General features: G+C 45.0%; 2 protein-coding genes across 2 annotated transcripts; one reads left to right on the plus strand and one right to left on the minus strand.

Annotated features, from left to right (window-relative positions):
* Window positions 1-3,010: 3,010 nt before the first annotated feature.
* LOC140906735 (glioma pathogenesis-related protein 1-like) lies at window positions 3,011-67,118 on the minus strand. The gene is made up of 6 exons (XM_073331276.1): window positions 66,933-67,118; window positions 55,856-56,101; window positions 46,825-46,928; window positions 17,133-17,218; window positions 3,260-3,286; window positions 3,011-3,165 (listed from the first exon to the last, which is right to left on the minus strand). Exons 1-6 carry the CDS (start codon window positions 67,116-67,118, stop codon window positions 3,011-3,013), a joined length of 804 nt encoding a protein of 267 aa, XP_073187377.1.
* A 1,934-nt stretch (window positions 67,119-69,052) lies between these two features.
* On the plus strand, window positions 69,053-87,798 carry CCDC107 (coiled-coil domain containing 107). Its single transcript, XM_073327735.2, has 8 exons — window positions 69,053-69,306; window positions 75,414-75,619; window positions 75,709-75,760; window positions 78,113-78,276; window positions 80,258-80,324; window positions 84,640-84,730; window positions 86,206-86,315; window positions 87,192-87,798. The coding sequence occupies exons 1-8, from the start codon at window positions 69,144-69,146 to the stop codon at window positions 87,482-87,484; spliced, it is 1,146 nt and encodes a 381-aa protein (XP_073183836.2). The 5' UTR covers window positions 69,053-69,143; the 3' UTR covers window positions 87,485-87,798.
* The last annotated feature ends 16,850 nt before the right edge of the window (window positions 87,799-104,648 follow it).

Raw genomic sequence — 104,648 nt, forward strand, 5'->3', positions numbered from 1 at the left:
AGAAGGTGTGGAGGCCTTTTTAGGGTGAGTGTCTTTGGCCATCCATTTCAAATTTTTCATGCTCACAAAGGTGCAATGCCATCTGGAGTACACATTCCCATTCTGTATGAGATTTGAACTGAACATGGAATGATTGTCACAAAATGGTATGTCTCCCCTTCAGAAAAAGCTTAGTTAGCTGACAACCATGCATTGTGTAAAGCACATTAATCATATCCTAATCCCCATTTTGATAAACCTGTAGGCATCTTCCAGTCTCACTCTTTATCTTCACTAACAAAGAAACAGCTAAATTGAAAACAGCTAAAGAACAATTACATGCTAGGCTCAGCATCTGAGATGTGAAAAATAAGCTTCACGCATACAGAAAACTTTCCCACTGAAAAAGGAATTGATGGAAAAGTAATTGTCTCCTAATCAGGTAGGCACCACTATCTGCTAGTTAAGCAGTTGTATGACTCACATGTTTTCGTTTAGGACTTCGTAACTAGAGCTCTCCAAGAAATACAGAGCAATCCTCAAACCCACTTAAGCTGTGCCTTGAGTTTACGGTTTACAAGCCTCAAACCATGCTGGCAGAAGTCTGGCCAATATGTGCTGAGGGTGTTCACACAACTTAGAAGACAACAGATCTCCTCCCTCCCTCCTTTGCTCTCAAACTAGTTTCTTTTGTTTTCAGAGAGACATATGAGATAAGTGAATTCTCAAATTTTGTTACAAGGGGAGCTACTAAGTGATGATGGAGTTCCCCCTGGTGGTTTGAGTAGGTATAATTGTATTATCTTCCCTAATTATATTATCTTCCACAACTAAGTAATCCTACGTTGAGTAATGTTTGAATATTACTAGATTTTTGTTGTTGCTTGCAAGAAAGGTAGTGCCTTAAAGTTATGCAATAACATTAAACGGGAAGCTTAAAACTTTAAACCGCTTTATTACAAATATAAACCGTTTGTATGTTAGGGATTAAGGACTTTTTTTTTTCTTTCTCCAAAACCAGATGTCTACAATTAGGCTCTTTAAGCCATATTTAGGCACCTAAATAAGTAAACTCATTTTCAAAGGTGTGAGCATCTGAAACTCATTGAAGTTATTGGGAGCTACAGATGTTGAGCAACTTTGAATATTGGGCAACTTTTATTTAGGTCCCTAAGTATGGCTTTGCCTGCCCAACTTTAGGCACCCATTTGTGAAAAATTTTGCCCAAGTTAAAAAAATTAGCAACCCTCTTGGTAACTTTAGTTTTGAAACAGGTACGTTCTAAATGTTTAGAAATGTAAAAGCATTTATGTCCAATAACTGTTTTTTAAATAAGTTTTTATGAACAGAATCATTTTTATTCTGGGATACTTTATAAGATGAATCAATACAATTCTGAATATAGTATTATAGGACAAGTATAATGTTTTAGAACTACAATGGAATATATAAAGGTATTATGGGCCAACTGTTCCCTAAAATGAACATGTGTGAAGGTCCCATTAACTTCATCCTGAGCTCTGGGCATGAAAACATGGCAGAATTTGACCCTGTGCTTTAAAAAACAAACAAACACATAAACAAAAAACTATCAATTAAGCTTTTGAAATAATAAAGATTTCTGAGACAATACACATTTTGTAAAAAGTTACATATTTACCATGTAGACTAGAATTGCTTTAAGCAATCTCAGTGCTTGTCTACACAAACACTTTAGTTTGCAGTGAGCTGGGGTGTAAATCTATCCTGTGCTAACCTGCTGCACACTGTGTCTGTGTGGACTTTGCTGCTGTGCACTAAAAATTCTGTGGTGCACTTTAATCTACTCCCATTTCAAAGCAGAGAAGATTAAAGCACACTACAGAACTTCTAGTGTGTGGCAGCATGATCCTCATGGACATTTAGTGTGCAGCAGGCTACTGCTGGGTAGATTTACACCCCAGTTCGCTGCAAAGTAAGTGTTTTTGTGTAGACAAGCCCTCACTAAATATTAGACATATTGGACCAATCGTGGCTCTAGAATTTACTACATAGCAAAAGAAAAATACTTTAACATCCCTGAGTCAATACATATGCTCTTTTGCAGCAATTCAAGTTAACATACATCTAAATAGGATACCTTTAATGCCTTTAAAGTCTCTTGGATAAAATACAGGTACATATATATTTATCAGAGGGTTTGGAATGGTTCTCAGATAAAATTCTGTATTGTTTTACATTAAAAACAGATAAGGCATCCATATTTAAATAACAATGGTTGTGACAGCAAACCAGGAACTACAAGAAAAGTATAAACTGGAGCATTTTACTCACTTTTTCCTAAGTTCAAAATAAGTTAGGAACAAATTAATTGAAGGATAATTTTTAATAGTTGAAACCTTAATGAATAGCTGCCATTTACAAATGTATCTAAATTTTCTAGAGCTATACTAGTACTATTGAATATTTATAAAATGCTTTCTTTTTATAGAATTGATATCTGATTCTGTTCCCATTTTACTTGGAGTTTTGACTTGACTCCAGAAAAGTAGGATTAGGTCCATAACAGTATGATTCTGTAGACAGACATCTAAATTAAGCAGTCACCACTTCAAATATTTATATAGTGGAAACTACAAATACTATACAGTGGAAACATTGTTTTAATTTACTTACTGAATTCCAGATGCCAGGTGTTCCTCTTTATTTGTTAAAATGTCATCATGGAAAAAACATTTACTAGATATCCCTCTGATGACTCTTGCCAGACTGTCACCTTTAACTTAAAATTTTGCCTTTTTTATTATTTTCACATCTTTAATACAATATATTTATCTATATTTATAAATACCCTAAGTAAGGGCTTAGAGCAAAAATAATTTACTCTTTATAACCCATTAAACATCCATAACACTTTATGATCTGTTTTAAATTATCAAATTCACTGTAAAAATATCAATCAAGAGAATTCTCTTGATTAACAGGTGGGTGTGACCTATTAATCTTTTAAAGACTTGTCATAACTTTTCACGAAATATATATTTCAAATAGATTATTTAGATATACTCATATTTGAATAACGCTTCTGCATAAGAAAAACAATTAGAAAAGCCATTAACATCAGTGATGGTCTTAAAACCACAACAGCAATACAGGACTCATCACATACGATCCTATTCTCCCAGGGTGGATACCATCTTGTGTAACCTATAAACAAGCATACAAACACAAATTCTTATTGGGCACAACATGCTTATAAAGAACTAAACTTGAAGTAATAGTGTAGAATTGTAATACATACGTATAATTTTATCACGTTTTGGATTTCCTAGGAGGGAAAAAAGAAAGAAATAGTTTAATCAGCTAGGAACAAATAGTTACTCACCATACAGTCACTGTGATTCTTTGAGATGATTCATGTGGATCCCACTCTTACTGCACATGCTCTACATGCACAAGAGTTCAGAGTTAATTGACCAGCAGTGTCCACTGGGGTTGCCCTCTCCTTTGCGCTCCCCCACTCAAGGGCAGAAAGGGCATAGGGACACCAATTGCTATTTTGGTGTTTCACCACCCAGAATCCAAATGAAAGATTCCAAGCTACAGAGAAGGAGAACAGGTCGTGGGATCCACATGTCCAGAACATCTCAAAGAATCAGTTACTGTAAAGTAACAATTCTTTCTTCTTTGAGAGTCTGTATTTGCGTATCCCAATCCTGGTCATGAGCTAGTGGTTAAGTTCCTATCCCCTGCTTCCTAAAGGAGTTATCTAAGGGCTTGTCTACACTACCGCACGGGGTCGATCTAAGATACTCAACTTCAGCTACATGAATAGCGTAGCTGAAGCTGACGTACTTAGATCTACTTACCACGGTGTCTTCACTGTGGTAAGTTGACAGCTGACGCTCTCCTGTCAACTCTGCTTGCGCTCCTCGTTTTGGTGGAATACCGGAGTCAACAGGAGAGCGCTCAGTGGTCTATTTTATCGTGTCTTTACGAGACACGATAAATCAACCCCCGCTGGATCGATCGCTGCCTGCTGATCCGTTGTGTAGTGTAGACAAGCCCTAAATAATGATTGCAGTATAATCCAACCAAATTTGGCATCACATCTGACACCAGACATCAATGAATAGTGGCTCGTGAATATATGAACTTAGCTCCAAGTAGTTGCCCAACAGATAGCAGCTATGGGAGCACTACTAAGATAAGCTGCTGAGGTTGCCTGTGCTCTAGTAAAATGATATCTAACATGAGACAGAGAAGTCAACTTGCTAATGTTACAGGCTGTTCTAATAAAGTTTGATAACTATTTCAAAAATCTTTGAGATGAGAGATTTAGATTTGCTTCCATGTGCCACAAATAATCTTGCTGATTTGCAAAAGAGTTTTTTGTGTGTAGGTAATAGCTCCCTTTACATCTACGGTGTGTAATCTTGTCTCACCTGGAGATGAATGAGGTTTCAGAAAGAACCCTGGTAAACATATCTAACGGTTGGTCTGAAAGTCTGAGACTACTTTTGGAATAAATTTGGGTACTTGTTGTCATTACTGTAGATACTGATGTGAGAGATGGTATCATAATCATCCGTACTGACAGCTATTCAGAAGAGAATGGTTTTAGGACTGATGTTGAGGGTGGTACTGGCTTTGCTACAGAGTTATCTAGAATAACAACTCTAGATTCCTCTTGCCCAGTACCAGAGATGAGAAGCGATGCTCCTTTCTCCCACAGACAGCAGTGGTAACTGACTCCTCTGAGGTGTCTGAGCTCTGGTCTACACTACGAGTTTAGGCCGAATTTAGGAGCATTAGGTCGATTTAACCCTGCACCTGTCCACATGACCAAGCCTGTTTTCTTGACTTAAAGGGCTCTTAAAATCGATTTCTATACTCCTCCCCGGCGAGGGGTTTAGCATTAAAATTGACTTTGCTGGGTCGAATTTGGGGTAGCGTGGATGCAATTCGACGGTATTGACCTCCAGGAGCTATCCCAGAGTGCTCCATTGTGACTGCTCTGGACAGCACTCTCAGCTCAGATGCACTGGCCAGGTAGACAGGAAAAGCCCCAGGAACTTTTGAATTTCATTTCTTGTTTGGCCAGCATGGAGAGCTGATCAGCACAGGTGACCATGCAGAGCTTATCAGCACAGGTGACCATGGAGTCCCAGAATCGCAAAAGAGCTCCAGCATGGACTGAACAGGAGGTACTGGATCTTATCGCTGTATGGGGAGAGGAATCCGTGCAGGCAGAACTCTGTTCCAAAAGACGAAATGCCAATATATTTGCCAAAATCTCCAAGGGCATGATGGACAGAGGCTACAACAGGGACACACAGCTTCCTGGCACAGGGGAAAAGAGCATGCACCCATGTTTGTTGCTATAGAACATTGCTGTTATGTTGTCCATCAGGACTGATACACACTGTCTCGTTAAGTATGCCCGGAAGGTCTGGCATGCTAAGCACACCACTCTCACCTCTCTGATGTTGATGTGGAGACCAGACACCTTGAGTCCTGTGGTCTCCTCGATGTGCTCCCCCGCCAAGTCTGATGCGTCCGTCACTAGAGAAAGAGATGGTTGTGGACTGACTAAGGGGACCCCTGAGCATACCTCCTGAGGGTTGAGCTACCACAGGAGGGAGTCGAGGACCAGGCAAGGCAGGGTCACTATCCTGTCCATGCTGTCCCAGGCTGGGTGATACACTGACGCGAGCCACGACTGAAGAGGTCAAAGCCTGAGTCTGGCGTGCTGTACCACATAGGTACAGGCAGCCATGTGTCCCAGAAGCTTCAGGCAGTTTCTTGCTGTGGTGGTGAGAAACTGTCTGAGGCCTCAAATTATGTTGGCCAGGGCCTGAAACCAAGCTTCCGGCAGATATGCCCTGGCTTGGGTCGAGTCCTGTACTGCCCCTATAAACGCTATCCTCTGGACAGGGGTCAGAATCGATTTTGCTTCGTTTAGAAGGAGACCCAGGCTGTTGAAGGTGGCTCTGATGAATCTGACATGAGGTTCCACTTGGGTCCTGGAGCAGCCCTTGATCAGCCAATCATTGAGACACGGAAACGCCTGTAGCTGGTGCCTACGCAGGAATGTGGCGATGACCGTCATGCACTTGGTGAAGACTTGCGGTACTGCTGACAGGCCGAATGGAAGGACTGTGAATTGGTAGTGGGTATTGTTCACTACAAACCTGAGATACTTTCTGTGGGGCTGAGTGATTGCAATATGAAAATACGCGTCCTTCCAAGTCAAGGGCAGCATACCAGTCTGATGGATCCAATGAGGGGATGAAGGAGGCCAAAGAGACCTTGCCGGAACTTGAGTTTCTTCATGAACTTGTTGACTTATTGCAGATCCAAGATGGGCCTGAGGCCACCTTTGGCTTTCAGTATTAGGAAATACCAGGAATAGAAGCCCTTGCCCTTCTGCTCCTGAGGAACCTCTTCCACTGCCCCTAGCAATAGGAGTGAGTGCACCTCCTGTATAAGGAGTTGCTCATGAGAGGGGTCTCTGAAGAGGGACGGGGAAGGGGGCTGGAAGGGCAGGAGGGCACAGAATTGGATGGAGTATCCCCTCTCTACCATGTGGAGCACCCAGCGGTCTGAAATAATATGCGACTATGCTCGGTAGAAAGAGATAGTTGGGACGAAAAGGTAAGGCAGGGTGGATCCAGATCTTGCTCTGGTACGTTGTCCTTGACTGCACCATCAAAAGGCCAGTTTCCCCTGAACATTGCTTGGGTTGTGCCAAGCCCTGGCCAGAGGGTTAACATGACCTTCTCCTGCCACTCCGATTTCTCCTTCAGGAGCCATCTTGGTGGTTCTGATGATCGAACCACTGAGGAGGCTGTGGACAGAAGTGTCTCCTCTGCGTTGAAGGTGTATAGAGGCCCAGGAACCTGAGGGTGGCTCTGGAGTCTTTAAGGCTGTTTAGCCTTTTGTCAGTTTTCTCTGAGAAGAGAATCTCACACTCAAAAGGCAGATCCTGAATGGTTTGCTGTACCTTGGAGGGGAGGCCAGAATCCTGGAGCCACGAGCCCCTTCTCATAGACACTCCTGTGGCCATAACCCTTGTGACCACATCTGCCCTGTCAAGTGCCACCTGAAGGGATGCCCTTGAGATCAGTCTCCCTTCCTCAACCAACGCTGAAAACTCAGCACGGAAGTCTGAGGGGACCAACTCCGTGAATTAAGACTATCTGATGACTATGACCTGCTGGTTGGATATTCGGAGTTGTAATCCCCCAATGGAGTAAACCTTTCGTCCGAAGAGATCTAACTTTTTGCGTCCCTGTTCTTGGGGGAAGGGCCTTGGAAGCCTTGCCTCTCCCACTGATTAGCAGCATCCACCACCAGAAAGTCAGGCTGGGGGTGAGAAAAGAAATGTTTGTAGCCCTTGGAGGGTACAAAGTATCGGCGCTCATTACGCTTTGCAGTAGGTGGCAGCAAGGCCGGGGTCTGCCACAAGGTCTTATTCATATCCGTAATTGTTTTGATTAATGGCAAGGCGATATGGGAAGCGCCAGAGGGGGCCAGGATGTTGACCATAGGGTCTGCATCGTCTACAACTTCCTCCGCCTTAATGCCCAACCCCTGCAACCCGGCGCAGCAGCTGCTGCAACACCCTGAAGTCTTCCAGAGCTGGGGTTACTGAAGTGCCCACCAGGGCCCAATCAGGTGAGGAGGGGGAGGAGGCCAGCAGGGGAGGTGGTTGCTCCCTACCATCCCCACCTGAGTGATCTCATGAACCTGGGGGGGACTGCGATAGGCCTGCCTGGTCCCAGTGCCGCGAGAGGCGTGATGGTTGGTACCAGCATTGTGCCCCCACACCAGTGCTGGTGTTGTACCTGACCTCTCCGGTGCCGAAGGTGTGGTTGAGGTGGGCGCCATCGGTCGGTGTCAATGCTGAGGACGGCACCGCAGCTGTCGGTGTTGGTGCCGTTGCTGATTGTCGCAGAATGAATGTCGCGGACGCCACAGATGCTGTTCCCGAGCGGGACTCATGCCTCCGACCCTGGGCTTGATGAAAGGCCCACTGAGTCCAAAAGGGCCACTGAGACAGATTTTGCCAATAAGGGGGCCACTGCATTGGGCATCCTATGATGCCAAGAGGTGGATCTTCTTCTCCTACTATAGTTGGAGCAGTATGAGTCAGACTCCGACTCGGAATAGGAGGATCAGGGTGGCGCAGCTTCTCTCAACGTAGAGCGTCAAGAACCAGGGGACTGACCACTCTGCCTTGATGGAGGTGCTGGCATGGAGGGGTGCCGAGGTGATGGGGAACGACATGCCATCATCACCAGCTTTCCCTTAGACTGCCCAGGGTGCCAGGATGGAGCCTGCGGTACCAGCACGTCCTCCTGTCTTGGCGGCGAGAACAGTACCATGAGTCTGAGCAGGTCCTGCGCCACTACAAAAGCCTCTGGGGTGGATGGGAGTGGCAGGTGCTCCGATGGGTTCGGTGAGCAAGACAGGCCCGGACTCAACTGCCTCACCTGGGCAGGAGTCAATGTGGCTGGTCCTGGGTCTTGCTGAGGGGGATCTTCCTCTCTGATCTCTTTTTCTTCTGCGCTGGCGACTGGGACCGGTGCTGAAAGCTGGAGTGCCCCTGAGGGGCTCCATGACATTGCCGAGCTTCCTTGCCAGTGTCTTTCTTCAATGCTGGATCTTTCAAGGATGGCACCGGAGTGCTTCACGTCAAAGATGACACGCTGGGAGCGGGATCTCCAGGGCCTGTGTCCAACTGAGGTTGGTGAGATGCCTCCACGAGGAGAATTTTGAGACACTGCTCCATCTCTTTAAGGGTTCTCGGTCAGAATTCCCAACAAATCTTGCAGCGTTCTTTTTGGTGACCCTCACCCAGGCACCGTAAACAAGAGGTGTGGGGGTCATTTTTGGGCATGTGCTTCACGCAGAGCCGGCAAGTCTTAAAGCCCAAGGATTGCAGCATGCCCCGGTAACAAATGGGGGTGAAACAGGGGGAATCCCCCCCACCGCCGTAACTGAAATTTATAGAACTACTACTAGACTATACTAACTTACTAAACTGGAAACTTAACTATGTATAGCGTAAGTAAAGAACTGCTAAGCTGCTTGCCAAAGTAAGAGCAAGGGGAAGTACCAGCTACTGGCACTGGCGGTAAGAAGGAACTGAGGGGGTGGCGGATCGGCCGGGCTCTATATTGAGCGCCATGAAGTTGTGACTCCAGGGGGCACCTAGGCCGACCTACAGATGCTGCTAATGGAAAAATTATCCGGCTACTGTGCACGTGCGCGTACACACACCTGACTGGAATTGACACTCGAAGAAGAACTGTAGCTAATGTGTTTCAAGCTGGTCACTTAAAAATTCAGATTCAAAGGATTAGTGACTGATTCTGAAAATAAAGCTAATCTGATATCTTTCTGTCCCCTGAGCAAAGGAAGACAGAAGGCATAAGATTTTGGAAGTGAATCACTGCCTAAATAAGTGATGTAGCATGGAGGGCTTGGGTTTTATGGAGCACTAATCCATCTTCCAGGGGGAGAAGGGGTTATATAGGTTGGATGGCTTCTACCTCAGTAGAAAGAAGACCAATCTCCTTGTGGATAGGCTGACTAGAGTAGTTAGGAGGGGGTTAAATTAAGAGCAATAGGGGAGGGTAAAAAAAAAGAGGGAAGATATGAGAACTCAGCACAAAATTGAGATGTTGAGAACAAAATTAACCAAGGAACCAAAGGACATCAAGAAATTCTTTAACTGCCTATACATTAATGCTAGAAGCTTGGGTAACACACAAGAGGAATTGGAATTGCTAATTTATTATCATAAATTTAATCTAGTTGGTATTACTGAAACCTGGTAGAATGAGTCCACAATTGGAATGTTAAAAATCAATGGTTATAACCTATTTATGAAGAATCAAATGGCAAAAGGGGAAGGGGAGTGGCACTTTGTCAAAAATGGCATTACCTGTATAAGTCACTGATAGCTTGGAAGAAAATGTTTTTGAATCATGGATCAATGTCTTAACAGATAAAGCACAAGATGAGATACTAGTCAGTGTCTGCTACAGACCACAAATCACACTGGGGAACAAGATAACTGCCTCCTTACGCACCCTCTATAATGTGTAGGTGGGGGTGGGAGGCAAAAAACCAACATAATATTAGGTGATCATGGGGGAATTTCAACTTGAGTGACACACACTGGAGGTCTCATTCTGCCAGTACTAAAGCATCCTTAGAATTTCTAAACATTATAGATGACAATTTTCTAACTCAAAAAATGTTGCAACAAACACAAAGGAATTCTATATCAGATATTGTCCTAACAGATAAAGAGGAACTGATTACAAAACTAAAAGTTAGTGGCAGCTTAGATACAAGTGACAATCACTTGACCACATTTACAATGTGCATGCAAAATAAAGTCCAGACCAGTAATAATATATATATATATATATATACACACACACACACACGGTACTTTTAATAGATCTACTTTCACAAAGCTGAAAACAATTATGAGCCACTTCAACAGAGAAAGAATTTAATCAGAAATACGTGATATTTGGGAACCATTTAAGAACACCGTACTAGATACTCCAGTGCCACAACTGAGGAAGAAGACTGCTGGTTTTAAAAAAAACAATCCTGGTTTAGAGGGGACGTGAAGGCAGCTGTAAACAATAAATATATAACTAACAGAAGAATGGGGAAGTTAATAATAATTAATATAAATCAGAAGTTAGGAATTTTAGAAAGTTAAGGGAAGCCAAGGGATGTACAGAGAACTCTCTGGACACCACAGTTAAGGACAATAATATATGAGGAACAAAAAGAATCCTGACAATAGTACTGGTCAATTACTAGGCGGAAGTGGTAGAATTATCAATAATAATGAAGAAATAGCAGAAGTGTTCAATTAATATTTATTCTTTATTTGGGAAAAAAGATAGTATTATCACCATATGATGAGACTGTCTTTCCATTCCACTAGTGTCTTTGGGGGATGTTAAACAGAAGCTACTAAAGTCAGACATTTTTAAATCAGCAACTCCAGATGACTTGCATCCAAGAGTTTTAAAAGAGCTGATAAAGGAGTGTGCTGGACCATTCATGTTTATTTTCAATAAGTCTTGGAACACTGGGGAAGTTCCAGAAGACTAGAAGAAAGCTAATGTGCCAATTTTTAAAAAACAGTAAACTGGGTGACATGGGTAATTATAGGCCTGTGAGCCTGACACTGATCCTGACAAAATAAAGGAGCAGCTGATATGGTACTTGATTAATAAAGAACTCAAGGAGGGTAATGTAATTAATGCAAAACAACCTGGTTTATGGGAAATAGAGCCTGTTAAACTAACTTGATTTTTTTAATGAAATTACACAGTTGGTTGATAAAGATAACAATATACTTAATAATAATAGTTTGATGTAATATTCTTAGACTTAGACTTCTGTAAAGCATTTGACTTGGTACCACATGACATTTTGATTTAAAAATTTTATATAGTTCTAGGTTAACATGATGCACATTAAATGGATTAAAAACTGGCTAAGTGATAGGTCTCAAAATGTAATTGTAAATGGGGAATCAACATTGAGCAGGTGTGTTCCCAGCAGGGTCCTGCTGTTCTTCACCCTACCCTATTTAACATTGTGATGGGTGCCTACCCCACAACAGGCCTGAGTAGAGAGAAAGGGCCAATTAAGCCTGCAACAGGCTGCACCTGGGGGAGAGTCAGGGCTGATAAGCTTTTAATTGATGATGAAGTGCAGCTGGGCAATGGTCAGGCTGAGCTGCAATAAAACCAGGAAATGGAGTATAAGAAGGGGGCTGCAGCAGAAAAGATCTGCAGTCACTCTCTGGGCTTAAAGAGGTAAAGGAGGAAACCTGAGGGACAATAAAAGCTCTGGGACCCTGGCCCTGAGAGAAGGGTGGAGAAGGAACCTGATCAAGGCTAAGTAGGAAGCAGCCCAGGGAAACAGCAGTGATGTTTGGGACAGTGCAGCTTTTGGCTGTGGGTTGTAGTGTCCCTGGGCTGGAATCCAGAGTAATGGCTGGGCCCAGGTTTCCATAACAATCACTGGAGAAATGGCACTGACTGGGCAGTGGCATTTAAGACTGCCTGAGATGGTTTGTCTGGTAGGACTTTGATACCCCAGAAGGGGAGGATTATAGTGACCTAGCTATAGGGCCAAGCTCTGAAGAGAGAGCACCCTGAGCAAGGGAGAGGAAATAATCTGACTTCAGAAAGCGTGAGTGTGAGACCGTGGGGCAAGAAACTGAAGGTAGGGATGTCAGGCTAGTAGTGTGCTAATCCCAAGGCAGCGCCCCAGTGGTCAGTAGCAAACTCCAGGCCAAAGCCTTTATCAATGACCTGGCAGAAAACACACAATCATCGCTGAGGAAGTTTGCAGATGATGCAAGATTTGGGGGTGTGGTAAGCAATGAAGAGGACAGGTTACTGATTCAGAGCAATCTGGATCGCTTGATAAACTGGATACAAGCAAACAGTATGTATTTTAATATTGCTACATGTTAATGTACACATCTGAGAACACAGAATATAGCCATACTTACACAAAGGGGGACTCTATTCTGGGAAGTAGTGACTGACAAAGATTTGGGGGTCATGGTGGATAAACAGCTGAACATGAACTCCTAGTGTGATGCTGTGGCCAAAAGAGCTAGTACGATCCTAGGATGCATAAACAGGGAAATCTTGAATAGGAGTAGAGAGTTTATTGTATTTCTATGTTTGACACTGGTGCAACTGCTGCTGGAACACTGTGTCCAGTTCTGGTGACCACAATTCAAGAAGGATGTTGATAAAGTGGAGAGAGTTCTAATCCTTTCATCATTCTTGTGGCTTTTCTCTGAAAACATGCCTTATAACTCGAGTCTATCAATCTATTTAACATAACAAAGAGAAGGCTAGGGGGTGAATTGATTACAGTCTATAAGGATCTACATAGAAAACAAATATTTAATGATGTTCTCCTCTTGATTAAGGAGACAGGTATAACATGATCAAATGGCTGGAAGTTGAAGCTAAACAAATTCAGACTGGAAATAAGGTAAATTTTTAAACAGTGAGAATAATTAATCATTGGATGGATTCTCCCTCATTGACAATTTTCAAATCAAGAAGGGGGGCGTTTCCTAAAAGATATGCTCTAGAAATTATGTTGGGGAAGTTCTCTGGCCTGTGCTATTAGGAAGGTAATAGTAGATGATTACAATGGTTCTTTCTGGCCTTAGACTATGAATCTATATGTAACTTAATCAAGGCAATGAGCAATTGTCAAAGAGAACCCAGGCCTTTCCTAGTGCCCAGTCTTGATTTCAGTCTGTACCTCTCAATTGAAACAGAAAATAAATGTCCTAACTAGAGCTGGGTAAATAACTAGTTTGGCTCACTGGCAATTCTGAAAAATAAGATACAAAAGTATGTTTGGGTTGAATGGAACATTTTGGTTCAGGTATTTAAGAAAGGCAAAGGAAATGATTGGATAGATTCACAAAACATCCTTATAACCTTTAGCTCAGTGGTGAGGGTACTCTCATGGGAGGGGAAAAACTCGGGTTCAAATCCCCTGTTGGGAGTAAGAACTTAAACCCAGATGTGTCCCCCAACTTCCAGGTGAGCACCCTAATCACCAGGCTATAGGGTATTCTGGGTGGGTTGTTTTTTCAATCACTCCCGTTGAGGATGTTCCACTTTGTATAAATACTTAAATATTTAGTGGAGTGGGGACTAGAACAGGGGTCGGCAATCTTCGGCACACGGCCCATCAGGTTAATCCATTGGCAGGCCGCAAGACATTTTGTTTACGTTGACCATCTGCAGGCATGGCTGCCTGCAGCTCCCAGTGGCCGTGGTTTGCCGTTACTGGTCAATGGGAGCTGTAGGAAGCGGTGCGGGCTGCAGGGATGTGCTGGCTGCCACCGCTTCCTGGAGCTCCTATTGGCTGGAAGCAGTGAACTGCAGCCATTGGGAGCTGCGGGATTCCGTACCTGCGGATGGTCAACATAAACAAAATGTCTCGTGGTCTACCGGCGGATAACCCTGATGGGCTATGTGCTGAAGGTTGCTGACCCCTGGACCAGAACTTGGGTGGTGTTTGGAGCACTCACTGAAGTGGGGGGAGAAGAGACCTGGGTTCAAACCTAGGCTTCCCAAGAGGAGTGCCCTAACCACTGTGCTAAAGGTTACTCGGGAAGGGGTGGCGACAGGACTACATAGAGCTTTAGGGGACTGTAGGGGCCTGGGGAAAAATCTGAAAGTGAGGGCCGCCCCCTTCTAAGGGTGAAAAAACCCCTGAGGGGAGGCCTCAGGGTGGGGTGGAGGGTTGGAGAGTGAGTCTGCCCTGCATTCACCGTGCATCAATGGCTCCTGTCCCACAGGGACAAGACTGGCTCCCCACACTGGGCACTGAGGCCGGGCACACAGGGTCACAAGCACCCCTGAAGTTTAGCACTGACTGGCACTGCAACTCTGTGCACCAGATCGCAACACCACACACTCAAAGGGCTTGAGAACCTTCTGGAATAGAGAACTAGGACAAACTGCTCCTTCCCCCCCTGGACAGTTGGGGGGCACCACCCCCTCCACCAACTATTTTTGTACTTAAATTCCTTTGTGAGTCTAGCCCAGAAAATCAAAACAAGCTGTTTCATTCATGTCAAAATAGTTCATTTTAACAATATTCAAAATTTCTTTCTTTTGGTCAAAATAACTACTGAAATCAACACCAATTCACAAAATGCTTCAGTCAACCTGAATCTGCATTTTCTTGGTAGAAAAAGAAAATGTGGCCAAAAATTTTGCCAAGCTCAAGTCCTCACTTTATTTTGACATCTATGCAGCATCGGGAGACCTCTAGTTTGTGGCCTTTAGCATTGTCATTCTTTTGCATATCTGTAGGAGCCTTTTGAAATAAGATCTATTCTAACCTAATTGCCTTCTATGATGAGATAACTGGCTCTGTGGATGAGGGGAAAGCAGTGGATATGCTATTCCTTGACTTTAGCGAAAGCTTTTGGTACGGTCTCCCACAGTATTCTTGCCAGCGAGTTAAAGAAGTATGGGCTGGATGAATGGACTATAAGGTGGATAGAAAGCTGGCTAGATCATTGGGCTCAACAGGTAGTGATCAATGGCTCCATGTCTAGTGGGCAGCTGGTGTCCAGCGGAGTGCCCCAAAGGTTGGTCCTGGGGCCAGTTTTGTTCAGTATCTTCACTAATGATCTAGAGGATGGCATGGATTGTACCCTCAGCAAGTTTGCAGATGACACTAAACTGGGAGGAGTGGTAGATGCTCTGGAGGGTAGGGATAGGGTACAAAGGGACCTAGACAAATTAGAGGATTGGGCCAAAAGAAATCTGATGAGGTTCAACAAGGACAAGTGCAGAGTCCTGCACTTAGGAAGAAAGAATCCCATACACTGCTACAGGCTGGAAACCAACTGGCTAGACAGCAGTTCTTCAGAAAAGGACCTAGGGGTTACAGTGGACGAGAAGCTGGATTATGAGTCAGTGTGCCCTTGTTGCCAAGAAGGCTAACAGCATTTTGTGTTGTATAAGTAGGAGCATTGCCAGCAGATCGAGGGACATGATCGTTCCCCTCTATTTGGCATTGGTGAGGCCTCATTTGGAGTACTGTGTCCAGTTTTGGGCCCCACACTACAAGAAGGATGTGGGAAAATAAAAATGATTAGGGGGCTGGAGCATGTGATTTATGAGGAGAGACTGAGGGAACTGGGATTATTTAGTCTGCAGAAGAGAAGAATGAGGGGGGATTTGATAGCTGTTTTCAACGACCTGAACGGGGGTTCCAAAAAGGATGGATCTAGACTGTTCTCAGTGGTAGCAGATGACAGAACAAGGAGTAATGGTCTCAAGTTGCAGTGGGGGAGGTTTAGGTTGGATATTAAGAAAAACTTTTTCACCTGGAGGGTGGTGAATCACTGGAATGGGTTACCTAGGAAGGGGGTGGAATCTCCTTCCTTGGAGGTTTTTAAGGTCAGGCTTGACAAAGCCCTGGCTGGGATGATTTAGTTGGGATTGGTACTACTTTGAGCAGGGGGTTGGACTAGATGACCTCCTGAGGTCCCTTCCAACCCTGATATTCTCTATAGCTTTCTATACTGCACTCATCGCCATAGTATCTGAGTGCCTTAATAGATTGGATTCCAGGGTTCCTGCTTCTGATGTACTTAAACAAAAAATGTTGCTGTTAGTTTGTGGCTTTTGCAAGTAGCTCTTCAAATTTTTTGGCCTACCTAATTATACTTTACTTGCCAGAATTTATGCTCCTTTTTATCTTTCTCCGTAGGATTTGACTTCCAAGTTTAAAAATATATTTTGCCTTTAACCGCCTCTTTTACTTTGTTTAGTCGTGGTTGCATTTTTTTTTTTTTTGGCCCTCTTCCTGTAGTGTGGTTTTTTATTTATTTGGGTATACATTCAGTTTGAGCCTCTATTATGGTGGTTTTTAAAAGATTTCCATGCAGCTTGTGAGCATTTCACACTACTGACAGTTTCTTTTAATTTCTATTTAACTAGCCTTCTCATTTTTATACAGTTCCCCCTTTTGAAGTTAACTGCTACTCTGTTGGGTTTCTTTGGTATTTCCCTCCCTGCAAGGATGTTAAATTTATATGAAACAGCCCTGTGAAGAATGGCACACTCCTATAGATTAATTGTCTGCAGGCTGCACATCTGCAGGGATAAGTCACTCTTTTACATCCTGGCATGAATTAGTCACAACCGTTTCCCAAAAGTGACTGGATGCTAGTGAACAAATGTCAGATATACTGTAAGCTGCCCAAAGAGTGCTTAGCTGGAACTTTACTTTCTTGAATCAGTGATTTTTAAATTGGTTATTAGCCTTTAACAGAAAGTCAGTGATTGGTAGCATCTTGTCCCAATGACAGTAATAACTGGCTAAAACCAATCTGGTAGTTTGCAATCCTTATTGAGATACTAATTCAGTAAGACATGAAGTACTTAATTAGGTGCTTTACTGAATAGGAATGGACTTGAGTATACACTAAAGTGCTTTGTTGAATTGTGGCCTGAGAGAGTCCTGAGATGGTATAAAGAATATAAGGAACAGTTTATCAATAGGGTGATATTGTTTGCCTTTTCCTAGTCCCTAATAAATTCACTTTTACTTACTACATAGATTGTCCACACAGGTGTCCTCTTTTGAGCACTGACTACATGATGCTCCTGCTTTATAAGGTTTTCTTGGGTAATTGCCGCTACAAAGGCAGAAGAAAATTCTGTTAGATGAATTTCACTGTGTACAATTTTAATAAGATCCTACATTTAAGGTATTAAACACATTCAGGGCCGGCCTTAAGGAAAATGGCACCCTGGGCGAACTTGCATTTTGGTGCCCATGGGCATGGTGCTCCCCAACCCCTGCACTGTGCCACCTTCAACCCTAATCCCTGCTCTCCCCTCCCATGCCCCCTAAGCCCTGCACCCCTTCACTCCTATCCTGTGCCCCTAACCCCTGCACTATGCCTCCTTCGCTTCTCCCTTCTCCCTCCTGAGCCCCCTACCCTGCATCTCCCTCCTGCACCCACGTGGGGAAACTGACCCACCTGGATGTACAAAACAGTTGGCATTTCTGCTCACTCCTCCACTGGACTGCTGCTTCTCCGCCCCATGCACCCCCCCACCCCCGGGGCTGCCTACGGAGAGGGCAGGAGAGTAGCAGCTGCTGATGCCTCAGCACAGCCCAGGTGGGGAAGTGACCTGAATGCAGGGAGCCCTGGTGTTGTGTGTGTGCCTAAGTATATGAGTGTGCTGTCTCTTTAAAAAAGCATTCAAGGTCAAGATCCTGAAGGCTTGTGTTCAGATACAAGCAGCGGCCAGCAGCTCTAAACCCAGAGAGGCAGCAGCAGGGACACAGATTTCCCCCTGTCCTGTCACCCCAGCTCAGTGAAAATTGGGTGCACAGGTGTGTGTGTGTGGGAGGGGGAGGAGACACCCTGACATCAGCCCCCGCCACCCCACAGCAGACAGGCAGACACTCCCAGTCTCGAGTGGCCAGGGAGGCAGGGACAGCAGCAGCTTCGCAGGTGGAGGAGGGGAATCCCTGCTCCGGAGGAGTCATCTGGCTCAGAGGGCTGGTTGTCCAACTGCCCCCTGCAGCTCAGGTCTCCCTCCCCCACCCACACCAGCCCCCTCTCCAGCCACTTCTGTCAGCCCAGCTGGCTCTGGCAGGTCAGGTGGAAATCCAAACCCTGTGCACAGCGTCCTCTTCAGTGCTGGGTTTACAATAGCGCCAATGGTCACATGGAGCCGGGTCCATGCCCAAGCGGAGCAGGCCGGGGCCCCTTCTGACTGTGCCTTAAGACCCCGCCAGCTCACTGGCTCCCCCCTCTTGCTCCTCTCGGCCAGCTCAGCCGAGGGCTCCTCTCCGCTTCCTGGCCAGACCCCAGTGCACCTCCAGTTCCAGGCAGTCTCTGCTTCTCACCCACTGTGGGGCCCTGCCTGCCTCCCTGGAGCTGAGCTGCCTGGGTCTGGTGCAGAAGCCTGGCCAGTTGTGGGGCGACAGTGTCGGGGGCTTGGCTGGGTTCCTCCAGGCAAGTGGCTCCTGAGGGAGCCCAGATCGCGCTACTCCCAAGGGGCTGGAGCGATGACCACCCCTGGTTGTGCTGCCAGCTCAGCCTGGCAGACAGTTGCCTCCCAGCAGGGCGGGTGAGTGTGGCTGGGAGACAAGGCATGGGGGAGTGGGTCTCAGTAGGGCCTGGGGGCGTACTGGGCTGTGAGAGGGCAGGGAACATCTGTGTGTGTTTTGGGGCATTAGGGAGTGAGGGTTCTGTGTGGGGTGCTGGGCAGTTGTGGTGGGGCTGTGGGCAGAGAGATGCTGGCCTCTTTCTGCCCCATCCCACACCCTCTCCCGAGTGCCCCCCTGCCTTCACTCTGACTCTTCCTGCCCCTGTTCCTCCCCTGTCCACTCCCCCCAGTGCCTCCTGCCCACCGCTGATCAGTAGTGCACGGGAGGTGTTGTGGGCAAGGGGGAGGAGCTGATTGGCGGGGTTGCCGGTGGGTGCTCAGTACACACTATTTTTTTTCCTGTGGGTGTTCCAGCTCTTTATCCCCCATGGAGTTGGCACCTATGGGCTATTGGGGGGGGGGGGGGGACTGTGTGGCACGGCATGGGCCTGGCCCCAGCCTCGAGGGGAAGGGGCATGCTGGCAGCACAAGACCAGGCGGGGCACTGTGCGTCTGGATACTGCCAGTTTGTAAACAGTGCCCTCGCACTGGGCTGGGCAGAGCGGGGTCACCCCTGCTGTGCCACATGTCATTGCCCCTGGCTGGCCACTCGCTCTGGTGCAAGGACGTCAGTCCCCACACTCCATTGCCCCCATGGGGGCCCACAAATATGTTTGACGCTGGGCCCACAAAAGGTTAATCTGGCCCTGGCCCTCTTTGGTGGGCTGCCCTGGGCAGGGGTCTGGACAGCCAAAGGCCAGCTCTGAATACATTAATATAAACTTCTTAGCATATTTTAACAACTGGTAAAACCTCATGGGAAAACAAACATTCTTGAAACCATTCCTTGTGTTCACTGTTCTCCTTCCTCTATTAAAGACAACTGCATTAAAATTCTACCTTTTTCCAAAAAGAAAAAGCTAATGATTTATAAATCAAACCCTGCATAAGTGTACAAATTTCTTTAAAATGAATATCTAGCAGTAGAGTTTGGCTGCAACTAAGGTAAATATAATTGCGAGTTTTCTGTAGGCAGAAAACTCAATACACTCCCAAGATCTCTTTCAGCAAAGAGATTTGCATGCTTTTTACAACTGATTTAAATTCCTGAGATAAAGCTTTGATTCACAAAATATTTAAGAACTTGCTTAACTTGATGCATGCGAGTAATCCTACTGCAGTCAATGGGACTTAAAGTTAGAATATGCTTAACTGCCTTGCTTAATTGGGACCAAAGTGCTTAATAAAAGACCAGACCAACAGCTCCGACTTCTCTCATGTCAGTGCAGGCTGAGTTGAAAATTAGGATATCATCCTAACTCTTGATGAAAGATTTATACGAAGGCTGTTTAACTGAAGTATGCTGGATCTGATAAATTCATCTGCCTGTAAGATTAATGCCTGAATATCACTCTGGAAGGCAAAGTGGAAGTAATTTCATACAAAGCAGATACCCCTATAAGTCAAGTGGTGAAATGGAGAGGAAAACTCAGATGGTAAAAATCTAATGTATTAAGAAAGCTTGTCAAAAATAAAAAAAACCTCTGAAAGCAACATCCTTCTAGAATAAGGGTAAACTTAAACTCAAATTTGACTGCAAAATGATTTGTTGGGGGATACCAGTGAAATACATTCACACACCTTCCTATTAATTTCCTAGTCTTTTATTTTAAAGATCTAATGTGTAGAATCCCTATGTAAAACCCAGGTCCAACATGCCTTCAAATTCCTGATTTAGTAGGACCTTCTCTCCCCCTTCATATTCTTTGGCAGCCAGTAGGCCATTTCACAGTTATGCTTCTCAAGCTTTTTCAGTCTAGTGACATGTTGGCTAGATTATTTTCTGGTGAAAATAAAGCAGCAATGTCCTGAACTGTAATATTTGTGCCCCTTGCTGCTTGTAGATGTTCTTCCCCACTGCCTCCAGTGGTTGGAAACCTAGAGTCCCAGACACTTCCACACAACTGGAGATGAAATATTATCTTTGTTTTCCAGTTGTATACCTTTATATATTCTGGGACAAAACAAACAAACTGCATAAAAATGTCTTCCTTCCCAGATACTCTGTAAAGACAGGAACATTGGCTAAATGAAAGAATTTGCACTTTTAAAATTCACCAGAGATGTTTTTACATGTGGATAATTGCTGAGTCCTGAATTACAGCTGTTTGGTCAGAGACTGCGCTTAAGGTGTCCGTCCTTCTGTCTGCTAAAAATTAAAAATAAAACAAAACTGTGGCACCTCTGGGTGCAGATATGGAAACTATTAGGACGCAACTCCTAGCATTATGCTGTTGGGAAATCTTTTGGGGCCAGATACTTGCTTGTTTTCAGTTCAATGACCGTCATAACCCTTGCAATCTCTCAGGATCCAAGTGCCTCCCTTCTTGTCCTCTCCCCTTTTGCAGACACCTTTCCTTCTTAGCCCTGGTCTACACTAGGACTTTAGGTCGAATTTAGCAGCGTTAAATCGATGTAAACCCGCACCCGTCCACACAATGAAGCCCTTTATTTCGACTTAAAGGGCTCTTAAAATCGATTTCCTTACTCCACCCCTGACAAGTGGATTAGCACTTAAATGGACGTTGCCAGCTCGAATTTGGGGTACAGTGGACACAATTCGATGGTATTGGCCTCCGGGAGCTATCCCAGAGTGCTCCATTGTGACCGCTCTGGACAGCACTCTCAACTCAGATGCACTGGCCAGGTAGACAGGAAAAGAACCGCGAACTTTTAAATCTCATTTCCTGTTTGGCCAGCGTGGCAAGGTGCAGGTGACGATGATGGAGTCCCAGAATCGCAAAAGAGCTCCAGCATGGACCGAACGGGAGGTACGGGATCTGATCGCTGTTTGGGGAGAGGAATCCGTGCTATCAGAACTCCGTTCCAGTTTTCGAAATGCCAAAACCTTTGTCAAAATCTCCCAGGACATGAAGGACAGAGGCCATAACAGGGACCCGAAGCAGTGCCGCGTGAAACTGAAGGAGCTGAGGCAAGCCTACCAGAAAACCAGAGAGGCGAATGGCCGCTCCGGGTCATAGCCCCAAACATGCCGCTTCTATGATGAGCTGCATGCCATTTTAGGGGGTTCAGCCACCACTACCCCAGCTGTGTTGTTTGACTCCTTCAATGGAGATGGAGGCAATACGGAAGCAGGTTTTGGGGACGAAGAAGATAGCTCACAGCAAGCAAGCAGAGAAACCGGTTTTCCCAACAGCCAGGAACTGTTTCTCACCCTGGACCTGGAGCCAGTACCCCCCGAACCCACCCAAGGCTGCCTCCTGGACCCAGCAGGCAGAGAAGGGACCTCTGGTGAGTGTACCTTTTTAAAATACTATACATGGTTTAAAAGCAAGCATGTGAAAGGATTACTTTGCCCTGGCATTCACGGTTCTCCTAGATGTACTCCTAAAGCCTTTGCAAAAGGTTTCTGGGGAGGGCAGCCTTATTGTGTCCTTAATGGTAGGACACTTTACCACTCCAGGCTAGTAACACGTACTCGGGAATCACTGTAGAACAAAGCATTGCAGTGTATGTTTGCTGGCATTCAAACAACATCCGTTCTTTATCTCTCTGTGTTATCCTCAGGAGAGTGAGATATAATTCATGGTCACCTGGTTGAAATAGGGTGCTTTTCTTCAGGGGACAGTCAGAGGAGCCCATTCCTGCTGGGCTGTTTGCCTGTGGCTAAACAGAAATGTTCCCCACTGTTAGTCACAGGGAGGGGGGAGGGTTGAGGGGGTAGCCACGCGGTGGGGGGAGGCAAAATGCGACCTTGTAACGAAAGCACATGTGCTATGTATGTAATGTTAACAGCAAGGATTACCCTGAAAGAGTGTAGCCACTGTTTTATAAAATGTGTCTTTTTAAATACCGCTGTCCCTTTTTTTTTTTTCTCCACCAGCTGCATGTGTTTCAATGATCACAGGATCTTCTCCTTCCCAGGGGCTAGTGAAGCTTAGAAAGAAAGAAAAAAAACGCGCTCGCGATGAAATGTTCTCCGAGCTCATGCTGTCCTCCCACACTGACAGAGCACAGACGAATGCGTGGAGACAAATAATGTCAGAGTGCAGGAAAGCACAAAATGACCGGGAGGAGAGGTGGCGGGCTGAAGAGAGGGCTGAAGCTCAAATGTGGAGGCAGCGTGATGAGAGGAGGCAGGATTCAATGCTGAGGCTGCTGGAGGATCAAACCAGTATGCTCCAGTGTATGGTTGAGCTGCAGCAAACGCAGCTGGAGCACAGACTGCCACTGCAGCCCCTGAGTAACCAACCGCCCTCCTCCCCAAGTTCCATAGCCTCCACACCCAGACGCCCAAGAACGTGGTGGGGGGGGCCTCCAGCCAACCAGCCACCCCACCACGGAGGATTGCCCAAAAAACAGAAGGCTGGCATTCAATAAATTTTAAAGTTGTAAACTTTTAAAGTGCTGTGCTTAAAGTGCTGTGTGGCATTTTCCTTCCCTCCTCCACCACCCCTCCTGGGCTACCTTGGTAGTCATCCCCCTATTTGTGTGATGAATGAATAAAGAATGCATGAATGTGAAGCAACAATGTGAAGCAACAGTTCCTGGCTGCCGGGAAAACTGGTTTCTCCGCTTGCTTGCTGTGAGCTATCTACAACCTCATCATCATCATCAGCATCTTCTTCGTCCCCAAAACCTGCTTCCGTATTGCCTCCATCTCCATTGAAGGAGTCAAACAACACAGCTGGGGTAGTGGTGGCTGAACCCCCTAAAATGCCAATGCTTCACATTGTTTGCCCACTCCAAATTGATTCCCAACTGACCGGTAGCTGTCTGGCCTTGCAAGCTTCCACAGGGCTATCGCCACTCACTTCTCATCTGTGAGGGCTGCTCTCATCTTGGTATTCATGTGCTTCAGGGCAGGGGAAAGCAAGTCACAAAGTTCCATGAAAGTGCCCTTACGCATGCAAAAGTTTCGCAGGCACTGGGAATCGTCCCAGACCCGCAACACTATGCGGTCCCACCAGTCTGTGCTTGTTTCCCGAGCCCAGAATCGGCGTTCCACAGCATGAACCTGCCCCATTAGCACCAAGATGCATGCATTGGCAGGGCCCATGCTTTCAGAGAAATCTGTGTCCATGTCCTGATCACTCACGTGACCACGCTGACGTCGCCTCCTCGTCCGGTATCGTTTTGCCAGGCTCCGGTACTGCATATACTGCTGGATAATGCGTGTGGTGTTTAATGTGCTCCTAATTGCCAAAGTGAGCTAAGCGGCCTCCATGCTCGCCTTGGTATGGCGTCCGCACAGAAAAAAGGCGCGGAACGATTGTCTGCTGTTGCTCTGACGGAGGGAGGGGCGACTGATGACACGGCTTACAGGGTTGGCTTCAGGGAGCTAAAATCAACAAAGGGGGTGGCTTTACATCAAGGAGTATTTCAGGCAGGACTTCACGGAGGGTTCCAATAAGAAATGGTGCACCTAAGTTATTGTTCTTATTGGAACAAGGAGGTTAGCCTGGCCTCTGATTGATACATGGCTAGATTTACCTCGCTGCACCTTCTCTGTGAGTGACTGCAGTGTGACCTAGAGGAATGAGTCCCCTAGACAGGGGAGGGGGGGAAGCAAATGAGTACAAAACAAATCTGGTCTATTTCTTGTTTTGATCCACTCCATCTATCTTTTACATCTTTGGCTGGCAGCAGACGGTGCAGAAGGACTGCATGCCATCCACATCTCTTGCCTGCCTGGCAGAAGATGGTACAGTACGACTGCTAGCAATCCGTATCGCCTGCCTGCTTACCATAAGACGGTTCAATAGGACTGACTGCAGGACTAAAGAGAATGACCTGGTCAAGTCACTCCAAATTTAGTCCCTGCGCCCATGTCTGCCCAGGCGCTCTCAGCCGACGTGGCCAGGAGCACCTCGGACATGACGAGGACGACTACCAGCCATACTGCACCGTCTGCTGCCAGAAGGCAATGGGTTGCTGCTACTGTGTAGCAAAGCCGTACCGCGTCTGCCAGCACCCAGGAGACATAGGGTGACGGTTACCTGAGCAGGCTCCATGCTTGCCGTGGTATGGCGTCTGCACAGGTAACTCAGGAAAAAAGGCACGAAACGATTGTCTGCCCTTCCTTTCACGGAGGGAGGGAGGGAACGGGGGCCTGACGATATGTACCCAGAACCGCCCACGACAATGTTTTAGCCCATCAGGCATTGGGATCTCAACCCAGAATTCCAATGGGCAGCGGAGACTGTGGGAACTGTGGGATAGCTACCCACAATGCAACACTCCGGAAGTCGACTCTAGCCTCGGTACTGTGGAAGCGCTCCGCCGAGTTAATGCACTTAATGCACTTAGAGCATTTTCTGTGAGGACACACACACTCGAATATATAAAACCGATTTCTAAAAAAAGACTTCTATAAATTCGACCTTATTCCATAGTGTAGACATACCCATAGAGTTCTATAGCTAGGCCCAGGAGTTCAATAGCTTCACATTCTTTAATGAAAATGTTTCCCTTGGTTAGATTACTTCTGGTCACAGAAAATGGGGAAACTACCCAGCAATTTTTCTAAATGATCCAATTTTACCCTAGTGTAACTTATGTGACAGGGCAGGCCAGATGGCTATAGGAGAGTAATTTTTTTTTTTTTGAAGCAAAAAAGGTTTTTTTTATTTGCATAACACACTTACAAAACAACAGCATATGCAATGTGTAACACAGCAACCAATCACAATTGTTTTCTCATTAGCTTCAGGGCAGGGAAGTGTTCAAGCTTGCCTGGGCCCAGAGCGGGGGGCTTCCTGAACTCTCGTGGTCTTCCACCCTTCCAAGTTACCTGGTGGTCCAGAGCGAGGGGCCTTCATCGACTCTCAAGGTCTGCCACCCCCCTGAGTTACCTGGTGCCACGCCCAAGTGTGACCAACAATTCCCTCCTCTGAAAGCACCCAACAAAAGGGGCAGCCTGTGGGGTGGACAACTCGCCGGGGGGCACGTACACCCACATGTGAAAGGACCCCTCTAAGGTGGTGGTGTCCACAGCAGCAATGGCTGGGGCTGGGGTCCCTTACTCTCTCCCACAATCAAAGGGTCAAAACAAAGGGAGCCAGACGGGGACATGGAGCAGAGAGCCTCAGACGGTGCCCACCGCTCCTCAAAAGCATCAAGGGAGTCAGTGGACGCCGCCCAGAGGAACTCCGCCCAGATACATGAACGGAGCAAGGATCGGAAAACGGCCCCACAGTCACAGGAAACTCCATCGGCCAACCTCCTCTCTCTGATTTTATAGATGGCCGTTTTAGCCAGGGCCAGGAGGAGGTTAACTAGGAGATCCAGCGACTTTGTGAGGCCACAGATGGGAAGTGCATAAATAAAAAGGTGAGGGAAAAATGCAACCAAAAACATAATAAAAGATTTGTGAGGAGCCGGAACAGGGGCTGCAGCCTGGCGCACTCCAAATATATGTGCGCCAGGGTTTCCCTCACACCACAAAAGGGACAAGTATCTGGGATGGGGTTAAACCGCGCCAAGTACGTGCCCGTGCTCACAGCTCCGTGAAGGAGCCGCCAACTGATGTCCCCAGCAGGCCTCGGAACCAAGGTGGAATATAAGTTGGCCTTCTGCGGCTGCTCAATCTTCAAAGGTGGTAGAAGGTCTCGCCACTTTGTGTCGGGGCGGGACACGGGTGAGGGCGTGAAGGGGGTGGAGCACGAGCGTGTACAGATGTTTCCTTGGCGCGGTTTGGAAGCATGCTGGCTGCAGTTCATGCAGCCGGCTCGCCGTAAAGGAGTGAGGGGGTCAATTGGGTCTACGGGGCAGGGGACCAATGAAAAGGTCCGGCGGGCCTGGGGTAGAGGGTGGGCGGGGCGTGCCCTCGAGCAGGACCCGATCGAGGTAAGCTCTAGTAGCGGGCAGCAAAGCGGCCTTCACCTCCTGAAGTACACGGCGGGGGGTAAGAAGACTGGAGAGCCCCATGAGCCGAGTGAGCGTCAGGGGATCCAGCCAGTCTCCCCGGTCGTAGTCCAGGAGGTCTCCGACTCTCGTGACTTCTGCCAGGATCAAGCTCTGGCGCACCGAGTGGGACTCCACCACCTGCACACAGAGCTGGGGGTTGTGTAGCAGGGGCTCCTCGAGGAGATCTGTTCCCTCGGTGGCTACCACGGACCTGGTCATTAAAAACCATTTCCAAGTCCAGAGGAGGTCCTGGAAGAAGACTGACAGCCCGGAGAGGTCTCGCGGAAGACCTCCCAGACAGAGATAAAAGAGCTGCTGATCATATCAGAGCCCTCGGATGCAGCGCAGGATGGTGGGCGCCAGTATGCTCCATGCCGAACTGCCTGCACTATAAAGGAGCCTCTGTAGGGCCTGGAGGCAGAAGATGCAGACCTGAGTGTGCAGACACTTCATCTACCCCTGAAGGAAGGAGAACAGGGCCTGAAGAACCTCTACAGGGGCCCAGTGCATTCCTGACCAAAAGAACCCCAGAATCGATGTCCGGAGGTTGGTCAGGAAACCCAGGGCCGGGACCAGGGTGTTGAGCCAGTACCAGAGCTTGGACAGGACTAGCTGATTAAGCACCAGCGCTCTCCCACAAAGGGAGAGACATCAGAGTAGCCCCGTCCATTTCTGGAGCCGCTCTATCATCCTGCCCTCTAAATTTTCCCAGTTCTCCGGCGGAGAGGGATGCGTGGCAGAAAGGTAAATGCTGAGGAAGAACAGCGGACCCACGCTCCACCGGATAGTCTGAAGCGCGGGTGGGAGGGAGCTCGCCTGCCGCCAGTCTCCTACCGCCAAGCCAGAGCTCTTGACCCAGTTGACCCGGGCAAAGGAGGCTGCCGAATAGATGGCCTGGCAAGCTTCCACCCGCACCAAGTCGCCCGAGTCCTGGACCACGAGGAGCACGTCATCAGCGTACACCGACAGGACCAGCCGCAGCTCCTGCTCCCGCAGCACCAACCCTGTCAACCTCCTGTGGAGGAGGCAGAGGAAGGGCTCGATCGCCAGAGCATACAGCTGGCCCAAGAGGGGGCACCCCTGCCGTACTCCTCACCCGAAGTTGACCAGTTCAGTTAGGGTCCAGTTGAGCTTAACCCAGACACTCTGAGGAGGCGTACAGCACCCGGAGAAAACCACAAACTGGGGTCCGAAGCCAAATGCTCGCAGAGTGTTCAGGAGGTACCCGTGGTCCACCCTATCGAACGCCTTCTCCTGATCAAGAGACAGGAGGGCGAACGATAGACCATCTCTCCGCCCGAGTTCCAAAAGGTCTCGGACTAGAAATAGGTTGTCAAAAATGCTGCGACCCGGGTCTGGTCTGGGTAGATCACGTCCGCCATCACGGACCCTAGCCGCAGCGAGATTGCTTTCGCTACGATTTTGTAATCCGTGCTAAGGAGTGAGACGGGACGCCAGTTTTGTAAATCGCGGAGGTCCCCCTTCTTCAGCAACAAGGCGAGCACCGCTCGCCTGCACGAAAGAGGGAGGACACTGCTCTGCAGAGACTCGGCCCAGACAGTGACTAAGTCTGGGCCGAGGACGTCCCAAAACTTGCGGTAGAACTCCATGGTCAGCCCGTCCATGCCTGGAGACTTATTGGTGGGCATACGACGGAGGGCTTCCGAGAACTCGGCCAGAGTGAGAGGCAACTCTAGCCGGTCTCGGTCGCTCGTGCTGACCGTAGGGAGCTCCTCCCAGAGCACTCTGCAAGTGCCACGGTCAGTCGGATCCGGAGAGAAAAAGACTTGCATAGAAGGCTCGGGCCTCCCGCATGTCTCCACCGGTTCCGTGAGGGGGGTGCCGTCTTCTGCCAGGAGGCAGGTGACGTGTTTCTTGGCCCCCCTCATTTTCTCCAGGGCATAGAAGAAGTGAGAGCCGCGATCCATCTCCCAAAGGAGGCGGATGTGGATCGAACAAAGGCACCCCGGCCCCAATGGTCCTCGAGGGCCCGGAGCTCCTCCCGCTTCTCCCGGCACGCTCTGCAGAGGAGCGGGTCCTCGGGGCTGGCGGCCAGATGCCTCTCCAGCTCTAAGACCTCCCGTTCCAACTGCTCTATTGCCACATTTCTCCATTGGCTGGTGCCCTGGGTGTAGTCGCAGCAGAAAAGCCTGGCGCGCACTTTCCCCAGGTCCCACCATTGCCGCGCCAAGGGAAAGGCACACAGCTGCCCTCGCCAGGCCAGCCAGAATTCCCGGAAGGACATCACGAAGCCCTCATCCTCCAACAAGCTGTTGTTAAAATGCCAGTAGGCTGGCCCCGGCCTCTCCGCACAGTGGCTAGATGATGGTCAGAAAATGGGGCCAGCCGAATGCTGGAGGAGTGGGCTCATAAGAGATGGAAGCGTGATAAATAAATGCGGTCCAACCGGGAGTGGCTTGACCAATGGACTTCTACCCGGACAAAGGTGAACGTGGAAGTGTCATCCGGGTGGTGGTCATGCCAGATGTCCACTAGGGAGTGATATTCGACTATCTCCCAGAGGATGTCCGCGGCAGCCGGGCTCTGCTCGGTCCCCGAGTGGTCCTGTTCCTCGAGGGTGGTATTGAAGTCCCCTCCCAAGACCAGGCACTCGTGAGAATCTAAAGCGCCGAGGAAGGCGGATGCCCGCTGGTAGAATTGCAGCTGCTCCAGGCCCGATGTCGGGGGATAGACATTAACGAGGTTAACCACGAGCCCCTCCATACGGACCCGAGATGCAGCAGGCGATCCGGCACGGCCTTGGCGACCCCTAGCACCTCGGGCCATAGGTCAGGGGAGAACAGGGTCGCCACTCCAGCCTGTCGAACTGTGGCATGGCTAAAGTTGACCCTGTCCCCCCCACTCCAGCTGTCAACTGTCTTCGTCGGTCGGGTCCGTATGGGTCTCCTGCAGGAAAACCACAGAGTACCCTCCCTCCCGAAGGAAGGAGAGCACCTGGGACCTGCGGAGAGCCATCCTACAACCCCGGGTGTTCAACATTGTGATGGTGAGAGGTGTCATGGGGAGGGTCGGGGGGGTTCTCACTGGCAGGGATGCTCGCATTTCCCAGTGGGCCACCCAGCAGTCCGTGACCCATCCCGTAGGTGAGTAATTGTTCACGGAAGACATGGACCCGCCAGTAGGCCGTGGCATCCTGCTTCCCCGTCCCTTTACCTTCCCCCATGAGAGCCCTTGTGGCCCGGAGGATTTGAGAAAAGTTCCCCCATCGCTGGAGAGCAAGTTGTACCTTGTTGCAGGAGCCACAGACATCCTCTAAAAACTTCCGCAGCTCTCCTCGCAGCTCATGGGGGGGGTGGGGTTACGGTTTCCCGGTTGTTCCCCGGCGGGGTCCTTGGTGCAGCCCTGTGGTCCACTAAAACGGACAAGCAGGGTGTGGACCCCCAACGGGGTGCCTGATGGGCTGGAGCTTCTAGGCCTGCCTCAAGCTCTGGGGCGATAGGGGACGGTGGAGGGAAAATAGCAGCTCCTAATGGGTTGCGGCAGGAGAACACAAACGCCGCTCCCTGGGGGTCATCAGTTGGGAAAGGGAAGGAGACAGCCCTGGGGGCGGCAATGACATTGCAGGAGGTAAATTGGGTAGGGGCAGGGGCGAGGTTCTGGGTTTTGGGAGGCAAGCAGCTGGATGATGGCGCCTCCCGATCAGGCTCAAGGGTTAAGGGGGTGGGGAGGGAGCTCTCAGTGACACTGGGCGCGTACTCTGTGGTGGATTTAGCGGCCACAGCATCAGGATGTGGATTATCTTCTGTAGGGCCCCCACCCGGGAAGGAAGTCAATTTCTCCGCACCAACGGGGGGTGCCCCTGGCGACTCGTGCCCCGGCCGCGTGGTGCTGGCTGTCACCTGAGCAGGCTCGGTGGTCATCAGTGGGGTGCCATCAGTGGCCGGGTGGGTGGAGAAGTCCAGGGACTCCTCGAGGTGGGCGCGGAAGCAGCAGTCAAGGGGATGGAGCATGGGGAAAAGAGGGGTGGAATGAGGTCGCCCAGATCGACATTTGCTGGCAAAAAGTTTTGCTGGCAAAAAGCCCTCCCCCTGGGCGACCGGGGTCAGATCTAAGGCCTCGATCTCCTCGAACATGGAGGAGAGGACACCTTCCACCGCCCCGAGGTTCTTCCCGCCGGCACCTGCCACGACGGTTGCCTTGGGGTTCACGGGGACTTCGGGTGGCGTCAGGACAGAAGGGACTTCCTCGAGGGTCTCGGAGGGGAGGGTCTCCCGTGGAGGGGAGAGACTACCCTCCGGTGCTGCCACGTCTTTCTTGGCTGACATCGGTGGATGGGACGCACTCGTGGGCAAGGCGGAAGGTTCGGCATCGGTGCCCCCCTTCCTGGTCTTCCAGGGGGCCTCCGCCTCGGGTAGATGAGGCAGAGCTCGAGCCTTCCGCTTGCCTCGCTTCCCCTGGACTAGGGCCCAGCCCTCCATGGCATCAGCTGGGGGCTGGTTAGCAGGGGTCATGTCAGGGGGTAAAGGCGATGGCTCAGGGACTTGGGGTGGGGACGGTGGGCAGCATAAGGGAGGGAGGATTCTCCCTGGGGCAGGCTCTCTCCTGTGCCTGGTGGTATCGCTGCCACACCCTCCTCTGTAGGCCCCGCTAGATTGTCAGCAGCGAGGGCAGGGCTCTCCCACTCATCTGGGCATTGTAGGGGAGGTGCCCCTTGGGCCTGAGCGGGAGTCGTGGTGGTCCGAAGAGGAGGGGGGGCGGATTCGGGTTCTGGGCAGCCAGGGGCATCGGCCATGACGGGGCCGATGTCCTGTCGGGTCTTGGGGATCCCAGGTGCCCCTCCTTCCCGGGCTAAGGGGCAGTCCTTCCGGACATGCCCCGACGCCCGGCAGAGGTAGCACAGGCTTCCCCTGTGGAAAAGTACACCCGGTAACGGGTCCCCTGGTGGGGGACTAGGAAGGACCCTTCGAGCACCACTCCGTCATGCGCCGCTGACAGCAGTAAAAGTCGCACTTGCCAGCGGAAGGAAAAAATGTGATGGAGGGTGGGGTCCTTGCAGCCGAACAGGAGAGGGCTAATAACAGAAACAGGTTTCCCCAGGGTGGAAAGGGCGGGTAGCAGGGCAGCACTGGGGAGAAAAGGAGGGACAGAGGTCAGGACCAGGCGGACACCCAGGTCCTCTAGCGGCTCTAGGGGGACAAGCACCCCCTCCCCTCCCACCGCCAGGCCCCTCTCCACTGCTTCCTGGGCGGCAGCCTCCAATGTTAAGAAGAAAACTACCTTCCTGTACATTTTGGAGGCCGCCACAATGGCCGAGGGCCCCACCACCCTCGCTAACGCCTGCAGGTAGGTCTCCACGTGGGGCAAGGCGGGCACCAAGAGGCGTCGGACACCGTGCTTTCTTGTCATGGTGGGAAAGGGGCCCCAGCCGCTATTGATGGTGGCGCAGGCGGTGGGCGGGAGAGATGACGAGGCGGCAGGCAGGAAGGGGCTGCCATCACCCGGGCATACGTCCTGGGGGCTGAGGGAGGGACTCCGCAGAGCTGGTGGAGGGAGCAGCGGGGGAGGATGCCATGGTCGGTGGCAGGGCTGCAGCAGCGGGGGTGGTCCCTGTCATGGAGGGCCTGGTGGTTTTAGCGGGGTCCTTCCCCTTCTTCTTGCCTTGGCCTTTCCCGCCGGCTGGGGGGAGCTTCCCTAGAGTCTGGGGGAGGCGACGGGCCTGGCAGCGGCGGAGGTCACCCCGGTGCCCTCCATTGCCGATGCCCCAGCGGGGGCGGTGGCAGGTGATTAATAGGAGTTGGGGTCAGGTAGAAAGGGACAAGCTGTGGGGTGGACAATTTGGGGGGGAGGCACATGAACCACCGTACGCTTGTCCAGAGAGTTCTGTTTGGGTGGCTGGTGCTTCTGGCCCATGCGGTGGAATCAGGACAAGCAGCTTAGTCCAGAGGCAGATGTTGGACAGCCAGCAAAGATGGTGTGGGGGGAGGGTGAAGATCGTAGTGTGGGGGTTGGGAGGACACGGATGGATCGGAGGGGCAGCTCTGTGCCACACCCCCTGTGTCCCTACAAACACAGTTAAGACACAGTCAAGGCCTCCCCCCACACAAGAGCACAGTTCGAAAGTTACTCAGTCTTAGGCCCCCTCCACGGCGATTTATAGATTCCCCGGGCGGCGTTCCTCCGGTGGACGGCTTTTTCTCTGTCTGTTCCGGGCTTTCTTTTTTGCATTCCAGAAATGCCGGAGCAAGTGATAAAAGTCCTCTCGACCGGAGACGGGTCTGCAGACAAACAGCAAGCAGCTGGGTCTGGAGGCTGGGTCCTTCCACTCTCCCCCTCTGGGGAAGCAGGTCGGCAGGCCCCCCCCTCTCGCGGGGGGGTTCAGCAGGAGCGCAGCAGTGTCCGAGGGCGGGCGGGAGGGGCTAACAGCCGGCCAGCACTCTAGCAACAGCAGAGAAAGGAAAAAAAAAAAAACAACGAAAAGAAAAGGGGGAAAGCCGAAAGCAGGGGCAGAAAGCAAGGAAAGCCAGGCCAGAGGGCAGCAGCAGGAAAGCAGGCTAAGTAGGTCCCTTTTCCCTGCGTAAGGTAACAGGGAAGGTTGCAGAACAATCAGGAACCTTCTGGAGACAATTAAGACAGGCTGATTAGAACACCTACAGCCAATCAAGAAGCTGCTAGAATCAATGAAGGCAGGCCATCAGGGCACCTGGGTTTTAAAAAGGAGCTTACTTCAGTTTGTGGTGTGCGTGTGAGGAGCTGGGAGCAAGCGGCACTGGGAGCTGAGAGTGAGAATGCAGACTGTTGTGTACAAGCATTATCAGACCCCAGGAGGAAGGTCCTATGGTGAGGATAAAGAAGGTGTTGGGAGGAGGCCATGGGGAAGTAGCCCAGGGAGTTGTAGCTGTCGCACAGCTGTTCCAGGAGGCACTCTAGACAGCTGCATTCCACAGGGCCCTGGGCTGGAATCCGGAGTAGAGGGCGGGCCCGGGTTCCCCTCAAATCCTCCCAACTCCTGGTCAGACACAGGAGGAGTCGACCTGGACTGCGGGTTAAGAAAAATGGCCAAGCTGAGGGCTGCTGTGAAGCTCCAAGGCGAGCAAATCCGCCAATAAGCGCAAGACCCACCAAGGAAGAACAGGAACTTTGTCATACTTAATAGAGCAGTATTTTAATAAGCCATATAGGATGTGGGGTATTCTCATAGTGAAGTATGTTTTAACAGTCCCTCCCATCCCCCACAGAGACTTTCATTATGCATGTTCTTATAGATATTGCCTTTTCTCAGGTTTGACAGAGTTAAGGGACCCACACAACCTTAACTCTGCCATATAGTGATACCATGGGAGGGGAGGAGGGTGGATAGAAAAAGAAATCATGAAATTTAATCTAGGACTACAAACACTAAAGATGCATTAATCTTAACTGTATGGTTATTGCATGGTGTTCCTACAGGACAGAGTTAAGGCTATTTGGGTGCCTTAACTGTGCATTTCTGTGACACAAGATGTTTGCATTTATTTTAAGATTAACCTTAACTTTGAATTTCCTGGTTTTAAAATGCTTATTTTGGGGTAATCGCAATTCCCCATTACTCTAAATGGTTGATATCTATATTCTCAGTCTGAATTCTTTTCATGTAGTTTGTATCCAGGAATATAAGTAAAATTCTAATTTCAAATACAGTACAGAGGGTATGTTATCTTGCATTTTGTACATGAAGTCAGTTAAATCCTTCAAATACAAATAGGTAGTATACAGACACAGGAGTTAGGAACCAAAGGTCCTACTAACTTAAAACCATGCATTTCAAATTTATACAGTGGCCCGCATCCCTCCATGTGGCTTGAATCCTTCAGAGGTATGAGATGAAAATTTGAATTAAGTGTGGATATTTACAATTTTTAGAACTACAAACCATCCTCAGACAAAGCATAAGAAATATGGATGAACATTTCTTCCTCCACCACTAGATGACACCTTGTTACAAAATTCACAGTCACACAACAGATCCTGTCTACAATTTTTCCAAACTCTTATGTTCCCCTACATATGTTGCATTGTCTTATTATTTTTACATGATCCTTCTATATTTGTTACATTGAACAAAATAAAGACTATGGCCAAAAAGTCCCTGTAATTTGGGAGCCTACTTTGGATAGTATTCTGTGGCAATAAAGACCCAGGATATCAGAAAGAACCCTAATAGTAGGTCAAAGAATGCAGAAACTAGAAGCAATTAAATCAGACATTAGAAATGGAGAATTACGATGCAGGTGTTCTCCTGGTCAATGCTGGAGAGTTCAGTACAGTTTGTAGTATTTTGTCTTGTTCACTTTAAAGTGTCCCAAGTTGTCTTTGAACATCTTAATAGATCTTATTATCAGGGAAGGTTTTGCCTGATATTCACCTTAAGTTTTTCCTTTTTTCCCCTGCATAGTTATAGCCCCTCGCACCTCCCTAAATAATTCCTCTGCCTTGCTTTAATGTCTGAACACTTCAAGCATTTGTAGACTGTTTTGATGTCCACATCCGTTAGTAGTTTTAAGCTATATAATTTGTCAATCTAGTCTCCTCATAACTGTTGTTGCTCTCCCTGTTTGTCAACCATCTCGCTGGTAATGTGATGCTAAGAAATGAATGGAATATTCTGATGCTCTTGCACCAGTACCATATTAAATGGTCTATTATCTCTACTACTTAACCTCTATGTATGCAGCCAAATATTGCATTGACCTTATGGAGTTTTTTGCTACATTATCACATTGCAAACTCAGGTCTAATTTGTTGTCCACTATTGCCACTCCCACAGCTTTACTTATTTGCAGGATTCTCTCTTCCATTGCATATCTATGGGTTTTAGATTACTTTCAAAAACACAAGCATCCTCTGCAAATTCCATTTATGTGCAGGCAGCCTTTTTTACCAGTAATGAAGATACTAAATAAGATGACCTACACTGATCCCTACTGTCCCCCACTCTACACCTTCCCAACTTCATACCTTTTTTTACTTACAATCCTTCAGCCAGTTTCCAATCTGCAACAGGAGAATGGAAGGATATTAAGGACAAAAGTGAAAGAAGCATGAGTGGGGGGGAATACTTGCAGAAATGAGAGCAGAGGGGGAAAATGGGGATGAGTACTTGAAGAAGGAAAAAGTAATCCAGTAAGAGGAAAAGAAGAAAACACTAGAAAGGAGAAGTAAAACAAAGTAAATAGTTTGGAAATGAGGAAGCAGTTGAGAGGGAGGGAAGGAGAATTAAACAAAGAAGAGCAAAACAAGTTTAAATTTAGTAAGCTAGATTTAGACATTTGTTTTATTCTAAAGGTCATCCAAGGCTGAGGAAAAAAGAGGAAAAGAGAGGTTGCTCACCTTGTGCAGTAACTGAAGTTCTCAGAGATGTGTATGGGTACTCCACTTCAGGTACACTTGCACCCTGTGCCTTTTGACTGGATCTCTTTGGTAGCGGTGACCGTTCAGCCCATACATGTGCCCTATGCATCTTCATGCCCCCTACTGAGGCTATACAGGGCTGTGTGAGTGAACCGCCCACCGTTTCTTCTCAACTGCCTTCGGCCAGAGATGTAGTTTAGTGTGTGCCTGTTTTCTCTTTAGAGTTAGAATATAGCATATAGTGTTAGTTCTTTAGTTAGTTTATAGTATTAGTATTTTTATAATTGTTGGAATTGTTCCTGTTTTTCTTAGGAAAAAAAATTGCTTTACCCCTTATTGAAGGATCAATTTTTTTCTTATATGTGATGCTGGCCTCCCCAAGTCTGCAGTAGAGAAGGAACAGAAAAAGTCCCACAGAGAGAACAGCGAAGCAAAGCGGAAGGTGGAAAATTGAGCAGGATGGGATCTTTGTGCTGATTGAGACCTGCTGAATTTCCTTTTCTTTCCAGGTGTGTATATCCCCGGGGATCTAAGTGTAGCTGTAGAGTACTTTAGGGCATGAAGTGAGTTGTCTGAGTCCACAAAGAGCTGGTGGCCATTAAATGATGAATGCTTAATAGTCAACTGTACCTCCCGGGTTAAAAAGACAACTGAAGCAACAAAGCTCAGGACAGGCCCAACAAAGAAACAGAACACCATTAGGCCTCACCTACAGCCCCCAATTAAAACCTCTCCAGCGCATCATCAAGGTTCTACAACCTATCTTGAAGGACAATCCCTCACTCTCACAGACCTTGGGAGAAAGGCCAGTCCTTGCTTACAGACAGCCCCCCAACCTGAAGCAAATACTCACCAGCAACTACACACCACACAACAAAAACACTAACCCAGGAATCAATCCCTGCAACAAATCCTGTTGCCAACTTTGTCCGCATATCTGTTCAAGGGACACCATTATAAGACCTAACCATCAGGGGCTCATTCACCTGCACATCTACCATTGTGATATGCCATCATGTGCCAGCAATGCCCCTCTGCCATGTACATTGGCCAAACCGGACAGTCTCTACGCAAAAGAATAAATGGACACAAATCTGACATCAAGAATTGTAACATTCAAAAACCAGTAGGAGAGCACTTCAATCTCCCTGGACACTCAATAACATACTTAAGTGGCAATTCTTCAACAAAAAAACGTCAAAAACAGACTTCAACAAGAAACTGCAGAATTGGAATTAATTTGCAAACTGGACACCATCAAATTAGGCCTGAATAAAGACTGGGAGTGGATGGGTCATTACAAAATAATTTTCCCTCTGCTGATACTCGCACCTTCTTGTCAACTGTTGGAAATGGGTGATGTCCACCTTGATTGCATTGGCCTCGTTAGCACTGACCCCCCACTAGGTAAAGCAACTCCCATCTTTTCATGTGCGCTGTGTGTGTATATATACACACACACACACACAAACACTCACACTGCTTACTGTATTTTTCACTCCATGCATCTGATGAAGTGGGTTTTAGCCCACAAAAGCTTATTCCCAAATAAATTTGTTAGTCTCTAAGGTGCCACAAGGACTCCTCATTATTTTTGCTGATATAGACTAACACGGCTACCACTCTGAAAGCTCATCTCATCACTATCGTGGTTGAAATAGACCTGGCTGCACTGCCGCTGCATCAAGCGTGTAGGGATTCCCTCAAAGACCTCTTTCTACTCAGCTTCCCAAGAACTCAGTTTGACTCTAGACTTCATCAGTTATGTATCTTTATTTAGCATACAGCAATGCTACACTGAGCTGATCAGCCTCAAATGAGTCATTGGGCAGGGTCGATGCAGGTTATAATTTCAAAGTTACACAGACATACTCTCCCTTTATATACATTGCATCACACATTGGCTTGGTTACTTTGCAGGACCAAGTCCTTGTGCAGCATGCTCTGTCTATGCATTGTTAGTCTTCTATATACTTTTCACCCTTTCGCTAAATTGGACAGAATAAATTAGTATTGTTCTTAGTAAATGGTTCGCTGAGTGTTCCTTCTTATCTTAGCTAACTCAGACAGTGTTTTCTAGCTTACTGACCCATTTACTTATTAGCACAAACATTCCATTTTCAGCCTACTGACCTAGTCACCTCTCTAATCCTGTCTTCCAAGAAATGAGGCCTTCCCCATGTTTAGTCATGTCAAGTCACGCCTACAAAGTGAAGCCTGCAAAGATGTCTTGGCCACGAGCTGACCCTCCTTTATTTCGGCACTAAAACGGATCTCCATGTTCCTGTTTGCCAGATGGTCTTGGCTGGCTCCAGGAGAGCTTCATTAACTGGTAGTTTCTATCCCTGCTGAAGTGGAAGCATGCAATATGTCCAGGAGCTTATGATGGGAACTTGTCCCAGGAGAATCTGAAGTGTGTCCTCAACCCATTTCTTCGGGTCCTGGAACTGTCAAAAGTCATCAGCTAATGATGGTGGTAGTGGCGGCAGCAGCATTACTGTCTCATCAGGCGATGAAGACATTTGTAAAGGGGTGGGGGTGACTTCCTGGTCGGCCCTCGCCTCTTGCTCCTCAAAATGTCTCATCTATTGATTCAGAGTGGGGAGGAGGGATGGAAAGTATCAGAGAACTAGTTTTTCTATGTTCTTGTGAGAATAGTGGGGCCTGGTGAAACTGCTGGAGGTACACTGCCCATGGGTTCTAATAAGGCCAATGAGAAGGACCATAATGCAAAGGGGAGGTAGCCATCATTCATTGACCCAAGTATTGATAGGCACAGGTCTTGTATCTGCAGAGAAGAACAACATCTCTTCGAATAAGCTTGAGTGCTTTGAATAGAAAGCTCTGAGTCAGAATGCCCTCCCACATATTGTAAAGAAGGCGACAATACCTCTTCTTGAACGGTAGATGTTGAGAAGTAGTGAGCTCAATTGTACATGTGCAGTTGGTGACCAACCAGATATCAGTATCGAGAGGTGTCTGGAAGTTGCAACGAGGGGAGACTCAGGCTCATTAGGTACCAAGAGGTCCATGGGTGAAGCTTCCCCTTGAGGAAGCTAGCCCCATGCCCCACTACTTACAGCAGAGGCTATGCCCCTCTTGCTGTTCTCAGCCCCTCCCCCTTCATGGCTGGCCCCAGCGGGGGGGCAGGGGGCTCAGAGCTTGACCCCTCCCCCCCATGGCCCCAGGCGAGGGGGTAGAGTTAGTTGATCCTGTCTGAGGTGCTGCTTATGGTACCACAGATTCTAATGAGGCTACTCTATTTACCATCATGGGCACTGATGGTAGCCATAATAGTAGTCTTCAGTATCATGCTCTTTACTGCCAAGGTATGGGACTTAGATGAAGTCTTATAGTGCATCATGTTAGCCAAAGGACTCAGAGCCTCATAGCACTCCTCTCTGGGCCTGAGGTCTCCAGTGACCAAGCTTTCTTTGAGGAGGAACTCTGTTCTGTTCTTCTTATCCCCCTCCTTAATGGCAAACCATCAGTAACAAATTCAGTAGGTCTCAGTCAGTACTTAAAGCATGCTGGAGCCCAGGGTTTTGATGCTGCCTTCACCTTGGAAGCTCTCAGCGACTTATCTCGATGTAGACTGGCACTAACAGAACTACAGGCTCCTGGAGATTCTCTGTACCTGCTCTGAAGCTGGACTTAAGGCTTGCTCCACCATTAGTCATCTATACTTCGTTTTCCTGTTTTTATGGAACCTTCCCTTAAAAAGTGTAAATCTTGCACTTTCTGGGGATATGAGTCTCTCAAGCAATCCTGGGCACCCCATCATCTCAGGCATTGGCACCCTGACAGCAGGGTTGTCTGGCTATGTAGACTCCCTCCTCAGGCCCTACGCTACCAGCACTCCCAGCTACCTTTGAGACACCACTGACTTCCTGAGGAAACTTCAATCCATCGGTGATCTTCCTGATAACACCATCCTGGCCACTATGGATGTAGAAGCCCTCTACACCAACATTCCACACAAAGATGGACTACAAGCCGTCAAGAACACTATCCCCGATAATGTCACGGCTAACCTGGTGGCTGAACTTTGTGACTTTGTCCTTACCCATAACTATATTTTACATTTGGGGACAATGTATACCTTCAGATCAGCGGCACTGCTATGGGTATCCGCATGGCCCCACAGTATGCCAACATTTTTATGGCTGATTTAGAACAACGCTTCCTCAGCTCTCGTCCCCTAAAGCCCCTACTCTACTTGCGCTATATTGATGACATCTTCATCAGCTGGACCCATGGAAAAGAAGCCCTTGAGGAATTCCACCATGATTTCAACAATTTCCATCCCACCATCAACCTCAGCCTGGTCCAGTCCACACGAGATCCACTTCCTGGACACTACAGTGCTAATAAACAATGGTCACATAAATACCACCCTATACCGGAAACCTACTGACCGCTATTCCTACCTACATGCCTCCAGCTTTCACCCTGACCATACCACACGATCCATCGTCTACAGCCAAGCTCTGCGATACAACCGCATTTGCTCCAACCCCTCAGACAGAGACAAACACCTACAAGATCTCTGACAAGCTTTCTTACAACTACAATACCCACCTGCGGAAGTGAAGAAACAGATTGATAGAGCCAGAAGAGTTCCCAGAAGTCACCTACTACAGGACAGGCCTAACAAAGAAAATAACAGAACGCCACTAGCTGTCACCTTCAGCCCCCAACTAAAACCCCTCCAACGCATTATTAAGGATCTACAACCTATCCTGAAGGATGACCCAACACTCTCTCAAATCTTGGGAGACAGGCCAGTCCTTGCCTACAGACAGCCCCGCAACCTGAAGCAAATACTCACCAACAACCACATACCACACAACAGAACCACTAACCCAGGAACCTATCCTTGCATAAAGCCCGTTGCCAACTGTGCCCACATATCTATTCAGGGGACACCATCCTAGGGCCTAATAACATCAGCCACACTATCAGAGGCTCGTTCACCTGCACATCCACCAATGTGATATATGCCATCATGTGCCAGCAATGCCCCTCTGCCATTTACATTGGTCAAACTGGACAGTCTCTACGTAAAAGAATAAATGGACACAAATCAGATGTCAAGAATTATAACATTCATAAACCAGTTGGAGAACACTTCAATCTCTCTGGTCACGCAATCACAGACATGAAGGTCGCTATCTTACAACAAAAAACTTCAAATCCAGACTCCAGCGAGAAACTGCTGAATTGGAATTCATTTGCAAATTGGATACTATTAATTTAGGCTTAAATAGCCACTCCCAGTCTCTAAGTCATTATGTAAGGTAGCCTATTTGCCCTTGTTTTTTCCTACCTTCCCCCCCCCGACGTTCTGGTTAAACTTGGATTTAAACTTGGACAGTGGTCAGTTTGGATGAGCTATTGCCAGCAGGAGAGTGAGTTTGTGTGTGTGTGTTCGTTCCCCGGGGGAGGGGGGGGTGAGAGAGCCTGGATTTGTGCTGGGAAATGGCCCACCTTGATTACCATGCACATTGTAGGGAGAGTGGTCACTTTGGATAAGCTATTACCAGCAAGAGAGTGAGTTTGTGTGTGTATGGGGGTGGGGGGGTGAGAAAACCTGGATTTGTGCTGGAAATGGCCCACCTTGATTATCATGCACATTGTAGGGAGAGTGATCACTTTGGATAAGCTATTACCAGCAGGAGAGTGAGTTTGTGTGTGTGGTTTTTGGAGGGGGGTGAGGGAGTGAGAAAACCTGGATTTATGCAGGAAATGGCCCACCTTGATTATCATACACATTGTGAAGAGAGTGGTCACTTTGGATGGGCTATTACCAGCAGGAGAGTGAGTTTGTGGGGGGGGGGGGTGCGGAGGGTGAGGAAAACCTGGATTTGTGCTGGAAATGGCCCAACTTGATGATCACTTTAGATAAGCTATTACCAGCAGGACAGTGGGGTGGGAGGAGGTATTGTTTCATATTTTCTGTGTGTATATAATGTCTTCTGCAGTTTCCACGGTATGCATCCGATGAAGTGAGCTGTAGCTCACAAAAGCTCATGCTCAAATAAATTGGTTAGTCTAAGATGCCACAAGTACTCCTTTTCTTCAAGCAACAAATATACTGAAAATGCCAGTTGCTGATGGGAATCACTTCTTGACAGAATAGGCACATTTTAAAACTCATAGAGCCCGGCATCCCCTTTGACCCATTGATAAGGGGTTAAATAGCTTTTATTTTTCTAAGAAAACAGGAACAACAGTTCTAATAACTATACAAGTTGTAAGAATCCTATAAACTAACACTGTGTAGTATATTCTAACTCTAAAGGAAAAAAACAGGCACACAAACTCCATCTCTGGGCAAAGGAAGTGAGGGCAGTTTGCTCTCCCAGCCCTATACAGCCTCACTATGCAGCATGAGGATGTGTAAGGTGCATACATGGCCTGAACGGGCACCACTACCAAAATCTCTGATCAAAGGTGCAGGGTGCATGCACACCTGAAGTGGAGCACTGACAGGAACATTGCTCGAAGAATTTACACATTCATGGAAAATGTATAAAATGATCATACAGATTAGGTATGGTCTTCAAGTTTCTCAACGGTTGTCAATGGGGCCATTGGTACCACTACATTTGGGTATCCCTTTTTTAAGGTGTCACCATCTGCCCCTTTCTGGGCACACAGTTTGTTCTACATTGGTGCCTTTGGGTCACTAGTACAGCCCTTCTACCCCTCTGATCTTCCTCTCAGGACACTTGCTTATAAATATTAGGCAATCCTGGCTGCTTTTCTTAACTCTGTCTCAAGGGCCCTGGAGCTCTCTTCAAAACCTCACCCACTGATTACTAAACTTTTGTTTAACTAGATTAAAGATAATAGTACATAATAGCTTTCAGTAACCCTTGTGGAATAAGTAGTAGAGGAAAAGCCTGATTTATAAGAGCCTAACAATGATTCCCTTCCTGATCATAGTCTAGGTCCCCAGTCCCCTCTGTGATCATATTCTCTCCCCTCAAGAGCCAAGCAATGATCCTTCACATTCGACACCCACAAAATTCTAAAAAGGTAATCTGACTGGAGCTTCCATCCATGAGTGCAAGCCTCTAGGTACCCAGCAGCTTCTGTTCTTTTTGGTTTTCATCCCACAATATACCCCATCATACATTTTTGCTTAACACTTATCTTAACATCTCAGGTGCAAAATCAAATTAAAATAGTCCATTATCTACACGAGGATATTGTAGTTACCAAGCATACTGGCAGCTGGGTTTGTGAGACCTTAACATTTTCATCAATAGGCATCAGCTCTTGCAAGCATGGTAGATAACTTTTTGGAAAAAAACTAAGGAATCCCAATTGGTAGCTGAGAAGATGGTGGAGAGAAGAAATATTTAAGTCTGCTAGGCTCTGATGAACTCTGAAGTGAAGAGTATACCAAAAAGATGATTGATGCTATAAGCATAAGAGAACCAGGTTGGTAATAGAAAGTTTTAGGTTTGGGGAAGACATGTTAAACTAGGAGTTTGTGGGAAATAGGTGAAGGTAACTACAGTTCCCAAGAGAAGTCAAAAGGAAGTATTCAGTTTCCAAGGATTTTACCAAGAAATTTCCAAGAAAATTATTCAGTTTAAAATCTGATGTTATGTGCCTATTCTGCTTATGCTGTACCCTGACTCTGCTCTTGACTATTTCTAAAGCCCAGTGAGGTGGGCCAAGTCAGAGGAGTCGACTGGAGCACAGCACATTATCCAGGTTTGGTTTTGGGGTAACTGATTTGACTAACAGTTTGCAAATGAACTGAGGATTTTCTGTTATACCCAAATTAATATCTTCTCAGTCAGATAACAAAAGGATTAAAAACAGATTTACAAGTTTCCTATGAGGTTTAGGAAAGTAAATATTCAAGGTTTAATAATGTGGTTTGAGGAGGTAAGATGGAACACAAATACCAATTGACTGATCCACAAACTATAGCATAGCTTAATCGCTTGTCTAGATTACCAAAATAACTCTTTTAATATGATTGTGTAACAAGATTGTAGCCCTACTCACCTGCTGGGTTACAACATGAGGGTTTTTTCTCTGTGCACAGAAAAACTATGACCATTTTAAGAGACCATATTTTAACCTAAGCACTGTGCCAGGTTAAAACACGATTCTCTACTATAGTTAAAACATTAGGTTTTTTGTTTATATAAAAACAGTTAACATGACTGGGCTACACATTATCCATTTCAGATGGGCCTAAATTGCTCAGACAGAAGGTGTATTAAGGTACTGCAGTAGCTTCAAGTGGTTCCTGCCTGTCGGCCTCTGAGGGAGGCCACTCCGCCTCACTACACCATCTAGTAACCGATACCCTGCTAAATGTGTCCATTGGCTAAGTGTCAGCAAAGAGTCTAGGGCTCTGGTCCACTGGGGCAGGGCAGGGCAATTAGTCTTCAACCCAGCTCCTGGGCTGAAGCAGACAGCAAACAGTCAGGCTCAAGCTCTCTGGACATGACCGTGCAGTAGTGGTCTCTGGCCCAGCTCCGTGGCTGGGGCAGATATCAAGCAAATGCAGGACATCCAGCCTAAAGTGGGTAGGCTGCCATCTTAGGGGTGGGGTTGGCAGCAGGAGGTAGCGGTCCACCCTACTCCACCAGATCCTAGTCCAGGACCTTTAGCCTAACTAAAAGAAGGTTGAGGGGAGATATGATTGCTCTCTATAAATATATCAGAGGGATAAATACCAGAGAGGGAGAGGAATTATTTAAACTCAATACCAATGTGGACACAAGAACAAATGGATATAAACTGGCCACTAGGAAATTTAGATTAGAAATTAGACGAAGGTTTCTAACCATCAGAGGAGTGAAGTTTTGGAATAGCCTTCCGAGGGAAGTAGTGGGGGCAAAAGATCTATCTTGCTTTAAGATTAAACTCGATAAGTTTATGGAGGAGATGGTATGATGGGATAACATGGTTTTGGTAATTAAATATTCATGGTAAATAGGCCCAATGGCCTGTGATGGGTTTTTAGATGGGGTAAGATCCAAGTTACCCGGGAAAGAATTTTCTGTAGTATCTGGCTGATGAATCTTGCCCATATGCTCAGGGTTTAGCTGATTGCCATATTTGGGGTCGGGAAGGAATTTTCCTCCAGGGCAGATTGGAAGGCCCTGGAGGTTTTTCGCCTTCCTCTGTAGCATGGGGCACGGGTCACTTGCTGGAGGATTCTCTGCTCCTTGAGGTCTTCAAACTACAATTTGAGGACTTCAATAGCACAGATATAGGTGTGAGGTCTTTTTTAGGAGTGGTGGGTGAAATTCTGTGGCCTGCGTTGTGCAGGAGGTCGGACTAGATGATCATAATGGTCCCTTCTGACCTAAATATCTATGAATCTATGAATCTATGAACCTTAACAGTGATGCAGAATCCCACCACTGAGTCAGCGGGAAGCCTACCGAAACACACAAACTGTGGTTTCAGCAACACAAGAGTAATGTCTGGTTTCTCTGGGCTACTTCCTACCCATCTGTAGGGCTCTGTTGCTCGTGGGTTCTCAGTCTTCTCAGGGTGCCTGGCAGCCAGCAGTCCCAGCAGCTCCTTGGGGTACTCAGCAGATGTCTGTTCCTTCCCTCAGGGCCCTCCTCCAGGGGTAGGGTTGGTACAGCTCAGTCTCTGGTGCAGTGGCCAGCAGCAAGGCAGAGGTGTCCAGCTCCTGCTTTGGCTCAACTGAGCTGGAAGCCCCTCCTCTTATACTTCCTGTTCCACACCTCCACTTCTGGCATGAGGGGTGGGCCCAGCCTGGCTCTGCTCACCAGAAAGCAGAGAGTGGTTCCTCCCTGTCAGTCTCAGAAGGAGGCCACTCCATCTTGCTACAGGCACAGAAACACCCATCTACCTTTGAACCAATTATCTGGTTCATGCATTTAGAAATTACTCCACATAGAGAGTCTACAATGTAAGGCCTCTCCTAGTGCAGAAGTTCCCTCCTTTGTTAGAAGGTGTAAGATTTACTAACAAAGCTCACAAAATCAAAACTACTGACAGGTGGTATTATATGGGGCCTTTATCCCTTAGCACCCCTTTGTGGCAAGATGGGAAGCTACACCAGCTGACACCATCCCCCTTATGTCATCACACTCAATTGTTCATCTTCCAGCCCTCTGCACAAGTTCTTAATAGTCTCTGTCCCCTTCAAGATAATGGAGAGTTGGAAGTTCCATGGTTCTAGTGGTGGCTAAACAGCCCTAAGTCTTCTGGGTTTAAAGCCTTCTTCTTCAAAGTTCTTGGCTGGAGTAGGTAGGGGACGCCAAGACCCACCCACTCCACTGGGTTCCAGCTCAGGCTCTCTGTTTGGAACAGCCACAACCAATCCTTCTCAGTCCCTGGCCACTTCTTGAGCTACGTCTCCTCCTCTGTAGGCTTCCCAAGCCTCTCACCCTTCTTCTCCCTCTTTGGAGTGTTGCTTCTCAGGCAGTTTCTCACCAGTCTGTTGGAGGGATCCTCTCTCTGGAAACTGCCTTTCTCCTCAGGAGTTCCTCCTTTGAGGTCCTTAACCTTTTATCATGCCTAAGTGCTTCCCTGTCTAATTAACTACCTCCTGTTACTCAATCAGTTAACTACTCCCAGGTGAACCTGAGCTACCCCATTCTCCCTTGTGGAGCCTGTCAGAGGTAGGCTGGTCCTCTGACCAGTTTAGAGGGTCAGCCAACCTCTGCCAGGCACCATTAATCAGAGTTCATGGGTCCTTAGATGCCTGAATTAACTGAGTGATGAATCATTTCCCTGATTCCACACACTAAACTACTGATGTGTATGGATTCCAATTTATTTTTAGAGGAATAAAATATTATGAATACTCTCTTCATTTTAAAATGTTTTAAAAATAACTTACCTTGGTACATAGTTGCATATAAAATGTGCTGCATCTCTTACTCCTGCAGCCTTACGACAAAAAACAACAGCACAGCCCACCTTATGAGAATTATCCCAAACAACCTAGAAGAAATAAGAATTTTTTCTTTTACAAAATAAAGCTTAAACTGTGCTCACTGTGAACTATTCTAAGAGCCAGGAGAATCTCAGTTCTCCTAAGAGTTCTTCGATTTATTTGCTTTGTACAGCCACCTGTTACAGTACACAGAAAAATAAAAATTACTTACCAGTTACTGGAGTTCTTTAGGATGAGCTTCTGTACATTTGCACTTGTCGGATCAAGGAACGTGTACCAGAAGTTTCCAGAATCTTCTACGCAGCAGTGTCAGTTGGTCACTCACTCTCTGTTTCCCCCTCCCCTTATGTAGGGTTCCCACAGTAAAAAGGGGAAAGTGGTCTACTCCTCAATTCCTTCCACTAATTTTAGGAATTCTTAATCCAAGACTCCGGGAAAGTGGGTGAGATGTGTAAATGTACACAAGCTCATCTTGAAAAAACTTGTTACTGGTAAATAACCATTTCTTCTTCAAATGGCCTTTGCACATTCCCACTTATGGGAGTTTAGCGAGTAGTACAACCACCGGGAATGCGAGTTGAGGAGTTCTAGGTGACAAAAACAGCAGAACTGCCAAAACAAGCATCAGCTCTGGATCCCAGGTCAAGAGTGTACTAGAAGTGACAGCATCTCTCGCTCTCCTAAATGAAGCCTCAGCTGCCAAAAAGAGCTACCTGATGCATGTATAGAATTTTGCTTAACATCCCTCTACATTTTTATGATGACAACAATGTGAGGGAATGCTATTGAACCTGCCTGAGATCTAGTTGAGTACACTTTGATATCTCCAAGTAGTTGAATATATGCTAGGTCATAAGAATTGTGATTCATAGTCTGAGTGACCTGGCGAGTCTCTGAGTTGTGATGGACTGATCCCTGATTTCATCCCCCTAATAGTATAGGGAACTTGTGGTTAGGTTTGTTGTGTAGGGGAATGCCAGGATTGGATGAAGGGCCCCAGGTCCCACCCATAAATCTCTGCACAAACACCAACCCTCCCTCTGAGGGGGTCAGAGTTAACCACTGGAACAAGTACCACACCTAACAATAGAACAGCCCTTTTACTTAACCCCGGCAAAGCCAAGAACAGGCCCAGGTCAGGATCTGTAGCAGGGGCTAGCCAGACTCCTTTGCCCCCGATACAGTATACAGCACACAGATGCACACACACCCTGCCAGCTAGACACATACTGACTGTCTGCTCTGCTCCAATACAACCCCCCCAAACCTGTTTGTGCACTTTGATACTGGCATGCATTGTGAAGGTGGGTCTTGCTGTGTGGTCTCAGCTGTCCTGTTGGCTTCAAGCTGTAAGAGTCCTATTTTGCAAGCCACAGTGCAGCAGCTGGCTCTCCTCCACGCAGCTCCTAGTTCAGGCTCTGCATTCCTGCACTCTGGTGGTGTCTCCGTCTCTGCCCTAGCTCAGAGTTGCTGCTTATGTTTTCTTCTTTTTTTCTTCTCTTTCTAAATCTTTCCAGGCTTGTTCCCTGTCCTGCCTCTCCCCAGCCATCTCCTCACTGGCTCAAACCCTCTCAGGTGGTCTGTACTTAATTGTGTGGCCTTGTTTTGGAATGGCACTCCCTCTAGCCAATCAGGTCTGTGCAGAGTAGTGAAGAGGAGGGAAGGGGGGAAAAAGGAAGGGAAAGGGAGAAGTGACTCTATCCAGTCCCCCAGGTTGGTTCCAGATGGATAACTTAAGGACCTTTGGACATTCAAGTTATGGTGCCTACCTTCCTGGATGTGAATGAATCTTGATGAAATAAAGAGGCTAGTAACCTGAAAGCAACTGAAATCAGACACCTTTTTAGATATCAATTAGGATGATGATGCAAATAAGATCACATTTTCCATATAGAATATGGCATATGCAGGGCTAGCCACCTTTTGCTTTTGGATCAAAGTAAAGCATTATTTGTGTGTGTGAAGTTCCAAGGACTAGAAGAACCTGCACACTTTCTTGAGGGCCAAAGTCTGGATATAGATTTGGATGTCCTGACAGCTGATAAAAAATAGTTATGTCAGTCTGGCAATTGGTGAAAACTCTTGGTGCCGTATAAAGGCCAAAGTGTAGGATACAGCTTCATTGATAGAGGTCTCCTACTATGCAAACCAGAGTACATTCACTGGAATAGACAGATTAAGATATAAAAATATATGTTTTTTGAGCTGCTTTTAGCTCAGTGGGATTGATGGGAAGACACCATAGGCAGAAGAAATATTTCTGATTGGAAATAATCAAGAGGTCTATCTCTGGCACCCACAGAAAAGTGATTTTGTCTTGAATCAGCTCCGTGAGAGATGACATGACAAGGTAATGCATCCCGAGATGAGGAAGTCATATAGCCAACTCTGCTTTATAGCAGGCAATTCTCACCTGCAGAAGGGGATGCAGGGGCAAGGAATATACCCTACAGACCAATAAGCTGGGTAACTGGTGTCTTTACCCCTAAGTGTGAATCCAAGAGTTCCAGCTTACTGTTTTTTCCCATTGGCCAAAGTCACTACCTAAGTTCAGATGAGTGTAAAAATATTCATCACTTCTCAGGGTCCAAAAACAGAATAGCTGCCACCTCCAAGATGGGGGGATTTGAAGCTGAAGTACAGAGACCCTCTCAAATGTGAAGCTTGTTTACTCCTCACATCCAAAGAAGGGCTCAGTGAAGACCCAGGATGAGAGTTCTTTGGTGTCTGTAGCACCAAGGCAGGGCTCAGCAACACACGAAACAGCACTGATGGTAGTAGCCAGTACCAGAACTAGGTATTCTATTCTATTCTCTATAGTTTCTTGTACCAACCTTATCACTGTAGTGTTTGAACCTCTTCCAGTAACGCATAAAGCAACATGGCTAACATCTGTCACATGTACTACATTTCCTCTCTTCAGGGGGGAAACTGTTTGTGGAGTGGTCAATCCCTCGGAATTCAAGGATAATTGTCTTCCATAAAATGATAGCTACTTATTACTGGTGGATCTTCAGACGGCTAATGAGACCAATCCACAGATCTTGTCGTAGTTGGGGCAGACATTTCCCGATGGAAGGGGTAGATCTGGATTGTTGAGTCAGGCTGTGGTGCATTCTTTCCTCCTTTCCCATTTCTCCATTTCCTGTTGTCTCCGTTGGATCTCAAAATACTCGGATCCTTGCTAAAAGGTCCTTTTCCATTTTGGTCGGTTGAGGGCTTGCGTTTCCCACGAGTTTATGTCAGTGTTGAACTTCTTCATGTTAACTTTGAGGGTGTCTTTGAAGTGCTTTTTTTGCCCACCCCTCATCCGCTGGCCATTGCTCCATTGTGACAACTTGCTTAGGGAGTAGATTCTCTGGCATTCAAAGCATGTGACCACCCCTATGGAGTTGGTGGCAGATGATCACCGCTTCAATGCTGGAGGTTTTGGCTTGGGACAAAACACTGATGTTGGTGCATTGGTCATCCCACTTGATTCAGAAGATCTTGCGGATGCACTGTTGATGGTATTGTTCAAGAACTTTGAGGTATCTACTGTACGGTGCCAAAACCTCGATCATGTACAAAAAAGCATGGATAACAATGGCCTGGTACATGAGAAGCTTGGTTTGATTCTTGAGATCACAATTTTCAAAGACTCATTTTCTCAAGAGTCCGAAAACTGCATTGGCGCATTGAAGGTGGTGTCAAATTTTCTCGTCAATGTCAGCTTTCTGCGACAGATAGCTGCCAAGGTAAAAGTGCTCCATGTTCTCCAGGGTCTCTTTATTGATCTGAATTATGGGAGCAGCATCCTTGTGATTCGGAGCCTGCTGGTCGAGTACTTACATTTTCTTGGTGTTGAGTGTGATGTCAAGTTGGTTGTAGGCTTCAGAGGAAATGTGAAATATTTTTTGAAGATATTCTTCTTACTGAGCACACAGGGCACAGTTATATGCATTCTGGAGTTCAATGACTGTTAGCATCAATGAATTACTCATGACCCTCCACCTTAAACTTGCCAGGAACCAGCATGCAACACTCAACAGTGCATACGATCCAACCTTGATGCTGACAATGAAATCAAAAAGGGATTCTAAACCAACCTTGATCAAATTCTCTCCACCATCTGCAAAGAGGACAAGCTCATACTCCTTGGTGATTTTAACAAAAAAGTTGGATGTGACTCGGACCTTTGGAATGGCACAATTGGAAATAAAGGAGTGGGCAAGACCAATTCCAACAGAATTCTTCTGACCATATGCACAGAACATGACCTAATTTTCACGAACACCACATTCTGCCAAAATAACAAGTACAAGACCTTGTGGGAACACCCACGATCTAAGTATTGGCATCTGATTGACTATGTCATTGTCCGTGCTCGTAACTGTGAAGACTTTACATCAACAAAGTGCTGACTTGTGCAGCAATTGTTGGATAGACCATAACCTTATCTGCTCCATTATTTCCATCAAACTCGCACTGAAACAAAAAATGCAGAAGAAATCAGCCAGACAGAAGATCAATGTCGAGAGTCCTAAGGACCCAACTATACCATGACCTTTTACAGCAGTGCCTCACCAAGAAACTGATGAATATCAAAATCAAGATGGAAAACCCCAAAGATCACTGGAAAGTGCTCAAATTGGCTGTCCATGTTGTGTGTGAGGGAACACTGGGCTTCTCAAACAGGAAGCACCAAGATCGGTTTGACAAGAACAATCAGGAAATCCAAGACCTGATCAAACATAAGTACAAGGCCTTCTGTGCTTGGCAGAATTACATCAATTCCAACCAGAAGCAATACATCCACCATCAACTGAAAGCTGAGGTTCAAAGGAAATGAAGAACAGGTGGTGGGAGAACAATGCGAAGGAGATCCAACAACTCATCAACACCCATGAAATGAGCGGATTCTTCAATGCCATCAAAGCCCTCTTCGGACCCAAGGGCTAACCCCGTCTCAGATCCAGGGATGGAGCCAACCTCCTTAGGACAATGAATCAATCAATGCATGATGGAAGGAATACTTCAAAGACCTCCTGAATCATGACTCCAATGCTGACGAAAGCATCATAGGATATTAAGGGATTAAGTCAATCAAGGATGACCTCAGAACCCCACCAATATTCGTCGAGGTAAAAAAAAGTCATCAAACAGATGAAGAACAATAAGGCATCTGGACCTGATGGAAGAAGGAGCAGAAGAACTGGCTCACCAGCCTCACATCTTAATCCTCAAGATTTGGAATTCAGAAGAAATCCCAGTTGATTTTAGGGATGTTATGATCATGACCATCTTCAAGAAAGGAGACAAATCAGATTGTGCAAACTATCCAGCAATCGCCCTGTTGTTCATTTCCGGAAAGATTTTTGCCAGAATTCTCCTCAACCAGCTGCTTCCCTTGGCAGAAGAAATCCTCCCAAGGTCACAATGTGGATTCAGGCCACCTTATGGTACCACTGACATAATCTTCACTGCCTGCCAACTTCAGGAAAAGTGCCGTGAGCAACATCAACCTCTGTACATGGCTTTCATCGACTTCAAGAAAGCATTTGACTCCATCAATCATGAGGCTATGTAGAGAATTCTCCTTAGATTTGGATGCCCGCCAAAATTTGTTGCCGTCTTCCAACTCCTCCACACCAACAATGGATACAAAACGGACCCCTTCCTAGTCAAGACAGGAGTAAAGAAAGGCTATGTCATCGCTCCAACCCCTCTATCTTCATTGCTGTCATCCTCCTTCTCATCGCTGACAAGCTCCCCTCTGTACTTCACATCTAATACAGAATGGACGGCAAGCTCTTCGACCCCAGTCGCCGCTGATCCAAGACGAAGACTATCACTAAATCAGTCACTAAACTCCAGTATTGTGAAGTGGAGTGTTTTGGTAACTGTTTTTTCTTTTAAATAAATATGTACACTGCTATCTATTTATAGGCAAAGTTAAAGAAATGCACCTTGAGTCCTTGACCAGCTTCTGAGAAAGCTCTGTGTCCTTGTGATGGGGCTTACAGCCCCCACACTAAGGTTAAAAGGAGTGGTGGAGCAGTATTGGACTAAGAAGGCCCTGTCCCCAGCAGCTGCCAGGTATGCTTCCTATGGAGGACCTGCTTAAAAGGAAGCTCTGGCAGTCAAGTGCAGGGGGATAGTGGATGAGAGACTGGCTGCAAGAAGACAGACGCTGTAGCAGCTGAGACAGTGAACTATGGGGGAAAGACCAGGACTGTGAGTAAGACTTGACTGGGAGACGGGGGACTTGACCCTGCTGTTCTAGGATAAAACCCAAGTTGTGGTCTGGCCAGGAATGTTAGGATGAAAGTCAGATCACTGAGAAACCCCAACACAGACCTCCAAGTCCATCCAGATATGGAGCCATGATACTGAGCAGCTCTTTGCAAAGCTTGACCATAAGCACCAGACTCCGTCAACCCACTCAGGTCCATAGATTTCAGTACCGTTTGTGGCATATACAATCAAGGGAACTGAGGCCTTTGTAACGACCAGAGCATGGGCAGTTTGATCTAGTGGTCAGAGCAGGCGTTGGGAGTCAGGAGTCAGGCCAGGTCAGATACTAGAAGGACAGAGTTCAAGGCAAGCTAAAGGGCAAAACTGAGAGTCAGGTGTCAGGAGGCAGGCAGGGTCAGGTTACCAGGAGATCAGTGGCAAGTAGCAAGAACAGGTATTGCAGTGGAAGCAGTCCTAAGCAGGGAGATTCTAGTTGCAAAGACAACTTCCTGTTCCTGTGCTGGATTTATATAGAAGCTGTGAACCAATCAGGTCCCTCAGCGTTCTGCCAATTAGATTCCAGGACTGTAAACCTCTTTTGGAGTTCAGCTTCAATTCTGAAAACTGTTAGTAGGTCACCGGATGGCAGGCTGGAACGTACAAGCTCCTAATAGCCCTGTGGTCTCTGATGACATCACCACCTCCCCAAGGAGCACTCTCAGGGTGATGTGAAACCAGGCTTTTCAGGATGATTCCTGTGGAACACCCGCACAAGTGTGGTAGCATGTACATTTTCTGCACATTCCGAGGTGTGCTCCTCAGGCCTGCACCCCTCCCAGTCAACAAGATACCAGAGTCTGACATGTTTACATTTAGAGTCCAGGATCTCATTAAATAAATAATTCTTGTGACCCTGTACCTGTACTGATGGAGGAGGTGGCTAGGTCCTGTGAGGGAAAGGGTTTCCGTGTAGGGTTTCAAAAGTGATACATGAATCACCAAATGAATCTTCAACTACCCCGCTCTCTGGAGTTCAAAAGTGACTGGATTAACCTGTTGCAGGATCTTAAAAGGACCATGGAACCAAAGTAAGCACTGAGGATATTGAGTGTGATCTGGCAATTAGATGATATGGCACCCTTGGCAATTAGAAGAAACAGGCAGTTGGGACTAACTCCCCCTTTTATAACCTCAGAACTCTACATGAGGGAAGGGAAGAGGTGAGTGGCCCTTTACTTCTCTGTAAAAGCTTCTGGAAGCTCACAATACAGCTGCCTTGGTCCCATAAGTGCAGAAGCCACTTGATGAACTGGTAGTCACTCCAGTGGCTGTTAATAGGTTTCACTACATGAAAAAATGCAAGATCAACATATAAGCATAACTCACAATCTGGTGTTTCATAATTAAAAATAAAGGATGAAGTCTTTCTTTTAAATACCCACTTCTATTGGCTGTTAGCAAACAATTTGAGCCTGACAAAATTAACTACTGCTTCAGAGAGGTAAAATGTGACTATATCTGCAATACTGGAAAACAATTCTGTTTCAAAGTTCATGTGGATTCACAATCATTTAAGATTTTCATAAAGTTTATTTACCTTTTTGATACAAATAAAACAGAGTTATATTTCTGTCAAATAACCAGTTATCTCTTTTCTTCCCCTCTGTGATGGGGCATCTGCCCCACACTGGCCTGTAAGGGGTTAATAGAGCCCTAGGGAGGCTGAGAGAGAAGCAGCCAATAGGAGAGGGGCTGCAAGAAGCAGCCAATCAGGGCCTGGCAGGCATATAGAAGAAGACTGCAGGGCAGAGTGGATTCAGTAGCTGCCTGGAGTTCACGGAGGGAAAATCAGGCTCCTAGTCAGGCAGAAAGAAGCTAGCACCCTAGACAAAGCAGTGCTGCTAGCAGGGACCAGGAGAGCTAGAGAGAGCTTCTGGCTGGCAGCTGGGATTTGCAGGCTGAGGCCCTGAGGCAAGGTCGAAGAGGGTCCTGGGGCCGCAGGAAAGTGGTCCAGGGAAAGGTACTGATGAGCTGGAGGGGATGCAGCACGTGGCTGCCATCTACAGGGTCCCTGTGCCGGGACACGGAGTAATGGGTGGGTCCAGGTCCCCCTACCCTCCCCCATCGCAACTGGGGAAGTGCTGGAACAGTTGGGTTGCAGTACTGACCCCTGGAAGGGGGGAGCACAGAGCATGATACAGATGCTCATGAAGAAGACGCCGCAGTCCTTGGAGTGACGTGGGTCCAGGAGCAAAAGTGACGGCAGACAAGGCACCACCGGGAGTGGGCATACTGACCTACGGAGCTAATCCCAAAGACGGCCAGCAGGAGTCACCAGTGTGATGAGTGGAGCCCCGTCACACTCCCCATTTTCCGCTACAGAATTTTCTTTATTTCTTATAAGATTGAAAAACTTAGAAAAGAGGAGTGAGGTGCTTTGGCTAGATTGAACACCAAGTTAGAGAAAATTTCTGTTTACAACAGTTAACATAATCACAGTATTAGCTAGGAAGTCTTTCACAGTTGTTGTGCAACCGAGGGTGATCGTTTTCAAACTGTATCTTAAGAGTTAGCAGACAGTATGATGATGGGGGCTGTACAAGTATCTAAATGGAACATTGAAAGAAAGTGGGGTATGGGTCACTCATTATAACAGCTATTTGCCACTAACTGGTAATTATTTATTGTGTCCACCAATTCTAATTCTTGGGATTGTGCTTTGAGCTGCGTAAACTGTTTTAGCAATGAAAATTGTTACCTGAGTATAATGACCACATGTTTTAGTACACTTGTGAGTCTGAAGATTGTAGTGCCGGACTTCATCGGTCCATAATTTGATGGCTTCAGGGACACCAAATATCCCGTAATGTCCAGTCCAGATATTTTCTCCAACATGCCCATAATGAGGATGGGACATAAATTTTTTTGTTAAATATGGACTATGTTTAAAAAGGCATTTTTTTGCCCATGCCCTGGCAGTCCGTGCTAAAGCTGCATCCCAAGTCTGCAAAACAGTAAAGTTGAAGAAGCTATGCAGAGAATTAAATTACAATGGCATTTGTATCCATCAGACAAATTAAAGTAGAAAATGAATAGCTATAAATTGAATTTAACTAAAATTGTCTGTAAATTCTGTAAAATTATACAATACAAATATTTTGTTCCCCTTCTGTCATCCAGTCAAGCACTCCAAAATCCTGTCTTTAACTTACCAGTGAACTTTAGGGTAGCTGTATAGAAATGTAAACTGACTTACTCATAGAAGAGTGACAAGAAATGATTATTGATGATTATTGAATCAACTTCTGCAGGTGAAAGAGACAAGCTTTTGAGCCTGCATAGAGCTATTTGTTAGGTCAGGGAAAGGTACTCAGAGGGTACGACTACACAGCAACTAGATGCCTCCATCTGGTTCATGCCAACTGACTCGGTCTTGCAGGGCTCGGGCCACAGGGTTGTTTCATTGCTGTGTAGACTTCCGGGTTCGAGCTGCAGCAACAGCCCTAGGACCCTCCCCCTCACAGGGTCCTAGAGCCTGGGCACCAGCCAGAGCCTAGAATGAAACATCCCCACAGCCTGAGCCCTGTGAGCCTGAGCTGGATGGCATGGGCCAGCCATAAGTGTCAGTTGCTAAGTAGACATATCCAGAGTGTGTCAGCTAAATACAAAGAGGAACAGATTGTTGCAAGAGACCATTCAAAGTGAAGTGGGCAGTTAACACTTCTGCAGATGTAGAACAAAGACAGTTGTTGTGTTATAGAATGAATCACCTTCTATGACTCATTGCAACATTTTCTTTTTTTTTCTTGTGTTGCTGTAGAAAACTTAGGTCTGGTCTACACTACAAAGTTAGGTCAACACAAGGCAGCTTATGTTGACCTTACGTTGACCTAGTCATGACTCTATACTTAAATTTGGCTCCCACCAACATAAGAGCCCCATTACGCCAACTTAATAACGCCATGTTCCCATGTGACATAGAGCCAAGGTTGATGTACTTAGGTCAATGCAGTGTGAGTGTAGATATTGCATTACTTAAGTCGACCTTTATTGTCCCCCAGCAGCTGTTCCACAATGCCCAGTGCTGACCGCTCTGGTCACCATTGTGAACTCTGCTGCCAAAGGTCACAGAGTCTGGAAGCCCACCCTTCCCTTTAAAGCCCTGTTAATTTTTGAAATTCCTTTTCCAGATTGCCTGGCTTGGAGAGGACACCTAGCAGCTCTCCACTGTTGAGTGCAACTGCCAAGCTGACCATGCCAGCTACATGCTCTGCCTCCAGATGCGCAGACAGGAAATATTGGATCTCCAGACATAGAATGGTGGATATCTATGAGCAGATTGCTTGGGGAATCAGGACAGGGGCTACAACAGGACCAGCAATGCTGCGTGAAAGCCAAGGAGCTTTGGTAGGCATACCAGAAGGCTAGGGAGGCCAACAATCGGTCTGCAGACCTGCCCACTTTTACAAAAGATGCATGCCCTACTTGGCAGAGACTCCACTACCACCCTTACAGCACTGTGGATACCTCCAAAGAGCCCGAGTCACAGGCCCCTGCCGTGAACAGGGAGGAGGAGGTGTATGGAAGACAGGCAGCCAGGGGAACCAGCTGCAGAGTGAGCCAGGATCTGTTTTTGACCCCACTGCAGTCCAGCCAGTCCCACCAGTGAGCCCAATGCAGGGGAAGGAACCTTGGGTAAGTGTGTGTAAACCCCCACCCCTTTCTTCCCTGGGTTACTTGAGAGCAGGCAACACTCACCTGTGTGCCTGGGCACCTGATGTTGTTGACATTAAAAGAGATCCTGAGTATCCCAGTGGTGGCAACTTTTTTTAATCAGTGCATAACATTTTAAAAATGCATTTTTATCTTTAAGTAAGAAATGACATAATTTACATTACTTTACACACACAACTGTTCTTTTGTTCTTTGTTTTGTTTTTGGTCAAGTAGTTTATTTGGGAGTTTTAGTGTTTACATATCAATCAAGGAAATGTCAAATTGCATACATAACATAGTTTCAGTTCTGTGTCTATTACTTCTTAAAAAACACATTTTCTGAAACAGAGCTTATGGAAACAGGTAAATAAACATAAAATCCTCCAGCCCGCGGCATATTATCAAATGGGCCAACGGGCACTGTGCCTAGGGGCCCCGGCCAATTTGGGGGCCCTGCAGGAGCACCAGAACCAGGCCCCGGCCCCTGCTCCTCCTCTCTAACTGGTGCCCCACTGCCCTGTTCCTCTTCTTCTCCCTGAAACCCCACCCTGTGACTGGGCCCAGGTGCAGTCTGTGGTAGGATCAGCATATTGACCCCTTGTGTGGAGCTGCTCACCCAAGCCCCGCACAGAGCTGGCTGAGGGGTCCCCCTTTCCCTGCGCGATGTGGAGCTGGCCTGAGGGGCCCCACCATGTGGCACACAGCTGGCCTGAGGGGGCCCCCATTTCCCCGTTCGGCACAGCACTAGCCCAAACCCCTCTCCCCTACCCCTATGTTGGACTAGCCTGAGCCACTCACCCAAGCCACCCTCCTCCCTCGCACAGGGCTGGCCCAAGTCCCCCCCCACTCCTCCCCCACGAGCCCTGCTGCTCACCCCCCCCAAAGCCTCTTTTTGGTAAAACTGGGCATTTGTCCCATTTGCTCTTGCCAACTGATTACCAGTTTTGCCAAAAAAGTTGGGACATCTGGGGTCAAAACAGGACGTACGGTCACCCCATGCCAGGGGTCCCCTAACTTTTTTGCTTGTGCCCCCTCTTACCAGTCCACATCCTGCCTCCAGGATCCGGGGGCCATGGTCAGGGGCCAGGAGTGGGGCCACGCCTGGGAGTGGGGCTGGAGCTGCGGCTGCAGCTGGGAGCAAAGCCACAGCCAGGGCTGAGGTGGGACTGGAACATAGCTTAGGTCAGAGCAGGGTTGGGCCCCACTATCTCTCCCTCCCCCGAATGTTTCTCCATGCTGCCCTTGGGGGAAATGCCCCACAGTTTGGGGACCATCACCCACGAAAGGAAGATAACTGTAGAAACAAGCTTCCCTTCACTGCATTCCCCCACCACTATATTGGCTACTCTAATCCTTTGTTTCTTGGAGAATAAGGATTGGCTTGGTTGTGTAGTCTTACTGTGAAGAAAACTATCTTAAATGAATGCAGTCCATTAGTTGTAACTGAAACCATGAAAATACCAGGAAATTGTGGCCAGAATATCCTGGTATCTGTTTAATGGGATAAATGTTGTTGATTAAGGCACATTCAGAACTGACTCCACCACAAGTGACTGACTCTGGTTGGGATAATTCTCACAGTGGAATATTAATGTTAGCTGAGCCCTCACCAATGCACATCTCCTTGAACACTAGGTTTCTCTCCTGTGTTGCCAGATATGCATTAAAGGGAGAGGACATTTTCCTCTCCTTGCCCCATGTTACCAAGACCATGAGAGGAGGGATTAGGTTCCTGAAATTTCTTACTATTCAGCACTTGTCCTTACGGAATGAGGGATTCGTGGGGGATTTTTGTGGGCCATCTGTGTGAAATCACACATACAACAATAGTTTTCTTAAAAAACAGATTTATTAATAGAGAGAAAACGGTAAGTTGTAAAACAAAAGAAACAGTTTGCATATCTGAAGGAGCATGCCCTCACATTAGTATGGAGGAGGCTAATGAGCTCTTCTGGGCCTGTTCTGTAAGGATAAGGCCTTCGTCTGCAACCATGTTGTAAGGCCTAAGGCACTGGTGGGCAACCTGCGGCCCATCAGGTTAACCAACTTACGGGCCGCGAGACAGTTTGTTTACATTGACTGTCCGCAGGCACAGCCAGCTGCCGCTTCCCGCAGCTCCCATTGGCCGGGAACAGCAAACCGCGGCCACTAGGAGCTGCAGGCGGCCACGCCTGCGGCGGGTCAATGTAAACAAACTGTCTCGTGGCCTGCCAGCTGATTATCCTGACGGGCCGCAGGTTGCCCACCACTGGCCTAAAGCCTTCGTCTGCGGCCAGATTAAAAGAGCAGCTGAGCAGCAGCCATTAGCTGAGAAGGAGGAAGTCACATCCTCACATTCCATCTAAACTACATTAAAACAATGTAGTATCGGGCTGGTAAGGAGACCCTCTCCTAATAGCACCCACTATCACCAGATAAAGAAACAGATCTTAAGATGGTTAAACAAAACTTAGTTTGATAGCATTCTGTCTGTCAAGAAATGACTTATCAATAGTTGTGGCTGTGAAATCCTCATTTCTTTATTGTTTTGTCATTATGGTCCCCACTTCCCTATTGTTTATCTGTATGGTCTCAGTCTGGTTCTTTAATTGTTTCTGTCTGTTACATAATTAATTTTGCTAGGTGTAAATTAATTAAGTTGGTGGGGTAGGACTGGTTAGAGAATGTTGTTACACTATGTTAGGATTGGTTAGTAAAATTTTAGAATAATGATTGGTTAAGGTATAGCTAAAAAGGACTCAAATTACACTATGTAAACTGGGGTCCAAAAGGGAGTTCTTTGGAAATCAACTCCAGGACACAGCCTCAAATAGACCTGCCAGACCTCAACACTGCCAATGACATTGTGCAGAAGCTGGAGTCCCCCAGATGAACCTGATCCTGACTGGCCATCAAGAAAAGTTCACCTGTCTTATTGGGAGTGGTGAGCATTGTATGTGTAGTGTGTGCATTCTGTTTTTGGTGATTGTTAATAAATAGAGAATTAGGATATTAGTGTGTAAGGCTCTTTCACCGGTAAAAGACCCTGCAAACCCGCAGAGTGTAAGGTTATGCCTGAGCCCACAGAAGGGTGAGGGTGGGTACCTAAATTGACGGGGTTATGCCTGAGCCCCAGAAACAGGGTAAGGGTGGGTGCCCTAAAGTGTAAGGTTATGCTTGAGCCCTAGGAATGGGGTAAGGATGGGTGCCTCAATTAAGAGGGTTACGCCTTGAGCCCTAGGAAATGAGTAAAGGTGGGTGCCCCTAGAGAGTGTGAGTAACAGAGAATTTTGTGCAGGTAAGACTTCCACACTAACAAGATGTACCTACAAGACTTGTTCAGCCTGGAGGAGGAGGACCTTAAAAGGGGGAAACTTACCACAGGAAGGAGAGATGAACAGGAAGAAGGCTGCTCCATGCTGGTAACATAAGGTAGTCCAGCTGAGGAGAAGATAGTTGCAAGATGCACCACTCCCAGCAGTGCCCTGACTGATAGTGAGGCAATACACCCCAGGAAGAGGGGTAGAAGGTAAACGCCGCAAAGAGGCAATAGTCTCTGGGAGCCTACGCCCTTAGAACTGAATATCCTGGGGCTGTCTGGCCCTCTTTCCAGGCAGATCCTTATCCCTTGCAAGGGGAAGGGAAGGGGAGGAGCCTGACCCTCTGCCTGTGTGCAGTTGCCACAGAGTCATAGAGCTCCCCCCCAGTGCTGCCAATGGGGGGAGGAGGAAGCAAGGATAAACAATGGACAGCGGAACCTGGGGAGGGTCTAGGGAGGCCCACTCCCCCCACAACATAACATACCTCACCTGAATACTTTGCAATACTTGGCTTTCCTTAGCCTTGAGCTTGTCCACATTCAGTTTTTGCACTGCTTTAACTATCGGATTAGAAACAGTTATGGTTAAATCAGTGCAATCCTCTGGTGTGGATGCAATTCTACTGCTCTAATAATGCTTATATTGGTATTGTTATTTCTGAAAATTTACTATACAGCTTTACCAATATAAGCCCCTCTATATAATTGTGGCCATGCTAGCAGGTTGCACTGATTTAACTGTGGCGTCTTCTAAACCAATCTAGAAAAATCAGTACAAAAACTGTAGCCATGTCTACCTACATAGAATCATAGAAGTATAGGACAAGAAAGGACCTCAAGAGGTCATCTAGTCCAGTCCACTGCATTCAAGACAGGACTAAGTATTAACTAGACTATCCCTGACAGGTGTTGTCTAATCTGTTCTTAAAAACCTCTAATAACAGAGATTCCATAACCTCCCTGGAAATTTGTTCCAGTGCTTAACTACCCTGACAGTTAGGAAGTTTTTCTTAATGTCCAACCTAAACCTCCCTTGCTGCAATTTAAGCCCATTGCTTCTTGTCCAGAGGTTAATGACAACATTTTTTTGCCCTCCTCCTTCTAACAGCCTTTTAAAGTAAATGCTTTTTTATACAGCATGTTGGGGAAATGGGGGGTGCTGGAAAGTGAAAAATTCCGGTTAACTAAGAGGGAGGAAGTTTGAGTATGGAAGGGGTGCAGGGCTGGGGGTTGGGGTTCAGGAGGGAGTGTGCGGTGTGGGCTTTGGGAGGGAGTTGGGTGCAGGAGGGGGCTCTGCGCACTGCCCCCACCCCGCCCCGAGCTCTGGCTCTATAGCTCCCATTGGCCAGGAACCGCGGCCAATGGGAGCTGGGGAGGTGGCGCCTGCGGGCAGAGACAGCACGCAGAGCTGCCTGCCACACCTCTGCCTAGGAGCAGCGGGGACAGGTCGCTGCTTGCGGGGAGCCGCAGGAGGTGAGTCCCCCCTCGGATCTAGTACCCCACCCCCCGCATGCCCCAACCCCCTCCCCCAAGCCTCCTCCCACACCCAAACTCCCTCCCACAGCCCATGCCCCGCACCCCTCCCACGCCCCAACTCGCAGCACTGCACCCCTTCCTGTACTCCGAACTCCTCGTGGCCGTTCCTCAGCCTAGGAGCAGCAGGGACATGTCGCTGCTTCCAGGGAGCCACGCGGAGCCAGGTAGGTAGCCTGCTGGCCCCGCACCAACCGTACTATAAACCGGACTTTCTATGAAGATTAGAAATGCCAGTTTATAGAGCTTTCCAGTTAGTAAAGGGCCGTATAAGATTTACTGTATGTACTTGAAAATTGTACTGTATGTACTTGAAAATTGTTATCATGTCCCACCTCAGTCTTCTCTTCTCCAGACTAAACAAACCCAATTTTTTCAATCTGTCCTCATGGGTCATGATTTCTAGACCTTTAATCAATTTTTGTTGCTCTCCTCTGGACTTTCTCCACTTTGTCCACATCTTTCCTGAAATGTGGCACCCAGAACTGGATTCAATACTCTAGCTGAGGACTTATCAGCATGAAGTAGAGTGGAAGAATTACTTCTCATGTCTTGCTTACAATATTCTTGCTAATACATCCCAAAATGATGTTTGCTTTTTTAAATTTTTTTTTGCAACAGTGTTACCCTGGTGACTCATAGTTAGCTTGTGATCCACTATAATCCAGATCCCTTTCTGCAGTACTCCTTTCTAGGCAGTCTTTTCCCATTTTGTATGTGTGCAACTGATAGTTCCTTCCTAAGTGGAGTATTTTGCATTTATTCTATTGAATTTCATCCTATTTACTTCAGATAATTTCTCCAGTTTGTCCAGATCATTTTGAGTTTTAATCCTATCCTCCAAAGTACTGGCAACCCCTCCCAGCTTGGTATTGCCTGCACTATCTAAATAATTTCTGAAGATATTGAACAGAACCAGACCCAGAACTGATCCCTATGGGATCCCACTTGATAGGAACTTCTGGCTTGTGAACCACTGATAACTGCTCTCTGGGAACAGTTTTACAACCAGTTATGCACCCAGCTTATAGTAACTCCATCTAGGTTGTATTTCCCTAGTTTGTTTATGAGAAGGTCATGGAAGATCGCATCAAAAGCCTTACTAAAGTCAAGATATACCACATCTACCACTTCCCCCCATCCACAAGGATTGTTACCCTGTCAAAGAAAGCTATTAGGTTAGTTTGACATGATATGTTCTTGACAAATCCATGTTGACTGTTACTTATCACCTTATTATTTTTTAGATGTTTGCAAATTGATTATTTGCTCCATTATCTTTCTGGGTACTGATGTTAAGCTAACTGGTCTGTAATTCCCTGGGTTGTCCTTATTCCCCTTTTTATAAATTGACCATGTGCCCTCTTCCAGTCCTCTGGAATCTCTCCCATCATCAGTGTTCCCTCTAATTTTTCCCACCCATGTGCAGAATGAATTGTTATGTGCACCAATATGGAGGTGATGTGTGACACATCACCTTCATATCGATGCACATAAAAAAATTCATGTGGTGGAGGTGGGGCCAAGGGGTTCAGAATGTGGGAAGGGGCTCAGAACTGGGGCAGAGGGTTGGAGTACAGGGGCATGAGGGCTCCGGATGGGGGTGTAGGCTCTGGCGGGACACGGAGGATGAGGTTGTTAGAGGTTCAGGAGGGTGCTCTGGGGCTACGGCAGGGAGAGAGGACTCCCCCCAGCTCTCTCTCCCCATAGCATGGGCTGGGGGGAGAGGCATCTCTCCCCACCGTGGCAGCTCCAGGGCTGGGGCCGCAAGATAGCCATCCTTCCCCCGGCCCCCATGGTCCAGACGGGGCTGGGTTCAGGGAGGGGGGCCCCACGACAGGTATGGGCTGGGCTGCAGTGGCTAGGGCCACCCAGGTTCGGGCCGTGCTGCGCCAGCTGCGGCTGGCTCCAGGCCGGAGTTGGGGCACCCCAGTCGTGGCAGGTCCAAGCCGCAGCATAGTTGCAGCTGGGGGGTTGCCCCAGCCGCAGCAGGTCCAGGCTGTGGCATAGTTGGGGCTAGGGGGCTGCCATGGCAGGTTGGGGGCTGGCCTATGTTGGGGCCGGGGGAGAGGTGCCCCTCCCCTGACAGGTCCCTGGACAGGTTCCCTGAGTGCCTGCATGGCACTAAATAGGCTGCTGCGTGGCTGCGCAGCTTACAGAGAACTTAGTCTGTTTTCCATGAGTTTTTAAAGATAACTGCTAATGGCTCAGGATATCTCTGCAGTCAGCTCCTTCAGTATTCTAGGATGTATTTCATCAAGCCCTGCTGACTAGACATCTAACTTGTCTAAATAATCTTTAACTTGTTCTTTCCCTATTTTAGCCTGAGATCCTACCTCATTTTCACTGGCGTTCACTATATTAGACATCCAATCACTACTTAATTTTTTGCTTAAAACTGACATTTCCACATTTTTTGTTATTGTCTTTTCCCCCCTCACTGAACAAAGGGCCTCCCCTGCCCTTGGTCTTCTGTTGCTTCTAATGTATTTGTAGAATGTTTTCTTGTTACCCTTTATGTCTCTAGCTAGTTTAATCTTGTTTTGTGCTTTGGCCTTTCTAATTTTGTCCCTTTATGCTTGTTGTTTGTTTATATTCATCCTTTGTAATTTGACCTAGTGTTAACTGGCCACTTCACTTTGAATAGTCCCTTGAAATTTGTGTTAACTACTTATACTAAACAATCTGTTCCCTTGTACTTAGCTGTAATGTTGGGAGTACCTTTCCCAGACCTGAAGTCTTAAGAGCTCTGTGTTAGCTTGCCCTGAAAGCTTGTCTCTCTCACCAACAGAAGTTGATCCAATAAAAGATATTATCTCACCCACCTTGTCTCTCTAATATGCTGGGACCAACATGGCTATAGTAACAATGCACAGTTTGACCCCTAAACATTTCTCCCCAGTTAAGCAGCTTGACTTTTTATTTTCACATCCATTGTTCGCTGTGATAGGATCCTGCCCTCATGTTGGATTTATCTAGTTTCTATCTTGCTGGCCACAGATGTTCCGAGGCCTGTCTGTGCTGTGAGGAGGGCAAGGAACTGATCACCTAGGGGGAGGGAGGGAGAGATAGAGAGAGTGTGTGAGAGAGAGAGTGAGAGAGAGTGTGTGTGTGTGTGAGAGAGAGAAAAGGAGTACTTGTGGCACCTTAGAGACTAACCAATTTATTTGAGCATGAGCTTTCGTGAGCTTCATCGGATGAAGTGAGCTGTAGCTCACGAAAGCTCATGCTCAAATAAATTGGTTAGTCTCTAAGGTGCCACAAGTACTCCTTTTCTTTTTGCGAATACAGACTAACAGGCTGTTACTCTGAAACCTGTGAGAGAGAGAGAGAGACCCAGGGACCATCAAAGACTACAATCCCCATGATGCCCTGTGGCACCTCCCAATCCTAGAGGTAGCTTGAATTTCCCTCTCTTAAGATCTCTCTTATCAAGTTTCCTTAGCTGCCATTAAATAAGATATTTAAATAATTAAATATAATTATAAATTAATCACTCCCTCACACTCAAACCTGATGAATGTAACGTGTGGGACTGATCCTGAGGTGAGGCTGCAGCTTCCACTGCAGTAAAGGAGAATTGCCTGCCCCCTTTCCAATACCTGGGTCTAAACAAGAAAGGTCCTCTGTACACTGCGAATCCGACAGGGCCGGGGGGGCCCAGTTAGAACCGGGTAGCCCCTGGTACGGTATGGTTTACTTTTGCAGTGAGAGGGTTGAATGGTGTTCCTGAAATAGGCAGCAACTCTGCACAGCTCAAGGCTGAAGCTTTATGCGGTGGAAATGTTAAAATATGTTTTGGTCCTGCCCACGGCACGCAGTTGATCTGTATTGAATGGTAGTGTAAATGGCTCCCCACCTGTTGGATCTACATTGTAGATGTGGCCTTTTTGTCTAATCTGTAAAATAGGAACAATTACACTTCACCATTCCCTTTATAAAATGCTTTCGCAGCACCAGCCATTTAGGTGTCAATTATTCATTAATATTTTTATTTTTCATTTCTGACTCTTAGGTTGGTTCCAGCCTTGATCTGTCATAGGCGCTATGGGACAGCGGCCCCTCCAACCAGCCCCTCCTCCAACGTCCCCCGTGGGGCAGCGCCCCCTCCAACCAGCCCCTCCTCCAACGTCCCCCGTGGGGCAGCGGCCCCTCCAACCAGCCCCTCCTCCAACGTCCCCCGTGGGGCAGCGCGCCCTCCAACCAGTCCTCCTCTTGTCTCCCAGGGGGCCGCAGCCCGCCCAGCTGCGCCCGCCCTTTATCACCCGGGCCCAGCGGCCCCTCCCTACCATGTATAGCATGTTGGCGGCCGCGGGCCGGACGGCGGTGCGGTGCTTGTTGTGCTCCCGCACGCACGCGTTGATGAACGTTTGGTTGGTGATGGTCGGCAGGACCGACCTGGCGCTCCTGCCCTGTACGCGGCAGACATCCGCCAGCACTCCCAGCCCCAGCACGGCCAGCAGCCACAGCCGCATGGCGCCGCCGGTCCGAGCGAGGCAGCGGTCGCAGGCGGCCTCTACCCGGCGCCGGGAGCGGCACCAGTCAAGTTCTCAAACGGCTCCCCGGGCGCGCTCGCGCTGTGACTGCAACGGTCCCAGAGAGACTCTCCCGCCCCCAGGCGAGCCCGACCCCCCGCTCTGACTGAGCCCCTCCGCCTCCGGGGACCCGTCCACACACACAGCACTGGCTGGGCCCCCTCACAACATGCATGCATTGACAGTCTCCCACTAAGTCGTCCCCGCCACTCGTCCACAGTATAGATTCTACTCCGCATCAGGATTCCTCCCCAGCAGCATTTTCTGTATCCCCCTCCGAAAGAGTAATCTGGAAGCACTAACATAGCCCTCTTTCCCTCCCGTTGACATCGAGCTACAGCACTCTGACACCTGCAGATTTCCTGGAACTCACACATAATGGCATCACTAACTCTACTGCTCTCCCTGAAAACCATCCCTTCCTCCAACCTGATATTAATTGCAAGGCTCTGCAGCAGCAAAGAGTCCCGTCCCCTGTGCATTTGTCACCCCCTGGTTGCCACCAAGTCTGTAGACGTATGAATGAGAATAATCTTTGCCTCCCTGGAATGCATAGGTACCTCCTGCATCTTGGTAAAAACATATAGCTCCTGACAAACAGATGTCAGGATGAGGAGTTAAATTTGCGGTGGCTTTCGGATCAGAGAGGGCTTAGACTCTGGAGATCTTTCTTGGAAAATGTTTGAAACAGGTCCAGTCTGGAAACATTTGCATAGCCTCCAAAAATGTGTCAAGTCCACTCCAGCATTCCCAATATACTTCTTATAGCGCAGAGGTTTTCCATCCCCATTCTTTCTAACTACCTGAACAGTTCGAGTTCTTGTCTAATTACATTTTCCACTGTTGAGTAATAAGAAGGATATATGCTGAATTAAAAGTAAGTGTGTGTGTGCGTGTGTAGGGGGGGTGAAGAGAGAGAGAGAGAAAATATTTTGAAATTGTAAATATTTCCCATTACGGAATGAAATTTCTCGTCTATTCAGCTACAATAGTCCAATAAATAATAATAATTAATTATTCGTGTTTTATTTTATTTTATTTATTAAAGATTTCATCTATCTCAGTCTAAAACACTCATGGGGAAAGGCATTTGGCATTACTAAATCTTGCTTTTTTGTGGATGAGGCGTATTTATAATGTCTTAATTTTTATTTTGCATTAAAGAATGTGTGTTTATTATAACTGTACTGCACTGTTTCAGAGTAACAGCCGTGTTAGTCTGTATTTGCAAAAAGAAAAGGAGTACTTGTGGCACCTTAGAGACTAACCAATTTATTAGAGCATAAGCTTTCGTGAGCTACAGCTCACTTCCTCAGATGCATATCGTGGAAACTGCAGCAGACTTTATATATACACAGAGAATATGAACCAATACCTCCTCCCACCCCACTGTCCTGCTGGTAATAGCTTATCTAAAGTGATCATCAGGTGGGCCATTTCCAGCACAAATCCAGGTTTTCTCACCCTCCACCCCCCCCCCCCCCCCCCCCCCCCCCCCCCAAATTCTGCACTGAAAGGCTCCGTATCGTGGTGTTTCTGTGTGACCTGACTGGAGCACTGAGCAGCTCCTATCGTGGTGTTTCAGTGGGTGGGTGTAACAGGGCTGTACTGCACCACGTGGTGTTCCTGTGGTGGGTGTATTAGGAGGACTGTAAGGCGCGACCCTGGCTCTGTGCAGGGGTGTTTGGGGGCTGTTTTGCAATGAGGGAGCGGGACCCATGACAGGGCTGGGGGACAGTCTGTGACTGCAGCGCTGTCTGAACCAGATCCTGCTGCTAGCCAAGGAGAGGCTGGAGCCCGCAGGGGGGCGATACCGACAGGGGAGGAGGAGCCGCAGCAGGGCTGGGGCCGCCTCTCATCCCGGGCTCCCTGGCAGCTCCTCGGCAGGTCCGACTCCTTCCTCCTGAAGCGACAGCGGGCCAGGGCGTCGCAGCGGGCGTGTGGGCGCGCGCGCGCGGCTCAGCCATGGCGGGCTCTGCGCTGCAGCAGGGCATGGTCTCTGTCGTGCTGCTGCTCTGCCTCTTCGTGGCGGTGCCCAGGCTGTTCGGGGGCGGAGGAGGAGCAGGCAGAGCCTTGCGGGGGGGCAAGGCTGGCCCCGGTCGCTACGGTCCCTATCCGCCCCCCACAGGTACAGACCGCCCCCTCCCGCCGGGCGCTGCGACTTGTCTCCGGAGGAGCCGCCGCCCGAGCCTCCCTTGTGTCCCGGCAGCAGCGGAGACTGGCGGCGCCACTTGTTGTTAAGCGTCCTCCTTAGGCCGGTGGGCCGGCTTTGGGTAACAGGCTGAACCCCCCCTTGTCCCCCTAGCTGGAGGAGAGGTGGTGGGAGAAAGGGTAACAGGCAGCGATTTCTCTTATGCTATTCCCCTCCCCCCGCGGGGGGTTAGCTTGGGGGTGTGAGAGATGGCGCAATCTGTGACCCTGGTCTCCAGTCAGGAGGGTTTGTGGAATGGGGTGAAGCCACAGCCTTTTTAGGCCGTGTCTACCCAACACAATTATGTCGACCTATCTTATGTTGGCATACAGCCACAGATCGCTCCTGTGTTCTTGTGCAGGCTTGGCTCCTTGTGTTGGCGGTGTGGGTCCTCGACACCACCAGGAGCCCTTCTACCAATTTTATCGCCAGTGTGGGGCATTGTGGGGTGGCTCCCGAAAGCATCTAGTAGTTGATGTAAGCAACTCCGTGTTTACACGGATGCTGACCTAATTACATTGACCCTGATTCTAGGCTGCTTGGGGAGGTGATGTGACTAAATTGGTGTAGTGAGGTACTTATGTCAGCTGAAGTCAAATGTAAGTGAAGACTTCCACAGCTAGGTGATGTAAGACCGCTTGTGTCAAGGCAACCCTATAGTGTAGACCAGGCTTTGGCCTTTGCCTCCCTCTCTGTAAACACTTATATGTGGCCAATAGTTGGAATTGCTTTGTGTTTTCATGTTTAGAGCTACACATCGGAGGCTAGCTTGAAAAGAGTTTTGTGACAATCAACTCTGAATAAGTCAAACTATCTAACTTCCTACACTCCCCCAGTGTTCTGGTGCATAAAATAAACATAACTATTTGCAGTCAACAGAATGAAGTGATTATAAAGGAATCACAAGATAGAGACATTGCTAAGACACACTTTGTTTCATTTAATAGAGAGGAGGTAACTGGGAGCTTTTCCCCCTCTCCTAAAAGTGTAGATGATGCTCTGTTCTCAAAAGCACACATTTTATTAGGCTAACGAGGTATTGCTTGTAACCAACTGGTGGTCTTAGTCTTATTTTTATTCCAAATAAATGGTAAAAACAGGATGCAGGGAAGTGTGAAAAAGCTGAGTGTTACAATCTCAATAAGGAAATCAAATAATGTTGATTGGTGGATAATGTGCTAGTATTTACTTCTGCAAACAGGCATTGGGGGTGATGTTTGTTTAAAACTAATAATCTTCATCTGTGCTGAGATTGGAGCTGTTCACTAAATCCAAATCCTTGTCTGGTCTAAATTGGTATGGAACTGTGCTAATTTATGCCAGCCAAGGATTTGGCCCTATATATCTAAAGGCAAGTGCTCCATTTTAATATTTGTAATTAATTAGATCAATTTAACTTCTTGAGACAGCCTTAGGATTTGATAAATTGAAGGCAGTTATAAACCAGAAGAAATAACAAGACTACTTCTGCTCCTGCTTTCCTGCCCTGTCAGTTTAGGACTTCAGTGCCCTGCCTGGTTTGAGCCAGACCCGCTAGCCTGCTGCAAACCCAGACCCAGGTCTGAACCATGTCCCCTAACAGCTGTAGGCTTAACTGAAAGCAGTTTACAGAAGTGTTCCTGTCCTTGACACTCAGACGCCCAACTCCCAGTGGGGCCCAAACCCTGAATAAATCTTATACAGGGTAAACTCATAAATTGTTTGCCCTCTAGAACACTGATAGAGAGATATGCACAGCTGTTTGCCCCCCAAGTAGGATTAATAGATGCAGTAGATCATAACCTTTATATAGACATGTTACATGGCGTATGTAGCATAGAATATATTCCAGTTATGTCATATATATGCATAAGCGTATTTCCATAAAGCCTTATGGGGGGCACTGTCACAGGGGTTTGCACTGAACTACAAGAGATCCCTTCTACATCTGAGTATGTTCCATGCCGATTACTGAAGATGAGTTCTCGGCTGCAGGGTGGATAAAAATCAATACTTTAAAAAATGGATTTTTAAAATTTAAATTACATTTAAAAAAAAACTATTCAAAATTAATTTGAGATTGACAACCTATGTTAAGACCTGAATTTATTATAATCTATTTAAAACCATTTAAATTAAATTAAATATTCAAGCAGCACATATTTGCTGGTAAAATTTAAAGAGTCATGTTGCTGAAATGTTGAAAGTCACTGGCTAAGCACCTGGAATCAGAGTTTGCTGGAGCGCTAAACTACCTTTTGATAGCAGTAGTCTCTTCAGGTGTAGAGAACACACTCAATTTCAGTTTATTCATGTATTTCATTTCACTGACTAATCCGTTCAAAACTGAGATACTGATTGGCAGCTGAAAAAGCGGGAAAGCTTGTTTTTCTCTTCCAATCTATGAATAAAATTGGGATGCGATGTACTAGTTTTAAAATCTTGAAGTACATGAAGACCAGAAACAATTGGAACTATAGCTAATACTTCCTTTTATTTAATAAATAAGTTAGTTTTAAATATAAAATATATCTTGATAAACTTTTTTTCTTGCCTATGCAGTGAATTTAAGATGGGTTGTATTTAACAAAAAACACAAAACCCCGCCATTTTCAAGTTATCTTTAATTCTAATTTTCCATCTACATGCAGCTGGAAAAACATCACACGCAACATATTAATCATTTAGTAAATAAGATGCCAGAGGCCATTTTTAACATAATAAAAATAAGAATCTGAATAAATGTCTTAAGCTATATAATTAAATAGATATAGCATTTCCTCCTTATTAGCAAAAAGTACCACCAAACTTAGAGTAAAGACTATATTTAATTAAAAATCAATATATTTACCAACCAATGAGATTCAACTTTTCATTAGAAGGACTAAAAAGTGCAAATGCAAAATGAGATTAAAATTCTTTATTTAAATAAAAATTTCCTGCTTGCTGATTTAAATCATGATCAAAATCAATGAGTTAAATCAATTCATCCTGTTTGACTGGAGGCCAGCATTTGGCCCACATTTCTGTGCATTACCTACTGGAGCCAGTGTTTTGGTATGGTAACACAGTAAAATAAACTCTTTAGCTGGCTGTGCAGTTCCCACATATTCAGTTCCCTGTGCCAATTCAGAAGATATCCAGACTCTGACTCATACGTTAGGTAAGACCCTTGCACATCTTGGATGTTTGGTCAGTAAATCATGCTGCCTGTTTTCCCATTGGTTATTTATGCAAAAGAAAGAAGACCGAAGAAAGTGCTTTAACTTGTCCATGTGTTTTCTCAAAGGTTGCAGAAGTCACAGGTTCTGTGACTTCTGCAGCGGCCAGTGTGGCTGACCCCAGGGTGGCTCAGGCAGCTGACTCCGGGACCAGCTGCTCAGTGGCTCTGGGGACAGCCACACCAGCAGTTGCTGGACCAGCTCTGCACCCAGCTGCTCAGGCAGCCCCGCAGCTCGGTGCACTGGCCGCTGCTGGAGTGGTGTTCCCCCTGAGCAGCAGCAGCCGGCTCCCCCCGCATCAGCGTCTCCCCCCTCCCCCGGCCCCCACCCATTTAGTCATGGATATTTTTAGTAAAAGCCTTAGAAAGGTCACTGGCCATGAATTTTTGTTTATTGCCTATGACCTGTTCATGACTTTTACTAAAAATACCCATGACTAAATCGTAGCCTTCGTCATGAGGACTACACAAGATGATTGATTTAAACAAAGTTTAAGCGTGTAGAAATGTTTACATAAATGGCTTTAAAAAAAAAAAAGGAAATAAGAGATTAAAGTAACTTAAATGTTTTGAAAACGAACAAAACTGGAAATAGGTACAAATGGCTATGACTGAGCACAAGTTAAAGCAACAGAAAGTAAAGACTAACTATTAATGGGCAAAATAACGAGGTGAAGGAAAATATATATCTTAAAAATAATTATTGCATGCTATTTCTTCCATGTCACCTTACCCTTTTTGGTTTGTTAAGACTAAATTTTTGTCATTCATATGTTAGGAAAGAATCTAGTGACTTTTGGACACTATATTAAAAATACTGCGGCGCTATAAAAAGCAGGCTTTCTAATTTTGAGTACCAATCCCTTAATCAGAGCTATGCCAAAGGTTTGATAAGAACCTTAAACCCAAAATCTACCTGGGTTTGAGTTAATACAAAATGGCCTAATGACTTAACTGTTTTATTCAAACGTTGTTTGCTACCTGCCAATGTCATTTTAAACTCTTTAGCTTTGTCAGGATATCCATGAACTTGATTGAGGTAGCTGTTTGTGCTGTCTTGAGTTCTGTCTGCATTAGTTGGAGTAGCTCATGTGATATCTTAATATGGGTACCCGGCTCTACTTCATGTTCCAAGGAACAACAATTGGATATGTAAAACTTGCTCAAATTTCAGATGCTGCAAACTGATTAAATATGACAGAACTTGAAGGGTTGTTGAGAACCGCTCCACTGAAGAGCTGATATTAATCTCAACTATACTGCCAATTCATCATTAGAGGTCTGAATGTTTTTTGGTGAGGGCTTTGGCATTTTAAGATAATTCTAAAACCCCTAAGAATTATTCTCACATTAGACATTGTATTCTAGATTTACAAAATATCATGATTTAGTCTCCCTGCATCTAAGTTCATGTTTTCACTTCTTGACTTACAATTTTTTTTTTTTATCAAAACCACTCCTCCACCTAGAGGAATCTATTTTAGTAATCTTTCTCCTTTGACTGTGACAAAATTGCAATGTCTATTTTTGTTTAAGGCTTGAATCCCACTTGTTGTACATTCACTGGACACGGCTATCTTGATGTAAGATAATACCAGGGAGTGTTTTTTTTTCAAGTACAGTATCACCTTCTTGTGAAGTGGTGTTAAATGAAACAAGGCTCACATCTCTGGAAACTTTAAGGCACATTGTTCAATAGGCAGCAAAATATGGCCATAGGCTAGCAACTATTGGCAGAAGTAGTAAGCTTACTATGATTCACATGAGAACTGTCTATAATTATGTTCTTCGTTACTCTCACTAGAAATCCTCAGCTGTGTTGGTGTTCTGAAGGATATTAGAAGTTGTGACTGGGAGGTGCCACTTGAGCTAAGAATGCATTTGTTACTTATTTCTGGGGGAAGAATTACACTGTAGTCTGAAACTTCATGCTTCTTTTCATCTTAAGGGTATATATTGGTTAGCCATATAAAGGTTGCTAAAATTTCATTTTCCATTTTCTAGATCATATTGGTATGTGGGAGGCAGACTTTTCATGCTTCAATACAATTCTTGCTCTCCTCAATTCACATTTCAAAGACGCTAATTTTGAAACTTCAGACTCCTTGTTGATTCAGTTGTCAATAGGACATCTTAATAAGACACATGGAAAGCCTTTTTAGAAATAGAGTTAAGTGTTTGGAAAATGTGTACTGCATATGTGTAATACTATATATTTAACTGTACTGAGATATGACACTCCTACACGTGCGTAAGAGCATTCACAATGACACTGAACCTAGAGCTAAAACCTGTATTTTACATATGTTGATCTGGTTATTTCAGTGAATATCTCTTGCTTAGACAGGGAGACATTAAATTTCTGTTTCTAAAGATAGATAATACTGAAATCAAAGCTCTTTTTATGGAAAAAATAGTGAAAGTTTGATCCTAATAATAAAAATCAGTTCCAGTAGGTTTAAGTTCAATGCCAGATTGCTATTTGCATTTTCATTTTAATGTCAGTGTATTACTGGTTATATCTAACTTAACTGCAGTTTGCAATTACTTTGCCAAATTATTTCCATTGGTAAGAAAGAAATCGCCTAGTATCTTGTACTGTGTTTAATTTAGTAGCTTTGAAGAAAGAGTGTTTTACTTTGAGAATTTTTTAAAGATAACCTTTACTGTGCATATGTGAAAGGGTGGTCTAGTGTAGTCTTGTATGTGGTTGTTTTATAATAGCTTTCAGTTGACACAATATTAAAGAAATGGTGAATCTACAAGGAGGAAAATCTCAGAACAGTCTCATTTTGAAATTAACTACAAGGCTAAACTTTTTCTTTTAAAATATTTCATTTTGCAGGTGCCTCTGAGAGAGTTCATCAGTCTCATCTGAATTCAGGAGGTTCTGAAAGTAAAGCATACCAAAGCTTTCAGCAGATGAGGCATGTAAGGGAAAAGGACAGGAAGAGTGAGAGAACTAGAGGAAGTGGCAAAGACTTAGCTTTTACTCTCATGCCCTTGTATGCTATTGGTGTGGGGGTGTTTGCAGCATACAAATTCCTAAAGGTAAATATTAAATATAAATATCTTAACCATAGAAGTGAGAGATTGTGAAGACCTAACAGGTCATTTGTTCCTCCCCTGTGTCCATGCAGATTGTTCTTCAAAATACTCCTATTTTGGTTTTTGCCCAGTGTCGTTTCAAAGGTGAGCTGCAAAGTAAAAACTGTGCTGTTTACTGCTTTTTTTTTTTGTGTATGGAGACTTTCTAACTCTTCATTTTTCCTCTTGTCTTTTACATTTAAAATCTAAGATCCTAACTTCCCTCTCTGGGTCTTGGGCAAGACTTTGGAGATACAGCCTCATATAATAGTACTATTCATAATCTAAGCAGCAGCTCAAACTCTCTCTCTCTCTCTCTCTTCCCACATAGAAATGTGTCCCCCTGCAGATTCTCTTTGCTTCCCTGCAGAAAAATGGTTTCTGTGGTGAAGCAAAGAGAAGCTGTACCAGTGCTCACGTCCTGGCAGTGCAGATGCATTTGTCCAGGCACCTGGAGCAGCTGGGGGATAGGTAAGTCTCACTGCTGGAGGGAAAGGGGCTGGAGGTGTCTGGAGGTGCCCTGGCTGCACAAGGACATTAGTCCCAGCTGGGCAGGGGATGGGGGAGGAGGACGACATGGAGATGAAGTTCCCCCTCCCCCACATGGAGCAACTAGGGTTGGGTCAGATCAACCCCCCAGAAACCTCCCCCAAGCTGCAGGAAGCTCTGAATGGCGGAGGGGTGTGGGTGCAGAGGGTGAGGCTCAGTGTTTGGGAGTTCTGCATGTGGGAGAGTGAGGCTCAGTGAGGGGTTTGGGTATGTGGGGTGAGTCTAGATGCATGGGGGTTGGTCAGACGGGGAGCAGCTCCCCGTACAGTGACCCATCCCCCCCATTTCTTAGCCCCACTGTTCCTCCTCCGCGAGGAAAGGGGTCACTGTATGGGGAGCTGTTCCCCCTGTCTACCCAACCTTTGTGCATCTGGACCAGTCCCAGCTCCCCTGCCCCCTCCGGAATTCCCACCCTGCCAAGCCTCACCCCTTGCATCAGGAGCCCCCCACCCTCAGACTTCCCTGCATCCAGAGCCCTCCACCCCCTCAAACCTCAACCACTGCCCCAGCATCCGGACCCCCCAGCACTGAGCCCTAACCATCTTCACCTAGACTCCCCTGCACCCAGAACCCCACAACGAGTCCCTGTGCATACAGATCCCCCTTGCACCTGGATTTCCCACAGAGCTGCCTGCATCTAAATTGTAGCACACAGAACCCTGGTACTCTTGAGGGAATGCTGAACCTAAAATTAAAAATTCTGTGCCTAAAAACTTTAATTTCTGCAAAATGCTGCCTATTTTATTTGTCAAAATAACACAGTAACACAATGGAGGATAGCTCAGTGGTTTGAGCTTTGGCCTGCTAAACCCAGGGTTGTGAGTTCAATCCCTGAGGGGGCCATTTAGGGATCTGGGGCAAAAATTGGGGATTGGTCCTGCTTTCAGCAGGGGGTTGGACTAGATGACCTCCTGAGGTCTCTTCCAACCCTGATATTCTATGATTCTATGAACCACACCATTTTCAGTTATTTAGGTAATTTATTTCAAAATACTTTTCAGCAAATAATTGAAAATGGTGTGGTGGTGGTGGTCTGACAGACAAAATAGGTAGAATTTTTAATTTTTTTTCTGTAAAATTCTCTCAGGAGTAAATCTATCTGCCTTGTCTTAGAACATGCCAGCAGGGTCTAAAGGTACCTAATTCATGTCACTAGGTACCTTCTAGAGCATGCTAGGAGCACTGTATAGACACGCCCTGAAATCTTTAGCGGTAAGAAAAGTCTAGACTTTTTTCCTCCCATCAGTTATGCAGCAACAATGGGGAATTTTGTTTAAAAAATAGAACACCATATGTATTTTTAGTGCCAAAAGAGAGGTGGTAATCCAGTTTTCTAGTGTAGTGAGGACCTGATATTTATTTGCATTGTGGTAGCTACTAAGATCTCTAGTCCTAGAACTGGAGAAAACCATTCTGGGCACTATACAAACACATAATAAAATGACAGTCGCTTTTCTGAAGTGATTACAGTCTAAATGAGACCAGAGACTACAGGTGAGTACAACAAACAAGGAGCATAAGGTAATAAGTCAAAACTGGTCAGCATGAAAAGTAGTTGTCACGTTTAACAGCAGTCAGCAGCTGGTGTAAGTTTCTTTTATGGACATCGTGAGAGAAGAGAGTTTTAAGGAGGCTGATCAGTTGGCCTTGTGGGTGTTTATCGGGAACCTCCTCCCATGCATGAGAAGCAATATGGGAGAGAGCGTGAAGGTGCTTGTTTGTAACACATTTGTTAAATTTACAAAGGTTGGTGTCATTATCAAAGCGGATGCTGCTGAAGTTGACATCTTCATGTGCATAGGAGATAATGGAGGACAGGCCTCGAAGGTACTTCTGGGGAATTCTGTGCCACTGCACATGTGGAGAATTCATGTCCCTCACAGATTTTTTTTTTTTTTTTCTCTGCAGAAAATAGAATTCTGCTGGAGAGGTGCTGTGGTTACACATTTTACCCACCAGGGGCTGCTGTGATGCCAGAACAGAGGGCAGCTGACTCAGGCTGGAGCAGCCAGCTGCAGATGGGGAGGAGGGGAGAGACTGCATTCCTCACAGTGCCCTGCCAACAGGGCCAGGTGAGGAGACTCAGGATATGGAGGGATGGACAGAGCAGGGCACACAGGGCTGCTGGGGGTCACATAGACTGGGGTTCAGAAGGGTGTGGGGGACAGACTGGGGTGGGGGCACAGGAGCTACTGGGGTGACAGCATTGAGCTAGGGGCTGACTAGGACTGGAGGTGCAGGGTGATGAGGGGAACCCCAGGGGACATGGGGGTGCAGGGTGATGGGGCAGGCAGGGCGTATGGGTGGGTGGCTGAGTGAGGGAGGTGTTGTAGGACCCCAGGGGGCATGGGAGGGTGGCTGAGTGAGGGTGAGAGGCTAGGGTCAGTGTGGGGGATGCTTCCGAACTGCCTAACAATCCACCCCCCTCAAAACAAACAAACAAACACCCTGTTCCATACTCTCCCACCCACACCCAACAACCCTCCAGGTTCACTCCCAGGCTCCTTTCCAGCAATTATTACAGACATACTTGCTGTATTACCAAAATAATTGACATAAGCATGATTATATTGTGTTATTTTGACAAAATATGCAGAATTTTTTGGCATAGAATTCCTGCAGAAGTATCACGGAGGGCCTTAAAAGAAAAGATGAGTAGCGTGTTTGCTGTGAGGAGAAGGAGGAATGCAAAGGGGGCTGACCTACTCAAAGTGGTGAGCCATGAAAACTATTTTTGCAGCGATATAAGCAGGGCAGACTGCATTTCTCAAAGCTGGAGAAGAAAAGGTAGTGGTAATTGAGATTCAGGATGAGGGCCTGTGCTACAAGAGGCTTAACTGTATGGTTGGAGAGAAAAGGTCATTGCTAGAGGTTGCTTATCCAGTATTAAAAGCAAAACCTCCCCCCTTTGCCTTTTAAATGCCCCAGATATTATATTATATATATATTTTTGTTTTCCTTGATAAGATCTTTCAGGCCCTGGAATTTTTCCCAAGAAAAATAGCGGAAGCCCTAGATATAGATAGGGCTTCCACCACTTTTCTTGGGGGAGAATTCCAGGGCCTGAAAGACCTTATCAAGAAAATTTTCCTGACATTCAGCATAACTTTTTTTTTTTTTTTTTTTTAAATAAAGGTATCATTCCCATTGAGATTTCTCCCTACCACCCTGTATGCTGGCATTCCTCAGCATTCTTGGTGTTTATAGTCTTCACATACTTGGAGATTTATTAACCTACTGTTGTTGAGGCAGTTAGCATACATTGATCAGAAATGGAGTCTTAATTGTCTTGCATAATTATATGGTCTAGGAGGTTAAATTTCTGAAGATTTTTGTGGTTAAATGTAAATTGAAGGTGTTAATGTGTCTGCTAAAACAAATTCCCCTTAATAAATTTGAGACCAATTTGTGTATTTGCACAATTGAATAGCCGTATAGCAATTTTCATGCATTGTTCATACAGTGACTTGAGAAATTCTGTAAACCATTTTGACAAAAATGTGGCACCTAGTTTAAGGTAGCAGTGTAAATCAGTGTTTTTTTTCTATGTGCTTACAATGACATATTTGAGGTAGAAGTCAAAATATTTTGGATCGATGAACATATGTAAGATCTTGAACGTAGTTTTATACACGCATCTTTGTTATCCTTGGCTTGTTTTCTGGCAGCTTCTGAAATAAATTGCCTGATTCTGAAGTGAGTACTTCTGGTGAGATAATCTGAAACAAATAAAATTATTTTGTTTCATATAATGCATCTGCTGAAAGCAACAGGACACCTACTACACTAGCAAAACTAGAGTGATTTGGACAAACGTTTTATGGATATTATTTCACAAATGTTAAAATGTCCCTTTAGCAAAAAGCTTTGGATAGTTTCAGTGAGAGCTTTGCTGCATTTGAGGAGTGGGGGGATCAAGGGTGAATGAAAATATCACAAAGTAAACAGTAGCTGAGACTTTTAATAGATTTAGATGCTTAAATAAGGTTTCTATCTTCTAAAACATATATTAAGCTATTATGTTGGGTTAAGTGTAACTTCACTTTTTTTTAGATGAAATCTCAAGAAGGAAGTTCTTCCAAGAAACAGAAAAATACAGAAGATAAGGCAAAAGAAACAGGCAAGGCATCAGTTCAGAACCTGCATAATTGCAAAATGCATAGTTTTCCTTCTAAAATAAAACCATATGCATTCATTGATATGTTGCAGAACAAAACCCAATCCCTTAGTTTATTAAAATGCTTTGAAGAACATTAGCAAGACTGTTAATTTAAAATTAGGTGCTTGGGTATGTGATAGGCATAGAGCAGTGCTCAGTAGTGGCATACTTACAGTCAGAGAAATGTGGGTCTGGAAGGGACTCGGAGCAGCTTTCTAGCCCACCCACTGTGCTGAGGCAGCACCAAGCATACCAAGATCATACCTGACAGGTGTTTGTCCAACCTGTTCCTAAAAGCCTCCAATGGTAGGGATTTCGCAACCTTCTTTGGAAGCCTAGTCCAGAGCTTACCTATTGTTTTAGTGAGTGTTTTTCTTAATATCCACCCTAAATCTCCGTTGCTGCAGATTAAACAATTGACTTCTTGTCCTGCCTTGAGTGTACATGGAGAACAATTCATCACTGTCGTCTTTCTTTATAACAGCCCTTAACATATTTGAAGACTGAAGTCCTCCCTCAGCTTTCTTTTCTCAAGACTAAATATGTCCCATTGTTTTACCTTTCCTGATAGTTCAGGTTTTCTAAACTTCTTATCCTTTTTGTTGCTTTCCCCAGGACTCTCTAGCTTGTCCACATATTTCTTAAAGTGTGGTGCCCAAAATTGGACACACAACTTTAGCTGAGGCCTACCATTGCTAACTAGAGTGGGACAATTATCTCCTGTGTTGCATACAACCCTTCTTAATACGTCCCAGAATGACATTTGAGTTTCTTGAAACTGATTCACATTGTTGGCTCATTTTCAATTTATGATCCACTATAACACCCTCATCCTTTTCTGCAATACTACTGCCTAGCAAGTTATTTCCCAATTTGTGTTCACACATTTGATTTTTTTCCTTCCAAAGTGCAGTACTTTGCTTTTGTCTTTATTGAATTTCATCTTGTTGATTCCAGACCAGTTCTTCAGTTTTGTTTTTAATTCTAATCCTGTCCTTCAAAGTGTTTGAAACCCCTCCCAGCTTGATGTCCTCCTTAGACTTTACGAGCATATTCTCCACTTCATTCCAAGTGAACTGTTGTTAACTACTATTTGAGAATGGTCTTTCAACCAGCTGTGCATCCACCCTATAGTAACTTCTTCTAGACTACATTTCCCTAGTTTGCTTAATAGACTGTCATGTGGGACTGTGTCAAAAGCTTTACTAACATCAAGATCTATCACACATGCTACTTCCACCCCAGCCAGTGGGCCAGTAACCCTATCGAAGAAGGAGCCTGTCAGGATTTATTTTTGATGAATCCATGTGGACTATTACATGAAACCCTATTATCCTGTAGGCACTTACAAACTGATTGATTGATTGTTTTAATAACTTGTTCCAGTATTTTTACAAGTATCAAAGTTAGGCTGACTGGTCTCTAATTAGCTGAGTCCTTTGTTCGCCTTTTTAAAGATATGTACTATGTTTGCTGTTTTCCAGGCTTCTGGGACCGTACCCGTCCTCTGTGAATTTTTGAAGATAATTCCCAATGATTCTGAGATTGCTATGTCTAATTCCTTCAGTTCCTTAGGGTAAACTTTGTCAGGCCCTGCCATCTTGAATGCATCTAATTTATCTAAATATTCTCTAACTTGTTCCTTCCCTCTTATTGTTAATATTGTGTTAACCTTTTTATGGAAGACTTAAGCAAAACAGGCATTAAACACCTCAGCCTTCTTGATGTCACGTGTTCTTAGTTCTCCTTCTCCAGCTAAGCTGTGGTCCAGTACTTTCTCTTCCTCCTAATGTATTTCTAGAACCTCTTCATATTGCCTTTTGTTTCTTGCTAGACGTAACACATTTTTGTCTTAGGCGTTCTGATTTTTGTCTCTACATGCTTGTGCTGTTCTTGTCTGTCCATCCTTAGCAATTTGTCTGTTTCTACATTTATAGAATTCTTTTTTTCATTTTTCAGGTAAAGGAGCTATTTGTGAGCCTTTGGTTTCAAAATGCTAAGGGCATGACTTTTGTTTATTGGTTGGCTTGTTCTTTTTGGCAATGAGGACACAATATACATTTAGAATAACTTGCTGTAACAGGACATTCTTGGTTGATAAATGCAAAGTAATGCACACTGGAAAACCTAATCCCAATTGTACATACAAGACAATGGGATCTAAATTCGCTATTACCACTTAAGAGATCTTGGAGTCATTATGGATAGTTCTGTGAAAACGTCCACTCAATGCACAGTCGCATTCCAAAAAGTGAACCGAACGTTAGGAATAATTAGGAAAAGGATAGAAGATAAGATAGTAAATTAGATGCCATTATATAAATCCATGGTATGCCCATACCTTGAATACTATGTCTCGTTCTGGTCACCCCATCTCAAAGATCTATTAGAATTGGAAAAAGTACAGAGAAGGGCAACAAAAATGATTAGGGGTATAGAACAGCTTCCATATGAGGAGAGTTTAATAAGACTGTGACTCCTCAGTTTTGAAAAGAGGAGATGATGATGATGAAGGGGGAATATGATTGTGACTGGTGTGGAGAAAGTAAATAAGTGGTATTTACTCCTTCACATAACACTAGAACCAGGGGGTAACCCAATGAAATTAATAGGCAGTAGGTTTAAAACAAACAAATGGAAGTACTTCTTCACGCAGTGCACAGCCAACCTGTGCAACTCATTGCCAGGGGATGTTGTGAAGGCCAAAAGTATAACTCAGTTCAAAAATGAGATCAATAAGTTCATGGAGGATATTATAATACTATTATAATACCCATCAGTGGGTATTAGCCAAGATGGTCAGGGATGCAATCCTGTGCTCTAGGGGGTGTCCCTGGCCTTTGACTATGAGATGCTGGGAGTGGACGTCAGGGGATGAATCACTTGATAATTGCCCCATTTTATTCATTCCCTCTGAAGCACCTGACATTGGCCACTGTTGGAAGACAGGATACGGGTCTAGATGGACCATTGGTCTGATCCAGGATGGCCATTATTATGGTTCAGGGGTGTGCAAACTCTTTGGCCCAAGGGCCACATCTGGGTATGGAAATTGTGTGGCAGGCCATGATTGCTCACGAAATTGGGGGTTAGGGTGAGGGCTCCGGCTGGGGGTGCAGGCTCTGGGGTGGGGCCAGAAATGGTGAGTTTAGGGTACAGGAGGGAGCTCTGGCTGGGGATGCGGGCTCTGGGATGGGGTTGCGGGTGCAAGAGAGTTCTCTGGGCTGGGACCCCGCTCTGTCTTCCACATTAAGAAGTGGCTAGGCGGCTCTGTGCGCTGCCCTGTCCGCAGGCACCACCCCTGCAGCTCCCATTGGTCACGTAGGAGCCGGAGGGGGGACATGCTGCTGCTTTTGGGAGCCATGACGCATGCGGAGTGGGGCAAGCCCATGACCCTGCTCCCTAGCGGGAGCTCGAGGGCCAGATTAAAACATCTGAAGGGCTGGATGTGGCCCCCAGGCCATAGTTTGCCCACCCGTTATGGTTGGTTGAATATTCTCCAATAAAGTAATTTTGAGAGTGGGAGTTTGGCAGTTTAAGTAGATTACAATCTGTTTTCTTGGGTCTTGCACTCTAGAGCAGAAGATCAATGTGTACTAATGTCATTTTTTAGAGTAGGTCAGACTGGGCATGTCATGATTTTTAACTATACTATAAAGTTTAACAGCTTTATAGAAGAGATGTAGTAAGGAGTAATGGAGTAATCCATTACCACTGCATATTAATAAAGGATTGTTCCCACAACACACTTTCTAGTGTCTTTTTGAGCCTAGTCTAAATGCCAAGTAATGTGGTTTCTGTTACGTCCTTTGGGAACCTGCAAGAGAGCTTAATATTTACTCTCAGGATGTTTTGCCTTTGTAGTCATGATTTCCCCTTTATTGCTCCTAGTTACATTGCTTTTTATTTACTACCCTAACCAACTCCTGTGCCTTTGCTGGTGTTTACATCCTTCAAATCCCTATAACTTATTAGGGTGTCCTCCCCATCATGCTTAGAAAAATAATTGTGTGTATAGTTTTTCTTTTTCATTCGTCAATTTTTTCCCGCATTTGTCTGATAACTGGAGTTACTTTTTCTGAACTCAGTTCCTCCTTTTTTTAGTAAGATAGTGCCAAGAGCTGAGCAACTTTTACACACAGTCACTCCAAAGTTTTACAGAGACGGGGTTACTTTATTTCTTTGATATATACCCAACCAGAAATATAATTGGTTTTTATTTCTTTGCTGCCATTTTGCAGTGCGAACACATGTCTAATACACTCTTTTCTTTTAGAACATCAGCTTTTGGAACTGGAGCAGCATCTAGCACAGACAGAGAAAATTTTAAATTCTTTATTGACTCAGTTAGACCCACTGTCAAACTGGTGAGTAATTCCAGGATAAGGAATACAGGTTATGCCTTAAATAAAGTTATACTAATTGACTTCTAACTTTTTTAGGGAGTTACAAACATCAAGATTATCTTATTTATGAGGTACTGAGAAACCTTGTTTGTAATGTAGCATTTGTATAATGCTGTACAGACAGTAGCCAACTCTTCAGATTTAAACAGGCATTCCTACAGACAGCTCCCTTTTTGACATACAGATGTAAGCTGCATAGTAATGGGATGATAATACTGCAAAGTGGTATTTTCATGTCTTGCCACATTCAAAACATCCATATAAAACACGTTCACCAATTTTGCTTCAGTTCTTTAGAAACAATATTATCTTAAGTACTAAGTAAAATTCCTGGTTTCTTAAATGATTTTTATTAAAGATTGTCTTCAAAATTATGGAAAGCCCAGTTGTAGAAAAACTGATCTTAATTGAAACTTAATACTGATTCTGAGGAAGGAGAAGTAAGTATAGTTTAGTGAAATCTCTTCTAAATACAAAGTAAACCTAAATAGCATTTGAAATTCTTTGCTGGGGATTGGATGGCTCATGACTTAACATAATATGGAGTTTCTTCCCCTTCCAGATCATGGGTAGTGACCAAAAGTAACTACCATTTGATAGCAACCATATTTGGCCTTTATTAACTTAACTTATTTGGTTTAGGTGGCTATGAATGTATATCATAGGGAATTATCATAATTTCTGATCCATTGGTAGTTTCAGTAGAAAATAAGTAGCTCATGTTAGTTATTCCCTATACCTCTAGAAAAGTACCTCCCCTGAAGTAGGGTTGAGGCACACTAATTGGGAGTGTTGTACATCAGCAATCAAGAGTCCCTATCTGCATGTGAACTGAGTACTGGGTGTTGATTTGACATCTTTCATGAGAACTACATTATTCAATTAAAGCAAATGTATTACCTCAGTGCTGTTCTTGAACTTAACTTTCAATACATTATTAAATTTAACAGGTACTGCATGTGTTGAAACTTATTAAATCCAGAAAATTAAATGACAAACTTGCAATTGGCTAATACTCTAACGGCAATCTCTTCAAAACAAAACATCTTGATAAAACACTCTTATCGAAGCTGTAATGTTCCCCTTCTGAGGTCTTTAGACAAGTTGTCTAGAATAGCTTTCATCGTTAATTTCATGTTTCATTGGGCACTTAATCTGGAACACCCATCATAAAAATTCAGTAATGAAATCAGCCAGTAGCTATATTTCAGTTTTGCTTTTTTCTCCCTCAATCTTCAGAGGAAATGTAATGATGGTTGCCAACAAGTTTTCAAACTGTTTAGTCACTCCAACCATGGTAGTAGTAATTCACCTGGAAAAAATAGTTCGATCTATTCTGGAGTCAGAATAATATTTTCAATGCAATTTTGACAAGTATTCATTTCCAGTTGTAGCTCAGGTGAACCTTCAGCTTCTTGTGTCTTTCTTCATTTCAGTGTTAATGCTTTGGCTTGTGAACAGAAAGATGAAATAATGACACAGCTCCAGTCCATTAGACAGCTGATGAAGGAAAGTGGATTGGATAAATCAGAAATGAAACTAAAAGGTACTTCTAGTTTTCAGTCAATGTTGTAGATCAGGGATCTTAAACTCAAATTACGAGGAGGGCCACATGAAGACTAATACATTGACCTGTGGGCCGCATCACTGACACTGCCCACTACCCCTTCCCCAAATCCCTGCCCCGCCTCTTATCCGCCTCCTCTCCTGAGCACACAGCTCCCCGCTCCCGCCGCCCCTCCTGGAAACCGCTAAGTGCTGCCAAACAGCACTTTGTTTGGCGGCTGGAAGAGCCTGGAGGTAGGTAGAGGAGCAGGGATGAGGCGCATTGGAGAGGCGGCGGGGGAGGGGAGCTTGGTAGCTGCAGGAAATAACTGGGAGGGGATACGGAGAACTTGGCGGGCCACAGCTAATAGCTCTGCGGACTGCGTGTTTGAGACCCCTGTTGTAGATCCTTATTACAGTAAAATCAGTGTTTAGCTTACTTAAGTTGTAAATAATTGAATGTTCAGTTCATACATCTTGGATGCAATATGGTTCTTACTTTCCATACTGGTGAATATTATCAGACAGTATTTTAAAATCTTATTTTTTGCCACTTGTTGTAGTCTATAAAAGTAGCAGCTCACTTCTTACCTGTGGGGTACCTAGTTACAAATTGAGATGTTGGATCTTTAGAGGTGGGAACACAGTTCAATCCTACCAGGATACACTGCTGCATTTAGAGCCAGAAGTCCTCTGCTGCTTTATTAGTGAGACTGGAATTGTCTGACTGCATCATGAGTTCTCAGCCTCAATAGGTCTCTAATGCATTAGTCAGACTTTTTGGAGGAATTCAAACTGAAACGTCTAAGAATGACTTCTGAAACTGAAAACTCTATCACTAATCTTAAATCTCCATTTTCTTGTTTTGTAAACTAAGATGTTAATCACACGTGTAATGAGAAACTTGAAGATCTCATTCAGTCGTTTGGCAGACACACTCAGGAAAAAGCAGATGACAAAGAAGATCATAGTATTGAAGATGTGCTTGAAGATACTGATGGTTTTTACAGAAAGGAAGAGTATGAACTGTGTGATGATGAATTCACACTTAGTCAGCTGATTGAGCCAAAGGTGATAGAAGTTCAAGAAATAATAAATAGAGAGATACTGGAACCAGAAGAGACTGAATTAAGGAGGCGTAATAGATATGAATTAAATATGCTTATATAAAATGTTCAAAATTAAAGAATTGTTGCACATAACGTATGCACTTTTAAAATATTCTGTCACTGCTATATGCTTTAGAGGTGAAATCCTGCCCCACTGAAGTCAATGGGAGTTCTGCAGTTGACTTCAGTGGGTGGCAGGCTTTCACAGAGAATGTTTACACATATATTTCTGTTCATTTTTCCTATAGAAAATATATCTGTACTATCTGTATATAATACACTGAAATTACACATGGTGCTTCACTAAAGCATCAGGGTTTCTTAATACAATATTTGTTTTCATACTCTAATTAAAACTAAGAGGAATAGATATAACTCATAGTGATTATTTTAAATATAGAAATCGTAGAGTAATTTACAGGTCTTTTTCTGGAGTTTCACATGCAAACTGAAGGAAGTATACTGCCTGGGAGATTCTGCATGCCCACTAAAAATGGCTCTCCTGTAGAATTCCTGGGCTTCCCTGCAGAAAATGGCAGGGAAGCAAAGGGAAGCCACGCTGGAGGAGGGAGGTGGGGTGACCATGGCTGCAGTTTTTTGGGGGGGATTGCCCCCTCCAAACAGAGTGAGGCACAGGGGAGACACACAGGGTTCTATGCCACTGCCTGCCCTCATTTCTGCAAGCACACAGCTATCCAGCTGAAGGAGGCTGCTTTCCGCTCTGCTGCCTCTGCAGCTGAACACCGCCTCCTGAGTCCGAGTGGTATTTGTGCTCCCTTTGTGTGTGCTGGGAGCTTTCCTGTTTTCTGTGCAACAGTGAGTGCCTGCGGTGGGGCTGGGTAAGCGGGGGTTGGGGAAGAGGCAGTGAGGAAGGAAGGGGTGGAATAGAGCAGGGGGAGGGGAACGTGGGAGTGAGGGGAGGGGGATAGAGAAGAAAGGGGATAGGGGAATTGTGGGGAGAAGCAAGAGTCTGGCATGCAGTATCCCCTCGGCAGCAGCTGGGGCTCCCCTGTTAAGCAGGCCCATCAAACTCACCCTGACAATCCCTACTGCCATACACCTGGACCCCTCTGAGCCCCCTCCACCCCACTGATCCCCGACCTGCTGCGCCTCGATCCCCACCCTATCAAGCCCCACTACCCCAGCACCCGAACCTCCCCACTGAGCCCCCACACCCAGACCTCCCTGCTGAGCTCCAACCATCTTCACCGGGATCCCCTGCTGAGTCCCGTTGCCCCTGCACCTAGGAACAGCACTCCTTCTCCACCCCCCAAGCCCAGTGCATCCAGATCTCAAAGGTATGATGATCAACAGATGGCTCAGGCAGTGGTGCTATAAGGTGGGTTTTGGAGTGTTTGACCACTGGGAAGTATTCAGGGACAGAGGACTGTTGTCATGGGACAGACTCCACCTGAGTAGGGAGGGAAATAGACATCTGGGTTGGAGGTTGGCACAAATGATTAAAAGAGCTTTAAACTAGGAACTCAGAGGAGATGGTTGGGAGATGATCGTGTAATCTTCATGTCTGATTCTAATGTTGATGGAGGAAAATCAAGAAAGAGAATGCAGCAATGGAGAAAGGAACAGCAGGGGGTAGAAGAATGAACGTTAAGAGGAAAGAGTGCTCATATCAATTAAGCTAACAGGTAGGTGACACTGGCAGTAAAATGGCTGTACCCAATTGGGTGAGGAATCTGGGCAAAGCCAAGCAGAAACAATTAAAATGTTTGTACACCAATGCAAGGAGCCTGGATAACAAAATGGAGGAACTAGAACTACTCATGCAGGAAGTGAAACCAGGTATTGTAAGGATAGCAAATGTGGTAGAATAGTCGTCATGACTGGAGTACAGGTATTGAAGGGTATGTGCTGTTCAAGAAAGACAGAAATAAATGTCATTAATATACTACTCCACCACCTTTACAAGGTAGACTAAATAAAGGAAGTGATGGATAAGACTGTCTGTTTTGGGTCAAAAATCACTGAGGAAGAACTACCAGAGGTTCCCCAGGACTAGTGCTTGGGGTATGCTACAGAACCCCCAGAATCCAATTTGGATATGGATAGAGACCTCTTTAATGTTTTTAATGAAATAAATACTGGGAATTATCTGGGAAGTTAGTTTCCCATAATCACACACAGATTGGAGGATGAGTGTTACTACTAGTAGTAGGGCCCAGATTTTCCTGGGTGTGAATCACTGCACCAACTGAAGGTGATGCCATTTTAGATTTGGTATTGGTGAGTCGTAAGGACCTCACAGACGAGCTGATTGTAGGGACAACCTTGGTTCAAGTCATCATGAGCTAATTCAGTTTAAACTAAATGGAAGGATAAACAAAAATAGATCTGCTTCTAGGGTCCTTGATTTTCAAAAGGGCAAACTTTAAAAAATTAAGGGAATTTGTTAGGGAAGTGGACTGGACTGAACTCAAGGTTCTGAATGTGGTGGAGGCTTGGAATTACTTTGTCACCATTGCAAAAACTGTCTGAAGCCTGCATCGCAAGCAAGGGGAAAACATTTGTAGGGAAGGGTTGCAGACCAAGCTGAATGGATAAGCGTCTCAAAGAGGGTATTAAGAGAAAGCAGAATGGGCTAGATCAGCAAGGAAAGATGATTCCTCTTGGAGGTCAGAAAAGAGAGCTGTCAAAAGCCAAGCAGAGTTGGACCTTGCAAAGAAGATTAAAACCAATAATAAAAGGTTCTGTAGCCATATAAGTAGAAAGAAACTAAGGAAAGAAGAAGTGGGACTGCTGAGCACTGAGGATGGGGTGGAAATTAAAGATAATCTAGGCGTGACAACACTTAAACTGAGGCAAAGTGTTTAAGTGGTAATAAGGTTCTTCGGGATAGTGCAAGGGTGGCTAATGGGAATGAGGATATGGAAGTGGAAATTTCCACATCTGAGGTGGAAGTCAAACAGCTTAATGGGACTAAATCAGGGGGCTGGATAATCTCCATCCAAGAATATTAAAGGAACTGGCACATGAAATTTCAAGCCCAATAGCAAGGATTTTTAATGAATCCGTGAACTCGGGGGTTGTACCCTATGACTACAGAATTGCTAATATAGTATCTATTTTTAAGAAACTGCAGGCCCATTAGGTTGACCTCAGTTGTATGTAAGGTCTTGGAACAAATTTTGAAAGAGGAAGTAGTTAAGGACATAGAGGTAAATGGTAATTGGGATAGAATATAACATGGTTTTACAAAAGGTAGATTGTGCCAGACCAATGTGATCTCATTCTTTAAGATATCTGCATGTTCTTTGTCTACAAAAATCAGTTCACATCTACCTGGATTTTAGTAAGGCATTCGATCCAGTTCCACATGGGAAATTATTAAATTACAGAAGATGGGGGATTACTGTGTTGGCAGAAAGTTGGGTGAGGAACTGGTTAAAGGGGAGACTACAAGGAGTCATACTAAAAGGTGAACTGTCAGGATGGAGGGAGGTTATGAGTGGAGTTCTTCAGGGATTGGTTTTTGGACCTATTTTAACTTCATTAATGATCTTGGCACAAAAACTGGGATTGTGCTAATAAAATCCGTGGATGACATGAAGTTCAGAAGTTCAATATGGAGGAGGACCGTAATACCATTCAAGAAGGTCTGGATGACCTTGAAAACTGGAATAGAAATGGGATAAAACTTAATAATGAAGAGTACAATGTCATACACTTAAGGACTAACAACAAGAATTTTTGCTATAAGCTGAGGATTTATCAGTGGGAAGCGACAGGAGGAGGAGAAAGACATGGGTGAATTAGTTGATCACAGGATGACTGAGCTGTGAAAAGGATCATGCAGTCCAAAAATGCATCAGGCAGGGTATTTCCAGTAGAGACAGGGAAGTGTAAGTACCATGGTATAAGGCACTGGTGAGACCACACCTTGAATACTGTGTGCAGTTCTGGTCTGCCATGTTTAAGAAAAATGAATTCAAACGGGATCAGGTGCAGAGAAGGGCTACTAGGATGATCTGAGGAATGGAAAACCTACCTTATGAGAGGAGATTCAAAGACCTTGGCTTGTTTAGCCTAACTAAATGAAGGCTGAGGGGAGATATGGTTGCTCTCTCCCACCCTTGTATTTATCTCTTTGATGTATTTACAGAGGAGTTACTTAAGTTAAATGGCAATGTAGACATAAGAACAAATGGATATAAACTGGCCATTAACAAGTTTAGGCTTGAAATTAGACAAAGGTTTCTAACCATCAGAGGAGTGAAGTTCTGGAATAATCTACTAAGGGGGGGTGTCACAAAGGGAAGGGTAAACACCTTTAAAATCCCTCCTGGCCAGAGGAAAAACCCTTTCACCTGTAAAGGGTTAAGAAGCTAGGATAACCTCGCTGGCACCTGACCAAAATGACCAATGAGGAGACAAGATACTTTCAAAGCTAGAGGGGGGGGGAAAAGGCTCTCTGTCTGTGTTGCTTTTGCTGGGAACAGAAAAGGAATGGAGTCTTAGAACTTAGTAAGTAATCTAGCTAGATATGCGTTAGATTCTGTTTTGTTTAAATGGCTGATAAAATAAGCTGTGCTGAATGGAATGTATATTCCTGTTTTTCTGTCTTTTTGTAACTTAAGGTTTTGCCTAGAGGGATTCTCTATGTTTTGAATCTGATTACCCTGTAAGGTATTCACCATCCTGATTTTACAGAGGTGATTCTTTTACTTTTTTTCTTCAATTAAAATTCTTCTTTTAAGAACCTGATTGCTTTTTCATTGTTCTTAAGATCCAAGGGTTTGGATCTGTGTTCACCTATGCAAATTGATGAGGATTTTTATCAAGCCTTCCCCGGGAAAGGGGGTGTAGGTTTGGGGAGGATGTTGGGGGAAAGAAGTTTCCAAGCGGGCTCTTTCCCTGTTATGTAGCCAATCCATAGATATTTAGGTCAGAAGGGACCATTATGATCTAGTCTGACCTCCTGCACAACGCAGGCCACAGAATTTCACCCACCACTCCTACAAAAAAAAAAACCCCTCACACCTATATCTGTGCTATTGAAGTCCTCAAATTGTAGTTTAAAGACTTCAAGGAGCAGAGAATCCTCCAGCAAGTGACCTGTGCCCCATGCTGCAGAGGAAGGTGAAAAACCTCCAGGGCCTTCCAATCTGCCCTGGAGGAAAATTCCTTCCCGACCCCAAATATGGCGATCAGCTAAACCCTGAGCATATGGGCAAGATTCATCAGCCAGATACTACAGAAAATTCTTTCCTGGGTAACTCAGATCTTACCCCATCTAATAACCCATCACAGGCCATTGGGCCTATTTACCATGAATATTTAATTACCAAAACCATGTTATCCCATCATACCATTTCCTCCATAAACTTATCGAGTTTAATCTTAAAGCCAGATAGATCTTTTGCCCCCACTGCTTCCCTTGGAAGGCTATACCAAAACTTCACTCCTCTGATGGTTAGAAACCTTCGTCTAATTTCTAATCTAAATTTTCTAGTGGCCAGTTTATATCCATTTGTTCTTGTGTCCATATTGGTACTGAGTTTAAATAATTCCTCTCCGGTATTTATCCCTCTGATATATTTATAGAGAGCAATCATATCTCCCCTCAACCTTCTTTTAGTTAGGCTAAACAAGCCAAGCTCCCTGAGTCTCCTTTCATAAGACAAGTTTTCCATTCCTCGGATCATCCTAGTAGCCCTTCTCTGTACCTGTATGTATGTTAGACGCTTGGTGGTGGCAGCAATAAAGTCCAAGAGTAAAAGGTAAAATAGTTTGTACCTTGGGGAAGTTTTAACCTAAGCTGGTAAAAATAAGCTTAGGGGGTTTTCATGCAGGTCCCCACATCTGTACCCTAGAGTTCAGAGTGGGGAAGGAACCTTGACGGGGCAAAAAAATCTAACTGGCTTCAAGATGGAGCTTGATAAATTTATGGAGGGGATGGTATGATGATTGCCTACAATAGCATGTAGCTGATCTGCAACTGCTAACAGTAAATATCTCCAATGGCTGGTGATGGAACACTACATAGAATTCTTTCCCAGGTGTTGGGTCTTGCCCACATGCTCATGGTCTAACTGATGGTCATATTTGGGGTTGGGAAGGAATTTTCACCCAGGTCAGATTGGCAGAGACCCTGGGGGTTTTTTCGCCTTCCTCTGCAACATGGGGCATGAGTCACTTGCAGGTTTAAACTAGTGTAAATGGTGGATTCTCTGTAACTTGAAGTCTTTAAATCAATGTTTGAGACTTCAGTAACTCAGCCAGAAGTTATAGGTCTTTTACACGACTGGGTGGATAAGCTTCTGTGGCCTATGATATGCAGGAGATCAGATTAGATCATCATGATGGTCCCTTATGGCCTTAAAATCTATAATCTTACAGGTTGCCCCTCCTTAGGAAAATTAAGCTAGATGTTGTGCAGTACTAACCTAAAAATCTTTTGAAGTATGACAGGGATAGGCCTCTGAAGCAGAGATACCAAATGGGACCCAAAAAATGGGAGAACAATTTATGTTAAAGGAGCCAGATTAGCACTTAAAATACTCAAATTGATAGTTTGCCTTTCATTTCTCACTGTGTAAAACATAGTTGTAATATCTTTATCACAATTCAGCTTCACATTCAAAACCAGAAACCTTTCTAAATTGGCTGCAAAGATCCAGCTGGAGAATAACAGTCTACATTGTGGCAAGTTTTCAAACCTTGGTTGCCATCATTAGGCCTCTAAGTGGTGTGACTTCCAGAAACACTTAACCTCCCCAAAGCCCGTTAAAGTTAATGGTAGTTTCAGGTGGTCAGCACATCTGGAAATACACACTCCTACATAAGTGCCTTAGGCATCCAAGTTTTAAAACTTTGCAGATGTTGGTTTTTTACTGCTATAATATATTTCCTGTTACACTGACCTAACGGAAACACAGAATTCTGTACCAGGCTAGTCTCCAAGTTTTGAATCCAGTTGCAATTCAACAGCTGTTTCTTCCAGTCTCAGCTTTTTTTCTGGGTACAATATAAGTTTGAGTATTACAATAGAGTTGAAGCTTTGAGGTCTTCCTTATGGGAAGCTTCGTACTGGATAGCCACAGTGATAAGCCTAGCCAACATACAAGAATCTACACTGTATAAATCAACTCTCAAAAAGTATTATTTGTAATGTAAAACTGGTTCTACTAGATAGACTTTAAATGATTGGCTGTTATTCCTTTAGCTTTCTGGAATAAGGTGATTACCAGGTGCAATCAGGAATAAATTTGCATGAAGATTATTGAATGGTTGAAGGACCCAGTTTTCCTTCCTCTGTTGCATCTGGGTAGTGTGACTTAATGGTAGAAGCAGGATACTTTCCTGATATAGTAATTCCTGTGAAGACAGACAGACAATCTGCATACATTTTTGTCATGTAAAATAAATATAGTAGGGAAAATACAAAAACACTTCTATGTTAACAAATATACATTGTGGCATTACACTCCATATTCTTTATGGAAATATGCTTATAATATGGATATAACATAACTGATATATTATGCAAGATGGGTCTTGTAAAGTATCATTGGAAAGACTATGATTTACTGAATGTGATTATCCAATTTGTATGCATGTATCATTTCTGTATCTAATGTTATGAATATGGACTACATTACAATTACAACTGGGTGTATATTGGGAAGACACCCACGAGATGATCAGCCATCACATTTGATGGATCATCAGGAAGGAACAACAAGACTATGAAGATACTAATCTCTGTCCCTTCTGGAAGGTGTCTGGGGACCTAACTGTGACACTACTAGGTCAGGTGGTCTTGTCAACTGATACTTCTTGTAACTTTCCATTGAAAGGGAAGGGGAGTCAAGTTTGGGAAACAAAGGATTCCCGCCTCATCTAAATCTAATTTAAGGGTGGGGAGGAAGGCAAATGGGGGGACTCCTCTCCATGGCCTGCCTGCCTGCCCAAGAAAAAAGACTGCTAAAGACACCTGAAGGGAAGGCAAAGGGGGAGTCCAGACTGAGACAGGGATCCAGTCTGAAAAGAAATATAACTGGAACTCTAAACCACAGAGACTTTGCAACCTGCCTAAAATAACATTTAGGGTAAAATTGCATTTTGTAACCTGTTTAAGTATATTGAGCTTAGCTTCCATATTTTGTTTTGTTTGCTCAGTAATCTGCTTTGTTCTGTCTGTTGTTGCTTTTATTCACATCAAATTCACTTTTTATAGTTTTGTTTATAATAATAACCCTGTGCGTACAATTAATAATTGGGAGCAGGGAAAGAGGCTGTGCATACCTTCCTCCATATTGAGGGAGGAGGCAGATTTCATAATATAGCTTTGGTTCTGCATCTCAAGGAAAGTGGACACCAGAGTGCTGAGGGCAAGTCCCTTACACTGAGCCTTCCCAGAACTGATCTCAGAGTCTGTTTTGTTCTGCAGTTGGGTATGGCCCTGCCTGTGCGTGTGCTGGAAGAGGCTTAACAGCTTGGCTCAGCAAGACAGGTAAAAGGGGTGCCCAGGCTGGCTTAACAAGCAGGCTCAGCATTATTTCAGCACATCAGGTGACACCTTAAGGGGTCCAAACCATCACATACATGTTTGGCAAATAAATTGTTAAATATTAATATTGTACTATAGACAATACGTGAAAACACCTGGATTTCTTGAAGTCTGATAAAGGTCTATCTAGCATATTTCTAAAAGTGGTTGAGCTATAGCAAAAATGCTCATTTAAAACAAACTTTCAAGAACAATCCAAAATAATAGAAAAATGCAAAATTATCTTCCATATGGCAATTGCTTCTCAGTTTACTGTTTTCTAATCTATATAATTTCTCAGGACATAACTAGTATAAAGAACTCCATTTGATGTCATACAATAAGAGTATAGTAAACAGGGTAAGAAGCAAATGAACTTGATTAAATAATTATGGATGCCATATGGCAAACTCATTTAATAAGTACAAGGAAACAAATATGTAAAAGTAAAATATTCAATCTAGTAATGAACAGCTTTCTAAGCAACACACACTCACCATTAACAAATGCTGCTTAAAAAGTTAATGTCTAACAATTACGATGAAAAGCTAAAGTGTTCTAATTCTGTTCCACTTTACTTTTCTCAAAATGTTATGAGCAGGTTTGGTGACCGTGTGCCAGAAAAAAACCAGGATTAACCCCATAATTACAGTGGTATTTCAGGGCTGATGTAGTTTGTGTCAGATTATTAGAAATAACCTTTTCTGAAAGTTTATAACTCAGCTATCACTTGCTTTGGACAGAGTTTTGGCATATGAAATCTCTGTCCAGGACTAACTTTTTATCACTTTTTTTTTCTTAAATTGCAAGATACTCCCTGAAAGCCAGTGTGGCTTCCATTCTGGGCATGGTGCTTCATACATGATTTGTACTCGGGCAAATTCAGGAGAACACAATCAAAACCTATGTGTAGTTTTTGTCAATCTTACTAATGCCTTTGATTTTTGTAAATCAAGATGGCCTGTGACCGTCCTCTGCAAGTTTGGTTGTCCCGATAAGTTTGTGAAAATTATTAAATCTTTTCAGGCAGGAATGGTGGTTCATGTCCTTGACCAAGGCTGCTTCTCAAGTCCCTTTGTCACCAGTATTGTATGGATAGTGGTGTGTTGAATCTACACTGTGTGAGAAGACAAAAGTTATGAAAACAATTATTCATGAATTACTTTCCATTTATGATGATACTTCATTTACCTATATACTCAGGGACATTCACCTTGACATTGCTTACAGATTGTTTTGCACATGCACCAAAATGTTTTGACTTAACAATCGGCCTAAAGAAGACCAAAGTCATGGTACATCCTCAATCAGGAAGTGGTGCAACCACTCTAGTTTTGTCCATCCACAATGTACCACTCAAGGTAGTGACAAATTGTGCTATGTAGGCAGTGTCATTTCATGAGATGCATGGTTTGATGACAACATTATGAAGCACCTTGGTGCAGCCAGGGATGTCTTTGGAAAACTTCAGCATCATCTCTGAGACAAATATGCTATCAGTCTGCAAACAAACAGATGTTTACTGTGATGTCAACAGCATCATGCTCCTCTACAGCTGCAAATCATGAATTACTTATCAATGCCACCTAAAATTCTTAGACCAGTTCCACTAAGATGTCTATGGTGGATAAGGAGAATTAAATGACCATATTTGATTCCAAACACCAAGGTTCTCAAGTGCTGCAGCATCACAGGCATTGAATCTTTTATAGTGAAGTGCAGCTCAGAAGGTGTGGTAGTGTGGTCTGTATGTCTGATGATAGAATACCGAAAGCTGTCTTCTACAGAGAATTGCAGGCTGGAACTTGTTTTAGAGGCAGACTAAGGAAACATTCCAAAGACTCAAAGCTAACCTCCAGTCTTGCAAAGTTGATGTCAACACCTAGGAGTCTAAGACCATGACAAGATCCGATGGCGGTAGCTCTGCCATCTCTAACTGAAAGACTTTGAGAGCTCATGGATTGCTGCTATCAAGGAGAGCTATGCAGGGCACAAAACTAAAAGCAGTGCACACTTATCTGCAATTATTTGTTTTTACCTGTGGCACTTGTGGATAGGGCTGGAGGGCTGAAATTGGTCTTGGGTCTCATCTCACGACCCACAATAAGTGACTGACTAGCTCATCCATTAAACTCAATAGGAGACTCCATCATCGTTAATTGTGCATTGGCTTCATCCTTATTCACACTTCTATAACTCAGAAGCTGCTTTAAGTGAAATCAATTGTATTTAATCATATGCAAGTGTGAATGCTTTGAATCTCTTTAAAAAAAAAAGCACAAACATTCACATTAAATATCTAAAGAGGGATTAAATATGCAAGAGCTAAAGCAAAGAAATAATTTTAGGTACGGTTTATTTTGTCCTGTAAGTTGGCAATATACATGGCGTTCGTCCTTTTTCTTCTAGAAGAGTGTTGGAAAACATTTTCCACTAAAATATTACATTTTTTTTTCTAAAGCCGGATTTTTTTTTTAACACTAAAGTTTCACCAAGCTAAGAGAAGAACATCAGCCACAGCCTCAACAAATGTCTCTAGTTGGGAAATGAGACACCAGGACCTTGGAAATACTAAAGTTAAAAGTGTAGGTCTGATGTAAGACTAGATTACTTCCAGGAATCTATTATGGCAGTGGTTCTCAAACTGGGGTCTGCAAGGGTACTCTAGGGGGTCCGCAAGTCATGTCTGGCTCCAGGGGGTCCATGAGTCATGTCTGGTGCTGCCAGCCCCTCTGATCAACTCCTCTCCCACCCTCCCAGTGCCTCCTGCACACAGTGGAATAGCTGTTCCGTGACATGCAGGAGGCACTGGGAGGGAAGGGGAGAGCGGGGAAGGGGTGTGCTTGGGGGAGGGGATGGAAAGAGACAAGGAAGAGGAGGAGCACGGAGGGGGCAGGAAGGGGTGGGACCTTGGGGGGGAAAGGGTGGAGTTGGGGCAGGGCCTGGGGCCAAGCAGGGGTTGAGCACCCCTCGGGAAAATTAAAGTTGGCTTAGGGGTCCATGAAAATTTTTAAATCAAAATGGGGATTCTAGGGTTGCTAAAGTTTGAAAACTGCTGTATTCTAGCACTTAACAAAACAATGGAATCCTTCCTGAAGCTCAAGATGCTGGCTTCCTGTATTACTAAAGAAATTCTCCAATCTCCACTTTGCTTTTCTATTCTCTATTCTAAATAAGCAAAAGTCACTCCACCTTGAGTTGAACACTGTGGACCCTGAGCATGCTCAGGGAGAACCCAGGATTTCTAAAATGGTGCCATTGCAAAAAGCCAAGTATGTGTGGATCAGCAGAATCATAGCTCTGAGGCAAATGACAACAGTGAGCATGTGAAAGATTGGTGGCTACTAAGCATGTGCAGTAAGAGATGACAGAGAGGTCAGTTAACTGAGTAGCTAGCTGGTTGGAGCCCACTCAAACCGGTCACAACTTTAAAACAAAGGTCAGAACTGTTGTTCAGAATTCTGAAGTAATAGTTAATACTGGGCAAGTGCGAGTGAGATAATTGCTTCAAAAAAATAAAAACCTATATTAGAAGGGAGCGACAATGTAGCTTAAAAGGCCAGCTGCCAGCAGGCAGTTTGAGTCTGACCCTGAGTCAACGAGAGAGAGAGAGAGTCGTATGATCGGGAGAAGATGAAAACCAGCAAGAGGAGCCAAAGAAAAGCTGGTGGAAAGAAGTCAGAAAATCTGTGCCAGAGAGCAAGAAAGAAGACCAAAGCTGACTGACCACGAACTGAACAGCAACAGGGACTAGAGGAAAAATTCTAAAGAATTTATAAAGCAATACCAACAGATTTATAAAAGTAAACCTGTTCTTTTAATTATATCATAGTATAAGTATTGTGTAGGATAGATATATTTAGCGTGTGTGTGTATTTATAAAAATGCATAAAATTCAGCTTTTAATTGCAACAATCTATGTAAACTTTAAAGCAATTTTAGAACTGCTGTCAGTAATTTGTTACAAACTGACCACTTGTAACAAATCCCTTTGCTTAGAATCATTTGAATGATATGCTATTGTAGTTTGAATGCTCTTTAACTTGCAATAAGGGATTGTGTATCAGGGTTTGGGGGGATTTTTGGTGTTTTTTTTTTTTTAAGGCTGTCAAGCTATTAAAATTAATTGTACTGTTAATACCTTTTAAAATATTTTTGGATGTTTTCTACATTTTAAAATACATTGATTTCAATTACAACACAATACAAAGTGTACAGTGCTCACTTTATATTTTTGATTACAAGTATTTGCACTGTAAAAAAAAACAAAAGAAATAGTATTTTTCAATTCACTTAATACAAGTACTGTAGTGAAATCTTTTATCATGAAAGTTGAACTTACAAATGTAGAATTATGTAAAAAAAAATACCAATCCCTACATTCAAAAATAAAAATGTAAAATTTTAGAGTTTACAAGTCCATTCAGTCCTACTTCTTGTTCAGCCAATCGCTCAGACAAACAAGCTTGTTTACATTTGCAGAAGATAATACTGCCCACTTCCTGTTTACAATGCCACCTGAAAGTGAGAACAGGCATTCTCATGGCACTGTTGTAGCCGGCGTCACAAGATATTTACGTGCCAGATGCGCTAAAGATTCATATGTCCCTTCAGGCTTCAATCACCATTCCAGGGTACATGCGTCCATGCTGATGACAGGTTCTGCTCGATCACTATCGAAAGCAGTATGGACCGACACATGTTCATTTTCGTTATCTGAGTCAGATGCCACCAGCAGAAGGTTTATTTTCTTTTTTGGTGGTTTGGGTTCTGTAGTTTCCACATCACAGGATTGCTCTTCTAAGACTTCTGAAAGCATGCTCCACACCTTGTCTCAGATTTTGGAAGGCATTTCAGATTCTTAAACCTTGGATCGAGTGATGTAGCTATCTTTAGAAATTTCACATTGGTACATTCTTTGCATTTTGTCAAATCTGCAGTGAAAGTGTTCTTAAAATGAACAACATGTGCTGGGTCATCCGAACAGGTAATCATCAAGTGATCTGTTCCCTCATCTGGCAACCTCAACCCTTAGAAAGTGAAGAGAACTATACCAGGTTACCACAGTTCGCAGAAATAACAAGGTACAAATGTGGGTTCCCATTTAGACTGTCCTTTAAAGCAGTAAGAAAAGGAGTACTTGTGGCACCTTAGAGACTAACCAATTTATTTGAGCATAAGCTTTCGTGAGCTACAGCTCAGTCTCTAAGGTGCCACAAGTACTCCTTTTCTTTTTGCGAATACAGACTAACACAGCTGCTACTCTGAAACCTTTAAAGCAGTGGTTTTCAACCTGTGGTTTGTGGACCCCTTGTCAGCAGACTACATCTAAGGGGTCCACAAAAGATTTTTGTTATCATAGAACAGTGGTTTTCAACCTGTGGTCTGTGGACTTGTGGGGGTCCTGTAGACTATGTCTAAGATTTCCAAAGGGGACTGCACCGCCATTTGAAATATTTTAGGGGTCCATAAATGAAAAAAGGTTGAAAAATCACTTCTTTAACTGGAAGGGCAGATAGATATCTATCTTAAACAAAAAGAAGTGAAACGGGTACTTGTGGACATGCGAACAGGCAAAACAGGTCAAGAACAATCTGAATGGGATCAAAGGCATTGGTCCTATAGGTCACCAACAAATCAGTGAGATCAAAGAGCCAGAACAGCACAAAAAGATGCAACGTCAAGACAACAGGACAAATATGAGAGCAGAAGAAACAATCCAGGTCCAGGAAAAATAAGACATTACAATAAATAATAGATGATAAATCCATGTGATTATAATGATAAAAGTATATACTTAAATGGAAGCTGGGCTGTATACCATCCAGGATATTTCACTCTATGTAGATACAGTATACTTAGGCTTGGAAGAATTTTTTTTTGTATAACTTTGACATACTATCTTTATTTTTAAGCATTATTTTATCAATTTTTAGTTGCACAAAATTATGTGTTATAAGCATTTTTTCAATATTTAAAAATCAAAATGATTAGAGTTTCAGGAAATTGAGGAAAGGTCAGACAGTAATTATTTAATAACAGTAGGCATTGAAATTCAAGAAGTTAAACTTTATAAACTGTTAAAACACAAATTGTCAGCATTGCATGTCAAAATATACAAAGTAAGGGTATGTCTACACTGCCCATGTTACAGTGCTGTGATGTGGGCAGTGTAGTCACACTTTAGCGCCAGGGGAGAGCTCTCCTGGCGATCTAAAAAAAAAAAACACCACCCTGACTGAGGGGTGGTAGCTTTATCGCCAGGGATAAAGTGCTGTCTATACTAGCGCTTTTCGGTACTAAACTTTTGTTGCTCAGGGGTGTGGCTTTTTTCACACCCCTGAACAACTAAAGTGTTAGCACTGAAAGTGGCAGTATAGACACAGCCTAAGTATCCTTAAATCAAATTCTAATAAGTTCTCAAGCAGCATTTTTCTTTCTTTGCCTATCTGGCAATTTCAATTATTTTTGATGGAAATATTTTTTGTCAGTTTGTGTACTGTGAAATCAACATTTACCAATCAAAAACCTAATCCTTCCAAGTCTAAGTATACTTAACAGGTATAACATTACATTTAATTTATTGTGATTTGTATTATAAACATAAACAAAGTTAATAGCAAGAGACCTAGGTCTCCCCTATTGAGGTAAATTTGACTTTAGAAAAAAATATTCCAAAATTTATATTAAATGAAGAAAGGTCACCTATCATGGAAAATTTTAAGAATAAGTGAACTCAGATATGGTGCAATAGTCTCATAATTTCCAATGTTATGAAGATGTTTGATAAGATTAGGTAAGGCTTAGTTCTTAAGAATACATACATATTACAAACAAACAAAAACAAAACCCACCAACAGAGAACTAACATGCCCATGGGGGAAGTAAGGAGAGTCCAGGCTCCCATAGCTAGAGGGGATCAAGTGACAATGGGGGAAATGCACAAGGAAGGAGGGAAATGGGGATCAGAGAACAGTATTGACAAATAGAAAATAAATTTATTGCTTGATCTTATCAATGATGAGCAATTAGACAAATGGTATTGTCCTCAGTGCATAATATAAGTTATTGTGAATTGGCAATGTATTGAACGTTGTAGATAAATTCCACTTTAGTACCATTTGTAATCTGGGATCAGCGACATTGCATCCTAGCTGAGGCACACGTTATTCAAAATAATCTTGCTCTGCGTCTGGTTCTATGTAGATTTCTTTTATGGTACCGTTACCAATATTGGATCCTCACACAGCGATATTTAATACATTAACTACAGTCCATTCAGTAGGTTACCAGGAAAGTGGCATCTAACAGTAATGACTGGATCTATCTCAACTACAGGAGTATCACACAGCAACACAAACACACTATAAAAATGCCTATCCCAGATTTTCAAAATGAATCTATGATTCAAAGTGAACCCCAGTATCAGAGATGAATTCGAAAAGTATCTAACAATTTTTAATGTGCACATTGACCCACTTCCTTTAAATTTAGTAACATTATCAGATCAAAAAGACACACACATGATTCAGACTAGCAAGGACATGTACAAGGCAAAGCAAGCCTCAAAAGACCTTAACTGTGATGGGAATCTTAAAATGCTGATTTCCCACACTTGGATAAAAGTTGCATTTAAAGCTTTGCTTGTATGACAAGTATTAGTTTTAGTTGTGTGAATTATGTATTGCCACTTATGCGGTTTGTTGAGATGGTATAAATCACATATAAATGCCTTCACCACTGCTTCATGTATTAATTTGACAAAAGGGTTGCCTGTTAATAACAACTGTCAAAGCAACAAGCGGGGGACCTGTGGACCAATATATATGCTGGGCTAACATATATATATATATAGCATATCAATATGTATTATTCATACCCATATATTAATATATATTCAGCACACTATCAATATACCATTATTTATTTCTAGCAGTTATAAGCCAGTTCAGGCTATATGTCTTTTCATAATCCTGTTTTCTTATGCTAAGTATCCCACAACAGTTTAAAAAGCTGAAATTAGCATTGGCATTAGAAAACAGAAAATTTGTCAAAGGCTAAATACTTTAATGTTTTGCCCTGGTACAAGCTAGGGAGATACCTTCACAGATCAGTACCTGGAATACTAGTATCCAATCCAAAGCTAAGGAAGGTACAGAACAACAAGATAAGGACCTGGGACAAACTGAAGGGTTGGATTTTAGTGATATGCAAAGAGTTTTGTAGCTTGTAAAATCATCCTATAAATACTCTTAGCTGAAATGTGTAACTTTGGAAGAATGCCTTCTGTGTAAGTGTATTGAACAATGCTCCAAGAGATGGTTTCCTGCACACTGGTACGGTACAGAACCTTTCCCCTTGTACTATAATATTATTGACTTTTAGCAATAAAGGTGACTGTTATTGGTTATTTGATCTCTTGAGTATATTTCATAATGAACCAAAGTGTGGTCAAGCAATTGACTGTACAAATTTACCAACACCAAAACCAGATGTTAAATGTCCTTTTATGTTTTAATAGAATGATTATATTAATAAAAATAATTAAAAAATTATGGCAAATCAGACTCAGGATGAGGGTACAATAATATAGGTGTTAAAAAAGAAAAGCAATATATGTGGGAGTTTTAAAATTACTGTGTGTATGATGGGAACTCTACCAAAAATGTCTTATTTAAAGAAGGGGGTGCAAATGTAATGGGGACCTTTTTAACAAAGG

Source organism: Lepidochelys kempii, chromosome 1, assembly GCF_965140285.1.
Source record: "Lepidochelys kempii isolate rLepKem1 chromosome 1, rLepKem1.hap1, whole genome shotgun sequence".
Taxonomy (NCBI): domain Eukaryota; kingdom Metazoa; phylum Chordata; order Testudines; family Cheloniidae; genus Lepidochelys; species Lepidochelys kempii.

Bases quoted from the DNA above. Each gene is read 5' to 3' on its own strand.
- LOC140906735 (XM_073331276.1), bottom strand. From the start codon at position 67,118: ATGCGGCTGTGGCTGCTGGCCGTGCTGGGGCTGGGAGTGCTGGCGGAT. The intron at 46,929-55,855 runs GTAACAATTTTC...TATTTCTTCTAG, and splicing joins CATGTGGTCATTATACTCAG to GTTGTTTGGGATAATTCTCA. The intron at 3,287-17,132 runs GTAAGTAAAAGT...TTTCCCTCCTAG, and splicing joins CTGTGTGGACAATCTATGTA to GAAATCCAAAACGTGATAAA.
- CCDC107 (XM_073327735.2), top strand. From the start codon at position 69,144: ATGGCGGGCTCTGCGCTGCAGCAGGGCATGGTCTCTGTCGTGCTGCTG. The intron at 78,277-80,257 runs GTGAGGAGACTC...ACTTTTTTTTAG, and splicing joins TGCCCTGCCAACAGGGCCAG to ATGAAATCTCAAGAAGGAAG. The intron at 86,316-87,191 runs GTACTTCTAGTT...TTGTAAACTAAG, and splicing joins ATCAGAAATGAAACTAAAAG to ATGTTAATCACACGTGTAAT.